General features: G+C 41.8%; 1 protein-coding gene across 1 annotated transcript; it reads right to left on the bottom strand.

Annotated features, from left to right (window-relative positions):
* Positions 1-30,687: 30,687 nt before the first annotated feature.
* LOC139229008 (mucin-3B-like) lies at positions 30,688-133,347 on the bottom strand. Its single transcript, XM_070860672.1, has 274 exons — positions 133,338-133,347; positions 133,106-133,225; positions 132,720-132,899; positions 132,438-132,599; positions 132,177-132,353; positions 131,731-131,847; positions 131,345-131,524; positions 131,064-131,225; positions 130,812-130,979; positions 130,374-130,493; positions 129,988-130,167; positions 129,706-129,867; positions 129,445-129,621; positions 128,999-129,115; positions 128,613-128,792; positions 128,332-128,493; positions 128,080-128,247; positions 127,642-127,761; positions 127,256-127,435; positions 126,974-127,135; positions 126,713-126,889; positions 126,273-126,389; positions 125,887-126,066; positions 125,606-125,767; positions 125,354-125,521; positions 124,916-125,035; positions 124,530-124,709; positions 124,249-124,410; positions 123,997-124,164; positions 123,559-123,678; positions 123,173-123,352; positions 122,891-123,052; positions 122,630-122,791; positions 122,184-122,300; positions 121,798-121,977; positions 121,517-121,678; positions 121,265-121,432; positions 120,827-120,946; positions 120,441-120,620; positions 120,159-120,320; positions 119,898-120,074; positions 119,452-119,568; positions 119,066-119,245; positions 118,785-118,946; positions 118,533-118,700; positions 118,095-118,214; positions 117,709-117,888; positions 117,427-117,588; positions 117,118-117,342; positions 116,726-116,842; positions 116,340-116,519; positions 116,059-116,220; positions 115,807-115,974; positions 115,369-115,488; positions 114,983-115,162; positions 114,701-114,862; positions 114,440-114,616; positions 113,994-114,110; positions 113,608-113,787; positions 113,327-113,488; positions 113,075-113,242; positions 112,637-112,756; positions 112,251-112,430; positions 111,969-112,130; positions 111,660-111,884; positions 111,268-111,384; positions 110,882-111,061; positions 110,601-110,762; positions 110,349-110,516; positions 109,911-110,030; positions 109,525-109,704; positions 109,243-109,404; positions 108,991-109,158; positions 108,553-108,672; positions 108,167-108,346; positions 107,885-108,046; positions 107,624-107,800; positions 107,184-107,300; positions 106,798-106,977; positions 106,517-106,678; positions 106,265-106,432; positions 105,827-105,946; positions 105,441-105,620; positions 105,159-105,320; positions 104,898-105,074; positions 104,452-104,568; positions 104,066-104,245; positions 103,785-103,946; positions 103,533-103,700; positions 103,095-103,214; positions 102,709-102,888; positions 102,427-102,588; positions 102,166-102,342; positions 101,720-101,836; positions 101,334-101,513; positions 101,053-101,214; positions 100,801-100,968; positions 100,363-100,482; positions 99,977-100,156; positions 99,694-99,855; positions 99,433-99,609; positions 98,987-99,103; positions 98,601-98,780; positions 98,320-98,481; positions 98,068-98,235; positions 97,630-97,749; positions 97,244-97,423; positions 96,961-97,122; positions 96,700-96,876; positions 96,254-96,370; positions 95,868-96,047; positions 95,587-95,748; positions 95,335-95,502; positions 94,897-95,016; positions 94,511-94,690; positions 94,229-94,390; positions 93,968-94,144; positions 93,522-93,638; positions 93,136-93,315; positions 92,855-93,016; positions 92,603-92,770; positions 92,165-92,284; positions 91,779-91,958; positions 91,497-91,658; positions 91,236-91,412; positions 90,790-90,906; positions 90,404-90,583; positions 90,123-90,284; positions 89,871-90,038; positions 89,433-89,552; positions 89,047-89,226; positions 88,764-88,925; positions 88,503-88,679; positions 88,057-88,173; positions 87,671-87,850; positions 87,390-87,551; positions 87,138-87,305; positions 86,700-86,819; positions 86,314-86,493; positions 86,032-86,193; positions 85,771-85,947; positions 85,325-85,441; positions 84,939-85,118; positions 84,658-84,819; positions 84,406-84,573; positions 83,968-84,087; positions 83,582-83,761; positions 83,299-83,460; positions 83,038-83,214; positions 82,592-82,708; positions 82,206-82,385; positions 81,925-82,086; positions 81,673-81,840; positions 81,235-81,354; positions 80,849-81,028; positions 80,567-80,728; positions 80,306-80,482; positions 79,860-79,976; positions 79,474-79,653; positions 79,193-79,354; positions 78,941-79,108; positions 78,503-78,622; positions 78,117-78,296; positions 77,834-77,995; positions 77,573-77,749; positions 77,135-77,251; positions 76,749-76,928; positions 76,468-76,629; positions 76,216-76,383; positions 75,778-75,897; positions 75,392-75,571; positions 75,109-75,270; positions 74,848-75,024; positions 74,410-74,526; positions 74,024-74,203; positions 73,743-73,904; positions 73,491-73,658; positions 73,053-73,172; positions 72,667-72,846; positions 72,384-72,545; positions 72,123-72,299; positions 71,685-71,801; positions 71,299-71,478; positions 71,018-71,179; positions 70,766-70,933; positions 70,321-70,437; positions 69,935-70,114; positions 69,654-69,815; positions 69,402-69,569; positions 68,964-69,083; positions 68,578-68,757; positions 68,296-68,457; positions 68,035-68,211; positions 67,589-67,705; positions 67,203-67,382; positions 66,922-67,083; positions 66,670-66,837; positions 66,232-66,351; positions 65,846-66,025; positions 65,564-65,725; positions 65,303-65,479; positions 64,857-64,973; positions 64,471-64,650; positions 64,190-64,351; positions 63,938-64,105; positions 63,500-63,619; positions 63,114-63,293; positions 62,832-62,993; positions 62,571-62,747; positions 62,125-62,241; positions 61,739-61,918; positions 61,458-61,619; positions 61,206-61,373; positions 60,768-60,887; positions 60,382-60,561; positions 60,100-60,261; positions 59,839-60,015; positions 59,393-59,509; positions 59,007-59,186; positions 58,726-58,887; positions 58,474-58,641; positions 58,036-58,155; positions 57,650-57,829; positions 57,368-57,529; positions 57,107-57,268; positions 56,661-56,777; positions 56,275-56,454; positions 55,994-56,155; positions 55,742-55,909; positions 55,304-55,423; positions 54,918-55,097; positions 54,636-54,797; positions 54,375-54,551; positions 53,929-54,045; positions 53,262-53,423; positions 53,010-53,177; positions 52,572-52,691; positions 52,186-52,365; positions 51,904-52,065; positions 51,644-51,820; positions 51,211-51,327; positions 50,825-51,004; positions 50,544-50,705; positions 50,292-50,459; positions 49,854-49,973; positions 49,468-49,647; positions 49,186-49,347; positions 48,925-49,101; positions 48,479-48,595; positions 48,093-48,272; positions 47,812-47,973; positions 47,560-47,727; positions 47,122-47,241; positions 46,736-46,915; positions 46,454-46,615; positions 46,193-46,369; positions 45,747-45,863; positions 45,361-45,540; positions 45,080-45,241; positions 44,828-44,995; positions 44,393-44,512; positions 44,007-44,186; positions 43,725-43,886; positions 43,465-43,641; positions 43,032-43,148; positions 42,646-42,825; positions 42,365-42,526; positions 42,103-42,279; positions 37,538-37,654; positions 37,152-37,331; positions 36,871-37,032; positions 36,610-36,786; positions 35,277-35,513; positions 30,688-30,836 (listed from the first exon to the last, which is right to left on the bottom strand). Exons 1-274 carry the CDS (start codon positions 133,345-133,347, stop codon positions 30,688-30,690), a joined length of 43,326 nt encoding a protein of 14,441 aa, XP_070716773.1.
* Positions 133,348-144,179: the final 10,832 nt, after the last annotated feature.

Raw genomic sequence — 144,179 nt, 5'->3', positions numbered from 1 at the left:
TGGTTGAGAAGGAGGCACTCGCATGTGTCTATGGGGTGAAAAAGATGCATCAGTACCTTTTTGGCAGGAGGTTCAAATTAGAAACGGACCACAAGCTGTTAACATCCCTGCTGTCAGACAGCAAGGCTGTCAATGCCAATGCGTCAGCTCGCAAACAGCGATAGGCTCTCACGCTCGCTGCGTATGACTACACCATCCGGCACCGGCCCGACACCGAAAACTGCGCTGACGCACACAGCAGTCTTCCACTGGCCACCACTGAGGGGGCAGCGGAGCAAACTGCCGAGATGGTCATGGCTGTTGATGCCATTAACAGCGCAGGCTCCCCCATCACAGCCCACCAGATCAAAATCTGGACCAACAGAGATCCCCTCCTATCCTTGATTAAGAAATGTGTCCTGACTGGGGATTGGGCGCCCGCACATGGAGCATGCCCTGAGGAGGTCAGACCGTTTCACAGACAGATGGATGAGCTCTCCATCCAAGCCGACTGCCTACTGTGGGGCAGCCGGGTAGTCATGCCTCAGAGGGGCAGGGAAGCATTCATCAGGGAACTCCATAGCGAGCACTCAGGCATCGTGCTGATGAAGGCCATTGCCCGGTCACATGTGTGGTGGCCGGGAATTGATTCAGACCTGGAACACTGTGTTCGCAGGTGCACGACGTGTGCCCAGCTAGATAATGCCCCCAGGGAGGCCCCGCTCAGCCTGTGGCCATGGCCCACCAGGCCATGGTCACGTATTCATGTAGACTACGTGGGCCCGTTCATGGGAAAAATGTTTCTCATTGTGGTTGATGCGTACTTGAAATGGATCGAGTGCATCATTTTGAATTCGTGGAGAGTCTGCGCGGGGTCTTTGCGACCCACGGCTTGCCGGACATCCTTGTTAGCGATAATGGCCCATGTTTCACAAGCTACGAATTCCGGGAGTTCATGTCATTAACCATGTCAGGACAGCACTGTTCAAGCCAGCCTCCAATGGCTGGGTGGAACGTGCGGTCCAAATCATAAAACAAGGCATGCTCCGGATTCAAGGACCCTCCCTTCAATGCCGCCTATCGCGCCTCCTGTGGCCTATTGGTCCCGACCGCATTCGCTCACAGGGGTCCCGCTCACGGAGCTACTCATGAAACGAACACTCAAAACTCGGCTGTCACTCATTCATCCAGTCCTGTCTGACATTGTTGAGGGCAAGCGCCAGTCCCAAAACAAGTACCATGACCGAAATTCAAGGGGAAGATGTATAGAAAATGATGACCCCGTATTTGTTCTCAATCACGCTTTGGGGCCCAAATGGCTTGAGGGTACTGTAATAGACAAAGAGGGGAATAGGGTCATCGTGGTTAAACTTAACAATGGGCAGATATGCCACAAGCATCTGGACCAAGTAAAAAAAAGGTTCAGCATGGACACTGAGGAACCTGAGGAAGATCATGAGATGGTATTCACACCACCGCCAGTGAACGAGCAACAAGAACATTCAGCAGCATGCACAGTCCCTGCGGCCAGCCCGGACAGGCCGGAATCACCACAGGTGACAGACACGCATACCAAGGCTCAACAACCAGAGCCTCAACTGCGGCGCTCCACGAGAGAGCGCAGACCACCCGAGAGACTTAACCTATGATCCCAATAAGATGTTGAGGGAGAGGTGATGTCATGTATGTAACCTTTATGTAACAACACTGCAATACTGTATATACATAAGAAATGCACACCTTGACCACAGGGGGTGAACTCGTGGGAAACACTCCTCACCTGGTCATCCAGGTATATAAAGGGAGGTCCCACGCAGGGTCATCACTTCTTGGTCCTGTGAATAAAGGTTCAGGTCACAGAGTGACCTTGTCCATAGAATGTGCCTCGTGTGGATTTGTGGTATTGTGTAAGGACTTTACAGTTGCGACAATACTCCCCAGAATATAACCAAAATACTGAAAGAAGCCTGGAATACTAACAAAACGGAGCACAGAGTGGAGACAGGCAACCTTGGGAGACGGAGACTGGGTGATGTGTATGAATAATTCACAGTTTGGCGGGAGGGGTACATGGCTGGTCATGATAAGTGTAAAATATCTCCGTCCGAACCAGGAACAGATGCCACACTTATAAAGGCTGCACGATACGTGTCTGAGCACATTGATAGCCCCTTCAATAATAAATTTAACAATAAATATACAGTATGACCAAAAGATAGTACCCAGGTATTGTAAGAACCCGGATCTTGCCCTGAAGATAACAAAAGCTCGTAATTGGCGAAACATACTAGACACAGTACCAGGAGGGTTAGGAACGGGACTAGGAGCATTAAACTCAATGGATATCGAGACGCTGCAGAATAAAATACAGAAAGTGGGACAATTGACTAAAGATGCCATAAGGCTGTTAGATGTGTGGCAGGAACCCTTGCAGGCCAATAGCCTGCGGGGATGGCTGTCAGACAAAATTATATGGTAGTGGGTAAACAAAACTAGCTGGGAACAGCAACAGGTATTGGCCAATTTAATACGGGAAGCCAATAAGACTCACTGCCTTATAATGGGCCTGATTACGGAAGGACAACGGGCTGAATTAGAAAGGATAGCATTTTCTGGGAATGCCCCACGATGGGCTAAACTGTTGCAGTTTGACCAACGAAATCTAACACTCAGGCCAGATATGAAGCATACGCGATGTGATGCTGAGGGTAGTTGTTGGCTAATGTTACTAACAGTCAGATATGGTGTGAGTTTGTGACCCTACCATAGCTATTTGGTAAAAACTTATGGAAGCCACGGTTTTATGGAAAATGGATAGACCCGAAGAATAAAACGCACGAAGAGATGGAGTGTGTATAGTGGCTATTCGGGCAAGTATGCCCGCTACATACACCAGTGGTGGAACCATGCAGCATGGAAGGCACAGCAGGGGCTTGTGAATGGTAGCTGCAACCCTTAAACGATACCATAATACATGAAATCGGACAAAACGACATATGTGTAACCAGTACCCATATGGTATACTTGAAAGCGGATTGATTGGAACCTCGGGTAAACGAGTGTCAGAAGGAAATATATGTCATCTTCGACGTTAAAACGACCAAATCCTATCAAATAGGACAATGGAAGAATATTGAGCAATATAGAAGCACCAGGGGACTATCAGTACTACCCCCGGTAGTGGACTTGCGAAAGTTAAGGGCCTTTTTGAAAAAACACATTCAGGTGGCCAAGTACCTGGGAGAAGAAAGGGAATGGTTACTCAGACAAAAGATCGTAATGAGTTACACAAAACAAGAACTTATCTGAGTGACGGAGGAACTAAGTGACCTCACGGTTCACCACTGGTGGGACATTTTTAAGGGCTGGTCAGCTAAGGCCTACACGGTCCTCAAATTAATGTGGCACCCGATTATGATAATAATGGTAGTGGTGGGGATATGTATTGTGATCCAACTATACCTGATGTGTGAGATCCGAGGGACATACAACCGCGTGGTTCAAGCTGAACAGCAAACAGCCTTGTTAACTATGTAACGTCGGTGTGATAGGGAGGCGAATGACTTTATAACGCGTTAGGGAAACAACTAAGATCCCTGAGCTTATGCCCAGTATGTACAAAAACAAATATAAATAGCTTACAAATAATCCCAGAAATGGTAGCATGTAAAGACTCTGTTAAAAGATGGAACTACGAGCGATCCAAAGGCGATGGATATGATCACCATTCCCGGCAGATGGCTCAGAATGTATATGTGGTCGGCGGATTATGTAGACATAATCAGGGACCAATAGGAGGGACTGAAGAGGGAAATTACAAATCTTTAAAATAGTAAAACATTGTGCAATTTTGAAACTGAGCTAATATATTCTAAAATGGAACCACAGATTGTGGGAAACATTCCACGGAAAACAAAACTTTCCAGTTCGCAGAGCAAAGACCTTGCGAAGCAAGCGAACAGACAGATAACATAGAAACTGAAGTGAATAAGAAGATATGGGTAGAATAGAATGGATGACAGTAATTGTATCCGGAATTACCATTTAAGGTATGTCAAGCCACACTGGAGAAAGCGCTGTACCAATCAATCATGTATTAATCAATCATCATGTATTAATTGTACCTTGCGTAATTACGTAATGACTTAATCTGAAATTGTATAAAGGACAATGGGCCCAAATTTCCCCAGCCGCTTAGAGCTGCGTAGTTAGCCATGGTACGCCGACTTCATGGGGGGAAAAATCGCGCCGAACACTTACCGGGATAATTTGGCCGTTCCTGGATCCCTGTGGTCCCATGGCGCTGAGAAACCTGCGGGGTGCGGAGCTTGGGCCGTGCTTGCTCAGCGCAGCCGGCAGTGGGGCGGGGCTTGGGCCCACCGTGTCCTCGTGTGCCGGCAGGGGGGACGCATGTGCAAAGTACGTTTCAGCATGCGCGCGCACTGGAGCAGGAAGCTTGGCAATCGGCCAATTAAAGGGAGAGCGTCCTCAGTGCCTCAGCAGCATTGGCCATGGACCATATATAAAGGTACGGTGTGAATAGTGATTTTTGGGTGGCTGAGGGAGTGGAAAGGAGTGTTGCATAAGTGGAAGAACGGTGAGAACTGTGATTTTTCAAGATTACCTGAGTGTAAGTCCAATAGACCAATGATGCAAGAGCGTGCAACAAGAACAAAGAATTTCCTCCATGAGAAAGTGGAGAAACTAGTCACTGTCATTGAGGACAAATGGTTGGAGCTGCATATCAGTAAGAGTGGTCCCACAAAAGTTTCACCCAAAGAAATGAGAAGTCGATGGAACCTAGTTGCAGAAGAATACTCCGCAGGGGTGAATACCGCAAGATCTGGAAGCCAGCGCAAAAAGAAATGGCAGGACGTAGGTCAAATGGTGAGTGTAAGTAATATCTTCATTTTTAAATGGAATTACAATTGTAAATGTGAGCATCTGTATATGTCCCACCCATCAGAAGCGCACCATGTGTGAAAACTTATATTTTCATCTTTGCAGAAAAAAGTGGCCCACAACAAAAGGGTAAGACTTAGAACAGGAGGAGGGCCACCAAATTTGCACCAAATATCACCCCTGGAACAGAGGGTTGCTGCCTTGCTGAGTCGCATCTGCAGAAAAAGAATCAGCTCTGCACAAGCTGGACCCACACGCGAGGGTGAGGGTGAGTCATTAAAATGCATTGGCGCCCTTCAAATCAACCCGCTGACAGGCCTGCTACACGTGAGACTACTCATGCCACTCATCCTGCCCCCTCCTGTGCTGCAAACCATTTGATTGTTCTGTAGTATTTTGAAGAAGAAGAAGACAATCCTGAAGATCCACCAGAAGATCCAGATGCGTACGCTCCAGACCAAGGCGGGTGTGGGGAGGAGGGATCCATGGAAATGTGTTCACGGGAGAATGCTGATCGTGATACGGATCAGTCCATAGTACAGGGAATCACATTGCCAGAAACCTCCATGAGCTCCGCGGCGACATTCCATGGTTTCACACCTTCCGAGGTTGCGGGTCCCAGTGGCAATGGTGAAATGCATGTTGGAACTCCCTGAGCCCCACCGTCCCAGTGGGGTGCCACTAGGCAGACCCACGGCGAGGGGATGGGGAAGCCGACCAGTTTCCCCTGAGATGCAGCCTTCATCAGATGTTAATCAGGTTATGTCATTGGGTGAGGAGACCAATGCCCTTACAAGATCACTTGTAGCGACCGTCAGTGGGGTGTGTGATGAAGTAGCGACAGTGTCGGGAGAAATATCAGCACTGAGACAGGAACTGAGGGTGGGCATTTCAGAGAGTGTGCAAATGGTGGCAAATGCCATGAGGGAGCTAGCTGCTGCAATAAGGATACAAATGTTGGATACTCAAATGCCACTCCCACTTCAATCCACGCACCAGCTACTGGGGAGACGCAAGCCGGGCCCCCAACACCCCCCCACCACCATCACCGACCCTATAAGGAAGTGCATTTTCCCCGAGATGTGAGTGAGGAATGGGTGCAGCCTTTCTTTGCTGTTGTTGTTGTTGTTGTTGAAGTGCATTGTAAAATATCCATTAAAAGACATTTTGCATTAAAACTGAATAATGTTCCATTGGGACCACACAACATTTAGGAACAACTGTAAAAAGTAAAATTCCCTCACCGCTACAGTCATGCGTGCCTGCTGCCTCTAGCCCTGGCGGGAGTGCTAGCCTCCGCGTTCTGCAGTTGGCAAGGTAGGAGTGCTCTATTTTCAGTACCTAATTTATCTTTCATTTATTTTTGATGATGTTGCGCAACTATTGCGATGAAGATGTGATGTTGTGCTGATGTTCTGAAGGTGCTTAGTGCTTTAGAATCCTCGAACTCACCTTCCCCCACCCAATCTCTGGCTACCTGCGCTAATTTCTTAAAAGTAGGTAAGATTTTTCTGTGCGTACAAAAGTGGCCACATACACTGGTATAGAATTTGTTGTGACTGCTGTACCAGAAGATGACAATGTTGACAGAGGAGATGATGAAGATGACTCAATAGCAGATAATCGCACTGTACTGGATCTACCTTTAGAAAGCAAAAAAGTGAATATTTTTCTGGCCGAGAATGTCATATTGTACACCATGTACTGCATCATTGACTTTGTCTTACTTGTTTCAGTTGTGAATAATGTCCCAGTACTGCATGTCTGTGGAGGTGATTATGTTGGTGGGGAATTTGTTGTCTCTTTTGTACCAATGGATGACACTGATGATTGTGGAGTTGTTTCTGGAGATGATGTGAATGGAGATGATGCTGATATATTAGCCGCGCCTTTTGATAATAGAGCAATATCATTTTTTGTGAACTTTTCAATCCATTTTTCTAAATTTCTTAAAGCCTTGCATTGTCAAATAGTGTTCGACAAATTGCTGCAATGGTTTCCATCCTACCTGTTTCAGTGGTAACTGATGTCAATGTCGTGCTTCCTGGTGAAGATGATTGTGTGGCTGAGCTTGGTCTTGTTGATATGGAATTTGTTGCCTGCACTGCACTGCCAGATGAAGGTGTTGCCTGTGTAGATGTTATTACTGATGATCCAGTTTTAGTTGATGTGGCTGCAATGGATGCACCTTTTGAAAGAACAAAATCATTTATGCGCATGAATTCTACAATCCATATTGTGCAAGGATGTAACAAATACAGTTTCTTGTTTCAAGACACAGAATTTCAACATGCTCTCTCACATGAAACTCCACATTGTAAAACAAAGAATGAATTCAAAGTGAGTACTGAAAACTGTTGTCCCACAAAATGTTGTACAATTCTTTTGTCTCACTTGTTTCCATTGTGGCTAATGTCACAGTAGTGCTCGGTGTGGCAGATGATTGTGTTGGTGATGAATTTGCTGTCTCTGTTGTAATGAGCACTGTCGATGTTAACTGTGGAATGGTTGCTGCAAATAAAAAAGAAGATGGTTAATGGAGCTGTCGTTGATTCTATTTTGGAAAGAACAGAATTCTACCCCTTTGCAATATTCATAGGGCAGACTGTATGATCTTGTGCTACCACTGAAAAAAGAGACTGTGGCCGAGACGTTCAGGATTACAGGACTTCAGCCCTCTCTGTGCCCAGCGCTTCCTTCAAGACGTCCAACTGCTTGGAGCATTGGATTAGGGAATTTTGCCTTCGAATCCAACATTTCACAAATTCTTAACTCAAAAACCTGACTTGTAGAGTTTCTCAAAGTGTGGTGTCATAATTTCCATCGTACCTGTTTCGGTTGTAGCAAGTGACACTGTTGTGCTTGTCGGTGAAGATGATTCTGATCGTGAAATTGGTGGTGTTGGTATAGAATTTGTTGTGACTGCTGTACCAGAAGATGACAATGTTGACACAAGAGATGATGGAGATGACTCAATAGCAGATGATCGCACTGTACTGGGTCCACCTTGAAAAAGCAAAAAAATGAAAATTTTTTTTTGCCTGAATGTCATATTGTACATCATTTATTGCATCATTGACTTTGTCTTACTTGTTTCAGTTGTGAATAATGTCCCACTACTTCTTGTCAGTGGAGGTGATTCTGTTGGTGGGGAATTTGTTGTCTCTCTTGTACCAATGGATGACACTGATGAATGTGGAGTTGTTTCTGGAGATGATGTGAATGGAGTTGATGCTGATATACTTGACGCACCTTTTGATAAAAGAGTATTATCATTCTTTGTGAACTTTTCAATCCATTTGTCTGAAATTCTTAAAGCCTTGCAGTGAGAAATAGTGTTCGACACAGTGCTGCAATGGTTTCCATCCTACCTGTTTCAGTGGCAACTGATCTCAATGTCGTGCTTCCTGGTGAAGATGATTGTGTGGCTGAGCTTGGTCTTGTTGATATGGAATTTGTTGCCTGCACTGTACTGCCAGATGAAGGTGTTGCCTGTGCAGATGTTATTACTGATGACCCAGATTTAGTTGATGTGGCTGCAATGGATGCACCTTTTGAAAGAACAGCATCATTTCAGCACATGAATTCTACAATCCATATTGTGCAAGGATGTAACAAATACAGGTTCTTGTTTCAAGACATAGAATTTCAACATGCTCTCTTACATGAAACTTCACATTGTAAAACAACCAATGAATTAAAAGAGAGCACTGCAAACTGTTCTCCCACAAAGCATTGTATAATTGATTTGTCTTACTTGTTTCCATTGTCGCTAATGTCACAGTAGTGCTCACTGTGGAAGATGATTGTGTTGGTGATGAATTTGCTCTCTCTGTTGTACTGAGCACTGTCGATGTTAACTGTGGAAAGGTTGCTGCAAATGAAAAGGAAGATGGTTAATTGAGCTGTCCTTGATTCCTTTATGGAAAGAACAGAATTCTACCCCTTTGCAATCTTTATAGGGCAGATTGTATGATCCTGTGCTACCAATGAAAATCAGTGCTTGAAGCGACCATGACCTAGACGTTCAGGATTACATGACTTCAGCCCGCTCTGTGCCCAACGATTCCTTCAAGACGTCCAACTGCTTGGAGCATGCGATTGGGGAATTTTGCCTTCGAATCCAACATTTCACAAATTCTTAACTCAAAAACCTGACTTTTGGAGTTTCTCTGAGTGTGGGGTCATAATTTCCATCGTACCTGTTTTGGTTGTAACAAGTGATACTGGCATGCTTGTCGGGGAAGATGATTCAGATGGTGAAATTGGTGGTGTTGATATCGAATTTGTTGTGGCTGCTGTACCAGAAGATGACAATGTTGACAGTGGAGATGATGGAGATGACTCAATGGCAGATGATCGCACTGTACTGGATCCACCTTCAGAAAGCAAAAAAATAAATGTGTTTCTGGGCATGAATGTCATATTGTACACCATGTATTGCATCATTGACTTTGTCTTACTTGATTTAGTTGTGAATAATGTCCCAGTACTGCTTGTCAGTGGAGGTGATTGTGTTGGTTTGGAATTTGTTGTCTCTCTTGTACCAATGGATGACACTGATGAATGTGGAGTTGTTTCTGGAGATGATGTGAATGGAGTTGATGCTGATATACTTGACGCACCTTTTGATAAAAGAGTATTATCATTCTTTGTGAACTTTTCAATCCATTTGTCTGAAATTCTTAAAGCCTTGCAGTGAGAAATAGTGTTCGACACAGTGCTGCAATGGTTTCCATCCTACCTGTTTCAGTGGCAACTGATCTCAATGTCGTGCTTCCTGGTGAAGATGATTGTGTGGCTGAGCTTGGTCTTGTTGATATGGAATTTGTTGCCTGCACTGTACTGCCAGATGAAGGTGTTGCCTGTGCAGATGTTATTACTGATGACCCAGATTTAGTTGATGTGGCTGCAATGGATGCACCTTTTGAAAGAACAGAATCATTTCAGCACATGAATTCTACAATCCATATTGTGCAAGGATGTAACAAATACAGGTTCTTGTTTCAAGACATAGAATTTCAACATGCTCTCTTACATGAAACTTCACATTGTAAAACAACCAATGAATTAAAAGAGAGCACTGCAAACTGTTCTCCCACAAAGCATTGTATAATTGATTTGTCTTACTTGTTTCCATTGTCGCTAATGTCACAGTAGTGCTCACTGTGGAAGATGATTGTGTTGGTGATGAATTTGCTCTCTCTGTTGTACTGAGCACTGTCGATGTTAACTGTGGAAAGGTTGCTGCAAATGAAAAGGAAGATGGTTAATTGAGCTGTCCTTGATTCCTTTATGGAAAGAACAGAATTCTACCCCTTTGCAATCTTTATAGGGCAGATTGTATGATCCTGTGCTACCAATGAAAATCAGTGCTTGAAGCGACCATGACCTAGACGTTCAGGATTACATGACTTCAGCCCGCTCTGTGCCCAACGATTCCTTCAAGACGTCCAACTGCTTGGAGCATGGGATTGGGGAATTTTGCCTTCGAATCCAACATTTCACAAATTCTTAACTCAAAAACCTGACTTTTGGAGTTTCTCTGAGTGTGGGGTCATAATTTCCATCGTACCTGTTTTGGTTGTAACAAGTGATACTGGCATGCTTGTCGGGGAAGATGATTCAGATGGTGAAATTGGTGGTGTTGATATCGAATTTGTTGTGGCTGCTGTACCAGAAGATGACAATGTTGACAGTGGAGATGATGGAGATGACTCAATGGCAGATGATCGCACTGTACTGGATCCACCTTCAGAAAGCAAAAAAATAAATGTGTTTCTGGGCATGAATGTCATATTGTACACCATGTATTGCATCATTGACTTTGTCTTACTTGATTTAGTTGTGAATAATGTCCCAGTACTGCTTGTCAGTGGAGGTGATTGTGTTGGTTTGGAATTTGTTGTCTCTCTTGTACCAATGGATGACACTGATGAATGTGGAGTTGTTTCTGGAGATGATGTGAATGGAGTTGATGCTGATATATTTGCTGCGCCTTTTGATAAAAGAGTAATATCATTTTTTGTGAACTTTTGAATCCACTTTTCCAAATTTGTTAAAGCCTTGCATTGACAAAAGTGTTCGACAAAGTGCTGGAATGGTTTCCATCCTACCTGTTTCAGTGGTAACTGATCTCAATGTTGTGCTTTCTGGTGAAGATGATTGTGTGGCTGAGCTTGGTCTTGTTGATATGGAATTTGTTGCCTGCACTGTGCTGCCAGATGAAGGTGTTGCCTGTGCAGATGTTATTACTGGTGATCCAGATTTAGTTGATGTGGCTGAAATGGATGCATCTTTTAAAAGAACAGAATCATTTATGCGCATGAATTCTATAATCAATATTGTGCATGGATGTAACAAATACAGGTTCTTGTTGCAAGACACAGAATTTCAACATGTTCTCTCGTATGAAACTCCACATTGTAAAACAAACAATGAATTGAAAGAGAGTACTGCAAACTGTTGTCCCACAAAATGTTGTACAATTGTTTTGTCTTACTTGTTTCCATTGTGGATGATGTCACAGTAGTGCTCACTGAGGAAGATGATTGTGTTGGTGATGACTTTGCTGTCTCTGTTGTACTGAGCACTGTAGATGTTAACTGTGGAAAGGTTGCTGCAAATGAAAAGGAAGATGGTTAATTGAGCTGTCCTTGATTTCTTCTTGGAAAGAACAGAATTCTGCCCCTTTGCAATCTTTATAGGGCAGATTGTATGATCCTGTGCTTCCAGTGAAAATCAGTACTCGAAAAGACTGTGACCTGGACGTTCAGGATTACAGGATTTCAGCCCTCTCTGTGCCCAGTGCTTCCTTCAAGACGTCTAACTGCTTGGAGCATGGAATTGGGGAATGTTGCCTTCTCATCCAAAATTTCACAAATTCTTAACTCAAAACCGTTACTTGTAGAGTTTCACAAAGTGTGGTGTCAGAATTTCCATTGTACCTGTTTCAGTTGTAGCAGGTGACACTGTCATGCTTGTCAGGGAAGCTGATTCAGATGGTGAAATTGGTGGTGTTGATGTAGAATTTGTTGTGACTGCTGTACCAGAAGATGACAATATTGACAGTGGAGATAATGAAGATGACTCAAGGGCAGATGATCACACAGAGGAAATGTATTAGCATGGATAGAGAATTAGCTGGCGAACAGAAAGCAGAGAGTCGGGATAAATGGGTCCTTTTCGGGTTGGAAATCGGTGGTTAGTGGTGTGCCACAAGGATCGGTGCTGGGACCACAACTGTTTACAATATACATAGATGACCTGGAAGCGGGGACAGAGTGTAGTGCAACAAAATTTGCAGATGACACAAAGATTAGTGGGAAAGCAAGTTGTGTGGAGGACACAGAAAGGCTGCAAAGAGATTTCGATAGGTTAAGCGAATGGGCTAAGGTTTGGCAGATGGAATACAATGTCGGAAAGTGTGAGGTCATCCACCTTGGGAAAAAAAACAGTAAAAGGAAATATTATTTGAATGGGGAGAAATTACAACATGCTGCGGTGCAGAGGGACCTGGGGGTCCTTGTGCATGAATCCTAAAAAGTTAGTTTGCAGGTGCAGCAGGTAATCAGGAAGGCGAATGGAATGTTGGCCTTCATTATGAGAGGGATGGAATACAAAAGCAGGGAGGTCCTTCTGCAACTGTATAGGGTATTGGTGAGGCCGCACCTGTAGTACAGCGTGTAGTTTGGTCACTTTACTTAAGGAAGGATATACTAGCTTTGGAGGGGTACAGAGACGATTCATGAGGCTGATTCCGGAGATGAGGGGGTTACCTTATGATGATAGATTGAGTAGACTGGGTCTTTACTCGTTGGAGTTCAGAAGGATGAGGGGGGATCTTATAGAAACATTTAAAATAATGAAAGGGATAGACAAGATAGAGGCAGAGAGGTTGTTTCAACTGGTCGGGGAGACTAGAACTAGGGGGCACAGCCTCAAAATACGGGGGAGCCAATTTAAAACCGAGTTGAGAAGGAATTTCTTCTCCCACAGGGTTGTGAATCTGTGGAATTCTCTGCCCAAGGAAGCAATTGAAGCGAGCTCATTGAATGTATTCAAGTCACAGATAGATAGATTTTTAACCAATAAGGGAATTAAGGGTTACGGGGAGCGGGTGGGTAAGTGGAGCTGAGTCAACGGCCAGATCAGCCATGATCTTGTTGAATGGCGGAGCAGGCTCGAGGGGCTAGATGGCCTACTCCTGTTCCTAATTCTCATGTTCTTATATTCTTATGTGCTGAATCCACCTTTAGAAAGCAAAAAAATTTATATTTTTCTGGCCGTGAATGTCACATTGTACACCATGTATTGCTTCATTGACTTTGTCTTACTTGTTTCAGTTGTGAATAATGTCCCAGAACTGCTTGTCAGTGGAAGTGATTGTGTTGTTGGGGAATTTGTTGTCTCTCTTGTACCAATGGATGACACTGATGATTGTGGAGTTGTTTCTGGAGATGATGTGAATGGAGTTGATGCTGATATACTTGACACACCTTTTGATAAAAGAGTAATATCATTCTTTATGAACTTTTCAATCCATTTTTCTAAATTTCTTAAAGCCTTGCATTGACAAATAGTGTTCGACAAAGTGCTGCAATGGTTTCCATCCTACCTGTTTCAGTGGTAACTGATGTCAATGTTGTGCTTCCTGGTGAAGATGATTGTGTGGCTGAGCTTGGTCTTGTTGATATGGAATTTGTTGCCTGCACTGTACTGCCAGATGAAGGTGTTGCCTGTGCAGATGTTATTACTGGTGACACAGGTTTAGTTGATGTGGCTGCAATGGATGCATAGAAACAAAGAAACATAGAAAATAGGTGCATGAGTAAGCCATACCACCCTTCGAGCCTGCACCACCATTCAATAAGATCATGGCAGATCATTCAACTCTGTACCCCTTTCCTGCTTTCTCTCCATACCCCTTGATCCCTTTAGCCATAAGGACCATATCTAACTCCCTCTTGAATATAGCCAATGAACTGGCATCAACAACTCTCTGCAGTAGAGAATTCCACAGGTTAACAACTCGCTGAGTGAAGAAGTTTCTCTTCATCTCAGTCCTAAATGGCTTACGCCATATCCTTAGACTGTGTCGCCTGGTTCTGGACTTCCCCAACATCAGGAACATTCTTCCTACATCTACTAACTTGTCCAGTCCCGTCAGAATTTTATGTATTTCTATGAAATCCCCTCTCATCCTTCTAAACGCCATTGAATACAGGCCCAGTCGATCCAGTCTATCCTCATATGTCAGTCCTGCCATCCCGGGAATCAGTCTGGTGAACCTTCGCTGCACTCTCTCAATTGCAAGAATGTTCTTCCTCAGATTAGGAGACCAAAACTGAACACAATATTCCAGGTGAGACCTCATGAAGGCCATATACAACTGCAGTAAGACCTCCCTGCTCCTATACTCAAATCCCCTAGCTATGAAGGCCAACATACCATTTCCCTTCTTCACCGCCTGCTGTACCTGCATGGCAACTTTCAATGACAGATGTACCATGACACCCAGGTCTCGTTGTACCTCCCCTTTTCCTAATCTGCCGCCATTCAGATAATATTCTGCCTTCGTGTTTTTGCCACCAAAATGGATAACCTCACATTTATCCACATTATACTGCGTCTGCCATGCATTTGCTCACTCACCAAACCTGTCCAAGTCACCCTGCAGCCTCTTAGCATCCTCCTCAAAGCTCACACCGCCACCCAGCTTCGTGTCATCTGAAAACTTGGAGATATTACACTCAATTCCTTCATCTAAATCATTGATGTATATTGTAACTAGCTGGGGTCCCAGCACTGAGCCCTGCGGCACCCCACTAGTCACTGCCTGCCATTCTGAAAAGGATCCGTTTATCCCGACTCTCTGCTTTCTGTCTGCCAACCAATTTTCTATCCACAACAGTACATTACCCCCAATACCATGTGCTTTAATTTTGCACACCAATCTCTTGTGTGGGACCTTGTCAAAAGTCATTTGAAAGTCCAAATACACCACATCCACTGGTTCTCCCTTGTCCACTCTGCTAGTTACATCCTCAAAAAATTCTGGAAGATTTGTCAAGCATGATTTCCTTTTCATAAATCCATGCTGACTTGGACTGATCCTGTCACTGCTTTCCAACTGCGCTGCTATTTAATCTTTAATAATTGATTCCAATATTTTCCCCGATACTGATGTCAGGCTAACCGGTCTATAATTAGCCGTTTTCTCTCTCCCTCCATTTTTAAAAAGTGATGTTACATTAGCTACCCTCCAGTCCATAGGAACTGATCCAGAGTCGATAGACTGTTGGAAAATGATCACCAATGCACCCACTATTTCTAGGGCCATTTCCTTAAGAACTCTGGGATACAGATTATCAGGCCCTGGATATTTATTGTCCTTCAATCTCATCAATTTCCCGAACACAATCTCCCGCCTAATAAGGATTTCCTTCAGTTCCTCCTTCTCACTAGACCCTCGGTCCCCTTGTATTTCCGGAAGGTTATTTGTGTCTTCCTTCGTGAAGACAGAACCAAAGTATTTGTTCAACTGGTCTGCCATTTCTTTGTTCCCCATTATAAATTCACCTGAATCTGACTGCAAGGACCCTACGTTTGTCTTCACTAATCTTTTTCTCTTCACATATTTATAGAAGCTTTTGCAGTTCGTTTTTATGTTCCCAGCAAGCTTTCTTTCATACTCTATTTTACCCCTCCTAATTAAATCCTTTGTCCTCCTCTGTTGAATTCTAAATTTCTCCCAGTCCTTGGGTTTGCTGCTTTTTCTGGCCAATTTATATGTCCCTTCCTTGGATTTAACACTGTCCTTAATTTCCCTTGTTAGATACGTTTGAGCCACCTTCCCCGTTTTTTTTTTACTCCGGACAGGGATGTACAATTGTTGAAGTTCATCCATGTGATCTTTAAATGTTTGCCATTGCCTATCCACCGTCAACCCTTTAAGTATCTTTCGGCAGTCTATTCTAGCCAATTCACATCTCATACCATCGAAGTTACCTTTCCTTAAGTTCAGGACCCAAGTCTCTGAAATAACTGTGTCACTCTCCATCTTAATAAAGAATTCTACCATATTATGGTCACTCTCCCCCAAGGGGCCTTGCACAACAAGATTGCTAATTAGTTCTTTCTCATTACACATCACCCAGTCTAGGATGGCCAGCCCTCTAGTTGGTTCCTCGACATATTGGTCCAGAAAACCATCCCTAATACACTCCAGGAAATCCTCCTCCACCGTATTATACCATTTTGGTTAGTCCAATCTATATGTAGATTAAAGTCGCCCATGATAATTGCTGTACCTTTATTGCATGCATTCCTAATTTCTTGTTTGAGGATGTCCCCGACCTCACTACTACTGGTTGGTGGTCTGTATACAACTCCCACTAGCTTTTTGCCTTGGGTTTCTCTGCCCTCCACTTTTACTTATCTTCTTTCTATCTTTTGCTTCTGCCCCCATTCTACTTCCCTCGGTCTCCCTTCATAGGTTCCCATCCCCCTGCCATATTAGTTTAACCCCTCCACAACAGCACTAGCAAACATTCCCCCTAGGACATTGGTTCCGGTCCTGCCCAGGTGTCGACCATCCGGTTTGTACTGGTCCCACCTCCCCCAGAACCGGTTCCAATGTCCGTCCCAGGAATTTGAATCCCTCCCTTCTCCACCACTCTTCAAGCCACGTATTCATCTTAGCTATCCTGCAATTACTACTCTCACTAGCACGTGGCACTGGTAGCAATTCTGAGATTACTACCTTTGAAAGAACAGAATCATTTATGCGCATGAATTCTACAATCCATATTGTGCAAGGATGTAACAAATACAGGTTCTTGTTGCAAGACACAGAATGTCAACTTGCTCTCTTACATGAAACTCCACATTGTAAAACAAACAATGAATTAAAAGAGAGCAATGCAAACTATTGCCCCACAAAGTATTGTATCATTGTTTTGTCTTACCAGTTGCTGTTGTGGCTAATGTCACAGTAGTGCTCGCTGTAGAAGATGATTGTATTGGTGATGAATTTGCTGTCTCTGTTGTACTGAACACTGTTGATGTTAACTGTGGAAAGGTTGCTGCAAATAAAAAGGAAGATGGTTAATGGAGCTGTCCTTGATTCCTTTTTGGAAAGAACAGAATTCTACCCCTTTGCAATCATTATAGGGCAGATTGTATGATCCTGTGTATTGTGTTCCTAACACAATGAGACTGCACACAGGGAGGTTAAAGTAACAGTGACCTCAGTCTTTATTAAGACACTCCAGAGTGAGGAACAGGCCCTAGGGGCCGGCTTATATACAGTGCTCCCAAGGGATGCTGGGATCCCTTGGGACTTCAGGGGATGCGCTCCCTGGTGGCAGAACATGGGAGTGCATGCTTTATAGATACACAACATCACTCCCGCCAAAGTCAAAGCGAAAACTATTTACAAGGTGAAGCGGTCAGGAGCCTTTCTTTACCTGGTGGACCGCCTCAGTACAAATGTCTGTTCTGGTGTGTTGGCTGTGCCCTCGCTGGGCTGGTGTGTTGTTGGCCCTGCAGGGCTGCTGGGTGAACCTGGCCTTGCTGGGCTGTTGGGAATGATGGGTTCAATTTCCTGGTCCGGGGTGGTGTCGTTGATCCTTTGGGTGTGTGTTGTGGGCTCAAAAAAGGTGGTGTCTGCTGTGGGTTGATCAGGGCAGTCTGTGAACCGCAGCCTCGTTTGGTCCAGGTGCTTTCTGCAAATTTGTCAATTGTCTAGTTTGACTACAAACACCCTACTCCCTTCTTTAGCTATCACCGTGCCCGCGATCCTCTTGGGACCATGTCCATAGTTTAGCACATAGACAGGGTCATTGAGATCAATTTCCCGTGACACAGTGGTGCGAGCATCGTTTACATTTTGTTGCTGCCGCCTACTCTCTAACTGATCATGCAGGTTGGGGTTTTGGACAGCGTTTCCAGAGCAAAGGCACCCTGTGGCATAATGTTAGAATTAAATATGTGTGTGTAAAAAGGTGGCAGGATATGTATGAAGATGGCTGCCAGTGATTCAGCAAAGCACCAAGGGATTGTAGCGAGCAGAAGGGGCCACATTCCTCGTTACTGATAATTGCTGTTTCTCACACAGAAATACACAGAAAAGATGAGCTCAGCAGCTGTCTCTAATCAACAGGCTTTCAGGCCCCAGACAAGATGTTCCGGTAGAATGATAGAACAATAGTACTCCTGTAACTGGATTAAGATAAGAAAACTACCCAAAGACAGCACCCAAGGACAGTACAATAAGGTGTGGGGGGGGGGCCTGGTCAATGTCACAAGACCATGAGTAACTCTTAGCAACACATGAGGTGATCACGCAGCCACCTAATGTTTAGAGACCAATTCTATTGTTCTAATTGAATCTATATGTAATCTATAATCAATATGATTGGATAGTGTCCGGCCGAAATGGGCTGATGTAACTGTAGTAAACTGTTGTAAAACATATAAAAATCCATGAAATCTTTTGTTCAGCGGAGAGAGGTGCCTGGATGAACAAGTGGCTTCATTTCCCCACCGGCGTAATAAACCATTTTGATGTGTGGAACCGACCCAGAGTGATGAGTGATTCTTGGAGGGAACATTCGTGCTAACAATGGCGAAGTCGGCAGGATATTGCGGAGACCGTTGGGACACCCCTGGAGAATCCCGGTGAGTCTAAGTCTGAAAAAAATATATAGCTGGGTGCTGGAGGTGAACGCACAGGTTGATCGACACGGATGGATGGTCCAGTATCTCACACACCTAGCCTGAGCCTGAATTAAGAGGACTTAGTCCCACGTGACGGCCAGGATTAAGTAGGCGCATAGAACCCCCCCTGAAGCCATAGGATTGTGAGACCGAGCGACACCTCCCGGACCCAGTAAGTGAATTGCCAGCAGATCCTGGGGGGAAGGGACCAGGTGGTGTCCACAGGCCGACGCAATATCCAACCTGTAAGAAGGGTCCCACCAACAGGCAAAACGATGGTAGGTAGTCGTTAAGGAGGCGTAGGGCACTGCGGGAATTGCTTAAACGCGTTTTAAGAATTGTATAAGTTTGTGTAATAGCAGACTTGTGACCTGACAGTAGCTAGAAACGGTCTCCTACAAGTCGCGCTGGGTAAAAAGCGGACCTATCAGAGTTAAATTCTGATTACAAGTCGCACTGGGTAAAAAGCGGACCTCTGAGAGTTAGATTCCTAACATGCTAACCATACCCAATCTGGCCAATGTAACAACAGAACCCGAGTGGGGGCCCGATGGGTCCCTTACCCGTCACCTGGCGGAGAAACAGAAAAAAATTATAAATCGAATGATTACATCAGGTTGGAAAGCCCACGACTCACCAAAAGAACAGCGAGAGTGGTGGAAACAGGAGAGGAAAGATAAAGACGAAAAAGCCTTGGTCCTGATCCTCCTGGCCCATGTAATACTGACAGGAAAAGTAAACCAATATATAAAAAATAAAAGGGAGCAGGTGAAGGTCATGTCCGGGCGGACTGTCTTGCTTACCCTAACAAAGGGCGCAGACACACCACCTAGTGAGGTGGACATTGATTGGGGACTCCCAGACGAGGGGACAGATGGGTATGATCGGGTTGAAGGAGATGCCCCGCCCCCTCCATATGCCCCGACGTACCCAGGCAAAGCAGCCCCGATAAAACTAGAATACATACCAGGGATCCCAGCCCGGCACCCTGGGCAAGGAGGACCGGGACGAGCCGCTCGACCCCCGCAAGTAAAAATGACATACATCTCCCTACCTCCCAGGGATACAATGCAGCTGCTACCCGTCCTGATACCCCGAAATAGCAATGCAGTTTTCTGGCAAAAAATTAAGGAAATGCGCATTTGCCACCAACTCCACAGTCAGAATATAGCGGGATTAGTTAGAACCAAGATGCCCGAAAACTACTGGGCACGACTACCCGCAGCTTCGAGGGACGGGGTTTGGTGTGAGGACCTGTCCACTGACTAGCAACAGCAGGAAGCGGACATAACAGCATTTAAAATAGAAGTTACAACAGCTTTAGGACAGGTCCCTGTGAATTGGAATTCGATAGTAGGAGTAACTCAAAAGGAAGGCGAAGGAGCACAGGAATATGGAACTAGGAAATTTGAAGCCTTCGTAGCACATAGTGGAGTACCAAACGTAGACAGGCAGAACCCGGCTTTCATACAGCTGTATAAAGATGGATTAAGCCCCGCACACCAAACCATACTGAAAACAGGGCTAGTGGCCTTTAATAATTATGACGATCTGGAAAACTGGGCCACTGCGGTAGATAATCAGCAGAAATCTAAAGCTGCAACCAACACTACAGAAACCTGTGCAGCAGCTGCCACAAAGACACCGGAGGTGTGTTTTAAGTCTAAAGAACCGGGACACCCGACGATCAATTATTGTACAGGGAGTCGGGGGGGAACCAAACCATTGCATATCAGAGTGAATACCGAACACTAGAAGTAGGTGGCATTATGCTACCGGTACAATTCTGGGTATGTCCAAACCTGGAGAGTACCATATTAGGAATAGATTTGTTGAATGAGTTAGGCACGATAGTAGACGCCCGAAATAAACAAGTAATTTGGATGGCGAGAAAAGGACATAGAGTCAAAATCACCGGAAAACAGGTCCCGGTGAAGAATGTAGCCACCGTGGGTAATGCGGCCTAGTTAACTAGGGATTGGACTAAAGATGGGATGTTAGGATCAATATGTCAAGCTCTGCCTGATATCTGGGCGAAAGACAAACAGGACTGCGGACTTATTAACATATTACCAGAAAAGATCATAGGGCCAACTCACCCTTCCCACAAGCAATACCCAATTAAACCTGAAGCCATACAGGCCACTGAGATAATCATAAAAGACTTGGTAGAACAAGGTATATTAAGACAAACGGTATCAGTCACGAACTCCCCAATGTGGCCGGTGAAAAAGCCCGATGATAGCTACCGATTAACCATAGACTATACTGCCCTGAATAAAGTGACCCCCAAAGAACCCCCAATCGTAGCCAGTCCGGCCACGATCTTTAACGGCCTGAGTCCGGAACACAAGGTCTTCACCGTCCTGGACATCGCTAATGGATTCTGGTCGATCCCATTGGATCCCAAGTCCCAGGAAAAGTTTGCTTTTACTTCCCAGGACAAGCAGTATACGTGGACTCGACTCCCTCAGGGGATCCACAACAGCCCAAACATTTTCCATCGAGCCATGAGTAGGGCCCTGAAAGAATGCTATCTAACACCGTACAACAACACGATCTTCCAATACGTGGACGACATTCTCATAGCCTCATCAAATAACCGAGAGCATCTGGGCGCCCTAACAACGGTATTGAGAACGTTAGGGAAGGCAGGATTTAAGGTAAATCAGAGGAAAGCACAAATTGGACAGGCTAGAGTACGATACTTGGGGCACGACATTAGTCAAGGAATCAAAACTCTTCCAACAGATTGTAAAATGGCGATTGCCGGCATGCCTCGACACACCACGGTGTGGGGCGTACGACGGGTAATGGGATTGTTCAACTCCTGTAGGAATATCATTTCCCAGTTCGCAACGATTGCAGAGCCCATTCAGCGTCTAGTCAAGGGCGGAAAACCCGGAACAGATCAAGTAGAGTGGGGAGTGGAACAGGGGAAAGCCTATGAACGGTTCAAGGCTGGGCTGTTGTCAACCCCTGCTCTAAAATTACCAGACATTTCCAAACCATTCCAGGTGTATTACAACCTGGAGGGCGGCTTTTACAGCGCAGTAGTGACCCAAGAAAATGGGGGTGCAATGAGACCTGTAGCATATTACTCCACACAGGAATCCCCGGTAGTAAAGGGGCTCCATCGATGCATAGCGGCCCTCGATTGTGCAGCCTGGGCTGTGAGAGTATGTGAGCCTGTGACAATGTCCGGACAGTTGGTTATACACACTAAGCATACTATAGTGGAATTGCTGAACATCGGAAGGTTAAAAACGGTGTCAGATGTCCGTCAGGCTACGTGGGAAGCGGTATTGATACCCAAAGATCAGTCAGTGCGAATAATAAGGGACGTAGGGTTTAACTCAGCTGAAGGAATGGTGACCGAAGATGAGCCCCACCAGTGTCAGATAGAGATAGATCAGGGAGAGGAGGGGGAAATAGCCGATGACCCCCTGACCAACCCCGACCTGACCCTTTACATTGACGGATCCCACCGGTACATCCACGGACAGTTTCGGACTGGATGGCCGTGGTGGACCAAGACGGAACCACACTCCTGTGAGGAGGTTTGGAAGGGACAGTATCGGTTCAGGTAGCTGAACTGGTGGCGCTAACAGAAGCCTTGAAACTAGCAGAGGGGAAGCGAGTGAATATCTTTACGGATAGTAGATATGCGTTTGGGGTGGTTCATGACTATATGACAGCCTGGAATAGACGGGGATATATAACATCGGGAGGGGGACATATTAAACACGAGAATGTAGTCCGAGAACTAGTTAAAGCCATCAAGTATCCTCCCGCAGCGGCCATAATAAAAATTAAGGCGCATTCAGAAGATCGAAAACAAAGAGCAACGGGGAAACATGTTAGCAGACCAAGCAGCCCGAAGCGTTGCGGAAGAGGCTGAGCCTCAGACTATCCCAGTAGCCGCGATAGGGCCGGAGGAATTAAATATTCAGAAGATACAGGAGGAAAGTAGCCCGGAAGGACAGTCCGAGTGGGGACAAAAGGGGGCGGTAAAAGGGGGAGACGGTGTATGGCGAAAGGGAAGACAGGTAGTGGCCCCATCATCTATCCAGGCCGAACTACTCAAATTACATCATGAACCGGACCATGCCGGGAGGGATGGGACATTAAGTCGATTAATAAAGGACTGGTAGTGGGCGGGAATAGGACGAGATGTAGCGAAACATTGCCAGCGATGCCTGATATGCACGCAGCATAACCCTGGAAAACCTATAAAGGTTAAGTTGGGACATCAGCTACGCCCTAAAGGACTGTGGGAAAATGTACAGATCGATTTCACTGGACCGTTGCCCAACAGTAGGGGAAAGAAATATTGTTTTGGTGATTATCGATCAGGTCACCAGATGGGTGGAGGCATTCCCCACTCGGGATTGTGGGGCCACCACCATGGCCCGTATTCTCGCCTTCAACAATCCCACGCTGGGGAGTAACTCTTCAAATTGATTCCGACCAAGGCACGCATTTCACAGGACAGGTCATGAAGAGGGCATGCGGATTATTAGGGATTCGGCAATGGTTCCATATTCCCTATCACCTCCAAATTTCGGGAATGGTGGAACGCATGAATCGTACTCTTAAGACGGCAATTGTGAAGACAATAGCTGAGACAGGAAAGGGATGGGTGGACGTTCTACCCTGTATGTTAATGAGGCTTAGAGCCACCCCAAATCGAATGACGGGTCTGACCCATTTTGAGCTAATGACCGGTAGAGCCATGAAACTCCCTGAGAATGTAATAGTGGGAGGGGAAGATATGGGGCCCTAGCGAAATCGCATTAAACAATATGTTAAACAATTAGATTCACAGTTAAAAGAATTGCAACAGGAGGTGAGGGACCAGCAGACCATATGAGACCTAGAGAATCAAGACCAGGGCATGACCGAACCTCATCTGCCACAAGTAGGAGATAAAGTCCTGGTACAAGTCACCCCTGAACGCACGGGATTTGCCCCAAGGTGGATAGGACCTCATGACATAATCTTAACTAGTGACACTTGTGCTTGTATTGATATGAAAGGGAAGGGCCGGTGGAAGCACTGGTCCCAGTTGAAGAGATATAACTAAACCCATGTCGAACCCCGAAATAGTACCCCTCAGGGAGACCGCCTGGTATGCTGCTAAATACCAGGAGTGGCAAAACACATTAAAGGATGGAATGTTTGCAGGCATAATGGTGGCCTTAATATTGGTAGGAGTATAGATGGTATTTAGATGGGTTACCGAGCAAGCCCGAGCTCGACCTGCATTAGTCCAGGACCGACGACCATACAGACAAGGACAGGTAGCGATAGAGATGGTACGGCTATAGAAAATATGGATAACCTAATCTTCACCTTTAATCTTACAGAACAACTTCGGCGCGAGCAAATCAGTACCTAACACCCGGTGACGACCAGGCAATCTGTTTAAAGCTTTCAGATAAACCACCCACCGAGATGGAATCACAGTGGCCACTTCTGCTCTGCAGCGTCATACTAGGGATCTCAATACTCATACAAGCATCAGATAACTCGGATGGATTGCGAGAGATGCAACAAACGCAGGAAAGACACTCTTACCCGAACTATGGGATCTTTTTTAATTTAACTGACGGGATATGCACCCCAGCAGCCAAAGACTGGAGCAAGGACAGAACTTATTTTAATGCATGGCTGCAGGTACACTCGAGCAAGGATACAGTATACGTACACTGCTCCACTGATACGAGGTGTGATATAGACACAGAGCACAAGCACACACAGCTCCTAACATGGAGGCAGCTCTCTTGGAAGACTCCGTAAACTGCCTGGTTCTGTTTAATGATAAACTATGCACTTGCAGTACACAATACGTCCACATCCACAAACATTACAAGCTTACAGACATTACACTTCTCCCTCCTTAATGAAGAAGTTATTTTCACAAACATCATACATAACTTTCATGTTTCTACATAACACAGGATATAAACTTATTTTTTTTCTATATTTACAAATTTAACTTTACTACTTGTTTTCTGTTTCGAAGAGGATACCTTCGTTCTCGAACAGAACCTTCCAAACATGGTGTCGAATCTAAACTCATTCGAGGCTCATCCTGAGGAATGTTTTCCTCCACGGAATTTCCTTGATTTTCATTTGAACTCACTCTAACTTCAGGCTCTTTGTTTTCTTGACTCGGACTCAGACTTTCATTCTTATTCTCTCCTGGATTTGTGTCCAGTACATTGGATTTAGGATTTGCTACTGGTGTATCAAAACTATCTGATGAGTCAGAAATAATTGAATCATTCCCACCTTCAACTCCTTCCATGTCTCTAGGTAAAATATGATCAATATGAACAAACCTAACCTGTCCATTATCAAACATCTTTACCAAATATGTGCGAGGACCACGTATCTTCACCAATCTTCCTGGTAACCACTTTAACCATTTATGGTGATGGTTCTTCACTCTCATCTTCAGGTTTAATTTTAGACTTCTCTCTTTTACTCTACCTTTATCATGATTCTCTTTCTGTCTTAATTGTGTCTCTTCTACGGACTGTGCCAAATTTGGCTTTAACAACGAGAATCTGGATCGTGGCTGTCGTTTGAGAAACAACTCTGCTGGTGTTCTACCAGTAGTTGTATGAGGAGTATTTCGATATGTAATCAAAAAATTTGCCAATTTGTGATCCAATGACAACTGTCGTTTCCTTGGTTTAGGATCTAACATTTGTTTTATGAGGGCACGTTTTATAATTTGTACAGCACGCTCTGCTGCACCATTCGAAGCAGGATGGTATGGTGGAACCTTGGTATGTTTCACACTATTTTTGCTCGTGAATTGTGCAAATTCTTCTGAACGAAATTGTGGTCCATTATACAAAACAATTTCTTCAGGGAGGCCAAATGAAGAAAATAATTTTCTCAAGATGACCAATGTTTTACTTGCTGTTATTTTTCACATTGGAAACATCTCAACCCACTTCGAATGGCTATCAATCACAATGAACAATTGTTGTCCTTCTAACTCATCAAAATCAATATGTAGCCTTTGCCACACCCTTGGAGGCCATTTCCATGGCTGTAATGATACTGGTGGTGGTTGCTTGCTTACCGATTGACATGCCGTACACTGCCTCACGATGTACTCTATATCTTTATCAAGACCTGGCCACCATAAATAACTGCATGCAAAACTCTTGGTCAAGCACATTCCCAGGTGCTGGTCATGGAGGTCTCCTAATAATTTGGACCTGAATTTATTTGGTATAACCACTCTTGCACCCCACATGATACAATCTTTATCTACTGATAATTCATTCCTATGAATGAAGAATGGATGTGTATCTTTGTCTGTTACCTGGTTTGGCCATCCATTTGCAATATACTCATACACCTTTGACATCACTGGGTCACGTTTGGTTGCTCTACCAATCTCTTCAACTGTGACTGGCAGTTCATCAATGTATGAAAAATAAAACACTTCTTCCCTATCGGGTGTAACTTGTGATGGGGAAGGCAATCTAGACATTGCATCAGCATTACTGTGATCAGCTGATCGTCTGTGTTCAATATCATATGTATATGCTGACTAAATCAAAGCCCATCTCTGCATTCGGGCTGCAGCTAAGGTTGGAACTGGGGACTTTGGATGGAGGATTGCTGTTAGGTGCTTATGGTCCGTAACGATGGTAAACTTATGACCATACAAGTATTTGTGAAACTTCTTGACCCCAAAAATTAATGCCAAAGCTTCCCTTTCAATTTGCGCATAATTACTCTCACTGGCACTGAAAGTGCATGAAGCAAAAGCAATTGGTCTCTCCTCCCCATTACTTAATACATGAGAGATTACTGCCCCAACTCCATATGGAGAGGCATCACATGCTAGCTTAATCTCCTTGGATATGTCAAAGTAAACTAACATGGTGCTCTCTATCAATTTGCTTTTACACTCCTTGAATGCTGTATCGCATTCTTTTGACCACTTCCAATTGGCCTGTTTTTTCAAAAGTTCATTCAGTGGATGTAATACTGTAGCCAAATTTGGTCGGAACTTCCCATAATAGTTCAAAAGACCCAAGAATGAACAAAGTTCAGTGACATTCCTGGGAGTGGGTGCATTTCTAATTGCATCCAATTTTTTCCATGGTTGGATATAAACCATCTTTGTCTACTCTGTACCCTAAGTACTCCACTGAGTTTTTAAATAACTCACACTTATGAGCAGACACTCGTACTCTGTGCTTCTCTCGCCATTTGAGGACTTAATTCAAAATGTTATTATGAATTTGCCTATTTGGTGCTGAAATTAGTATGTCATCCAAATAACATACTACCCCTTCAATACCTTGCAAAATCTGGTTCATCACCCCTTGGAATATGGCGGGGGCGGAAGACTATTAAATTGATATAGGCCTAGATGAGTATTTATAGTCAAACATGACTTGGACTCCTCATCTAGTTCAAGCTGTAAGTAGGCATTCGTAAGATCCAGTTTTGAGATGATCTGACCACCTGTCAGTGTTGTGAACAAATCTTCTATATTCGGCAATGTACTGGAGACATTACCCTCTAGAACCTGCTTTACGGTTACTTTATAATCACCACACAATCTTACCTTACCATCGGACTTAGGTACAACAACAATGGGTGTAGCCCAATTACATCAATCTATCTTACAAATAATGTTCTCAGTCTCTAGTCTTTTGAGTTCTTGCTCAACTTTCTCCTTGAGTGCATATGGTATGGCATTGTAGTAAACCGATTGAGCGTCCTTCTGTACCCTGACACTCGCCTTGAAGCCTTGGATCGGACTGCCCGTTTCGCAGAACACCTTCGGATACTGCTTGATAACCTCATCCGTGGATGAAAATCTCACTTCCACACAGAAAATCTTACTCCAATCGAGCTTCAGTGAGCTCAACCAATTTCTTCCTAGTAAGGCAGACTTGTCTCCTTTCACTATTATTAGAGGCAAGTTCTGAAATTGATCTTTATATTTCACCGGTACGGTGATATGACCTACTACAGGAATTTTCTCTCCCGAGTAGCCTCGCAGCTCTATCTTGGATTTCTCTAGTTGAAAATCACGCAATTTGTCACGATATAGTGACTCCGGTACTACATTCACGGATGCAGCCGTGTCAATTTCCATTGGTATCTTGAATCCCGCAACATCTATGTGGATTTTGATGCTTCCCGAATCGCTGTCCGTTAACCTCGTGCTCCTGATGACGTGTAACTCTAACATCTCCTCGTCCTGTTGTTGTTCTTCCATGCGATGTAGCTATTTAGTCTCTTGGGATTTCTACTCATAGCTTTGAACGCTGGACTCATAGCTTTAAAAGCTGATTTACCCTTCAGTCAGCATGTCTTCTCCAGATGCCCAGTCTTTCTGCAGAAGAAACACTCTGCCTTCACGTATGGACAACTTTGAGCAATGTGTTGTCCCAGGCACCTATCGCATGACTTCGACGCTCTGGTAGAATTTCCAGTTTCTGAGACTTTCGGCCATGCCCGTCTTTTACTTTGAACCTGCAGGTGATTTACCTCGGTTGACTGACAACCGTAATCATTATTTAATTCTTGGGAATATTGTTCGGCCATGCCCATCGACCTCGCTGTCTGACAAGCAATCTCAAAAGTCAAGTCATCCGTCGTCAATAACTTCCTTCTGATTGCATCATTTTTAACCCTACAAACAAAACGATCCTGTAATGCTCGGTTTTGAAAGTTTGCAAAATTACAATGCATCAAAAGCTTTTTTAATGCTGTGATGTAATCACCGATACTTTCATCTGCCTTTTCATTCCAAATCCGAAACGATAGCTTTCAGCAATTTCTAACCATTTGGGGTTATAGTGCTGCTCCAGCTTCATTAAAATCTCTTTAAACATTGTGTCCTTTGGCTCGTCAGGCACAAGCAGATTTACAAGGGTTTCGTACAATGCCGGACCTGCCTCCGATAAGAAGATCGCTCTCTTATGTTCCAACACAGCCTGGTTCTGGACTGCATTGTCTGGAACTTCGATTATGTTATTTGCAGTGAAATACATTTCTAGCCGATCCACATATGCTTTAAAACGTTCCTGGTCATGTCTATATTCACCCAAATGTCCCAATAAACCCGTCATTTTAACCTCTAGCTGTTCACACCGTGTGCTGTATTTTACCTTGGATTTTTGTAGCTTTTTTTCGAAGACAGAAACTTCCAAAGTCTTTCTGTCGGCTGGATGAATCCTTCAGCAACAAAAATTAAGCTTTAAATCATCCGAAAAGTCCCATCTCAGTCGCCAACTGTGATATCTTCACAGAGCACAAGCACACACAGCTACTAACATGGAGGCAGCTTTCTCGGAAGTCTCCGGAAACTGCCTCATTCTGTTTAATGATTAACTATGCACTTGCAGTACACAATACGTCCACATCCACAGTGTGGAGCTACAAACATTACAAGCTTACAGATATTACACTAGGGTCAACTGTATCAGAAGAGAGGAGGCCCGGGGACCTGATAAGCGCATTTTCGGGATAATTTGCACACCCCCTGTTATGCCCCGGCGGGCACGTACAGAAAGGGGGTGGGGATATGTGGGTACTATGAGGAGGAAGGAGCAGCCGCTGTATCTTTGTACAAATGCTTTTCACCACCTCCAACATAGCGCCCCACAGCGACCTCCACCTCGCCCGAACTCTTACTGAAGTTGCATATTCAGTCATGAACTCATTGAATGGCGGTGCAGGCTCGAAGGGCCGAATGGCCTACTCCTGCACCTATTTTCTATGTTTCTATGTTACAATGCCCTTCAACCACAATGGGACCGCAGAACGGGATTGTATTGCTTAACGAAGGTGAACTATTATTTGATGATGTTAAGCATGAAATTGTGCCGGTTCTGATCAATATTTCAGGCATACAAATGCCAGAATATTGTACCGAACAGGCAAGGAAGATGTATAGTGTATTAAGTAAGGTTGTAGTACAGCAGGCTGCCGATGCCATGGGCACCAGTAGGTTCCGAGGACAAGAGCAGGTGCACAGGGATAAGAGAGGAATAGTGAATGATGCTTCTCCCGGTTTTAATACCGGGACCTCCATAGTAAACTCACTGGATATACAAGGGCTGAATGAAAAGGTGGAACAACTTAAAGGGGTAATGAGGGAACTACTAGAGCGGGCAGAGCAGAATCAGAAAGACCAAGCCGACCTAGGAAGGGAAGGTATGGAGATACAGTTAGATGGAATTTCAATAATCGAGACACATGCCAAAACAATGAATCGTCTAATTGACAGAGAAAAGGAAGATGCCGGAAAGCTCCGACAAGGGCAACTCTGTCACGCTTATGGTTTGTAAATGGTGGGACAGATACGACACAACCTAGATCAGATCCAAAGTGGGGAGGTACCAGACTGGATAGACAGCTCACATCTGGCTCAGCTAGCCAAGCTGAAGGGGACACTGGATAACTGCACTCTGAAGGGACTAACCAGAGTATACCCAGCGATCCCAAACTGTCAGATGGGCACAACTGCGGGAGTGGGGATTGTCTTGATGATCCCTATAGTCACACGAGACTCAGGACCATTTCCCTTTTATCAACTAGAGGATATCGGGGTCGTACACGACAATGCCTCCCTCCGTTATTACTTAACTGCAGACTCCGCTATCTGTAGAGATAACACGTCATATGGCGTCTCCCTGACAGGGTGCAAACAGAGGGGTGAGATTACGGTGTGCCCCCATCCGGTGGGACAGGGAGAATTAGATGAGTGTGGTTTTAATCGAACCGATGGATGCTTTCTGGAAATAGTACCTGTCCCTACACATTTTGCCCAGGCCGGGTACGGAGGCAAAGGGAGATACTGTGTTTCCACCATGGAACGCTCATATCAGTATAACGGCTTGCAATGCCAGATCTCGCAACCAAACTTCTGCTTTATACCCCTATGACCTGTTACTATCGGGCTAGCCCGCATTACCCAAGTTAGACGGCGAGATCATTAACACTACTGACCAGCTCCATGATCACCTGCAGGACTATGACGAGCCAGAGCAGGCCCCTATCCCTCATTTAGCGGAAGTAGTAAGGGAGCTAAGACTCAGAGTCGGCCAGTCTATCAAACTCTACCACCAACTGTGGACAAAGATTGAGATACTGGAGAAAGACACCGACACAGAGCTGCAGGATGAGAGTTAGTGGAGGAGGGTTTGGAACTGGGGGATGAATGTCAACATCCACCCCTGGATTCGAATTATATCACATATACTGGTCAGAATACAGCTAGTCCTAGCGTTAGCATGGGGTGTCAAGGCTTGCCGGTCCTGCAGACATTATGCACAACAACGAAGGATTAGCACCAAAGCTCAGATAAGCAAGGAAGTCTATGTGGCAGGCGAAAGAGACGATTCGAACTGTATCAATTTGATCTAAACAACTGGGACTCCTGAAATCGCATGACTGGCCAGCACATTGAAGCAGAGAGTACCAGGTGACACAAAAACATAAATGATATAAGATAAATTAGTGTTGGTTTCAGGAGGCTAGGACTAGCCCCTTTACCGAAAGGGGGGATTGTTGGAGAGCGTTTCCAGAGCAAAGGCACCTGTGGCATAATGTTAGAATTAAATATGCATGTGTAAAATGGTGGCAGGATATGTATGAAGATGGCTGCCAGTGATGCAGCAAAGCACCAAGGGAGTGTAGCAAACAGAAGGGGCCACATTCCTCGTTACTGATAATTGCTGTTTCTTACACAGGAATACACAGAAAAGACGAGCTCAGCAGCTATCTCTATTCAACAGGCTTCCAGGCCCCAGACAAGATGTCCCGGTAGAATGATAGAACAATAGTACTCCTGTAACAGGATTAAGATAAGGAAACTACCCAAGGACAGTACTATAAGGTAGCGGGGGTCCTGGATAATGTCACAAGACCATGAGTAACTCTGAGCAACACATGAGGTGATTACGCAGCCACCTAATGTTTAGAGACCAATTCTATTGGTCTAATTGAATCTATATGTAATCTATAATCAATATGATTGGATAGTGTCCAGCCGAAATGGGCTGATGTAACTGTAGTAAACTGTTGTAAGACATATAAAAATCCATGAAATCCTTTGTTCAGCGGAGAGAGGTGCCTGGATGAACTAGTGGCTTCATCTCCCCACCGGAGTAATAAACCGTTTTGATGTATGGAACCGACCCAGAGTGACGAGTGATTCTTGGAGGGAACATTCGCATTAACATCGGGTGAACCAGCGAGAGTCTGGTTTTAAGTATCCTTTTCATGAGTAGCTCAGCCGGGGGCACCCCTGTGAGCGAGTGGGGTCTCGTGCAGTAGCTGAGCAGTACTCTGGACAGGCGGGTTTGGAGTAAGCCTTCTGTGACTCGTTTAAGGCTCTGTTTGATTGTTTGTATTGCCCGCTCTGCCTGCTCATTGGAGGCTGGTTTAAACGGGGCCGAGTTGACATGTTTGATCCCATTGCGGGTCATGAATTCTTTAAATTCGACAATGGTGAAACATGGCCCATTGTCACTGGCCAGTATGTCAGGCAGGCCATGGGTGGCAAACATGGCCCTCGGGCTTTCAATGGTGGTGGTGGCAGTGCTTCCCGACATTATTTCACATTCAATCCATTTTGAAAAAGCATCCACCACCAGGAACATTTTACCGAGAAACGGGCCCACATAGTCGACATGGATCCTCGACCATGGTCTGGAGGGCCAGGACCACAAACTTAGTGGTGCCTCTCTGGGCGCGTTGCTCAACTGAGTACACACGCGGCATTGCCGTACACAGGACTCTAAGTCAGAGTCGATACCGGGCCACCACATGTGGGATCTGGCAATCGCTTTCATCATTATTATACCCGGGTGTGTGCTGTGGATGATATGTCCTTACAGAATAAATGTTCAAGAGGCCCATACTTGAGAGAAGGTCACTCTGTGACCAATAACCTTTATTAACCAGCACTGAAGTGATGAAGGTGGGTGGAGCTTCCCCTTTTATACCTGAAAGTCCAGGTTAGGAGTGGCTCCCACAAGTTCACCACCTAGTGGTCAGTGTTCTCACGGTGTACAACTTAGGTCAGTTTATACATGGGTTACAATGACAGTCGAATACATGACATCACCTCCCCCCCAAAGTCTTATTGGGATCACAGGTTAAGTCTCTCTGGTGGTTTACGATCCCTTGTACAGCGCCTGAGTTGGGGCTCCAGTTGTTGGGCGCTGGCCTGAGTGTCTGCTGTTTGCGGTGTTTCAGGCCTGTACGGACTGCCCATAGTGACTGGGCTCTCCTCCACTTGGTACCAGTGTTCGGTCACCCTGTGGTGGAGTGAACTCTACATCATGTTCTTCCTCTGCTTCTTCGATGGGGTTGCTGAACCTCCTTTTTGTTTGAACCATGTGTTTGTGGCAGATTTGTCCATTGGTAAGTTTAACTATCAGAATCCTATTCCCCTCTTTGCCAATCACAGTGCCTGTGAGCCATTTGGGCCCTGCAGCGTAGTTGAGGACAAAGACAGGGTCATTGACATCAATACATCGCGCCCTCACAGTCCCATCATGGTAGTCACATTGGGACTGGCGCCTGCTCTCAACTGCGGGTCTCTATTTGTCCAGACTTTGATCTGCTTAAACAGCCATGACCATCTCAGCACCATGCTCTGTTGCCCCATCAGTGGAGGCTAGTGGGAGCCTGCTGAGTGCATCGGCGCAGTTTTCAGTGCTCGGCCTGTGCCAAATTGTATAGTCATAGGCGGCTAACGTGAGTGCCCACCTCTCTATGTGGGCCGATGCATTTGCATTTATGGCCTTGTTGTCGGCCAAAAGGGACGTTAGGGGTTTGTGATCTGTCTCCAGCTCAAATTTCCTGCCAAACAGGTACTGGTGCATTTTTTTTACAGCATATACAGATGCAAGCGCTTCCTTTTCTACCATCCCGTAGCCCCGTTCTGCCTGGGACAGACTTCTGGAGACATAAGCTACCAGCTGTAACTGACCCTTGGCATTAACATGCTGCAACACACACCCGACCCCATAGGACGACGCGTCGCACGTTAAAACAAGTTTCTTACATGGGTCATATAGCGTTAACAGATTGTTGGAACATAACAAATTGCAAGCTCTATTGAAAGCCCTTTCCTGGCTGTCCCCCCAGACCCATTCGCGACCTTTGTGTAGGAGCACATGTAGCGGCTCTAACAGCGTGCTCAATTTGGGAAGAAAGTTACCAAAATAGTTCAGGAGCCCCAGGAACGAACGCAGCTCCGTCGTGTTATGGGGTCTGGGTGCTCTCTGGATCGCTTCTGTTTTGGACGCAGTAGGTCTGATCCCGTCTGCTGCTACCCTCATCCCCAGGAATTCTACCTCTGGAGCTAGGAAGATGCACTTCGCCTTTTTCAGTCGCAGACCTACCCGGTCCAGTCAGCGTAGCACCTCCTCCAGGTTGCGGAGGTGTTCTTCAGTATCACAACCCGTGATGATGTCGTATTGAAAAACCACTGTCCTTGGAATCGACTTGAGGAGGTTTTCCATATTGCGTTGAAAGATCGCGGCAGCCGAGCAAATCCCAAACGGACATCTGTTCTACTCAAACAACCCCTTGTGTGTCATGATGATGGTCAGCTTCTTCAACTCACTCACCAGCTCCTGGGTCATGTAAGCTGAGGTTAGGTCCAATTTTGAAAAAAGTTTGCCACCGGATAGCGTCGCGAAGAGGTCCTCCGCTCTCAGTAGCGGGTATTGGTCTTGGAGTGACACCCGAGTGATGCTGGCCTTGTAATCGTCACATATCCTGACCGACCCATCCGCCTTGAGCACCGGCACAATCGGGCTCGCCCAGTCACTGAATTCGACTGGCGAGATGATGCCTTCCCTCAGCAGGCGGTCCAATTCGCCTTCTATCTTTACCCGCATCACGTACGGCACCGCTCTGGCCTTGTGGAGTACTGGCCTGGCGTCCGGGTTTATGTGAATCATTACCTTGGTCCCCATGAAAGTGCCAATGCCGGACTGAAATAGTGAGTCAAATTTGTCCAGGATCTGTGAGCATGATACTCGCTCCACAGAAGAAATTGCCTTGACATCGCCCCATTTCCAGTTCATGACAGCAAGCCAACTCCTCCCCAGTAGTGCGGGACCGTCCCCCGGAACAACCCAGAGTGGCAACCTGTTCTCCGAATCTTTGTGGGTGACGACTACCGTGGCGCTGCCTAGCACCGGAATGATCTCCTTTGTATATGTCCGTAGCTGTGCGTCAATCGGCAATAATTTTGGCGCTTGGCCTTGGACGCCCACAACTTGTCGAACTGTTTGATACTCATCAGGGACTGGCTGGCCCCTGTGTCTAGCTCCATTGATACTGGGATGCCATTGAGGAGCACTTTCATCATTATCGGTGACGTCCTGGTGTATGAACTGAATACGTGCTCCACATGAACTCGCTAAACTTCAGCTTCCAGCGATTTCCCCCAGTGTCCATTTGGCCCCGTAAGGCTTACATCGCCCCATCCTCCTCGTCCATCAACCTGGCTGCAGGCTTCCTGCACATACGAACCAAGTGACTGCTGATGTTGCAATTTCTGCAGGTGTATTGCTGATACCTGCAAGCTCTGGCTGTGTGTTTGCCTCCACACCTCCAACATGAGCCGTTGTTGGAAACAAAAGGCCCATTACCAGTCGATCGTCTCTGACTGTCTGTGTAACTGTTTTGAAGCACACCAGTAACAAGTGTTGATGGCCCCATTACTGGCCGCATTGTCCCTTGCGATGGCGTGAATCGCCGTTCAGCTGGCCATTGTCTCTGTTGAATTCCCCCTTTGGATTTGACTACATGCTTGGGCATGTCCGATTGCCACTGTTTGCCTGGGGAATTGTGTGCCATGTTAACAATGTTGACTCCCTGTCCATTTGCTGCATTTAAACCCAAAATTTTGTCAAACATCATCCTGGTCTCCTCCTCCCCTGAGATAAATGTCTGGGCCATCAAAGGCGCTATTTCCAGGGTCAAGTCTTTGGTCTCAATCAGTTTCCTGAAAACCCCAGCATGCCCGATGCCCTCAATAAAAAAGTCTCGCAGCATCTCCGCTCTGCATGCATCTGGGAACTTACAAAGGCTCGCCAGTCACCGGAGGTCTGCCACGAAGTCTGCAACACTTTGCCCTTCTCGCCGCCGATGCGAATAAAACCGGTGTCTCGCCATGTGCATGCTGCTCGCTGGTTTAAAGTGTTCCTCGATCAACTTATTGAGCTCTTCAAAAGCCTTGTCTGCCGGCTTCTCTGGCACTAGAAGGTCCTTCGTAAGGGAGAGCGTCCTGGATCCAAAAACAGTCAGGAGATGAGACCTGCGTTTGTCGGCCGAATCCTGTCCCAACCATTCCTTAGTGACGAAACTTTGCTGTCGTCTCTCAATAAAATCATCCCAATCATCACCAACACAGTACCTCTCATCTGTGCTGCTAGTGGCCATGCTCGAGTGGTTTAAATCCCAGTTTCTCGTCGCCAATGATATGTCCTTACTATACAGTACAAATGCACACGAGGCCCATGCTTGAGAGAAGGTCATTCTGTGACCAGCACCTTTTAATCCAGCACTGAAGTGATGAAGGTGGGTGGAGCTTCCCCTTTTATACCTGAAAGACCACGTTAGGAGTGTCTCCCACAAGTTCACCACCTCGTGGTCAATGTTCTCACAGTGTACAACTGGTAAGTTGATACATGGGTTACAATGACAGTTAAATACATGACATACCACTTTGCAATATTCATAGGGCAGATTGTGTAATCCTGTGCTTCCATTGAAAATCAGTACTTGAAGAGAACGTGGCCCAGACGTTCAGGATTACATGACTTCAGTCCTCTCTGGGCCCAGTGATTCCTTCAAGAAGTCTAACTGCTTGGATTATGAGATTGGGGAATTTTGCCTTCTAATCCAACATTTCACAACTTTTAACTCAAAAACTTTACTTGTAGAGTTTCACAAAGTGCGGTGATATAATTTCCATCGTACCTGTTTCGGTTGTAGCAAGTGACACTGTCGTGCTTGTCGGGGAAGATGATTCTGATGGTGAAATTGGTGGTGTTGATATAAAATGTGTTGTGACTGCTGTACCAGAAGATGACAATGTTGCCAGTGGAGATGACGGAGACGACTCAATAGCAGATGAGCGCACTGTACTGGATCCACCTTCAGAAAGCAAAAAAATAAATGTTTTTCTGGCCGTGAATGTCATATTGTACACCATGTATTGCATCATTGATTTTGTCTTACTTGATTCAATTGTGAATAATGTCCCAGTATTGCTTGTCAGTGGAGGTGATTCTGTAGGTGGGGAATTTGTTGTCTCTCTTGCAACATTGGATGACACTAATGATTGTGGAGTTGTTTCTGGAGATGATGTGAATGGAGTTGATGCTGATATACTTGACGCACCTTTTGATAAAAGAGTAACATCATTTTTTGTGAACTTTTCAATCCACTTTTCCAAATTTGTTAAAGCCTTGCATTGACAAATAGTGTTCGACACAGTGTTGCAATGGTTTCCATCCTACCTGTTTCAGTAGCAACTGATGTCTGTGCTGTGCTTCCTGGTGAAGATGATTGTGTGGCTGAGCTTGGTCTTGTTGATATGGAATTTGTTGCCTGCACTGTACTGCCAGATGAAGGTGTTGCCTGTGCAGATGTTATTACTGATGAACCAGGTTTAGTTGATGTGGTTGCAATGGATGCACCTTTTGAAAGAACCGAATCATTTAAGCACATGAATTCTACAATCCATATTGTGCAAGGATGTTACAAATACAGGTTCTTGTTTCAAGACACAGAATTTCAACATGCTCTCTTACATGAAACTCCACATTGTAAAACAAGCAATGAATTAAAAGAGAGCACTGCAAACTGTTGTCCCACAAAGTATTGTATAATTGTTTTGTCTTACTTGTTTCCATTGTGGATGATGTCACAGTAGTGCTCACTGAGGAAGATGATTGTGTTGGTGATGACTTTGCTGTCTCTGTTGTACTGAGCACTGTAGATGTTAACTGTGGAAATGTTCCTGCAAATGAAAAGGAAGATGGTTAATTGAGCTTCCTTGATTCCTTTTTGGAAAGAAAATAATTTTACCCCTTTGCAATCTTTATAGTGTAGATTGTATGTGTCATGTATTCAACCAGCATTATAACCCATCTATAATCTGACCTAAGTTGTACACTGTGAGAACAATGACCACAAGTTGGGAGACACTCCTAACCTGGACCTTCAGGTATTCAAGGGGAAGCTCCACCCACCTTCATCACTTGAGTGCTAAGGAATAAAGGACAGGTCACAGACTGAACTTCTCTCAAACATGGGCCTCGTGTGAATTTATACTGTATAGTAAGGACGTATCAATGGTGACGAGAAACTGGGATTTAAACCACGTGAGCATGGCCACTAGCAGAACAGACGGGAGGTACTGTGTTAAGGAATGGTTGGGACAGAGATTCAACATTGTTAAAGCAGCACACAGTTCTCCAGGCAGACAAGGGCAGTCGGACATGCCCCGACATGTAGTCGAAGCCAGAGGGGGAGTTCGACAGAGACAATGGCAAGTTGAACGGCGATTCACGCCATTGCAAGGGATAATGCGGCTAGTAATGGAGCCATCAACACCTGTTAATGGCGCACTCAAGGACAGTCACAGGGGCAGTCAGGGACGATCGACTGGCAAGAGATCTTTTGTTTCCAACAGCAGCTCATGTTGGAGGCGTGGAGGCACACACTCAGCCGGAGTTTGCAGAGATGAGCAAAATACCTGCAGAAATTGCAGAAATGAACACTGGGGGAAATCGCTGGAAGCTGAAGTTCAGCGAGTTCATGTGGAGCACGTATACAGTTCATACACCAGGACACCACCGATAATGATGAAAGTACTCCTCAATGGCATCCCAGTATCAATGGAGCTAGACACGGGGGCCAGCCAGTCCCTGATGAGTATCAAACAGTTTGAAAAGTTGTGGGTGTCCAAGGCCAGGAGACCAAAATTATCGCCGATTGACGCACAGCTACGGACTTACACAAAGCAGATCATTCCGGTGCGAGGCAGCGCCACTGTAGTCATGACCCACAAAGATTCGGAGAACAAGTTGCCACTCTGGATTGTCTCAGGGGACGGTCCCGCACTACTGGAGAGGAGTTGGCTTGCTGTCATGATCTGGAAATGGGGCGATGTCAAGGCAATTTCCTCTGTGGAGCGAGTATCATGCTCACAGATCCTGGACAAATTTGGCTCATTATTTCAACCCGGCATCGGCACTTTCATGGGGGCCAAGGTAGTGATTCACATAAACCCGGACGCCAGACCAGTACACCACAAGGTCAGAGCAGTGCTGTACGTGATGTGGGAAAAGATAGAAGTCGAATTGGACCGCCTGCTGAGGGAAGGCATCATCTCGCCAGTCGAATTCTGGGCGAGCCCGATTGTGCCGGTGCTCAAGGCGGATGGGTCGGTCAGGATATGTGGTGATTACAAGGCCACCATCAATCGGGTGTCACTCCAAGACCAGTACCCGCTACTGAGAGCGAAGGACCTCTTTGCGACGCTCTCCGGTGGCAAACTTTTTTCAAAATTGGACCTGACCTCAGCTTACATGACCCAGGAGCTGGCGAGTGAGTCGAAGAAGCTGACCACCATCACAACACTCAAGGGGTTGTGTGAGGACAACAGATGTCCGTTCGGGATTCGCTCGGCCGCCGCGATCTTCCCACGAAATATGGAAAGGCTCCTCAAGTTGATTCCAGGGACGGTGGTTTTCCAGGACGAAATCCTCATTACAGGTTACGATACTGAAGAACACCTCCACAACCTGGAGGAGGTGCTACGCAGACTGGACCGGGTAGGGCTGCGACTGAAAAAGACGAAGTTTGTCTTCCTAGCTCCAGGGGTAGAATTCCTGGGGATGAGGGTAGCAGCAGACGGGATCAGCCCTACTGCATCCAAGACGGAAGTGATCCAGAGAGTACCCAGACCCCGTAACATGAAGGAGCTGCGTTCGTTTCTGGTGCTCCTGAACTATTTTGGGAACTTTCTTCCCAAATTGAGCACGCTGCTAGAGCCGCTACACGTGCTCCTTCGCAAAGGTCGCGAATGGGTCTGGGGGGACAGCCAGGAAAGGGTTTTTAATAGAGCACGCAATTTGTTATGTTCCAACACTCTGTTAACACTATACGACCCATGTAAGAAACTTGTGTTAACGTGCGATGCGTCGTCCTATGGTGTCGGGTGTGTGTTGCAGCATGTCAATGTCAAGGGTCAGTTACAGCCGGTAGCTTATGCCTCCAGGAATCTGTCCCAGGCAGAAAGGGGTTACGGGATGATAGAAGAGGAAGCGCTCGTATGTGTATATGCAGTAAAGAAAATGCACCAGTACCTGTTTGGCAGGAAATTTGAGCTGGAGACAGATCACAAACCCCAAACGTCCCTTTTGGCCGACAACAAGGCCATAAATGCAAATGCATCGGCCCGCATACAGAGGTGGGCACTCACGTTAGCCGCCTATGACTATACAATTCGGCACAGACCGGGCACTGAAAACTGCGCCGAAGCACTCAGCAGGCTCCCACTAGCCACGACTGAGGAGGCTACCGAGCATACTGCTGAGATGGTCATGGCTGTTGAAGCTTTCGGAAGCAAAGGCTCACCCGTGACAGCCCATCAGATTAAAGTCTGGACAAATAGAGACCTGCTATTGTCTCTAGTCAAGAAATGTGTCCTGAATGGGGACAGGGCAGCCACGTACAGGGCATGCCCTGAGGAATTTAAACCATTTCACAGGTGCAGGGATGAACTCTCAATTCAGGCCGATTGCCTACTGTGGGGGAACCGCGTAATCATGTCCCAGATGGGCAGAGAGGTGTTCATCAGAGAACTCCACAATGAGCACCCGGGCATTGTCATGATGAAAGCAATTGTCAGGTCACACGTTTGGTGGCCAGGCATAGACGCAGATCTGGAACTTTGTGTTCGCAGGTGCAACACGTGTGCCCAGCTGGGCAATGCGCCCAGGGAAGCCCCCCTTAGCCCCTGGCCATGGCCCACCAAGCCTTGGTCACGCATCCATGTGGACTACGCAGGTCCTTTCATGGGAAAAATGTTTTTGGTTGTCGTAGACGCCTACTCCAAATGGATCGAGTGTGACATTTTAAATTCAAGCACATCCTCCGCCACGGTAGAAAGTCCACGGGCAATGTTCGCCGCCCATGGTCTACCGGATGTCTTGGTCAGCGACAATGGCCCGTGCTTCACAAGCACTGAATTCCAGGACTTCATGGCAGGCAATGGAATTAACCATGTCAGAACGGCACCATTCAAGCCAGCCTCAAACGGCCAGGCAGAACGAGCAGTGCAGATAATCAAACAGGGAATGCTCAGAATCCAAGGGGGTTCACTTCAAAGGCGCTTATCACGCCTCCTGTTGGCCTATAGATCCCGACCACACTCGCTCACAGGGGTTCCATCCGCAGAGCTGCTTACGAAAAGGACGCTCAAAACCCGGCTGTCCCTTATACGCCCCACCATAAAAGAAATTGTCGAGAGCAGGTGCCAGCCACAATACGACGACCGTGACAGGAATGCGAGGGCGCGATGTATTGATGTAAATGATCCTGTTTTTGTCCTCAACTATGCTGCAGGGCCCAAATGGCTCGCAGGCACTATGATTGCCAAAGAGGGAAATAGGATTCTGGTAGTTAAACTTATCAATGGTCAAATCTGCCGCAAACACGTGGATCAAACAAAAAGGAGGTTCAGCAACCCCATAGAAGAAGCAGAGGAAGAACACGATGTCAAGTTTACTCCTCCACAGGTGACCGAACACCGGAACCAAGTGGAGGAGAGCCCAATCACTGTGGGCAGTCTGGATAGACCTGAGGCACCGCAAACAGCAGACACTCAGGCCAGCGCCCAACAACCGGAGCCCCAACTCAGGCGCTCTACAAGAGAGCGTAAACCACCACAGAGACTCAACCTCTGATCCCAATAAGACATTGGGGGAGAGGTGATGTCATGTATTCAACCAGCATTGTAACCCATGTATAAGCTGACCTAAATTGTACACTGTGAGAACAATGACCACTAGGTGGGAGACACTCCTAATCTGGAACTTGAGGTATAAAAGGGGAAGCTCCACCCACTTCATCACTTGAGTGCAAAGGAATGAAGGACAGGTCACAGACTGACCTTCTCTCAAGCATGGGCCTCGTGTGCATTTATACTGTATAGCAAGGATATATCAGTATGATCTTGTGCTACCAGTGAAAATCAGTGCTTGAAAAGAATGTGGCGCAGACGTTCTGGATTACAGGACTTCAGCCCGCTCTGTGCCCAATGATTCCTTCAAGACGTCTAACTGCTTGGAGCATGGGAATGGGGAATTTTGCCTTCTAATCCAACATTTCATAAATTCTTAACTCAAAAACTTTACTTGTCGAGTTTCACAAAGTGCGGTGACATAAGTTCCATCGTACCTGTTTCAGTTGTAGCAAGTGACACTGTTGTGCTTGTCGGGGAAGATGATTCTGATGGTGAAATTGGTGGTGTTGGTATAGAATTTGTTGTGACTGCTGTACCAGAAGATGACAATGTTGACAGTGGAGATGGCGGAGATGACTCAAAGGCAGATGATCGCACTGTACATGGTCCACCTTTTGAAAGCAAAAAAAATGAAGAATTTTTTTTGCCTGAATGTCATATTGGACATCATCTATTGCATCATTGGCTTTGTCTTACTTGTTTCAGTTGTGAATAATGTCCCAGTACTTCTTGTCAGTTGAGTTGATTGTGTTGGTGGGGAATTTGTTGTCTCTCTTGCACCGATGGATGACACTGATGATTGTGGAGTTGTTTCTGGAGATGATGTGATTGAAGTTGATGCAGATATACTTGACACACCTTTTGATAAAAGGGTATTATCAGTCTTTGTGAACTTATCAATCCATTTGTCAGAAATTCTTAAAGCCTTGCAGTGATAAATAGTGTTCGACACAGTGCTGCAATGGTTTCCATCCTACCTGTTTCAGTGGCAACTGATGTCAATGTTGTGCTTCCTGTTGAAGATGATTGTGTGGCTGAGCTTGGTCTTGTTGATATGGAATTTGTTGCCTGCAATGTACTGCCAGATGAAGGTGTTGACTGTGCAGATGTTATTACTGATGACCCAGATTTAGTTGATGTGGCTGCAGTGGATGCACCTTTTGAAAGAACAGAATCATTTAAGCACATGAATTCTACAATCCATATTGTGCAAGCATCTAACAAATACAGGTTCTTGTTGCAAGGCACAGAATTTCAACATGCTCTCTGACGTGAAACTCCACATTGTAAAACAAAGGATGAATTCAAAGAGAGTACTGCAAACCGTTGTACCAAAAAATGTTGTACAATTCTTTTGTCTTACTTGTTTCCATTGTGGCTAATGTCACAGTAGTGCTCACTGAGGAAGATGATTGTGTTGGTGATGACTTTGCTGTCTCTGTTGTACTGAGCACTGTCGATGTTAACTGTGGAAAGGTTGCTGCAAATAAAAAAGAAGATGGTTAATTGAGCTTCCTTGATTCCATTTTGGAAAGAACAGAATGCTACCCCTTTGCAATATTCACAGGGCAGATTGTGTGATCTTGTGCTACCACTGAAAAAAGAGACTGTGCCCAGACATTCTGGATTACAGGACTTCAGCCCTCTCTGTGCCCAGCGCTTCCTTCAAGACGTCCAACTGCTTGGAGCATGGGATTGGGGAATGTTGCCTTCGAATCCAACATTTCACAAATTCTTAACGAATAAACCTTACTTGTAGAGTTTCACAAAGTGCGGTGACATAAGTTCCATTTTACCTGTTTCAGTTATAGCAAGTGACACCGTTGTGCTTGTCGGGGAAAATGATTCTGATGGTGAAATTGGTGGTGTTGATATAGAATGTGTTGTGGCTGCTGTACCAGAAGATGACAATGTTGATAGTGGAGATGATGGAGATGACTCAATAGCAGATGATCGCATTGTACTGGATCCACCTTCAGAAAGCAAAAAAAAAATGTTTTTCTGGCCGTGAATGTCATATTGTGCACCATGTATTGCATCATTGACTTTATCTTACTTGATTCAGTTGTGAATAATGTCCCAGTATTGCTTGTCAGTGGAGGTGATTGTGTTGTTGGCAAATTTGTTGTCTCTCTTGTACCAATGGATGACACTGATGAATGTGGAGTTGTTTCTGGAGATGATGTGAATGGAGTTGATGCTGATATACTTGTCGCACCTTTTGATAAAAGAGTAATATCATTCTTTGTGAACTTTACTTTTCCACTTTTCGAAATTTGTTAAAGCCTTGCATTGACAAATAGTGTTCGACAAAGTGCTGCAATGGTTTCCATCCTACCTGTTTCACTGGTAACTGATGTCAATGTCGTGCTTCGTGGTGAAGATGATTGTGTGGCTGAGCTTGGTCTTGTTGATATGGAATTTGTTGCCTGCACTGTACTGCCAGATGAAGGTGTTGACTGTGCAGATGTTATTACTGATGAACCAGGTTTAGTTGATGTGGCTACAATGGATGCACCTTTTGAAAGAACAAAATCATTTAAGCACATGAATTCTGCAATCCATACTGTGCAAGGATGTAACAAATACAGTTTCTTGATTCAAGACACAGAATTTCAACATGCTCTCTTACATGAAACTCCACATTGTAAAACGAACAATAAATTAAAAGAGAGTACTGCAAACTGTTGTCCCACAAAATGTTGTACAATTGTTTTGTCTTACTTGTTTCCATTGTGGCTAATGTCGCAGTAGTGCTCACTGTGGAAGATGATTGAGTTGGTGATGAATTTACTGTCTCTTTTTTCAATGATAGCACTGTAGATGTTGACTGTGGAAAGGTTGCTGCAAATAAAAAAGATGGTTATTGGAGCTCTCGTGGATTCCATTTTGGAAAGAACAGAATTCTACCCCTATGCAATATTCATAGGGCAGATTGTGTGATTTTGTGCTATCACTGAAAAAGGAGACTGTGGCCTAGATGTTCTGGATTACAGGACTTCAGCCCTCTCTGTGCCCTGCGCTTCCGTCAAGACGTCTAACTGCTTGGAGCATGGGATTGGGGAATGTTGCCTTCGAATCCAACATTTCACAAATTCTTAACTCAAAAACCTTACTTGTAAAGTTTCACAAAGTGCGGTGACATAAGTTCCATCGTACCTGTTTCAGTTGTAGCAAGTGACACTGTCGTGCTTGTTGGGGAAGATGATTCTGATGGTGAAATTGGTGGTGTTGGTATAGAATTTGTTGTGACTGCTGTACCAGAAGATGACAATGTTGACAGTAGAGATGACTCAAAGGCAGATGATCGCACTGTACTGGGTTCACCTTTAGAAAGCAAAAAAATGAATAATCTTTTTTGCCTGAATGTCATATTGTACATCATCTATTGCATCATTGACTTTGTCTTACTTATTTCAGTTGTGAATAATGTCCCAGTACTTCTCGTCAGTTGAGTTGATTGTGTTGGTGGGGAATTTGTTGTCTCTCTTGTACCAATGGATGACACTGATGAATGTGGAGTTGTTTCAGGAGATGATGTGAATGGAGTTGATGCTGATATACTTGACGCACCTTGTGATAAAAGAGTATTATCAGTCTTTGTGAACTTTTCAATCCATTTGTCAGAAATTCTTAAAGTCTTGCAGTGACAAATAGTGTTCGACAAAGTGCTGCAGTGGTTTCCATCCTACCTGTTTCAGTGATAACTGATGTCAGTGTTGTACTTCCTGGTGAAGATGATTGTGTGGCTGAGCTTGGTCTTGTTGATATGGAATTTGTTGCCTGCACTGTAGTGGCAGATGAATGTTTTGCCTGTGCAGATGTTATTACTGATGACCCAGGTTTAGTTGAAGTGTCTGCAGTGGATGCACCTTTTCAAAGAACAGAATCATTTCAGCACATGAATTCTACAATCCATATTGTGCAAGGATGTAACAAATACAGGTTCTTGTTTCAAGATACAGAATTTCAACTTGCTCTCTTACATGAAACTCCACATCGTAAAACAAACAACGAATTAAAAGAGAGCACTGCAAATTGTTGTCCCACAAAGTATTGTATAATTGATTTGTCTTACTTGTTTCCATTGTGGATGATGTCACAGTAGTGCTCACTGAGGAAGATGATTGTGTTGGTGATGATTTTGCTGTCTCTGTTGTACTGAGCACTGTAGATGTTAACTGTGGAAAGGTTGCTGCAAATGAAAAGGAAGATGGTTAATTGAGCTTCCTTGATTCCATTTTGGAAAGAACAGAATTCTACCCCTTTGCAATCTTTATAGGGCAGATTGTATGATCCTGTGCTACCACTTGAAAATCAGTGCTTGAAGAGACCGTGAACTAGACCTTCAGGGTTACATGACTTCAGCCCACTCTGTGCCCAACGATTCCTTCAAGACGTCTAACTGCTTGGAGCATGGGATTGGGGAATTTTGCCTTCTAAACCAACATTTCACAAATTCTTAATGAAAAAAACCTGACTTGTAAAGTTTCACAAAGTGTGGGGTCATAATTTCCATCGTACCTGTTTCGGTTGTAACAGGTGACACGAACGTGCTTGTCAGGGAATATGATTCAGATGGTGAAATTGGTGGTGTTGATATAGAATTTGTTGTGACTGCTGTACCAGAAGATGACAATGTTGATAGTGGAGATGATGGAGATGACTCAATAGCAGATGATCGCACTGTACTGGATCCACCTTCAGAAAGCAAAAAAATAAATCTTTTTCTGGCCGTGAATGTCATATTGTACACCATGTATTGCATCATTGACTTTGTCTTACTTGATTCAGTTGTGAATAATGTCCCAGTATTGCTTGTCAGTGGAAGTGATTGTGTTGTTGGGGAATTTGTTGTCTCTCTTGTACCAATGGATGACACTGATGAATGTGGAGTTGTTTCTGGAGATGATGTGAATGGAGTTGATGCTGATATACTTGTCGCACCTTTTGATAAAAGAGTAATATCATTCTTTGTGAACTTTACTTTTCCACTTTTCGAAATTTGTTAAAGCCTTGCATTGACAAATAGTGTTCGACAAAGTGCTGCAATGGTTTCCATCCTACCTGTTTCACTGGTAACTGATGTCAATGTCGTGCTTCGTGGTGAAGATGATTGTGTGGCTGAGCTTGGTCTTGTTGATATGGAATTTGTTGCCTGCACTGTACTGCTAGATGAAGGTGTTGACTGTGCAGATATTATTACTGATGAACCAGGTTTAGTTGATGTGGCTGCAATGGATGCCCCTTTTGAAAGAACAAAATCATTTAAGCACATGAATTCTGCAATCCATACTGTGCAAGGATGTAACAAATACAGTTTCTTGATTCAAGACACAGAATTTCAACATGCTCTCTTACATGAAACTCCACATTGTAAAACAAACAATAAATTAAAAGAGAGTACTGCAAACTGTTGTCCCACAAAATGTTGTACAATTGTTTTGTCTTACTTGTTTCCATTGTGGCTAATGTCGCAGTAGTGCTCACTGTGGAAAATGATTGAGTTGGTGATGAATTTACTGTCTCTTTTTTCAATGATAGCACTGTAGATGTTGACTGTGGAAAGGTTGCTGCAAATAAAAAAGAAGATGGTTAATGGAGCTCTCGTGGATTCCATTTTGGAAAGAACAAAATTCTACCCCTATGCAATATTCATAGGGCAGATTGTGTGATTTTGTGCTATCACTGAAAAAAGAGACTGTGGCCTAGATGTTCTGGATTACAGGACTTCAGCCCTCTCTGTGCCCTGCGCTTCCGTCAAGACATCTAACTGATTGGAGCATGGGATTGGGGAATGTTGCCTTCGAATCCAACATTTCACAAATTCTTAACTCAAAAACCTTACGTGTAAAGTTTCACAAAGTGCGGTGACATAAGTTCCATCGTACCTGTTTCAGTTGTAGCAAGTGACACTGTCGTGCTTGTCGGGGAAGATGATTCTGATGGTGAAATTGGTGGTGTTGGTATAGAATTTGTTGTGACTGCTGTACCAGAAGATGACAATGTTGACAGTAGAGATGACTCAAAGGCAGATGATCGCACTGTACTGGGTTCACCTTTAGAAAGCAAAAAAATGAATAATTTTTTTTGCCTGAATGTCATATTGTACATCATCTATTGCATCATTGACTTTGTCTTACTTGTTTCAGTTGTGAATAATGTCCCAGTACTTCTCGTCAGTTGAGTTGATTGTGTTGGTGGGAAATTTGTTGTCTCTCTTGTACCAATGGATGACACTGATGAATGTGGAGTTGTTTCAGGAGATGATGTGAATGGAGTTGATGCTGATATACTTGACGCACCTTGTGATAAAAGAGTATTATCAGTCTTTGTGAACTTTTCAATCCATTTGTCAGAAATTCTTAAAGTCTTGCAGTGACAAATAGTGTTCGACAAAGTGCTGCAGTGGTTTCCATCCTACCTGTTTCAGTGATAACTGATGTCAGTGTTGTACTTCCTGGTGAAGATGATTGTGTGGCTGAGCTTGGTCTTGTTGATATGGAATTTGTTGCCTGCACTGTAGTGGCAGATGAATGTTTTGCCTGTGCAGATGTTATTACTGATGACCCAGGTTTAGTTGAAGTGTCTGCAGTGGATGCACCTTTTCAAAGAACAGAATCATTTCAGCACATGAATTCTACAATCCATATTGTGCAAGGATGTAACAAATACAGGTTCTTGTTTCAAGACACAGAATTTCAACTTGCTCTCTTACATGAAACTCCACATCGTAAAACAAACAACGAATTAAAAGAGAGCACTGCAAATTGTTGTCCCACAAAGTATTGTATAATTGATTTGTCTTACTTGTTTCCATTGTGGATGATGTCACAGTAGTGCTCACTGAGGAAGATGATTGTGTTGGTGATGATTTTGCTGTCTCTGTTGTACTGAGCACTGTAGATGTTAACTGTGGAAAGGTTGCTGCAAATGAAAAGGAAGATGGTTAATTGAGCTTCCTTGATTCCATTTTGGAAAGAACAGAATTCTACCCCTTTGCAATCTTTATAGGGCAGATTGTATGATCCTGTGCTACCACTTGAAAATCAGTGCTTGAAGAGACCGTGACCTAGACCTTCAGGGTTACATGACTTCAGCCCACTCTGTGCCCAACGATTCCTTCAAGACGTCTAACTGCTTGGAGCATGGGATTGGGGAATTTTGCCTTCTAAACCAACATTTCACAAATTCTTAATGAAAAAAACCTGACTTGTAAAGTTTCACAAAGTGTGGGGTCATAATTTCCATCGTACCTGTTTCGGTTGTAACAGGTGACACGAACGTGCTTGTCAGGGAATATGATTCAGATGGTGAAATTGGTGGTGTTGATATAGAATTTGTTGTGACTGCTGTACCAGAAGATGACAATGTTGATAGTGGAGATGATGGAGATGACTCAATAGCAGATGATCGCACTGTACTGGATCCACCTTCAGAAAGCAAAAAAATAAATCTTTTTCTGGCCGTGAATGTCATATTGTACACCATGTATTGCATCATTGACTTTGCCTTACTTGATTCAGTTGTGAATAATGTCCCAGTATTGCTTGTCAGTGGAAGTGATTGTGTTGTTGGGGAATTTGTTGTCTCTCTTGTACCAATGGATGACACTGATGAATGTGGAGTTGTTTCTGGAGATGATGTGAATGGAGTTGATGCTGATATACTTGTCGCACCTTTTGATAAAAGAGTAATATCATTCTTTGTGAACTTTACTTTTCCACTTTTCGAAATTTGTTAAAGCCTTGCATTGACAAATAGTGTTCGACAAAGTGCTGCAATGGTTTCCATCCTACCTGTTTCACTGGTAACTGATGTCAATGTCGTGCTTCGTGGTGAAGATGATTGTGTGGCTGAGCTTGGTCTTGTTGATATGGAATTTGTTGCCTGCACTGTACTGCCAGATGAAGGTGTTGACTGTGCAGATATTATTACTGATGAACCAGGTTTAGTTGATGTGGCTGCAATGGATGCCCCTTTTGAAAGAACAAAATCATTTAAGCACATGAATTCTGCAATCCATACTGTGCAAGGATGTAACAAATACAGTTTCTTGATTCAAGACACAGAATTTCAACATGCTCTCTTACATGAAACTCCACATTGTAAAACAAACAATAAATTAAAAGAGAGTACTGCAAACTGTTGTCCCACAAAATGTTGTACAATTGTTTTGTCTTACTTGTTTCCATTGTGGCTAATGTCGCAGTAGTGCTCACTGTGGAAGATGATTGAGTTGGTGATGAATTTACTGTCTCTTTTTTCAATGATAGCACTGTAGATGTTGACTGTGGAAAGGTTGCTGCAAATAAAAAAGAAGATGGTTAATGGAGCTCTCGTGGATTCCATTTTGGAAAGAACAGAATTCTACCCCTATGCAATATTCATAGGGCAGATTGTGTGATTTTGTGCTATCACTGAAAAAAGAGACTGTGGCCTAGATGTTCTGGATTACAGGACTTCAGCCCTCTCTGTGCCCAGCGCTTCCGTCAAGACGTCTAACTGCTTGGAGCATGGGATTGGGGAATGTTGCCTTCGAATCCAACATTTCACAAATTCTTAACTCAAAAACCTTACTTGTAAAGTTTCACAAAGTGCGGTGACATAAGTTCCATCGTACCTGTTTCAGTTGTAGCAAGTGACGCTGTCGTGCTTGTCGGGGAAGATGATTCTGATGGTGAAATTGGTGGTGTTGGTATAGAATTTGTTGTGACTGCTGTACCAGAAGATGACAATGTTGACAGTAGAGATGACTCAAAGGCAGATGATCGCACTGTACTGGGTTCACCTTTAGAAAGCAAAAAAATGAATAATTTTTTTTGCCTGAATGTCATATTGGACATCATCTATTGCATCATTGACTTTGTCTTACTTGTTTCAGTTGTGAATAATGTCCCAGTACTTCTCGTCAGTTGAGTTGATTGTGTTGGTGGGGAATTTGTTGTCTCTCTTGCACCGATGGATGACACTAATGATTGTGGAGTTGTTTCTGGAGATGATGTGATTGAAGTTGATGCAGATATACTTGACACACCTTTTGATAAAAGAGTATTATCAGTCTTTGTGAACTTATCAATCCATTTGTCAGAAATTCTTAAAGCCTTGCAGTGATAAATAGTGTTCGACACAGTGCTGCAATGGTTTCCATCCTACCTGTTTCAGTGGCAACTGATGTCAATGTTGTGCTTCCTGTTGAAGATGATTGTGTGGCTGAGCTTGGTCTTGTTGATATGGAATTTGTTGCCTGCAATGTACTGCCAGATGAAGGTGTTGACTGTGCAGATGTTATTACTGATGACCCAGATTTAGTTGATGTGGCTGCAGTGGATGCACCTTTTGAAAGAACAGAATCATTTAAGCACATGAATTCTACAATCCATATTGTGCAAGCATCTAACAAATACAGGTTCTTGTTGCAAGGCACAGAATTTCAACATGCTCTCTGACGTGAAACTCCACATTGTAAAACAAAGGATGAATTCAAAGAGAGTACTGCAAACCGTTGTACCAAAAAATGTTGTACAATTCTTTTGTCTTACTTGTTTCCATTGTGGCTAATGTCACAGTAGTGCTCACTGAGGAAGATGATTGTGTTGGTGATGACTTTGCTGTCTCTGTTGTACTGAGCACTGTCGATGTTAACTGTGGAAAGGTTGCTGCAAATAAAAAAGAAGATGGTTAATTGAGCTTCCTTGATTCCATTTTGGAAAGAACAGAATGCTACCCCTTTGCAATATTCATAGGGCAGATTGTGTGATCTTGTGCTACCACTGAAAAAAGAGACTGTGCCCAGACATTCTGGATTACAGGACTTCAGCCCTCTCTGTGCCCAGCGCTTCCTTCAAGACGTCCAACTGCTTGGAGCATGGGATTGGGGAATGTTGCCTTCGAATCCAACATTTCACAAATTCTTAACGAAAAAACCTTACTTGTACAGTTTCACAAAGTGCGGTGACATAAGTTCCATTTTACCTGTTTCAGTTATAGCAAGTGACACCGTTGTGCTTGTCGGGGAAAATGATTCTGATGGTGAAATTGGTGGTGTTGATATAGAATGTGTTGTGGCTGCTGTACCAGAAGATGACAATGTTGATAGTGGAGATGATGGAGATGACTCAATAGCAGATGATCGCATTGTACTGGATCCACCTTCAGAAAGCAAAAAAAAAATGTTTTTCTGGCCGTGAATGTCATATTGTGCACCATGTATTGCATCATTGACTTTATCTTACTTGATTCAGTTGTGAATAATGTCCCAGTATTGCTTGTCAGTGGAGGTGATTGTGTTGTTGGCAAATTTGTTGTCTCTCTTGTACCAATGGATGACACTGATGAATGTGGAGTTGTTTCTGGAGATGATGTGAATGGAGTTGATGCTAATATACTTGTCGCACCTTTTGATAAAACAGTAATATCATTCTTTGTGAACTTTACTTTTCCACTTTTCGAAATTTGTTAAAGCCTTGCATTGACAAATAGTGTTCGACAAAGTGCTGCAATGGTTTCCATCCTACCTGTTTCACTGGTAACTGATGTCAATGTCGTGCTTCGTGGTGAAGATGATTGTGTGGCTGAGCTTGGTCTTGTTGATATGGAATTTGTTGCCTGCACTGTACTGCCAGATGAAGGTGTTGACTGTGCAGATGTTATTACTGATGAACCAGGTTTAGTTGATGTGGCTACAATGGATGCACCTTTTGAAAGAACAAAATCATTTAAGCACATGAATTCTGCAATCCATACTGTGCAAGGATGTAACAAATACAGTTTCTTGATTCAAGACACAGAATTTCAACATGCTCTCTTACATGAAACTCCACATTGTAAAACGAACAATAAATTAAAAGAGAGTACTGCAAACTGTTGTCCCACAAAATGTTGTACAATTGTTTTGTCTTACTTGTTTCCATTGTGGCTAATGTCGCAGTAGTGCTCACTGTGGAAGATGATTGAGTTGGTGATGAATTTACTGTCTCTTTTTTCAATGATAGCACTGTAGATGTTGACTGTGGAAAGGTTGCTGCAAATAAAAAAGAAGATGGTTAATGGAGCTCTCGTGGATTCCATTTTGGAAAGAACAAAATTCTACCCCTATGCAATATTCATAGGGCAGATTGTGTGATTTTGTGCTATCACTGAAAAAAGAGACTGTGGCCTAGATGTTCTGGATTACAGGACTTCAGCCCTCTCTGTGCCCTGCGCTTCCGTCAAGACGTCTAACTGCTTGGAGCATGGGATTGGGGAATGTTGCCTTCGAATCCAACATTTCACAAATTCTTAACTCAAAAACCTTACTTGTAAAGTTTCACAAAGTGCGGTGACATAAGTTCCATCGTACCTGTTTCAGTTGTAGCAAGTGACACTGTCGTGCTTGTTGGGGAAGATGATTCTGATGGTGAAATTGGTGGTGTTGGTATAGAATTTGTTGTGACTGCTGTACCAGAAGATGACAATGTTGACAGTAGAGATGACTCAAAGGCAGATGATCGCACTGTACTGGGTTCACCTTTAGAAAGCAAAAAAATGAATAATCTTTTTTGCCTGAATGTCATATTGTACATCATCTATTGCATCATTGACTTTGTCTTACTTGTTTCAGTTGTGAATAATGTCCCAGTACTTCTCGTCAGTTGAGTTGATTGTGTTGGTGGGGAATTTGTTGTCTCTCTTGTACCAATGGATGACACTGATGAATGTGGAGTTGTTTCAGGAGATGATGTGAATGGAGTTGATGCTGATATACTTGACGCACCTTGTGATAAAAGAGTATTATCAGTCTTTGTGAACTTTTCAATCCATTTGTCAGAAATTCTTAAAGTCTTGCAGTGACAAATAGTGTTCGACAAAGTGCTGCAGTGGTTTCCATCCTACCTGTTTCAGTGATAACTGATGTCAGTGTTGTACTTCCTGGTGAAGATGATTGTGTGGCTGAGCTTGGTCTTGTTGATATGGAATTTGTTGCCTGCACTGTAGTGTCAGATGAATGTTTTGCCTGTGCAGATGTTATTACTGATGACCCAGGTTTAGTTGAAGTGTCTGCAGTGGATGCACCTTTTCAAAGAACAGAATCATTTCAGCACATGAATTCTACAATCCATATTGTGCAAGGATGTAACAAATACAGGTTCTTGTTTCAAGACACAGAATTTCAACTTGCTCTCTTACATGAAACTCCACATCGTAAAACAAACAACGAATTAAAAGAGAGCACTGCAAATTGTTGTCCCACAAAGTATTGTATAATTGATTTGTCTTACTTGTTTCCATTGTGGATGATGTCACAGTAGTGCTCACTGAGGAAGATGATTGTGTTGGTGATGATTTTGCTGTCTCTGTTGTACTGAGCACTGTAGATGTTAACTGTGGAAAGGTTGCTGCAAATGAAAAGGAAGATGGTTAATTGAGCTTCCTTGATTCCATTTTGGAAAGAACAGAATTCTACCCCTTTGCAATCTTTATAGGGCAGATTGTATGATCCTGTGCTACCACTTGAAAATCAGTGCTTGAAGAGACCGTGACCTAGACCTTCAGGGTTACATGACTTCAGCCCACTCTGTGCCCAACGATTCCTTCAAGACGTCTAACTGCTTGGAGCATGGGATTGGGGAATTTTGCCTTCTAAACCAACATTTCACAAATTCTTAATGAAAAAAACCTGACTTGTAAAGTTTCACAAAGTGTGGGGTCATAATTTCCATCGTACCTGTTTCGGTTGTAACAGGTGACACGAACGTGCTTGTCAGGGAATATGATTCAGATGGTGAAATTGGTGGTGTTGATATAGAATTTGTTGTGACTGCTGTACCAGAAGATGACAATGTTGATAGTGGAGATGATGGAGATGACTCAATAGCAGATGATCGCACTGTACTGGATCCACCTTCAGAAAGCAAAAAAATAAATCTTTTTCTGGCCGTGAATGTCATATTGTACACCATGTATTGCATCATTGACTTTGCCTTACTTGATTCAGTTGTGAATAATGTCCCAGTATTGCTTGTCAGTGGAAGTGATTGTGTTGTTGGGGAATTTGTTGTCTCTCTTGTACCAATGGATGACACTGATGAATGTGGAGTTGTTTCTGGAGATGATGTGAATGGAGTTGATGCTGATATACTTGTCGCACCTTTTGATAAAAGAGTAATATCATTCTTTGTGAACTTTACTTTTCCACTTTTCGAAATTTGTTAAAGCCTTGCATTGACAAATAGTGTTCGACAAAGTGCTGCAATGGTTTCCATCCTACCTGTTTCACTGGTAACTGATGTCAATGTCGTGCTTCGTGGTGAAGATGATTGTGTGGCTGAGCCTGGTCTTGTTGATATGGAATTTGTTGCCTGCACTGTACTGCCAGATGAAGGTGTTGACTGTGCAGATATTATTACTGATGAACCAGGTTTAGTTGATGTGGCTGCAATGGATGCCCCTTTTGAAAGAACAAAATCATTTAAGCACATGAATTCTGCAATCCATACTGTGCAAGGATGTAACAAATACAGTTTCTTGATTCAAGACACAGAATTTCAACATGCTCTCTTACATGAAACTCCACATTGTAAAACAAACAGTAAATTAAAAGAGAGTACTGCAAACTGTTGTCCCACAAAATGTTGTACAATTGTTTTGTCTTACTTGTTTCCATTGTGGCTAATGTCGCAGTAGTGCTCACTGTGGAAGATGATTGAGTTGGTGATGAATTTACTGTCTCTTTTTTCAATGATAGCACTGTAGATGTTGACTGTGGAAAGGTTGCTGCAAATAAAAAAGAAGATGGTTAATGGAGCTCTCGTGGATTCCATTTTGGAAAGAACAGAATTCTACCCCTATGCAATATTCATAGGGCAGATTGTGTGATTTTGTGCTATCACTGAAAAAAGAGACTGTGGCCTAGATGTTCTGGATTACAGGACTTCAGCCCTCTCTGTGCCCTGCGCTTCCGTCAAGACGTCTAACTGCTTGGAGCATGGGATTGGGGAATGTTGCCTTCGAATCCAACATTTCACAAATTCTTAACTCAAAAACCTTACTTGTAAAGTTTCACAAAGTGCGGTGACATAAGTTCCATCGTACCTGTTTCAGTTGTAGCAAGTGACGCTGTCGTGCTTGTCGGGGAAGATGATTCTGATGGTGAAATTGGTGGTGTTGGTATAGAATTTGTTGTGACTGCTGTACCAGAAGATGACAATGTTGACAGTAGAGATGACTCAAAGGCAGATGATCGCACTGTACTGGGTTCACCTTTAGAAAGCAAAAAAATGAATAATTTTTTTTGCCTGAATGTCATATTGGACATCATCTATTGCATCATTGACTTTGTCTTACTTGTTTCAGTTGTGAATAATGTCCCAGTACTTCTCGTCAGTTGAGTTGATTGTGTTGGTGGGGAATTTGTTGTCTCTCTTGTACCAATGGATGACACTGATGAATGTGGAGTTGTTTCAGGAGATGATGTGAATGGAGTTGATGCTGATATACTTGACGCACCTTGTGATAAAAGAGTATTATCAGTCTTTGTGAACTTTTCAATCCATTTGTCAGAAATTCTTAAAGTCTTGCAGTGACAAATAGTGTTCGACAAAGTGCTGCAGTGGTTTCCATCCTACCTGTTTCAGTGATAACTGATGTCAGTGTTGTACTTCCTGGTGAAGATGATTGTGTGGCTGAGCTTGGTCTTGTTGATATGGAATTTGTTGCCTGCACTGTAGTGGCAGATGAATGTTTTGCCTGTGCAGATGTTATTACTGATGACCCAGGTTTAGTTGAAGTGTCTGCAGTGGATGCACCTTTTCAAAGAACAGAATCATTTCAGCACATGAATTCTACAATCCATATTGTGCAAGGATGTAACAAATACAGGTTCTTGTTTCAAGACACAGAATTTCAACTTGCTCTCTTACATGAAACTCCATATCGTAAAACAAACTACGAATTAAAAGAGAGCACTGCAAATTGTTGTCCCACAAAGTATTGTATAATTGATTTGTCTTACTTGTTTCCATTGTGGATGATGTCACAGTAGTGCTCACTGAGGAAGATGATTGTGTTGGTGATGATTTTGCTGTCTCTGTTGTACTGAGCACTGTAGATGTTAACTGTGGAAAGGTTGCTGCAAATGAAAAGGAAGATGGTTAATTGAGCTTCCTTGATTCCATTTTGGAAAGAACAGAATTCTACCCCTTTGCAATCTTTATAGGGCAGATTGTATGATCCTGTGCTACCACTTGAAAATCAGTGCTTGAAGAGACCGTGAACTAGACCTTCAGGGTTACATGACTTCAGCCCACTCTGTGCCCAACGATTCCTTCAAGACGTCTAACTGCTTGGAGCATGGGATTGGGGAATTTTGCCTTCTAAATCAACATTTCACAAATTCTTAATGAAAAAAACCTGACTTGTAAAGTTTCACAAAGTGTGGGGTCATAATTTCCATCGTACCTGTTTCGGTTGTAACAGGTGACACGAACGTGCTTGTCAGGGAATATGATTCAGATGGTGAAATTGGTGGTGTTGATATAGAATTTGTTGTGACTGCTGTACCAGAAGATGACAATGTTGATAGTGGAGATGATGGAGATGACTCAATAGCAGATGATCGCACTGTACTGGATCCACCTTCAGAAAGCAAAAAAATAAATATTTTTCTGGCCGTGAATGTCATATTGTACACCATGTATTGCATCATTGACTTTGTCTTACTTGATTCAGTTGTGAATAATGTCCCAGTATTGCTTGTCAGTGGAAGTGATTGTGTTGTTGGGGAATTTGTTGTCTCTCTTGTACCAATGGATGACACTGATGAATGTGGAGTTGTTTCTGGAGATGATGTGAATGGAGTTGATGCTGATATACTTGTCGCACCTTTTGATAAAAGAGTAATATCATTCTTTGTGAACTTTACTTTTCCACTTTTCGAAATTTGTTAAAGCCTTGCATTGACAAATAGTGTTCGACAAAGTGCTGCAATGGTTTCCATCCTACCTGTTTCACTGGTAACTGATGTCAATGTCGTGCTTCGTGGTGAAGATGATTGTGTGGCTGAGCTTGGTCTTGTTGATATGGAATTTGTTGCCTGCACTGTACTGCCAGATGAAGGTGTTGACTGTGCAGATATTATTACTGATGAACCAGGTTTAGTTGATGTGGCTGCAATGGATGCCCCTTTTGAAAGAACAAAATCATTTAAGCACATGAATTCTGCAATCCATACTGTGCAAGGATGTAACAAATACAGTTTCTTGATTCAAGACACAGAATTTCAACATGCTCTCTTACATGAAACTCCACATTGTAAAACAAACAGTAAATTAAAAGAGAGTACTGCAAACTGTTGTCCCACAAAATGTTGTACAATTGTTTTGTCTTACTTGTTTCCATTGTGGCTAATGTCGCAGTAGTGCTCACTGTGGAAGATGATTGAGTTGGTGATGAATTTACTGTCTCTTTTTTCAATGATAGCACTGTAGATGTTGACTGTGGAAAGGTTGCTGCAAATAAAAAAGAAGATGGTTAATGGAGCTCTCGTGGATTCCATTTTGGAAAGAACAGAATTCTACCCCTATGCAATATTCATAGGGCAGATTGTGTGATTTTGTGCTATCACTGAAAAAAGAGACTGTGGCCTAGATGTTCTGGATTACAGGACTTCAGCCCTCTCTGTGCCCTGCGCTTCCGTCAAGACGTCTAACTGCTTGGAGCATGGGATTGGGGAATGTTGCCTTCGAATCCAACATTTCACAAATTCTTAACTCAAAAACCTTACTTGTAAAGTTTCACAAAGTGCGGTGACATAAGTTCCATCGTACCTGTTTCAGTTGTAGCAAGTGACACTGTCGTGCTTGTTGGGGAAGATGATTCTGATGGTGAAATTGGTGGTGTTGGTATAGAATTTGTTGTGACTGCTGTACCAGAAGATGACAATGTTGACAGTAGAGATGACTCAAAGGCAGATGATCGCACTGTACTGGGTTCACCTTTAGAAAGCAAAAAAATGAATAATCTTTTTTGCCTGAATGTCATATTGTACATCATCTATTGCATCATTGACTTTGTCTTACTTGTTTCAGTTGTGAATAATGTCCCAGTACTTCTCGTCAGTTGAGTTGATTGTGTTGGTGGGGAATTTGTTGTCTCTCTTGTACCAATGGATGACACTGATGAATGTGGAGTTGTTTCAGGAGATGATGTGAATGGAGTTGATGCTGATATACTTGACGCACCTTGTGATAAAAGAGTATTATCAGTCTTTGTGAACTTTTCAATCCATTTGTCAGAAATTCTTAAAGTCTTGCAGTGACAAATAGTGTTCGACAAAGTGCTGCAGTGGTTTCCATCCTACCTGTTTCAGTGATAACTGATGTCAGTGTTGTACTTCCTGGTGAAGATGATTGTGTGGCTGAGCTTGGTCTTGTTGATATGGAATTTGTTGCCTGCACTGTAGTGGCAGATGAATGTTTTGCCTGTGCAGATGTTATTACTGATGACCCAGGTTTAGTTGAAGTGTCTGCAGTGGATGCACCTTTTCAAAGAACAGAATCATTTCAGCACATGAATTCTACAATCCATATTGTGCAAGGATGTAACAAATACAGGTTCTTGTTTCAAGACACAGAATTTCAACTTGCTCTCTTACATGAAACTCCACATCGTAAAACAAACAACGAATTAAAAGAGAGCACTGCAAATTGTTGTCCCACAAAGTATTGTATAATTGATTTGTCTTACTTGTTTCCATTGTGGATGATGTCACAGTTGTGCTCACTGAGGAAGATGATTGTGTTGGTGATGATTTTGCTGTCTCTGTTGTACTGAGCACTGTAGATGTTAACTGTGGAAAGGTTGCTGCAAATGAAAAGGAAGATGGTTAATTGAGCTTCCTTGATTCCATTTTGGAAAGAACAGAATTCTACCCCTTTGCAATCTTTATAGGGCAGATTGTATGATCATGTGCTACCACTTGAAAATCAGTGCTTGAAGAGACCGTGACCTAGACCTTCAGGGTTACATGACTTCAGCCCACTCTGTGCCCAACGATTCCTTCAAGACGTCTAACTGCTTGGAGCATGGGATTGGGGAATTTTGCCTTCTAAACCAACATTTCACAAATTGTTAATGAAAAAAACCTGACTTGTAAAATTTCACAAAGTGTGGGGTCATAATTTCCATCGTACCTGTTTCGGTTGTAACAGGTGACACGAACGTGCTTGTCAGGGAATATGATTCAGATGGTGAAATTGGTGGTGTTGATATAGAATTTGTTGTGACTGCTGTACCAGAAGATGACAATGTTGATAGTGGAGATGATGGAGATGACTCAATAGCAGATGATCGCACTGTACTGGATCCACCTTCAGAAAGCAAAAAAATAAATCTTTTTCTGGCCGTGAATGTCATATTGTACACCATGTATTGCATCATTGACTTTGTCTTACTTGATTCAGTTGTGAATAATGTCCCAGTATTGCTTGTCAGTGGAAGTGATTGTGTTGTTGGGGAATTTGTTGTCTCTCTTGTACCAATGGATGACACTGATGAATGTGGAGTTGTTTCTGGAGATGATGTGAATGGAGTTGATGCTGATATACTTGTCACACCTTTTGATAAAAGAGTAATATCATTCTTTGTGAACTTTACTTTTCCACTTTTCGAAATTTGTTAAAGCCTTGCATTGACAAATAGTGTTCGACAAAGTGCTGCAATGGTTTCCATCCTACCTGTTTCACTGGTAACTGATGTCAATGTCGTGCTTCGTGGTGAAGATGATTGTGTGGCTGAGCTTGGTCTTGTTGATATGGAATTTGTTGCCTGCACTGTACTGCCAGATGAAGGTGTTGACTGTGCAGATGTTATTGCTGATGAACCAGGTTTAGTTGATGTGGCTGCAATGGATGCCCCTTTTGAAAGAACAAAATCATTTAAGCACATGAATTCTGCAATCCATACTGTGCAAGGATGTAACAAATACAGTTTCTTGATTCAAGACACAGAATTTCAACATGCTCTCTTACATGAAACTCCACATTGTAAAACAAACAATAAATTAAAAGAGAGTACTGCAAACTGTTGTCCCACAAAATGTTGTACAATTGTTTTGTCTTACTTGTTTCCATTGTGGCTAATGTCGCAGTAGTGCTCACTGTGGAAGATGATTGAGTTGGTGATGAATTTACTGTCTCTTTTTTCAATGATAGCACTGTAGATGTTGACTGTGGAAAGGTTGCTGCAAATAAAAAAGAAGATGGTTAATGGAGCTCTCGTGGATTCCATTTTGGAAAGAACAAAATTCTACCCCTATGCAATATTCATAGGGCAGATTGTGTGATTTTGTGCTATCACTGAAAAAAGAGACTGTGGCCTAGATGTTCTGGATTACAGGACTTCAGCCCTCTCTGTGCCCTGCGCTTCCGTCAAGACATCTAACTGCTTGGAGCATGGGATTGGGGAATGTTGCCTTCGAATCCAACATTTCACAAATTCTTAACTCAAAAACCTTACTTGTAAAGTTTCACAAAGTGCGGTGACATAAGTTCCATCGTACCTGTTTCAGTTGTAGCAAGTGACACTGTCGTGCTTGTCGGGGAAGATGATTCTGATGGTGAAATTGGTGGTGTTGGTATAGAATTTGTTGTGACTGCTGTACCAGAAGATGACAATGTTGACAGTAGAGATGACTCAAAGGCAGATGATCGCACTGTACTGGGTTCACCTTTAGAAAGCAAAAAAATGAATAATTTTTTTTGCCTGAATGTCATATTGTACATCATCTATTGCATCATTGACTTTGTCTTACTTGTTTCAGTTGTGAATAATGTCCCAGTACTTCTCGTCAGTTGAGTTGATTGTGTTGGTGGGAAATTTGTTGTCTCTCTTGTACCAATGGATGACACTGATGAATGTGGAGTTGTTTCAGGAGATGATGTGAATGGAGTTGATGCTGATATACTTGACGCACCTTGTGATAAAAGAGTATTATCAGTCTTTGTGAACTTTTCAATCCATTTGTCAGAAATTCTTAAAGTCTTGCAGTGACAAATAGTGTTCGACAAAGTGCTGCAGTGGTTTCCATCCTACCTGTTTCAGTGATAACTGATGTCAGTGTTGTACTTCCTGGTGAAGATGATTGTGTGGCTGAGCTTGGTCTTGTTGATATGGAATTTGTTGCCTGCACTGTAGTGGCAGATGAATGTTTTGCCTGTGCAGATGTTATTACTGATGACCCAGGTTTAGTTGAAGTGTCTGCAGTGGATGCACCTTTTCAAAGAACAGAATCATTTCAGCACATGAATTCTACAATCCATATTGTGCAAGGATGTAACAAATACAGGTTCTTGTTTCAAGACACAGAATTTCAACTTGCTCTCTTACATGAAACTCCATATCGTAAAACAAACAACGAATTAAAAGAGAGCACTGCAAATTGTTGTCCCACAAAGTATTGTATAATTGATTTGTCTTACTTGTTTCCATTGTGGATGATGTCACAGTAGTGCTCACTGAGGAAGATGATTGTGTTGGTGATGATTTTGCTGTCTCTGTTGTACTGAGCACTGTAGATGTTAACTGTGGAAAGGTTGCTGCAAATGAAAAGGAAGATGGTTAATTGAGCTTCCTTGATTCCATTTTGGAAAGAACAGAATTCTACCCCTTTGCAATCTTTATAGGGCAGATTGTATGATCCTGTGCTACCACTTGAAAATCAGTGCTTGAAGAGACCGTGAACTAGACCTTCAGGGTTACATGACTTCAGCCCACTCTGTGCCCAACGATTCCTTCAAGACGTCTAACTGCTTGGAGCATGGGATTGGGGAATTTTGCCTTCTAAACCAACATTTCACAAATTCTTAATGAAAAAAACCTGACTTGTAAAGTTTCACAAAGTGTGGGGTCATAATTTCCATCGTACCTGTTTCGGTTGTAACAGGTGACACGAACGTGCTTGTCAGGGAATATGATTCAGATGGTGAAATTGGTGGTGTTGATATAGAATTTGTTGTGACTGCTGTACCAGAAGATGACAATGTTGATAGTGGAGATGATGGAGATGACTCAATAGCAGATGATCGCACTGTACTGGATCCACCTTCAGAAAGCAAAAAAATAAATCTTTTTCTGGCCGTGAATGTCATATTGTACACCATGTATTGCATCATTGACTTTGTCTTACTTGATTCAGTTGTGAATAATGTCCCAGTATTGCTTGTCAGTGGAAGTGATTGTGTTGTTGGGGAATTTGTTGTCTCTCTTGTACCAATGGATGACACTGATGAATGTGGAGTTGTTTCTGGAGATGATGTGAATGGAGTTGATGCTGATATACTTGTCGCACCTTTTGATAAAAGAGTAATATCATTCTTTGTGAACTTTACTTTTCCACTTTTCGAAATTTGTTAAAGCCTTGCATTGACAAATAGTGTTCGACAAAGTGCTGCAATGGTTTCCATCCTACCTGTTTCACTGGTAACTGATGTCAATGTCGTGCTTCGTGGTGAAGATGATTGTGTGGCTGAGCTTGGTCTTGTTGATATGGAATTTGTTGCCTGCACTGTACTGCCAGATGAAGGTGTTGACTGTGCAGATATTATTACTGATGAACCAGGTTTAGTTGATGTGGCTGCAATGGATGCCCCTTTTGAAAGAACAAAATCATTTAAGCACATGAATTCTGCAATCCATACTGTGCAAGGATGTAACAAATACAGTTTCTTGATTCAAGACACAGAATTTCAACATGCTCTCTTACATGAAACTCCACATTGTAAAACAAACAATAAATTAAAAGAGAGTACTGCAAACTGTTGTCCCACAAAATGTTGTACAATTGTTTTGTCTTACTTGTTTCCATTGTGGCTAATGTCGCAGTAGTGCTCACTGTGGAAGATGATTGAGTTGGTGATGAATTTACTGTCTCTTTTTTCAATGATAGCACTGTAGATGTTGACTGTGGAAAGGTTGCTGCAAATAAAAAAGAAGATGGTTAATGGAGCTCTCGTGGATTCCATTTTGGAAAGAACAGAATTCTACCCCTATGCAATATTCATAGGGCAGATTGTGTGATTTTGTGCTATCACTGAAAAAAGAGACTGTGGCCTAGATGTTCTGGATTACAGGACTTCAGCCCTCTCTGTGCCCTGCGCTTCCGTCAAGACGTCTAACTGCTTGGAGCATGGGATTGGGGAATGTTGCCTTCGAATCCAACATTTCACAAATTCTTAACTCAAAAACCTTACTTGTAAAGTTTCACAAAGTGCGGTGACATAAGTTCCATCGTACCTGTTTCAGTTGTAGCAAGTGACGCTGTCGTGCTTGTCGGGGAAGATGATTCTGATGGTGAAATTGGTGGTGTTGGTATAGAATTTGTTGTGACTGCTGTACCAGAAGATGACAATGTTGACAGTAGAGATGACTCAAAGGCAGATGATCGCACTGTACTGGGTTCACCTTTAGAAAGCAAAAAAATGAATAATTTTTTTTGCCTGAATGTCATATTGGACATCATCTATTGCATCATTGACTTTGTCTTACTTGTTTCAGTTGTGAATAATGTCCCAGTACTTCTCGTCAGTTGAGTTGATTGTGTTGGTGGGGAATTTGTTGTCTCTCTTGTACCAATGGATGACACTGATGAATGTGGAGTTGTTTCAGGAGATGATGTGAATGGAGTTGATGCTGATATACTTGACGCACCTTGTGATAAAAGAGTATTATCAGTCTTTGTGAACTTATCAATCCATTTGTCAGAAATTCTTAAAGTCTTGCAGTGACAAATAGTGTTCGACAAAGTGCTGCAGTGGTTTCCATCCTACCTGTTTCAGTGATAACTGATGTCAGTGTTGTACTTCCTGGTGAAGATGATTGTGTGGCTGAGCTTGGTCTTGTTGATATGGAATTTGTTGCCTGCACTGTAGTGGCAGATGAATGTTTTGCCTGTGCAGATGTTATTACTGATGACCCAGGTTTAGTTGAAGTGTCTGCAGTGGATGCACCTTTTCAAAGAACAGAATCATTTCAGCACATGAATTCTACAATCCATATTGTGCAAGGATGTAACAAATACAGGTTCTTGTTTCAAGACACAGAATTTCAACTTGCTCTCTTACATGAAACTCCACATCGTAAAACAAACAACGAATTAAAAGAGAGCACTGCAAATTGTTGTCCCACAAAGTATTGTATAATTGATTTGTCTTACTTGTTTCCATTGTGGATGATGTCACAGTAGTGCTCACTGAGGAAGATGATTGTGTTGGTGATGATTTTGCTGTCTCTGTTGTACTGAGCACTGTAGATGTTAACTGTGGAAAGGTTGCTGCAAATGAAAAGGAAGATGGTTAATTGAGCTTCCTTGATTCCATTTTGGAAAGAACAGAATTCTACCCCTTTGCAATCTTTATAGGGCAGATTGTATGATCCTGTGCTACCACTTGAAAATCAGTGCTTGAAGAGACCGTGACCTAGACCTTCAGGGTTACATGACTTCAGCCCACTCTGTGCCCAACGATTCCTTCAAGACGTCTAACTGCTTGGAGCATGGGATTGGGGAATTTTGCCTTCTAAACCAACATTTCTCAAATTCTTAATGAAAAAAACCTGACTTGTAAAGTTTCACAAAGTGTGGGGTCATAATTTCCATCGTACCTGTTTCGGTTGTAACAGGTGACACGAACGTGCTTGTCAGGGAATATGATTCAGATGGTGAAATTGGTGGTGTTGATATAGAATTTGTTGTGACTGCTGTACCAGAAGATGACAATGTTGATAGTGGAGATGATGGAGATGACTCAATAGCAGATGATCGCACTGTACTGGATCCACCTTCAGAAAGCAAAAAAATAAATCTTTTTCTGGCCGTGAATGTCATATTGTACACCATGTATTGCATCATTGACTTTGTCTTACTTGATTCAGTTGTGAATAATGTCCCAGTATTGCTTGTCAGTGGAAGTGATTGTGTTGTTGGGGAATTTGTTGTCTCTCTTGTACCAATGGATGACACTGATGAATGTGGAGTTGTTTCTGGAGATGATGTGAATGGAGTTGATGCTGATATACTTGTTGCACCTTTTGATAAAAGAGTAATATCATTCTTTGTGAACTTTACTTTTCCACTTTTCGAAATTTGTTAAAGCCTTGCATTGACAAATAGTGTTCGACAAAGTGCTGCAATGGTTTCCATCCTACCTGTTTCACTGGTAACTGATGTCAATGTCGTGCTTCGTGGTGAAGATGATTGTGTGGCTGAGCTTGGTCTTGTTGATATGGAATTTGTTGCCTGCACTGTACTGCCAGATGAAGGTGTTGACTGTGCAGATGTTATTACTGATGAACCAGGTTTAGTTGATGTGGCTGCAATGGATGCCCCTTTTGAAAGAACAAAATCATTTAAGCACATGAATTCTGCAATCCATACTGTGCAAGGATGTAACAAATACAGTTTCTTGATTCAAGACACAGAATTTCAACATGCTCTCTTACATGAAACTCCACATTGTAAAACAAACAGTAAATTAAAAGAGAGTACTGCAAACTGTTGTCCCACAAAATGTTGTACAATTGTTTTGTCTTACTTGTTTCCATTGTGGCTAATGTCGCAGTAGTGCTCACTGTGGAAGATGATTGAGTTGGTGATGAATTTACTGTCTCTTTTTTCAATGATAGCACTGTAGATGTTGACTGTGGAAAGGTTGCTGCAAATAAAAAAGAAGATGGTTAATGGAGCTCTCGTGGATTCCATTTTGGAAAGAACAGAATTCTACCCCTATGCAATATTCATAGGGCAGATTGTGTGATTTTGTGCTATCACTGAAAAAAGAGACTGTGGCCTAGATGTTCTGGATTACAGGACTTCAGCCCTCTCTGTGCCCTGCGCTTCCGTCAAGACGTCTAACTGCTTGGAGCATGGGATTGGGGAATGTTGCCTTCGAATCCAACATTTCACAAATTCTTAACTCAAAAACCTTACTTGTAAAGTTTCACAAAGTGCGGTGACATAAGTTCCATCGTACCTGTTTCAGTTGTAGCAAGTGACACTGTCGTGCTTGTCGGGGAAGATGATTCTGATGGTGAAATTGGTGGTGTTGGTATAGAATTTGTTGTGACTGCTGTACCAGAAGATGACAATGTTGACAGTAGAGATGACTCAAAGGCAGATGATCGCACTGTACTGGGTTCACCTTTAGAAAGCAAAAAAATGAATAATTTTTTTTGCCTGAATGTCATATTGTACATCATCTATTGCATCATTGACTTTGTCTTACTTGTTTCAGTTGTGAATAATGTCCCAGTACTTCTCGTCAGTTGAGTTGATTGTGTTGGTGGGAAATTTGTTGTCTCTCTTGTACCAATGGATGACACTGATGAATGTGGAGTTGTTTCAGGAGATGATGTGAATGGAGTTGATGCTGATATACTTGACGCACCTTGTGATAAAAGAGTATTATCAGTCTTTGTGAACTTTTCAATCCATTTGTCAGAAATTCTTAAAGTCTTGCAGTGACAAATAGTGTTCGACAAAGTGCTGCAGTGGTTTCCATCCTACCTGTTTCAGTGATAACTGATGTCAGTGTTGTACTTCCTGGTGAAGATGATTGTGTGGCTGAGCTTGGTCTTGTTGATATGGAATTTGTTGCCTGCACTGTAGTGGCAGATGAATGTTTTGCCTGTGCAGATGTTATTACTGATGACCCAGGTTTAGTTGAAGTGTCTGCAGTGGATGCACCTTTTCAAAGAACAGAATCATTTCAGCACATGAATTCTACAATCCATATTGTGCAAGGATGTAACAAATACAGGTTCTTGTTTCAAGACACAGAATTTCAACTTGCTCTCTTACATGAAACTCCACATCGTAAAACAAACAACGAATTAAAAGAGAGCACTGCAAATTGTTGTCCCACAAAGTATTGTATAATTGATTTGTCTTACTTGTTTCCATTGTGGATGATGTCACAGTAGTGCTCACTGAGGAAGATGATTGTGTTGGTGATGATTTTGCTGTCTCTGTTGTACTGAGCACTGTAGATGTTAACTGTGGAAAGGTTGCTGCAAATGAAAAGGAAGATGGTTAATTGAGCTTCCTTGATTCCATTTTGGAAAGAACAGAATTCTACCCCTTTGCAATCTTTATAGGGCAGATTGTATGATCATGTGCTACCACTTGAAAATCAGTGCTTGAAGAGACCGTGACCTAGACCTTCAGGGTTACATGACTTCAGCCCACTCTGTGCCCAACGATTCCTTCAAGACGTCTAACTGCTTGGAGCATGGGATTGGGGAATTTTGCCTTCTAAACCAACATTTCTTAAATTCTTAATGAAAAAAACCTGACTTGTAAAGTTTCACAAAGTGTGGGGTCATAATTTCCATCGTACCTGTTTCGGTTGTAACAGGTGACACGAACGTGCTTGTCAGGGAATATGATTCAGATGGTGAAATTGGTGGTGTTGATATAGAATTTGTTGTGACTGCTGTACCAGAAGATGACAATGTTGATAGTGGAGATGATGGAGATGACTCAATAGCAGATGATCGCACTGTACTGGATCCACCTTCAGAAAGCAAAAAAATAAATCTTTTTCTGGCCGTGAATGTCATATTGTACACCATGTATTGCATCATTGACTTTGTCTTACTTGATTCAGTTGTGAATAATGTCCCAGTATTGCTTGTCAGTGGAAGTGATTGTGTTGTTGGGGAATTTGTTGTCTCTCTTGTACCAATGGATGACACTGATGAATGTGAAGTTGTTTCTGGAGATGATGTGAATGGAGTTGATGCTGATATACTTGTCGCACCTTTTGATAAAAGAGTAATATCATTCTTTGTGAACTTTACTTTTCCACTTTTCGAAATTTGTTAAAGCCTTGCATTGACAAATAGTGTTCGACAAAGTGCTGCAATGGTTTCCATCCTACCTGTTTCACTGGTAACTGATGTCAATGTCGTGCTTCGTGGTGAAGATGATTGTGTGGCTGAGCTTGGTCTTGTTGATATGGAATTTGTTGCCTGCACTGTACTGCCAGATGAAGGTGTTGACTGTGCAGATGTTATTACTGATGAACCAGGTTTAGTTGATGTGGCTGCAATGGATGCCCCTTTTGAAAGAACAAAGTCATTTAAGCACATGAATTCTGCAATCCATACTGTGCAAGGATGTAACAAATACAGTTTCTTGATTCAAGACACAGAATTTCAACATGCTCTCTTACATGAAACTCCACAATTTGAAACAAACAATAAATTAAAAGAGAGTACTGCAAACTGTTGTCCCACAAAATGTTGTACAATTGTTTTGTCTTACTTGTTTCCATTGTGGCTAATGTCGCAGTAGTGCTCACTGTGGAAGATGATTGAGTTGGTGATGAATTTACTGTCTCTTTTTTCAATGATAGCACTGTGGATGTTGACTGTGGAAAGGTTGCTGCAAATAAAAAAGAAGATGGTTAATGGAGCTCTCGTGGATTCCATTTTGGAAAGAACAGAATTCTACCCCTATGCAATATTCATAGGGCAGATTGTGTGATTTTGTGCTATCACTGAAAAAAGAGACTGTGGCCTAGATGTTCTGGATTACAGGACTTCAGCCCTCTCTGTGCCCTGCGCTTCCGTCAAGACGTCTAACTGCTTGGAGCATGGGATTGGGGAATGTTGCCTTCGAATCCAACATTTCACAAATTCTTAACTCAAAAACCTTACTTGTAAAGTTTCACAAAGTGCGGTGACATAAGTTCCATCGTACCTGTTTCAGTTGTAGCAAGTGACACTGTCGTGCTTGTCGGGGAAGATGATTCTGATGGTGAAATTGGTGGTGTTGGTATAGAATTTGTTGTGACTGCTGTACCAGAAGATGACAATGTTGACAGTAGAGATGACTCAAAGGCAGATGATCGCACTGTACTGGGTTCACCTTTAGAAAGCAAAAAAATGAATAATTTTTTTTGCCTGAATGTCATATTGGACATCATCTATTGCATCATTGACTTTGTCTTACTTGTTTCAGTTGTGAATAATGTCCCAGTACTTCTCGTCAGTTGAGTTGATTGTGTTGGTGGGGAATTTGTTGTCTCTCTTGTACCAATGGATGACACTGATGAATGTGGAGTTGTTTCAGGAGATGATGTGAATGGAGTTGATGCTGATATACTTGACGCACCTTGTGATAAAAGAGTATTATCAGTCTTTGTGAACTTTTCAATCCATTTGTCAGAAATTCTTAAAGTCTTGCAGTGACAAATAGTGTTCGACAAAGTGCTGCAGTGGTTTCCATCCTACCTGTTTCAGTGATAACTGATGTCAGTGTTGTACTTCCTGGTGAAGATGATTGTGTGGCTGAGCTTGGTCTTGTTGATATGGAATTTGTTGCCTGCACTGTAGTGGCAGATGAATGTTTTGCCTGTGCAGATGTTATTACTGATGACCCAGGTTTAGTTGAAGTGTCTGCAGTGGATGCACCTTTTCAAAGAACAGAATCATTTCAGCACATGAATTCTACAATCCATATTGTGCAAGGATGTAACAAATACAGGTTCTTTTTTCAAGACACAGAATTTCAACTTGCTCTCTTACATGAAACTCCACATCGTAAAACAAACAACGAATTAAAAGAGAGCACTGCAAATTGTTGTCCCACAAAGTATTGTATAATTGATTTGTCTTACTTGTTTCCATTGTGGATGATGTCACAGTAGTGCTCACTGAGGAAGATGATTGTGTTGGTGATGATTTTGCTGTCTCTGTTGTACTGAGCACTGTAGATGTTAACTGTGGAAAGGTTGCTGCAAATGAAAAGGAAGATGGTTAATTGAGCTTCCTTGATTCCATTTTGGAAAGAACAGAATTCTACCCCTTTGCAATCTTTATAGGGCAGATTGTACGATCCTGTGCTACCACTTGAAAATCAGTGCTTGAAGAGACCGTGACCTAGACCTTCAGGGTTACATGACTTCAGCCCACTCTGTGCCCAACGATTCCTTCAAGACGTCTAACTGCTTGGAGCATGGGATTGGGGAATGTTGCCTTCGAATCCAACATTTCACAAATTCTTAACTCAAAAACCTTACTTGTAAAGTTTCACAAAGTGCGGTGACATAAGTTCCATCGTACCTGTTTCAGTTGTAGCAAGTGACACTGTCGTGCTTGTCGGGGAAGATGATTCTGATGGTGAAATTGGTGGTGTTGGTATAGAATTTGTTGTGACTGCTGTACCAGAAGATGACAATGTTGACAGTAGAGATGACTCAAAGGCAGATGATCGCACTGTACTGGGTTCACCTTTAGAAAGCAAAAAAATGAATAATTTTTTTTGCCTGAATGTCATATTGGACATCATCTATTGCATCATTGACTTTGTCTTACTTGTTTCAGTTGTGAATAATGTCCCAGTACTTCTCGTCAGTTGAGTTGATTGTGTTGGTGGGGAATTTGTTGTCTCTCTTGTACCAATGGATGACACTGATGAATGTGGAGTTGTTTCAGGAGATGATGTGAATGGAGTTGATGCTGATATACTTGACGCACCTTGTGATAAAAGAGTATTATCAGTCTTTGTGAACTTTTCAATCCATTTGTCAGAAATTCTTAAAGTCTTGCAGTGACAAATAGTGTTCGACAAAGTGCTGCAGTGGTTTCCATCCTACCTGTTTCAGTGATAACTGATGTCAGTGTTGTACTTCCTGGTGAAGATGATTGTGTGGCTGAGCTTGGTCTTGTTGATATGGAATTTGTTGCCTGCACTGTAGTGGCAGATGAATGTTTTGCCTGTGCAGATGTTATTACTGATGACCCAGGTTTAGTTGAAGTGTCTGCAGTGGATGCACCTTTTCAAAGAACAGAATCATTTCAGCACATGAATTCTACAATCCATATTGTGCAAGGATGTAACAAATACAGGTTCTTTTTTCAAGACACAGAATTTCAACTTGCTCTCTTACATGAAACTCCACATCGTAAAACAAACAACGAATTAAAAGAGAGCACTGCAAATTGTTGTCCCACAAAGTATTGTATAATTGATTTGTCTTACTTGTTTCCATTGTGGATGATGTCACAGTAGTGCTCACTGAGGAAGATGATTGTGTTGGTGATGATTTTGCTGTCTCTGTTGTACTGAGCACTGTAGATGTTAACTGTGGAAAGGTTGCTGCAAATGAAAAGGAAGATGGTTAATTGAGCTTCCTTGATTCCATTTTGGAAAGAACAGAATTCTACCCCTTTGCAATCTTTATAGGGCAGATTGTACGATCCTGTGCTACCACTTGAAAATCAGTGCTTGAAGAGACCGTGACCTAGACCTTCAGGGTTACATGACTTCAGCCCACTCTGTGCCCAACGATTCCTTCAAGACGTCTAACTGCTTGGAGCATGGGATTGGGGAATTTTGCCTTCTAAACCAACATTTCACAATGAAAAAAACCTGACTTGTAAAGTTTCACAAAGTGTGGGGTCATAATTTCCATCGTACCTGTTTCGGTTGTAACAGGTGACACGAACGTGCTTGTCAGGGAATATGATTCAGATGGTGAAATTGGTGGTGTTGATATAGAATTTGTTGTGACTGCTGTACCAGAAGATGACAATGTTGATAGTGGAGATGATGGAGATGACTCAATAGCAGATGATCGCACTGTACTGGATCCACCTTCAGAAAGCAAAAAAATAAATCTTTTTCTGGCCGTGAATGTCATATTGTACACCATGTATTGCATCATTGACTTTGTCTTACTTGATTCAGTTGTGAATAATGTCCCAGTATTGCTTGTCAGTGGAAGTGATTGTGTTGTTGGGGAATTTGTTGTCTCTCTTGTACCAATGGATGACACTGATGAATGTGGAGTTGTTTCTGGAGATGATGTGAATGGAGTTGATGCTGATATACTTGTCGCACCTTTTGATAAAAAGAGTAATATCATTCTTTGTGAACTTTTCTTTTCCACTTTTCGAAATTTGTTAAAGCCTTGCATTGACAAATAGTGTTCGACAAAGTGCTGCAATGGTTTCCATCCTACCTGTTTCACTGGTAACTGATGTCAATGTCGTGCTTCGTGGTGAAGATGATTGTGTGGCTGAGCTTGGTCTTGTTGATATGGAATTTGTTGCCTGCACTGTACTGCCAGATGAAGGTGTTGACTGTGCAGATATTATTACTGATGAACCAGGTTTAGTTGATGTGGCTGCAATGGATGCCCCTTTTGAAAGAACAAAATCATTTAAGCACATGAATTCTGCAATCCATACTGTGCAAGGATGTAACAAATACAGTTTCTTGATTCAAGACACAGAATTTCAACATGCTCTCTTACATGAAACTCCACATTGTAAAACAAACAATAAATTAAAAGAGAGTACTGCAAACTGTTGTCCCACAAAATGTTGTACAATTGTTTTGTCTTACTTGTTTTTATTGTGGCTAATGTCGCAGTAGTGCTCACTGTGGAAGATGATTGAGTTGGTGATGAATTTACTGTCTCTTTTGTCAATGATAGCACTGTAGATGTTGACTGTGGAAAGGTTGCTGCAAATAAAAAAGAAGATGGTTAATGGAGCTCTCGTGGATTCCATTTTGGAAAGAACAGAATTCTACCCCTATGCAATATTCATAGGGCAGATTGTGTGATTTTGTGCTATCACTGAAAAAAGAGACTGTGGCCTAGATGTTCTGGATTACAGGACTTCAGCCCTCTCTGTGCCCTGCGCTTCCGTCAAGACGTCTAACTGCTTGGAGCATGGGATTGGGGAATGTTGCCTTCGAATCCAACATTTCACAAATTCTTAACTCAAAAACCTTACTTGTAAAGTTTCATAAAGTGCGGTGACATAAGTTCCATCGTACCTGTTTCAGTTGTAGCAAGTGACACTGTCGTGCTTGTCGGGGAAGATGATTCTGATGGTGAAATTGGTGGTGTTGGTATAGAATTTGTTGTGACTGCTGTACCAGAAGATGACAATGTTGACAGTAGAGATGACTCAAAGGCAGATGATCGCACTGTACTGGGTTCACCTTTAGAAAGCAAAAAAATGAATAATTTTTTTTGCCTGAATGTCATATTGTACATCATCTATTGCATCATTGACTTTGTCTTACTTGTTTCAGTTGTGAATAATGTCCCAGTACTTCTCGTCAGTTGAGTTGATTGTGTTGGTGGGGAATTTGTTGTCTCTCTTGTACCAATGGATGACACTGATGAATGTGGAGTTGTTTCAGGAGATGATGTGAATGGAGTTGATGCTGATATACTTGACGCACCTTGTGATAAAAGAGTATTATCAGTCTTTGTGAACTTTTCAATCCATTTGTCAGAAATTCTTAAAGTCTTGCAGTGACAAATAGTGTTCGACAAAGTGCTGCAGTGGTTTCCATCCTACCTGTTTCAGTGATAACTGATGTCAGTGTTGTACTTCCTGGTGAAGATGATTGTGTGGCTGAGCTTGGTCTTGTTGATATGGAATTTGTTGCCTGCACTGTAGTGGCAGATGAATGTTTTGCCTGTGCAGATGTTATTACTGATGACCCAGGTTTAGTTGAAGTGTCTGCAGTGGATGCACCTTTTCAAAGAACAGAATCATTTCAGCACATGAATTCTACAATCCATATTGTGCAAGGATGTAACAAATACAGGTTCTTTTTTCAAGACACAGAATTTCAACTTGCTCTCTTACATGAAACTCCACATCGTAAAACAAACAACGAATTAAAAGAGAGCACTGCAAATTGTTGTCCCACAAAGTATTGTATAATTGATTTGTCTTACTTGTTTCCATTGTGGATGATGTCACAGTAGTGCTCACTGAGGAAGATGATTGTGTTGGTGATGATTTTGCTGTCTCTGTTGTACTGAGCACTGTAGATGTTAACTGTGGAAAGGTTGCTGCAAATGAAAAGGAAGATGGTTAATTGAGCTTCCTTGATTCCATTTTGGAAAGAACAGAATTCTACCCCTTTGCAATCTTTATAGGGCAGATTGTACGATCCTGTGCTACCACTTGAAAATCAGTGCTTGAAGAGACCGTGACCTAGACCTTCAGGGTTACATGACTTCAGCCCACTCTGTGCCCAACGATTCCTTCAAGACGTCTAACTGCTTGGAGCATGGGATTGGGGAATTTTGCCTTCTAAACCAACATTTCACAATGAAAAAAACCTGACTTGTAAAGTTTCACAAAGTGTGGGGTCATAATTTCCATCGTACCTGTTTCGGTTGTAACAGGTGACACGAACGTGCTTGTCAGGGAATATGATTCAGATGGTGAAATTGGTGGTGTTGATATAGAATTTGTTGTGACTGCTGTACCAGAAGATGACAATGTTGATAGTGGAGATGATGGAGATGACTCAATAGCAGATGATCGCACTGTACTGGATCCACCTTCAGAAAGCAAAAAAATAAATCTTTTTCTGGCCGTGAATGTCATATTGTACACCATGTATTGCATCATTGACTTTGTCTTACTTGATTCAGTTGTGAATAATGTCCCAGTATTGCTTGTCAGTGGAAGTGATTGTGTTGTTGGGGAATTTGTTGTCTCTCTTGTACCAATGGATGACACTGATGAATGTGGAGTTGTTTCTGGAGATGATGTGAATGGAGTTGATGCTGATATACTTGTCGCACCTTTTGATAAAAAGAGTAATATCATTCTTTGTGAACTTTTCTTTTCCACTTTTCGAAATTTGTTAAAGCCTTGCATTGACAAATAGTGTTCGACAAAGTGCTGCAATGGTTTCCATCCTACCTGTTTCACTGGTAACTGATGTCAATGTCGTGCTTCGTGGTGAAGATGATTGTGTGGCTGAGCTTGGTCTTGTTGATATGGAATTTGTTGCCTGCACTGTACTGCCAGATGAAGGTGTTGACTGTGCAGATATTATTACTGATGAACCAGGTTTAGTTGATGTGGCTGCAATGGATGCCCCTTTTGAAAGAACAAAATCATTTAAGCACATGAATTCTGCAATCCATACTGTGCAAGGATGTAACAAATACAGTTTCTTGATTCAAGACACAGAATTTCAACATGCTCTCTTACATGAAACTCCACATTGTAAAACAAACAATAAATTAAAAGAGAGTACTGCAAACTGTTGTCCCACAAAATGTTGTACAATTGTTTTGTCTTACTTGTTTTTATTGTGGCTAATGTCGCAGTAGTGCTCACTGTGGAAGATGATTGAGTTGGTGATGAATTTACTGTCTCTTTTGTCAATGATAGCACTGTAGATGTTGACTGTGGAAAGGTTGCTGCAAATAAAAAAGAAGATGGTTAATGGAGCTCTCGTGGATTCCATTTTGGAAAGAACAGAATTCTACCCCTATGCAATATTCATAGGGCAGATTGTGTGATTTTGTGCTATCACTGAAAAAAGAGACTGTGGCCTAGATGTTCTGGATTACAGGACTTCAGCCCTCTCTGTGCCCTGCGCTTCCGTCAAGACGTCTAACTGCTTGGAGCATGGGATTGGGGAATGTTGCCTTCGAATCCAACATTTCACAAATTCTTAACTCAAAAACCTTACTTGTAAAGTTTCATAAAGTGCGGTGACATAAGTTCCATCGTACCTGTTTCAGTTGTAGCAAGTGACACTGTCGTGCTTGTCGGGGAAGATGATTCTGATGGTGAAATTGGTGGTGTTGGTATAGAATTTGTTGTGACTGCTGTACCAGAAGATGACAATGTTGACAGTAGAGATGACTCAAAGGCAGATGATCGCACTGTACTGGGTTCACCTTTAGAAAGCAAAAAAATGAATATTTTTTTTTGCCTGAATGTCATATTGTACATCATCTATTGCATCATTGACTTTGTCTTACTTGTTTCAGTTGTGAATAATGTCCCAGTACTTCTCGTCAGTTGAGTTGATTGTGTTGGTGGGGAATTTGTTGTCTCTCTTGTACCAATGGATGACACTGATGAATGTGGAGTTGTTTCAGGAGATGATGTGAATGGAGTTGATGCTGATATACTTGACGCACCTTGTGATAAAAGAGTATTATCAGTCTTTGTGAACTTTTCAATCCATTTGTCAGAAATTCTTAAAGTCTTGCAGTGACAAATAGTGTTCGACAAAGTGCTGCAGTGGTTTCCATCCTACCTGTTTCAGTGATAACTGATGTCAGTGTTGTACTTCCTGGTGAAGATGATTGTGTGGCTGAGCTTGGTCTTGTTGATATGGAATTTGTTGCCTGCACTGTAGTGGCAGATGAATGTTTTGCCTGTGCAGATGTTATTACTGATGACCCAGGTTTAGTTGAAGTGTCTGCAGTGGATGCACCTTTTCAAAGAACAGAATCATTTCAGCACATGAATTCTACAATCCATATTGTGCAAGGATGTAACAAATACAGGTTCTTGTTTCAAGACACAGAATTTCAACTTGCTCTCTTACATGAAACTCCACATCGTAAAACAAACAACGAATTAAAAGAGAGCACTGCAAATTGTTGTCCCACAAAGTATTGTATAATTGATTTGTCTTACTTGTTTCCATTGTGGATGATGTCACAGTAGTGCTCACTGAGGAAGATGATTGTGTTGGTGATGACTTTGCTGTCTCTGTTGTACTGAGCACTGTAGATGTTAACTGTGGAAAGGTTGCTGCAAATGAAAAGGAAGATGGTTAATTGAGCTTCCTTGATTCCATTTTGGAAAGAACAGAATTCTACCCCTTTGCAATCTTTATAGGGCAGATTGTATGATCCTGTGCTACCACTTGAAAATCAGTGCTTGAAGAGACCGTGACCTAGACCTTCAGGGTTACATGACTTCAGCCCACTCTGTGCCCAACGATTCCTTCAAGACGTCTAACTGCTTGGAGCATGGGATTGGGGAATTTTGCCTTCTAAACCAACATTTCACAATGAAAAAAACCTGACTTGTAAAGTTTCACAAAGTGTGGGGTCATAATTTCCATCGTACCTGTTTCGGTTGTAACAGGTGACACGAACGTGCTTGTCAGGGAATATGATTCAGATGGTGAAATTGGTGGTGTTGATATAGAATTTGTTGTGACTGCTGTACCAGAAGATGACAATGTTGATAGTGGAGATGATGGAGATGACTCAATAGCAGATGATCGCACTGTACTGGATCCACCTTCAGAAAGCAAAAAAATAAATCTTTTTCTGGCCGTGAATGTCATATTGTACACCATGTATTGCATCATTGACTTTGTCTTACTTGATTCAGTTGTGAATAATGTCCCAGTATTGCTTGTCAGTGGAAGTGATTGTGTTGTTGGGGAATTTGTTGTCTCTCTTGTACCAATGGATGACACTGATGAATGTGGAGTTGTTTCTGGAGATGATGTGAATGGAGTTGATGCTGATATACTTGTCGCACCTTTTGATAAAAAGAGTAATATCATTCTTTGTGAACTTTTCTTTTCCACTTTTCGAAATTTGTTAAAGCCTTGCATTGACAAATAGTGTTCGACAAAGTGCTGCAATGGTTTCCATCCTACCTGTTTCACTGGTAACTGATGTCAATGTCGTGCTTCGTGGTGAAGATGATTGTGTGGCTGAGCTTGGTCTTGTTGATATGGAATTTGTTGCCTGCACTGTACTGCCAGATGAAGGTGTTGACTGTGCAGATATTATTACTGATGAACCAGGTTTAGTTGATGTGGCTGCAATGGATGCCCCTTTTGAAAGAACAAAATCATTTAAGCACATGAATTCTGCAATCCATACTGTGCAAGGATGTAACAAATACAGTTTCTTGATTCAAGACACAGAATTTCAACATGCTCTCTTACATGAAACTCCACATTGTAAAACAAACAATAAATTAAAAGAGAGTACTGCAAACTGTTGTCCCACAAAATGTTGTACAATTGTTTTGTCTTACTTGTTTTTATTGTGGCTAATGTCGCAGTAGTGCTCACTGTGGAAGATGATTGAGTTGGTGATGAATTTACTGTCTCTTTTGTCAATGATAGCACTGTAGATGTTGACTGTGGAAAGGTTGCTGCAAATAAAAAAGAAGATGGTTAATGGAGCTCTCGTGGATTCCATTTTGGAAAGAACAGAATTCTACCCCTATGCAATATTCATAGGGCAGATTGTGTGATTTTGTGCTATCACTGAAAAAAGAGACTGTGGCCTAGATGTTCTGGATTACAGGACTTCAGCCCTCTCTGTGCCCTGCGCTTCCGTCAAGACGTCTAACTGCTTGGAGCATGGGATTGGGGAATGTTGCCTTCGAATCCAACATTTCACAAATTCTTAACTCAAAAACCTTACTTGTAAAGTTTCATAAAGTGCGGTGACATAAGTTCCATCGTACCTGTTTCAGTTGTAGCAAGTGACACTGTCGTGCTTGTCGGGGAAGATGATTCTGATGGTGAAATTGGTGGTGTTGGTATAGAATTTGTTGTGACTGCTGTACCAGAAGATGACAATGTTGACAGTAGAGATGACTCAAAGGCAGATGATCGCACTGTACTGGGTTCACCTTTAGAAAGCAAAAAAATGAATAATTTTTTTTGCCTGAATGTCATATTGTACATCATCTATTGCATCATTGACTTTGTCTTACTTGTTTCAGTTGTGAATAATGTCCCAGTACTTCTCGTCAGTTGAGTTGATTGTGTTGGTGGGGAATTTGTTGTCTCTCTTGTACCAATGGATGACACTGATGAATGTGGAGTTGTTTCAGGAGATGATGTGAATGGAGTTGATGCTGATATACTTGACGCACCTTGTGATAAAAGAGTATTATCAGTCTTTGTGAACTTTTCAATCCATTTGTCAGAAATTCTTAAAGTCTTGCAGTGACAAATAGTGTTCGACAAAGTGCTGCAGTGGTTTCCATCCTACCTGTTTCAGTGATAACTGATGTCAGTGTTGTACTTCCTGGTGAAGATGATTGTGTGGCTGAGCTTGGTCTTGTTGATATGGAATTTGTTGCCTGCACTGTAGTGGCAGATGAATGTTTTGCCTGTGCAGATGTTATTACTGATGACCCAGGTTTAGTTGAAGTGTCTGCAGTGGATGCACCTTTTCAAAGAACAGAATCATTTCAGCACATGAATTCTACAATCCATATTGTGCAAGGATGTAACAAATACAGGTTCTTGTTTCAAGACACAGAATTTCAACTTGCTCTCTTACATGAAACTCCACATCGTAAAACAAAAAACGAATTAAAAGAGAGCACTGCAAATTGTTGTCCCACAAAGTATTGTATAATTGATTTGTCTTACTTGTTTCCATTGTGGATGATGTCACAGTAGTGCTCACTGAGGAAGATGATTGTGTTGGTGATGACTTTGCTGTCTCTGTTGTACTGAGCACTGTAGATGTTAACTGTGGAAAGGTTGCTGCAAATGAAAAGGAAGATGGTTAATTGAGCTTCCTTGATTCCATTTTGGAAAGAACAGAATTCTACCCCTTTGCAATCTTTATAGGGCAGATTGTATGATCCTGTGCTACCACTTGAAAATCAGTGCTTGAAGAGACCGTGACCTAGACCTTCAGGGTTACATGACTTCAGCCCACTCTGTGCCCAACGATTCCTTCAAGACGTCTAACGGCTTGGAGCATGGGATTGGGGAATTTTGCCTTCTAAACCAACATTTCACAAATTTTTAATGAAAAAAACCTGACTTGTAAAGTTTCACAAAGTGTGGGGTCATAATTTCCATCGTACCTGTTTCGGTTGTAACAGGTGACACGAACGTGCTTGTCAGGGAATATGATTCAGATGGTGAAATTGGTGGTGTTGATATAGAATTTGTTGTGACTGCTGTACCAGAAGATGACAATGTTGATAGTGGAGATGATGGAGATGACTCAATAGCAGATGATCGCACTGTACTGGATCCACCTTCAGAAAGCAAAAAAATAAATCTTTTTCTGGCCGTGAATGTCATATTGTACACCATGTATTGCATCATTGACTTTGTCTTACTTGATTCAGTTGTGAATAATGTCCCAGTATTGCTTGTCAGTGGAAGTGATTGTGTTGTTGGGGAATTTGTTGTCTCTCTTGTACCAATGGATGACACTGATGAATGTGGAGTTGTTTCTGGAGATGATGTGAATGGAGTTGATGCTGATATACTTGTCGCACCTTTTGATAAAAGAGTAATATCATTCTTTGTGAACTTTACTTTTCCACTTTTCGAAATTTGTTAAAGCCTTGCATTGACAAATAGTGTTCGACAAAGTGCTGCAATGGTTTCCATCCTACCTGTTTCACTGGTAACTGATGTCAATGTCGTGCTTCGTGGTGAAGATGATTGTGTGGCTGAGCTTGGTCTTGTTGATATGGAATTTGTTGCCTGCACTGTACTGCCAGATGAAGGTGTTGACTGTGCAGATGTTATTACTGATGAACCAGGTTTAGTTGATGTGGCTGCAATGGATGCCCCTTTTGAAAGAACAAAATCATTTAAGCACATGAATTCTGCAATCCATACTGTGCAAGGATGTAACAAATACAGTTTCTTGATTCAAGACACAGAATTTCAACATGCTCTCTTACATGAAACTCCACATTGTAAAACAAACAATAAATTAAAAGAGAGTACTGCAAACTGTTGTCCCACAAAATGTTGTACAATTGTTTTGTCTTACTTGTTTCCATTGTGGCTAATGTCGCAGTAGTGCTCACTGTGGAAGATGATTGAGTTGGTGATGAATTTACTGTCTCTTTTTTCAATGATAGCACTGTAGATGTTGACTGTGGAAAGGTTGCTGCAAATAAAAAAGAAGATGGTTAATGGAGCTCTCGTGGATTCCATTTTGGAAAGAACAGAATTCTACCCCTATGCAATATTCATAGGGCAGATTGTGTGATTTTGTGCTATCACTGAAAAAAGAGACTGTGGCCTAGATGTTCTGGATTACAGGACTTCAGCCCTCTCTGTGCCCTGCGCTTCCGTCAAGACGTCTAACTGCTTGGAGCATGGGATTGGGGAATGTTGCCTTCGAATCCAACATTTCACAAATTCTTAACTCAAAAACCTTACTTGTAAAGTTTCATAAAGTGCGGTGACATAAGTTCCATCGTACCTGTTTCAGTTGTAGCAAGTGACACTGTCGTGCTTGTCGGGGAAGATGATTCTGATGGTGAAATTGGTGGTGTTGGTATAGAATTTGTTGTGACTGCTGTACTAGAAGATGACAATGTTGACAGTAGAGATGACTCAAAGGCAGATGATCGCACTGTACTGGGTTCACCTTTAGAAAGCAAAAAAATGAATAATTTTTTTTGCCTGAATGTCATATTGTACATCATCTATTGCATCATTGACTTTGTCTTACTTGTTTCAGTTGTGAATAATGTCCCAGTACTTCTCGTCAGTTGAGTTGATTGTGTTGGTGGGGAATTTGTTGTCTCTCTTGTACCAATGGATGACACTGATGAATGTGGAGTTGTTTCAGGAGATGATGTGAATGGAGTTGATGCTGATATACTTGACGCACCTTGTGATAAAAGAGTATTATCAGTCTTTGTGAACTTTTCAATCCATTTGTCAGAAATTCTTAAAGTCTTGCAGTGACAAATAGTGTTCGACAAAGTGCTGCAGTGGTTTCCATCCTACCTGTTTCAGTGATAACTGATGTCAGTGTTGTACTTCCTGGTGAAGATGATTGTGTGGCTGAGCTTGGTCTTGTTGATATGGAATTTGTTGCCTGCACTGTAGTGGCAGATGAATGTTTTGCCTGTGCAGATGTTATTACTGATGACCCAGGTTTAGTTGAAGTGTCTGCAGTGGATGCACCTTTTCAAAGAACAGAATCATTTCAGCACATGAATTCTACAATCCATATTGTGCAAGGATGTAACAAATACAGGTTCTTTTTTCAAGACACAGAATTTCAACTTGCTCTCTTACATGAAACTCCACATCGTAAAACAAACAACGAATTAAAAGAGAGCACTGCAAATTGTTGTCCCACAAAGTATTGTATAATTGATTTGTCTTACTTGTTTCCATTGTGGATGATGTCACAGTAGTGCTCACTAAGGAAGATGATTGTGTTGGTGATGATTTTGCTGTCTCTGTTGTACTGAGCACTGTAGATGTTAACTGTGGAAAGGTTGCTGCAAATGAAAAGGTAGATGGTTAATTGAGCTTCCTTGATTCCATTTTGGAAAGAACAGAATTCTACCCCTTTGCAATCTTTATAGGGCAGATTGTACGATCCTGTGCTACCACTTGAAAATCAGTGCTTGAAGAGACCGTGACCTAGACCTTCAGGGTTACATGACTTCAGCCCACTCTGTGCCCAACGATTCCTTCAAGACGTCTAACTGCTTGGAGCATGGGATTGGGGAATTTTGCCTTCTAAACCAACATTTCACAAATTCTTAATGAAAAAAACCTGACTTGTAAAGTTTCACAAAGTGTGGGGTCATAATTTCCATCGTACCTGTTTCGGTTGTAACAGGTGACACGAACGTGCTTGTCAGGGAATATGATTCAGATGGTGAAATTGGTGGTGTTGATATAGAATTTGTTGTGACTGCTGTACCAGAAGATGACAATGTTGATAGTGGAGATGATGGAGATGACTCAATAGCAGATGATCGCACTGTACTGGATCCACCTTCAGAAAGCAAAAAAATAAATCTTTTTCTGGCCGTGAATGTCATATTGTACACCATGTATTGCATCATTGACTTTGTCTTACTTGATTCAGTTGTGAATAATGTCCCAGTATTGCTTGTCAGTGGAAGTGATTGTGTTGTTGGGGAATTTGTTGTCTCTCTTGTACCAATGGATGACACTGATGAATGTGGAGTTGTTTCTGGAGATGATGTGAATGGAGTTGATGCTGATATACTTGTCGCACCTTTTGATAAAAAGAGTAATATCATTCTTTGTGAACTTTACTTTTCCACTTTTCGAAATTTGTTAAAGCCTTGCATTGACAAATAGTGTTCGACAAAATGCTGCAATGGTTTCCATCCTACCTGTATCACTGGTAACTGATGTCAATGTCGTGCTTCGTGGTGAAGATGATTGTGTGGCTGAGCTTGGTCTTGTTGATATGGAATTTGTTGCCTGCACTGTACTGCCAGATGAAGGTGTTGACTGTGCAGATATTATTACTGATGAACCAGGTTTAGTTGATGTGGCTGCAATGGATGCCCCTTTTGAAAGAACAAAATCATTTAAGCACATGAATTCTGCAATCCATACTGTGCAAGGATGTAACAAATACAGTTTCTTGATTCAAGACACAGAATTTCAACATGCTCTCTTACATGAAACTCCACATTGTAAAACAAACAATAAATTAAAAGAGAGTACTGCAAACTGTTGTCCCACAAAATGTTGTACAATTGTTTTGTCTTACTTGTTTTCATTGTGGCTAATGTCGCAGTAGTGCTCACTGTGGAAGATGATTGAGTTGGTGATGAATTTACTGTCTCTTTTTTCAATGATAGCACTGTAGATGTTGACTGTGGAAAGGTTGCTGCAAATAAAAAAGAAGATGGTTAATGGAGCTCTCGTGGATTCCATTTTGGAAAGAACAGAATTCTACCCCTATGCAATATTCATAGGGCAGATTGTGTGATTTTGTGCTATCACTGAAAAAAGAGACTGTGGCCTAGATGTTCTGGATTACAGGACTTCAGCCCTCTCTGTGCCCTGCGCTTCCGTCAAGACGTCTAACTGCTTGGAGCATGGGATTGGGGAATGTTGCCTTCGAATCCAACATTTCACAAATTCTTAACTCAAAAACCTTACTTGTAAAGTTTCACAAAGTGCGGTGACATAAGTTCCATCGTACCTGTTTCAGTTGTAGCAAGTGACACTGTCGTGCTTGTTGGGGAAGATGATTCTGATGGTGAAATTGGTGGTGTTGGTATAGAATTTGTTGTGACTGCTGTACCAGAAGATGACAATGTTGACAGTAGAGATGACTCAAAGGCAGATGATCGCACTGTACTGGGTTCACCTTTAGAAAGCAAAAAAATGAATAATTTTTTTTGCCTGAATGTCATATTGGACATCATCTATTGCATCATTGACTTTGTCTTACTTGTTTCAGTTGTGAATAATGTCCCAGTACTTCTCGTCAGTTGAGTTGATTGTGTTGGTGGGGAATTTGTTGTCTCTCTTGTACCAATGGATGACACTGATGAATGTGGAGTTGTTTCAGGAGATGATGTGAATGGAGTTGATGCTGATATACTTGACGCACCTTGTGATAAAAGAGTATTATCAGTCTTTGTGAACTTTTCAATCCATTTGTCAGAAATTCTTAAAGTCTTGCAGTGACAAATAGTGTTCGACAAAGTGCTGCAGTGGTTTCCATCCTACCTGTTTCAGTGATAACTGATGTCAGTGTTGTACTTCCTGGTGAAGATGATTGTGTGGCTGAGCTTGGTCTTGTTGATATGGAATTTGTTGCCTGCACTGTAGTGGCAGATGAATGTTTTGCCTGTGCAGATGTTATTACTGATGACCCAGGTTTAGTTGAAGTGTCTGCAGTGGATGCACCTTTTCAAAGAACAGAATCATTTCAGCACATGAATTCTACAATCCATATTGTGCAAGGATGTAACAAATACAGGTTCTTTTTTCAAGACACAGAATTTCAACTTGCTCTCTTACATGAAACTCCACATCGTAAAACAAACAACGAATTAAAAGAGAGCACTGCAAATTGTTGTCCCACAAAGTATTGTATAATTGATTTGTCTTACTTGTTTCCATTGTGGATGATGTCACAGCAGTGCTCACTAAGGAAGATGATTGTGTTGGTGATGATTTTGCTGTCTCTGTTGTACTGAGCACTGTAGATGTTAACTGTGGAAAGGTTGCTGCAAATGAAAAGGTAGATGGTTAATTGAGCTTCCTTGATTCCATTTTGGAAAGAACAGAATTCTACCCCTTTGCAATCTTTATAGGGCAGATTGTATGATCCTGTGCTACCACTTGAAAATCAGTGCTTGAAGAGACCGTGACCTAGACCTTCAGGGTTACATGACTTCAGCCCACTCTGTGCCCAACGATTCCTTCAAGACGTCTAACTGCTTGGAGCATGGGATTGGGGAATTTTGCCTTCTAAACCAACATTTCACAAATTCTTAATGAAAAAAACCTTACTTGTAAAGTTTCACAAAGTGTGGGGTCATAATTTCCATCGTACCTGTTTCGGTTGTAACAGGTGACACGAACGTGCTTGTCAGGGAATATGATTCAGATGGTGAAATTGGTGGTGTTGATATAGAATTTGTTGTGACTGCTGTACCAGAAGATGACAATGTTGATAGTGGAGATGATGGAGATGACTCAATAGCAGATGATCGCACTGTACTGGATCCACCTTCAGAAAGCAAAAAAATAAATCTTTTTCTGGCCGTGAATGTCATATTGTACACCATGTATTGCATCATTGACTTTGTCTTACTTGATTCAGTTGTGAATAATGTCCCAGTATTGCTTGTCAGTGGAAGTGATTGTGTTGTTGGGGAATTTGTTGTCTCTCTTGTACCAATGGATGACACTGATGAATGTGGAGTTGTTTCTGGAGATGATGTGAATGGAGTTGATGCTGATATACTTGTCGCACCTTTTGATAAAAGAGTAATATCATTCTTTGTGAACTTTACTTTTCCACTTTTCGAAATTTGTTAAAGCCTTGCATTGACAAATAGTGTTCGACAAAGTGCTGCAATGGTTTCCATCCTACCTGTTTCACTGGTAACTGATGTCAATGTCGTGCTTCGTGGTGAAGATGATTGTGTGGCTGAGCTTGGTCTTGTTGATATGAAATTTGTTGCCTGCACTGTACTGCCAGATGAAGGTGTTGACTGTGCAGATGTTATTACTGATGAACCAGGTTTAGTTGATGTGGCTGCAATGGATGCCCCTTTTGAAAGAACAAAATTATTTAAGCACATGAATTCTGCAATCCATACTGTGCAAGGATGTAACAAATACAGTTTCTTGATTCAAGACACAGAATTTCAACATGCTCTCTTACATGAAACTCCACATTGTAAAACAAACAATAAATTAAAAGAGAGTACTGCAAACTGTTGTCCCACAAAATGTTGTACAATTGTTTTGTCTTACTTGTTTCCATTGTGGCTAATGTCGCAGTAGTGCTCACTGTGGAAGATGATTGAGTTGGTGATGAATTTACTGTCTCTTTTTTCAATGATAGCACTGTAGATGTTGACTGTGGAAAGGTTGCTGCAAATAAAAAAGAAGATGGTTAATGGAGCTCTCGTGGATTCCATTTTGGAAAGAACAGAATTCTACCCCTATGCAATATTCATAGGGCAGATTGTGTGATTTTGTGCTATCACTGAAAAAAGAGACTGTGGCCTAGATGTTCTGGATTACAGGACTTCAGCCCTCTCTGTGCCCTGCGCTTCCGTCAAGACGTCTAACTGCTTGGAGCATGGGATTGGGGAATGTTGCCTTCGAATCCAACATTTCACAAATTCTTAACTCAAAAACCTTACTTGTAAAGTTTCATAAAGTGCGGTGACATAAGTTCCATCGTACCTGTTTCAGTTGTAGCAAGTGACACTGTCGTGCTTGTCGGGGAAGATGATTCTGATGGTGAAATTGGTGGTGTTGGTATAGAATTTGTTGTGACTGCTGTACCAGAAGATGACAATGTTGACAGTAGAGATGACTCAAAGGCAGATGATCGCACTGTACTGGGTTCACCTTTAGAAAGCAAAAAAATGAATAATTTTTTTTGCCTGAATGTCATATTGTACATCATCTATTGCATCATTGACTTTGTCTTACTTGTTTCAGTTGTGAATAATGTCCCAGTACTTCTCGTCAGTTGAGTTGATTGTGTTGGTGGGAAATTTGTTGTCTCTCTTGTACCAATGGATGACACTGATGAATGTGGAGTTGTTTCAGGAGATGATGTGAATGGAGTTGATGCTGATATACTTGACGCACCTTGTGATAAAAGAGTATTATCAGTCTTTGTGAACTTTTCAATCCATTTGTCAGAAATTCTTAAAGTCTTGCAGTGACAAATAGTGTTCGACAAAGTGCTGCAGTGGTTTCCATCCTACCTGTTTCAGTGATAACTGATGTCAGTGTTGTACTTCCTGGTGAAGATGATTGTGTGGCTGAGCTTGGTCTTGTTGATATGGAATTTGTTGCCTGCACTGTAGTGGCAGATGAATGTTTTGCCTGTGCAGATGTTATTACTGATGACCCAGGTTTAGTTGAAGTGTCTGCAGTGGATGCACCTTTTCAAAGAACAGAATCATTTCAGCACATGAATTCTACAATCCATATTGTGCAAGGATGTAACAAATACAGGTTCTTTTTTCAAGACACAGAATTTCAACTTGCTCTCTTACATGAAACTCCACATCGTAAAACAAACAACGAATTAAAAGAGAGCACTGCAAATTGTTGTCCCACAAAGTATTGTATAATTGATTTGTCTTACTTGTTTCCATTGTGGATGATGTCACAGTAGTGCTCACTGAGGAAGATGATTGTGTTGGTGATGATTTTGCTGTCTCTGTTGTACTGAGCACTGTAGATGTTAACTGTGGAAAGGTTGCTGCAAATGAAAAGGAAGATGGTTAATTGAGCTTCCTTGATTCCATTTTGGAAAGAACAGAATTCTACCCCTTTGCAATCTTTATAGGGCAGATTGTACGATCCTGTGCTACCACTTGAAAATCAGTGCTTGAAGAGACCGTGACCTAGACCTTCAGGGTTACATGACTTCAGCCCACTCTGTGCCCAACGATTCCTTCAAGACGTCTAACTGCTTGGAGCATGGGATTGGGGAATTTTGCCTTCTAAACCAACATTTCACAAATTCTTAATGAAAAAAACCTGACTTGTAAAGTTTCACAAAGTGTGGGGTCATAATTTCCATCGTACCTGTTTCGGTTGTAACAGGTGACACGAACGTGCTTGTCAGGGAATATGATTCAGATGGTGAAATTGGTGGTGTTGATATAGAATTTGTTGTGACTGCTGTACCAGAAGATGACAATGTTGATAGTGGAGATGATGGAGATGACTCAATAGCAGATGATCGCACTGTACTGGATCCACCTTCAGAAAGCAAAAAAATAAATCTTTTTCTGGCCGTGAATGTCATATTGTACACCATGTATTGCATCATTGACTTTGTCTTACTTGATTCAGTTGTGAATAATGTCCCAGTATTGCTTGTCAGTGGAAGTGATTGTGTTGTTGGGGAATTTGTTGTCTCTCTTGTACCAATGGATGACACTGATGAATGTGGAGTTGTTTCTGGAGATGATGTGAATGGAGTTGATGCTGATATACTTGTCGCACCTTTTGATAAAAAGAGTAATATCATTCTTTGTGAACTTTTCTTTTCCACTTTTCGAAATTTGTTAAAGCCTTGCATTGACAAATAGTGTTCGACAAAGTGCTGCAATGGTTTCCATCCTACCTGTATCACTGGTAACTGATGTCAATGTCGTGCTTCGTGGTGAAGATGATTGTGTGGCTGAGCTTGGTCTTGTTGATATGGAATTTGTTGCCTGCACTGTACTGCCAGATGAAGGTGTTGACTGTGCAGATGTTATTACTGATGAACCAGGTTTAGTTGATGTGGCTGCAATGGATGCCCCTTTTGAAAGAACAAAATCATTTAAGCACATGAATTCTGCAATCCATACTGTGCAAGGATGTAACAAATACAGTTTCTTGATTCAAGACACAGAATTTCAACATGCTCTCTTACATGAAACTCCACATTGTAAAACAAACAATAAATTAAAAGAGAGTACTGCAAACTGTTGTCCCACAAAATGTTGTACAATTGTTTTGTCTTACTTGTTTCCATTGTGGCTAATGTCGCAGTAGTGCTCACTGTGGAAGATGATTGAGTTGGTGATGAATTTACTGTCTCTTTTTTCAATGATAGCACTGTAGATGTTGACTGTGGAAAGGTTGCTGCAAATAAAAAAGAAGATGGTTAATGGAGCTCTCGTGGATTCCATTTTGGAAAGAACAGAATTCTACCCCTATGCAATATTCATAGGGCAGATTGTGTGATTTTGTGCTATCACTGAAAAAAGAGACTGTGGCCTAGATGTTCTGGATTACAGGACTTCAGCCCTCTCTGTGCCCTGCGCTTCCGTCAAGACGTCTAACTGCTTGGAGCATGGGATTGGGGAATGTTGCCTTCGAATCCAACATTTCACAAATTCTTAACTCAAAAACCTTACTTGTAAAGTTTCACAAAGTGCGGTGACATAAGTTCCATCGTACCTGTTTCAGTTGTAGCAAGTGACACTGTCGTGCTTGTCGGGGAAGATGATTTTGATGGTGAAATTGGTGGTGTTGGTATAGAATTTGTTGTGACTGCTGTACCAGAAGATGACAATGTTGACAGTAGAGATGACTCAAAGGCAGATGATCGCACTGTACTGGGTTCACCTTTAGAAAGCAAAAAAATGAATAATTTTTTTTGCCTGAATGTCATATTGGACATCATCTATTGCATCATTGACTTTGTCTTACTTGTTTCAGTTGTGAATAATGTCCCAGTACTTCTCGTCAGTTGAGTTGATTGTGTTGGTGGGAAATTTGTTGTCTCTCTTGTACCAATGGATGACACTGATGAATGTGGAGTTGTTTCAGGAGATGATGTGAATGGAGTTGATGCTGATATACTTGACGCACCTTGTGATAAAAGAGTATTATCAGTCTTTGTGAACTTTTCAATCCATTTGTCAGAAATTCTTAAAGTCTTGCAGTGACAAATAGTGTTCGACAAAGTGCTGCAGTGGTTTCCATCCTACCTGTTTCAGTGATAACTGATGTCAGTGTTGTACTTCCTGGTGAAGATGATTGTGTGGCTGAGCTTGGTCTTGTTGATATGGAATTTGTTGCCTGCACTGTAGTGGCAGATGAATGTTTTGCCTGTGCAGATGTTATTACTGATGACCCAGGTTTAGTTGAAGTGTCTGCAGTGGATGCACCTTTTCAAAGAACAGAATCATTTCAGCACATGAATTCTACAATCCATATTGTGCAAGGATGTAACAAATACAGGTTCTTGTTTCAAGACACAGAATTTCAACTTGCTCTCTTACATGAAACTCCACATCGTAAAACAAACAACGAATTAAAAGAGAGCACTGCAAATTGTTGTCCCACAAAGTATTGTATAATTGATTTGTCTTACTTGTTTCCATTGTGGATGATGTCACAGTAGTGCTCACTGAGGAAGATGATTGTGTTGGTGATGATTTTGCTGTCTCTGTTGTACTGAGCACTGTAGATGTTAACTGTGGAAAGGTTGCTGCAAATGAAAAGGTAGATGGTTAATTGAGCTTCCTTGATTCCATTTTGGAAAGAACAGAATTCTACCCCTTTGCAATCTTTATAGGGCAGATTGTATGATCCTGTGCTACCACTTGAAAATCAGTGCTTGAAGAGACCGTGACCTAGACCTTCAGGGTTACATGACTTCAGCCCACTCTGTGCCCAACGATTCCTTCAAGACGTCTAACTGCTTGGAGCATGGGATTGGGGAATTTTGCCTTCTAAACCAACATTTCACAAATTCTTAATGAAAAAAACCTGACTTGTAAAGTTTCACAAAGTGTGGGGTCATAATTTCCATCGTACCTGTTTCGGTTGTAACAGGTGACACGAACGTGCTTGTCAGGGAATATGATTCAGATGGTGAAATTGGTGGTGTTGATATAGAATTTGTTGTGACTGCTGTACCAGAAGATGACAATGTTGATAGTGGAGATGATGGAGATGACTCAATAGCAGATGATCGCACTGTACTGGATCCACCTTCAGAAAGCAAAAAAATAAATCCTTTTCTGGCCGTGAATGTCATATTGTACACCATGTATTGCATCATTGACTTTGTCTTACTTGATTCAGTTGTGAATAATGTCCCAGTATTGCTTGTCAGTGGAAGTGATTGTGTTGTTGGGGAATTTGTTGTCTCTCTTGTACCAATGGATGACACTGATGAATGTGGAGTTGTTTCTGGAGATGATGTGAATGGAGTTGATGCTGATATACTTGTCGCACCTTTTGATAAAAGAGTAATATCATTCTTTGTGAACTTTACTTTTCCACTTTTCGAAATTTGTTAAAGCCTTGCATTGACAAGTAGTGTTCGACAAAGTGCTGCAATGGTTTCCATCCTACCTGTTTCACTGGTAACTGATGTCAATGTCGTGCTTCGTGGTGAAGATGATTGTGTGGCTGAGCTTGGTCTTGTTGATATGGAATTTGTTGCCTGCACTGTACTGCCAGATGAAGGTGTTGACTGTGCAGATGTTATTGCTGATGAACCAGGTTTAGTTGATGTGGCTGCAATGGATGCCCCTTTTGAAAGAACAAAATCATTTAAGCACATGAATTCTGCAATCCATACTGTGCAAGGATGTAACAAATACAGTTTCTTGATTCAAGACACAGAATTTCAACATGCTCTCTTACATGAAACTCCACATTGTAAAACAAACAATAAATTAAAAGAGAGTACTGCAAACTGTTGTCCCACAAAATGTTGTACAATTGTTTTGTCTTACTTGTTTCCATTGTGGCTAATGTCGCAGTAGTGCTCACTGTGGAAGATGATTGAGTTGGTGATGAATTTACTGTCTCTTTTTTCAATGATAGCACTGTAGATGTTGACTGTGGAAAGGTTGCTGCAAATAAAAAAGAAGATGGTTAATGGAGCTCTCGTGGATTCCATTTTGGAAAGAACAGAATTCTACCCCTATGCAATATTCATAGGGCAGATTGTGTGATTTTGTGCTATCACTGAAAAAAGAGACTGTGGCCTAGATGTTCTGGATTACAGGACTTCAGCCCTCTCTGTGCCCTGCGCTTCCGTCAAGACGTCTAACTGCTTGGAGCATGGGATTGGGGAATGTTGCCTTCGAATCCAACATTTCACAAATTCTTAACTCAAAAACCTTACTTGTAAAGTTTCATAAAGTGCGGTGACATAAGTTCCATCGTACCTGTTTCAGTTGTAGCAAGTGACACTGTCGTGCTTGTCGGGGAAGATGATTCTGATGGTGAAATTGGTGGTGTTGGTATAGAATTTGTTGTGACTGCTGTACCAGAAGATGACAATGTTGACAGTAGAGATGACTCAAAGGCAGATGATCGCACTGTACTGGGTTCACCTTTAGAAAGCAAAAAAATGAATAATTTTTTTTGCCTGAATGTCATATTGTACATCATCTATTGCATCATTGACTTTGTCTTACTTGTTTCAGTTGTGAATAATGTCCCAGTACTTCTCGTCAGTTGAGTTGATTGTGTTGGTGGGGAATTTGTTGTCTCTCTTGTACCAATGGATGACACTGATGAATGTGGAGTTGTTTCAGGAGATGATGTGAATGGAGTTGATGCTGATATACTTGACGCACCTTGTGATAAAAGAGTATTATCAGTCTTTGTGAACTTTTCAATCCATTTGTCAGAAATTCTTAAAGTCTTGCAGTGACAAATAGTGTTCGACAAAGTGCTGCAGTGGTTTCCATCCTACCTGTTTCAGTGATAACTGATGTCAGTGTTGTACTTCCTGGTGAAGATGATTGTGTGGCTGAGCTTGGTCTTGTGGATATGGAATTTGTTGCCTGCACTGTAGTGGCAGATGAATGTTTTGCCTGTGCAGATGTTATTACTGATGACCCAGGTTTAGTTGAAGTGTCTGCAGTGGATGCACCTTTTCAAAGAACAGAATCATTTCAGCACATGAATTCTACAATCCATATTGTGCAAGGATGTAACAAATACAGGTTCTTGTTTCAAGACACAGAATTTCAACTTGCTCTCTTACATGAAACTCCACATCGTAAAACAAACAACGAATTAAAAGAGAGCACTGCAAATTGTTGTCCCACAAAGTATTGTATAATTGATTTGTCTTACTTGTTTCCATTGTGGATGATGTCACAGTAGTGCTCACTGAGGAAGATGATTGTGTTGGTGATGATTTTGCTGTCTCTGTTGTACTGAGCACTGTAGATGTTAACTGTGGAAAGGTTGCTGCAAATGAAAAGGAAGATGGTTAATTGAGCTTCCTTGATTCCATTTTGGAAAGAACAGAATTCTACCCCTTTGCAATCTTTATAGGGCAGATTGTATGATCCTGTGCTACCACTTGAAAATCAGTGCTTGAAGAGACCGTGACCTAGACCTTCAGGGTTACATGACTTCAGCCCACTCTGTGCCCAACGATTCCTTCAAGACGTCTAACTGCTTGGAGCATGGGATTGGGGAATTTTGCCTTCTAAACCAACATTTCACAAATTCTTAATGAAAAAAACCTGACTTGTAAAGTTTCACAAAGTGTGGGGTCATAATTTCCATCGTACCTGTTTCGGTTGTAACAGGTGACACGAACGTGCTTGTCAGGGAATATGATTCAGATGGTGAAATTGGTGGTGTTGATATAGAATTTGTTGTGACTGCTGTACCAGAAGATGACAATGTTGATAGTGGAGATGATGGAGATGACTCAATAGCAGATGATCGCACTGTACTGGATCCACCTTCAGAAAGCAAAAAAATAAATCTTTTTCTGGCCGTGAATGTCATATTGTACACCATGTATTGCATCATTGACTTTGTCTTACTTGATTCAGTTGTGAATAATGTCCCAGTATTGCTTGTCAGTGGAAGTGATTGTGTTGTTGGGGAATTTGTTGTCTCTCTTGTACCAATGGATGACACTGATGAATGTGGAGTTGTTTCTGGAGATGATGTGAATGGAGTTGATGCTGATATACTTGTCGCACCTTTTGATAAAAGAGTAATATCATTCTTTGTGAACTTTACTTTTCCACTTTTCGAAATTTGTTAAAGCCTTGCATTGACAAATAGTGTTCGACAAAGTGCTGCAATGGTTTCCATCCTACCTGTTTCACTGGTAACTGATGTCAATGTCGTGCTTCGTGGTGAAGATGATTGTGTGGCTGAGCTTGGTCTTGTTGATATGGAATTTGTTGCCTGCACTGTACTGCCAGATGAAGGTGTTGACTGTGCAGATGTTATTACTGATGAACCAGGTTTAGTTGATGTGGCTGCAATGGATGCCCCTTTTGAAAGAACAAAATCATTTAAGCACATGAATTCTGCAATCCATACTGTGCAAGGATGTAACAAATACAGTTTCTTGATTCAAGACACAGAATTTCAACATGCTCTCTTACATGAAACTCCACATTGTAAAACAAACAATAAATTAAAAGAGAGTACTGCAAACTGTTGTCCCACAAAATGTTGTACAATTGTTTTGTCTTACTTGTTTCCATTGTGGCTAATGTCGCAGTAGTGCTCACTGTGGAAGATGATTGAGTTGGTGATGAATTTACTGTCTCTTTTTTCAATGATAGCACTGTAGATGTTGACTGTGGAAAGGTTGCTGCAAATAAAAAAGAAGATGGTTAATGGAGCTCTCGTGGATTCCATTTTGGAAAGAACAGAATTCTACCCCTATGCAATATTCATAGGGCAGATTGTGTGATTTTGTGCTATCACTGAAAAAAGAGACTGTGGCCTAGATGTTCTGGATTACAGGACTTCAGCCCTCTCTGTGCCCTGCGCTTCCGTCAAGACGTCTAACTGCTTGGAGCATGGGATTGGGGAATGTTGCCTTCGAATCCAACATTTCACAAATTCTTAACTCAAAAACCTTACTTGTAAAGTTTCACAAAGTGCGGTGACATAAGTTCCATCGTACCTGTTTCAGTTGTAGCAAGTGACACTGTCGTGTTTGTCGGGGAAGATGATTCTGATGGTGAAATTGGTGGTGTTGGTATAGAATTTGTTGTGACTGCTGTACCAGAAGATGACAATGTTGACAGTAGAGATGACTCAAAGGCAGATGATCGCACTGTACTGGGTTCACCTTTAGAAAGCAAAAAAATGAATAATTTTTTTTGCCTGAATGTCATATTGGACATCATCTATTGCATCATTGACTTTGTCTTACTTGTTTCAGTTGTGAATAATGTCCCAGTACTTCTCGTCAGTTGAGTTGATTGTGTTGGTGGGGAATTTGTTGTCTCTCTTGTACCAATGGATGACACTGATGAATGTGGAGTTGTTTCAGGAGATGATGTGAATGGAGTTGATGCTGATATACTTGACGCACCTTGTGATAAAAGAGTATTATCAGTCTTTGTGAACTTTTCAATCCATTTGTCAGAAATTCTTAAAGTCTTGCAGTGACAAATAGTGTTCGACAAAGTGCTGCAGTGGTTTCCATCCTACCTGTTTCAGTGATAACTGATGTCAGTGTTGTACTTCCTGGTGAAGATGATTGTGTGGCTGAGCTTGGTCTTGTTGATATGGAATTTGTTGCCTGCACTGTAGTGGCAGATGAATGTTTTGCCTGTGCAGATGTTATTACTGATGACCCAGGTTTAGTTGAAGTGTCTGCAGTGGATGCACCTTTTCAAAGAACAGAATCATTTCAGCACATGAATTCTACAATCCATATTGTGCAAGGATGTAACAAATACAGGTTCTTTTTTCAAGACACAGAATTTCAACTTGCTCTCTTACATGAAACTCCACATCGTAAAACAAACAACGAATTAAAAGAGAGCACTGCAAATTGTTGTCCCACAAAGTATTGTATAATTGATTTGTCTTACTTGTTTCCATTGTGGATGATGTCACAGTAGTGCTCACTAAGGAAGATGATTGTGTTGGTGATGATTTTGCTGTCTCTGTTGTACTGAGCACTGTAGATGTTAACTGTGGAAAGGTTGCTGCAAATGAAAAGGTAGATGGTTAATTGAGCTTCCTTGATTCCATTTTGGAAAGAACAGAATTCTACCCCTTTGCAATCTTTATAGGGCAGATTGTATGATCCTGTGCTACCACTTGAAAATCAGTGCTTGAAGAGACCGTGACCTAGACCTTCAGGGTTACATGACTTCAGCCCACTCTGTGCCCAACGATTCCTTCAAGATGTCTAACTGCTTGGAGCATGGGATTGGGGAATTTTGCCTTCTAAACCAACATTTCACAAATTCTTAATGAAAAAAACCTGACTTGTAAAGTTTCACAAAGTGTGGGGTCATAATTTCCATCGTACCTGTTTCGGTTGTAACAGGTGACACGAACGTGCTTGTCAGGGAATATGATTCAGATGGTGAAATTGGTGGTGTTGATATAGAATTTGTTGTGACTGCTGTACCAGAAGATGACAATGTTGATAGTGGAGATGATGGAGATGACTCAATAGCAGATGATCGCACTGTACTGGATCCACCTTCAGAAAGCAAAAAAATAAATCTTTTTCTGGCCGTGAATGTCATATTGTACACCATGTATTGCATCATTGACTTTGTCTTACTTGATTCAGTTGTGAATAATGTCCCAGTATTGCTTGTCAGTGGAAGTGATTGTGTTGTTGGGGAATTTGTTGTCTCTCTTGTACCAATGGATGACACTGATGAATGTGGAGTTGTTTCTGGAGATGATGTGAATGGAGTTGATGCTGATATACTTGTCGCACCTTTTGATAAAAAGAGTAATATCATTCTTTGTGAACTTTACTTTTCCACTTTTCGAAATTTGTTAAAGCCTTGCATTGACAAATAGTGTTCGACAAAATGCTGCAATGGTTTCCATCCTACCTGTATCACTGGTAACTGATGTCAATGTCGTGCTTCGTGGTGAAGATGATTGTGTGGCTGAGCTTGGTCTTGTTGATATGGAATTTGTTGCCTGCACTGTACTGCCAGATGAAGGTGTTGACTGTGCAGATGTTATTACTGATGAACCAGGTTTAGTTGATGTGGCTGCAATGGATGCCCCTTTTGAAAGAACAAAATCATTTAAGCACATGAATTCTGCAATCCATACTGTGCAAGGATGTAACAAATACAGTTTCTTGATTCAAGACACAGAATTTCAACATGCTCTCTTACATGAAACTCCACATTGTAAAACAAACAATAAATTAAAAGAGAGTACTGCAAACTGTTGTCCCACAAAATGTTGTACAATTGTTTTGTCTTACTTGTTTCCATTGTGGCTAATGTCGCAGTAGTGCTCACTGTGGAAGATGATTGAGTTGGTGATGAATTTACTGTCTCTTTTTTCAATGATAGCACTGTAGATGTTGACTGTGGAAAGGTTGCTGCAAATAAAAAAGAAGATGGTTAATGGAGCTCTCGTGGATTCCATTTTGGAAAGAACAGAATTCTACCCCTATGCAATATTCATAGGGCAGATTGTGTGATTTTGTGCTATCACTGAAAAAAGAGACTGTGGCCTAGATGTTCTGGATTACAGGACTTCAGCCCTCTCTGTGCCCTGCGCTTCCGTCAAGACGTCTAACTGCTTGGAGCATGGGATTGGGGAATGTTGCCTTCGAATCCAACATTTCACAAATTCTTAACTCAAAAACCTTACTTGTAAAGTTTCACAAAGTGCGGTGACATAAGTTCCATCGTACCTGTTTCAGTTGTAGCAAGTGACACTGTCGTGCTTGTCGGGGAAGATGATTCTGATGGTGAAATTGGTGGTGTTGGTATAGAATTTGTTGTGACTGCTGTACCAGAAGATGACAATGTTGACAGTAGAGATGACTCAAAGGCAGATGATCGCACTGTACTGGGTTCACCTTTAGAAAGCAAAAAAATGAATAATTTTTTTTGCCTGAATGTCATATTGTACATCATCTATTGCATCATTGACTTTGTCTTACTTGTTTCAGTTGTGAATAATGTCCCAGTACTTCTCGTCAGTTGAGTTGATTGTGTTGGTGGGGAATTTGTTGTCTCTCTTGTACCAATGGATGACACTGATGAATGTGGAGTTGTTTCAGGAGATGATGTGAATGGAGTTGATGCTGATATACTTGACGCACCTTGTGATAAAAGAGTATTATCAGTCTTTGTGAACTTTTCAATCCATTTGTCAGAAATTCTTAAAGTCTTGCAGTGACAAATAGTGTTCGACAAAGTGCTGCAGTGGTTTCCATCCTACCTGTTTCAGTGATAACTGATGTCAGTGTTGTACTTCCTGGTGAAGATGATTGTGTGGCTGAGCTTGGTCTTGTTGATATGGAATTTGTTGCCTGCACTGTAGTGGCAGATGAATGTTTTGCCTGTGCAGATGTTATTACTGATGACCCAGGTTTAGTTGAAGTGTCTGCAGTGGATGCACCTTTTCAAAGAACAGAATCATTTCAGCACATGAATTCTACAATCCATATTGTGCAAGGATGTAACAAATACAGGTTCTTTTTTCAAGACACAGAATTTCAACTTGCTCTCTTACATGAAACTCCACATCGTAAAACAAACAACGAATTAAAAGAGAGCACTGCAAATTGTTGTCCCACAAAGTATTGTATAATTGATTTGTCTTACTTGTTTCCATTGTGGATGATGTCACAGTAGTGCTCACTGAGGAAGATGATTGTGTTGGTGATGATTTTGCTGTCTCTGTTGTACTGAGCACTGTAGATGTTAACTGTGGAAAGGTTGCTGCAAATGAAAAGGAAGATGGTTAATTGAGCTTCCTTGATTCCATTTTGGAAAGAACAGAATTCTACCCCTTTGCAATCTTTATAGGGCAGATTGTACGATCCTGTGCTACCACTTGAAAATCAGTGCTTGAAGAGACCGTGACCTAGACCTTCAGGGTTACATGACTTCAGCCCACTCTGTGCCCAACGATTCCTTCAAGACGTCTAACTGCTTGGAGCATGGGATTGGGGAATTTTGCCTTCTAAACCAACATTTCACAAATTCTTAATGAAAAAAACCTGACTTGTAAAGTTTCACAAAGTGTGGGGTCATAATTTCCATCGTACCTGTTTCGGTTGTAACAGGTGACACGAACGTGCTTGTCAGGGAATATGATTCAGATGGTGAAATTGGTGGTGTTGATATAGAATTTGTTGTGACTGCTGTACCAGAAGATGACAATGTTGATAGTGGAGATGATGGAGATGACTCAATAGCAGATGATCGCACTGTACTGGATCCACCTTCAGAAAGCAAAAAAATAAATCTTTTTCTGGCCGTGAATGTCATATTGTACACCATGTATTGCATCATTGACTTTGTCTTACTTGATTCAGTTGTGAATAATGTCCCAGTATTGCTTGTCAGTGGAAGTGATTGTGTTGTTGGGGAATTTGTTGTCTCTCTTGTACCAATGGATGACACTGATGAATGTGGAGTTGTTTCTGGAGATGATGTGAATGGAGTTGATGCTGATATACTTGTCGCACCTTTTGATAAAAAGAGTAATATCATTCTTTGTGAACTTTTCTTTTCCACTTTTCGAAATTTGTTAAAGCCTTGCATTGACAAATAGTGTTCGACAAAGTGCTGCAATGGTTTCCATCCTACCTGTATCACTGGTAACTGATGTCAATGTCGTGCTTCGTGGTGAAGATGATTGTGTGGCTGAGCTTGGTCTTGTTGATATGGAATTTGTTGCCTGCACTGTACTGCCAGATGAAGGTGTTGACTGTGCAGATGTTATTACTGATGAACCAGGTTTAGTTGATGTGGCTGCAATGGATGCCCCTTTTGAAAGAACAAAATCATTTAAGCACATGAATTCTGCAATCCATACTGTGCAAGGATGTAACAAATACAGTTTCTTGATTCAAGACACAGAATTTCAACATGCTCTCTTACATGAAACTCCACATTGTAAAACAAACAATAAATTAAAAGAGAGTACTGCAAACTGTTGTCCCACAAAATGTTGTACAATTGTTTTGTCTTACTTGTTTCCATTGTGGCTAATGTCGCAGTAGTGCTCACTGTGGAAGATGATTGAGTTGGTGATGAATTTACTGTCTCTTTTTTCAATGATAGCACTGTAGATGTTGACTGTGGAAAGGTTGCTGCAAATAAAAAAGAAGATGGTTAATGGAGCTCTCGTGGATTCCATTTTGGAAAGAACAGAATTCTACCCCTATGCAATATTCATAGGGCAGATTGTGTGATTTTGTGCTATCACTGAAAAAAGAGACTGTGGCCTAGATGTTCTGGATTACAGGACTTCAGCCCTCTCTGTGCCCTGCGCTTCCGTCAAGACGTCTAACTGCTTGGAGCATGGGATTGGGGAATGTTGCCTTCGAATCCAACATTTCACAAATTCTTAACTCAAAAACCTTACTTGTAAAGTTTCACAAAGTGCGGTGACATAAGTTCCATCGTACCTGTTTCAGTTGTAGCAAGTGACACTGTCGTGCTTGTCGGGGAAGATGATTTTGATGGTGAAATTGGTGGTATTGGTATAGAATTTGTTGTGACTGCTGTACCAGAAGATGACAATGTTGACAGTAGAGATGACTCAAAGGCAGATGATCGCACTGTACTGGGTTCACCTTTAGAAAGCAAAAAAATGAATAATTTTTTTTGCCTGAATGTCATATTGGACATCATCTATTGCATCATTGACTTTGTCTTACTTGTTTCAGTTGTGAATAATGTCCCAGTACTTCTCGTCAGTTGAGTTGATTGTGTTGGTGGGAAATTTGTTGTCTCTCTTGTACCAATGGATGACACTGATGAATGTGGAGTTGTTTCAGGAGATGATGTGAATGGAGTTGATGCTGATATACTTGACGCACCTTGTGATAAAAGAGTATTATCAGTCTTTGTGAACTTTTCAATCCATTTGTCAGAAATTCTTAAAGTCTTGCAGTGACAAATAGTGTTCGACAAAGTGCTGCAGTGGTTTCCATCCTACCTGTTTCAGTGATAACTGATGTCAGTGTTGTACTTCCTGGTGAAGATGATTGTGTGGCTGAGCTTGGTCTTGTTGATATGGAATTTGTTGCCTGCACTGTAGTGGCAGATGAATGTTTTGCCTGTGCAGATGTTATTACTGATGACCCAGGTTTAGTTGAAGTGTCTGCAGTGGATGCACCTTTTCAAAGAACAGAATCATTTCAGCACATGAATTCTACAATCCATATTGTGCAAGGATGTAACAAATACAGGTTCTTGTTTCAAGACACAGAATTTCAACTTGCTCTCTTACATGAAACTCCACATCGTAAAACAAACAACGAATTAAAAGAGAGCACTGCAAATTGTTGTCCCACAAAGTATTGTATAATTGATTTGTCTTACTTGTTTCCATTGTGGATGATGTCACAGTAGTGCTCACTGAGGAAGATGATTGTGTTGGTGATGATTTTGCTGTCTCTGTTGTACTGAGCACTGTAGATGTTAACTGTGGAAAGGTTGCTGCAAATGAAAAGGAAGATGGTTAATTGAGCTTCCTTGATTCCATTTTGGAAAGAACAGAATTCTACCCCTTTGCAATCTTTATAGGGCAGATTGTATGATCCTGTGCTACCACTTGAAAATCAGTGCTTGAAGAGACCGTGACCTAGACCTTCAGGGTTACATGACTTCAGCCCACTCTGTGCCCAACGATTCCTTCAAGACGTCTAACTGCTTGGAGCATGGGATTGGGGAATTTTGCCTTCTAAACCAACATTTCACAAATTCTTAATGAAAAAAACCTGACTTGTAAAGTTTCACAAAGTGTGGGGTCATAATTTCCATCGTACCTGTTTCGGTTGTAACAGGTGACACGAACGTGCTTGTCAGGGAATATGATTCAGATGGTGAAATTGGTGGTGTTGATATAGAATTTGTTGTGACTGCTGTACCAGAAGATGACAATGTTGATAGTGGAGATGATGGAGATGACTCAATAGCAGATGATCGCACTGTACTGGATCCACCTTCAGAAAGCAAAAAAATAAATCCTTTTCTGGCCGTGAATGTCATATTGTACACCATGTATTGCATCATTGACTTTGTCTTACTTGATTCAGTTGTGAATAATGTCCCAGTCTTGCTTGTCAGTGGAAGTGATTGTGTTGTTGGGGAATTTGTTGTCTCTCTTGTACCAATGGATGACACTGATGAATGTGGAGTTGTTTCTGGAGATGATGTGAATGGAGTTGATGCTGATATACTTGTCGCACCTTTTGATAAAAGAGTAATATCATTCTTTGTGAACTTTACTTTTCCACTTTTCGAAATTTGTTAAAGCCTTGCATTGACAAGTAGTGTTCGACAAAGTGCTGCAATGGTTTCCATCCTACCTGTTTCACTGGTAACTGATGTCAATGTCGTGCTTCGTGGTGAAGATGATTGTGTGGCTGAGCTTGGTCTTGTTGATATGGAATTTGTTGCCTGCACTGTACTGCCAAATGAAGGTGTTGACTGTGCAGATGTTATTGCTGATGAACCAGGTTTAGTTGATGTGGCTGCAATGGATGCCCCTTTTGAAAGAACAAAATCATTTAAGCACATGAATTCTGCAATCCATACTGTGCAAGGATGTAACAAATACAGTTTCTTGATTCAAGACACAGAATTTCAACATGCTCTCTTACATGAAACTCCACATTGTAAAACAAACAATAAATTAAAAGAGAGTACTGCAAACTGTTGTCCCACAAAATGTTGTACAATTGTTTTGTCTTACTTGTTTCCATTGTGGCTAATGTCGCAGTAGTGCTCACTGTGGAAGATGATTGAGTTGGTGATGAATTTACTGTCTCTTTTTTCAATGATAGCACTGTAGATGTTGACTGTGGAAAGGTTGCTGCAAATAAAAAAGAAGATGGTTAATGGAGCTCTCGTGGATTCCATTTTGGAAAGAACAGAATTCTACCCCTATGCAATATTCATAGGGCAGATTGTGTGATTTTGTGCTATCACTGAAAAAAGAGACTGTGGCCTAGATGTTCTGGATTACAGGACTTCAGCCCTCTCTGTGCCCTGCGCTTCCGTCAAGACGTCTAACTGCTTGGAGCATGGGATTGGGGAATGTTGCCTTCGAATCCAACATTTCACAAATTCTTAACTCAAAAACCTTACTTGTAAAGTTTCATAAAGTGCGGTGACATAAGTTCCATCGTACCTGTTTCAGTTGTAGCAAGTGACACTGTCGTGCTTGTCGGGGAAGATGATTCTGATGGTGAAATTGGTGGTGTTGGTATAGAATTTGTTGTGACTGCTGTACCAGAAGATGACAATGTTGACAGTAGAGATGACTCAAAGGCAGATGATCGCACTGTACTGGGTTCACCTTTAGAAAGCAAAAAAATGAATAATTTTTTTTGCCTGAATGTCATATTGTACATCATCTATTGCATCATTGACTTTGTCTTACTTGTTTCAGTTGTGAATAATGTCCCAGTACTTCTCGTCAGTTGAGTTGATTGTGTTGGTGGGGAATTTGTTGTCTCTCTTGTACCAATGGATGACACTGATGAATGTGGAGTTGTTTCAGGAGATGATGTGAATGGAGTTGATGCTGATATACTTGACGCACCTTGTGATAAAAGAGTATTATCAGTCTTTGTGAACTTTTCAATCCATTTGTCAGAAATTCTTAAAGTCTTGCAGTGACAAATAGTGTTCGACAAAGTGCTGCAGTGGTTTCCATCCTACCTGTTTCAGTGATAACTGATGTCAGTGTTGTACTTCCTGGTGAAGATGATTGTGTGGCTGAGCTTGGTCTTGTGGATATGGAATTTGTTGCCTGCACTGTAGTGGCAGATGAATGTTTTGCCTGTGCAGATGTTATTACTGATGACCCAGGTTTAGTTGAAGTGTCTGCAGTGGATGCACCTTTTCAAAGAACAGAATCATTTCAGCACATGAATTCTACAATCCATATTGTGCAAGGATGTAACAAATACAGGTTCTTGTTTCAAGACACAGAATTTCAACTTGCTCTCTTACATGAAACTCCACATCGTAAAACAAACAACGAATTAAAAGAGAGCACTGCAAATTGTTGTCCCACAAAGTATTGTATAATTGATTTGTCTTACTTGTTTCCATTGTGGATGATGTCACAGTAGTGCTCACTGAGGAAGATGATTGTGTTGGTGATGATTTTGCTGTCTCTGTTGTACTGAGCACTGTAGATGTTAACTGTGGAAAGGTTGCTGCAAATGAAAAGGAAGATGGTTAATTGAGCTTCCTTGATTCCATTTTGGAAAGAACAGAATTCTACCCCTTTGCAATCTTTATAGGGCAGATTGTATGATCCTGTGCTACCACTTGAAAATCAGTGCTTGAAGAGACCGTGACCTAGACCTTCAGGGTTACATGACTTCAGCCCACTCTGTGCCCAACGATTCCTTCAAGACGTCTAACTGCTTGGAGCATGGGATTGGGGAATTTTGCCTTCTAAACCAACATTTCACAAATTCTTAATGAAAAAAACCTGACTTGTAAAGTTTCACAAAGTGTGGGGTCATAATTTCCATCGTACCTGTTTCGGTTGTAACAGGTGACACGAACGTGCTTGTCAGGGAATATGATTCAGATGGTGAAATTGGTGGTGTTGATATAGAATTTGTTGTGACTGCTGTACCAGAAGATGACAATGTTGATAGTGGAGATGATGGAGATGACTCAATAGCAGATGATCGCACTGTACTGGATCCACCTTCAGAAAGCAAAAAAATAAATCTTTTTCTGGCCGTGAATGTCATATTGTACACCATGTATTGCATCATTGACTTTGTCTTACTTGATTCAGTTGTGAATAATGTCCCAGTATTGCTTGTCAGTGGAAGTGATTGTGTTGTTGGGGAATTTGTTGTCTCTCTTGTACCAATGGATGACACTGATGAATGTGGAGTTGTTTCTGGAGATGATGTGAATGGAGTTGATGCTGATATACTTGTCGCACCTTTTGATAAAAGAGTAATATCATTCTTTGTGAACTTTACTTTTCCACTTTTCGAAATTTGTTAAAGCCTTGCATTGACAAATAGTGTTCAACAAAGTGCTGCAATGGTTTCCATCCTACCTGTTTCACTGGTAACTGATGTCAATGTCGTGCTTCGTGGTGAAGATGATTGTGTGGCTGAGCTTGGTCTTGTTGATATGGAATTTGTTGCCTGCACTGTACTGCCAGATGAAGGTGTTGACTGTGCAGATGTTATTACTGATGAACCAGGTTTAGTTGATGTGGCTGCAATGGATGCCCCTTTTGAAAGAACAAAATCATTTAAGCACATGAATTCTGCAATCCATACTGTGCAAGGATGTAACAAATACAGTTTCTTGATTCAAGACACAGAATTTCAACATGCTCTCTTACATGAAACTCCACATTGTAAAACAAACAATAAATTAAAAGAGAGTACTGCAAACTGTTGTCCCACAAAATGTTGTACAATTGTTTTGTCTTACTTGTTTCCATTGTGGCTAATGTCGCAGTAGTGCTCACTGTGGAAGATGATTGAGTTGGTGATGAATTTACTGTCTCTTTTTTCAATGATAGCACTGTAGATGTTGACTGTGGAAAGGTTGCTGCAAATAAAAAAGAAGATGGTTAATGGAGCTCTCGTGGATTCCATTTTGGAAAGAACAGAATTCTACCCCTATGCAATATTCATAGGGCAGATTGTGTGATTTTGTGCTATCACTGAAAAAAGAGACTGTGGCCTAGATGTTCTGGATTACAGGACTTCAGCCCTCTCTGTGCCCTGCGCTTCCGTCAAGACGTCTAACTGCTTGGAGCATGGGATTGGGGAATGTTGCCTTCGAATCCAACATTTCACAAATTCTTAACTCAAAAACCTTACTTGTAAAGTTTCACAAAGTGCGGTGACATAAGTTCCATCGTACCTGTTTCAGTTGTAGCAAGTGACACTGTCGTGCTTGTCGGGGAAGATGATTCTGATGGTGAAATTGGTGGTATTGGTATAGAATTTGTTGTGACTGCTGTACCAGAAGATGACAATGTTGACAGTAGAGATGACTCAAAGGCAGATGATCGCACTGTACTGGGTTCACCTTTAGAAAGCAAAAAAATGAATAATTTTTTTTGCCTGAATGTCATATTGGACATCATCTATTGCATCATTGACTTTGTCTTACTTGTTTCAGTTGTGAATAATGTCCCAGTACTTCTCGTCAGTTGAGTTGATTGTGTTGGTGGGGAATTTGTTGTCTCTCTTGTACCAATGGATGACACTGATGAATGTGGAGTTGTTTCAGGAGATGATGTGAATGGAGTTGATGCTGATATACTTGACGCACCTTGTGATAAAAGAGTATTGTCAGTCTTTGTGAACTTTTCAATCCATTTGTCAGAAATTCTTAAAGTCTTGCAGTGACAAATAGTGTTCGACAAAGTGCTGCAGTGGTTTCCATCCTACCTGTTTCAGTGATAACTGATGTCAGTGTTGTACTTCCTGGTGAAGATGATTGTGTGGCTGAGCTTGGTCTTGTTGATATGGAATTTGTTGCCTGCACTGTAGTGGCAGATGAATGTTTTGCCTGTGCAGATGTTATTACTGATGACCCAGGTTTAGTTGAAGTGTCTGCAGTGGATGCACCTTTTCAAAGAACAGAATCATTTCAGCACATGAATTCTACAATCCATATTGTGCAAGGATGTAACAAATACAGGTTCTTGTTTCAAGACACAGAATTTCAACTTGCTCTCTTACATGAAACTCCACATCGTAAAACAAACAACGAATTAAAAGAGAGCACTGCAAATTGTTGTCCCACAAAGTATTGTATAATTGATTTGTCTTACTTGTTTCCATTGTGGATGATGTCACAGTAGTGCTCACTGAGGAAGATGATTGTGTTGGTGATGACTTTGCTGTCTCTGTTGTACTGAGCACTGTAGATGTTAACTGTGGAAAGGTTGCTGCAAATGAAAAGGAAGATGGTTAATTGAGCTTCCTTGATTCCATTTTGGAAAGAACAGAATTCTTTGCAATCTTTATAGGGCAGATTGTATGATCCTGTGCTACCACATGAAAATCAGTGCTTGAAGAGACCGTGACCTAGACCTTCAGGGTTACATGACTTCAGCCCGCTCTGTGCCCAACGATTCCTTCAAGACGTCTAACTGCTTGGAGCATGGGATTGGGGAATTTTGCCTTCTAAACCAACATTTCACAAATTCTTAACGAAAAAAACCTGACTTGTAAAGTTTCACAAAGTGTGGGGTCATAATTTTCATCGTACCTGTTTCGGTTGTTACAAGTGACACTAACGTGCTTGTCAGGGAATATGATTCAGATGGTGAAATTGGTGATGTTGATATAGAATTTGTTGTGACTGCTGTACCAGAAGATGACAATGTTGATAGTGGAGATGATGGAGATGACTCAATAGCAGATGATCGCACTGTACTGGATCCACCTTCAGAAAGCAAAAAAATGAATCTTTTTCTGGCCGTGAATGTCATATTGTACACCATGTATTGCATCATTGACTTTGTCTTACTTGATTCAGTTGTGAATAATGTCCCAGTATTGCTTGTCAGTGGAGGTGATTGTGTTGTTGGGGAATTTGTTGTCTCTCTTGTACCAATGGATGACACTGATGAATGTGGAGTTGTTTCTGGAGATGATGTGAATGGAGTTGATGCTGATATACTTGTCGCACCTTTTGATAAAAGAGTAATATCATTCTTTGTGAACTTTACTTTTCCACTTTTCGAAATTTGTTAAAGCCTTGCATTGACAAATAGTGTTCGACAAAGTGCTGCAATGGTTTCCATCCTACCTGTTTCACTGGTAACTGATGTCAATGTCGTGCTTCGTGGTGAAGATGATTGTGTGGCTGAGCTTGGTCTTGTTGATATGGAATTTGTTGCCTGCACTGTACTGCCAGATGAAGGTGTTGACTGTGCAGATGTTATTACTGATGAACCAGGTTTAGTTGATGTGGCTGCAATGGATGCCCCTTTTGAAAGAACAAAATCATTTAAGCACATGAATTCTACAATCCATACTGTGCAAGGATGTAACAAATACAGTTTCTTGATTCAAGACACAGAATTTCAACATGCTCTCTTACATGAAACTCCACATTGTAAAACAAACAATAAATTAAAAGAGAGTACTGCAAACTGTTGTCCCACAAAATGTTGTACAATTGTTTTGTCTTACTTGTTTCCATTGTGGCTAATGTCGCAGTAGTGCTCGCTGTGGAAGATGATTGAGTTGGTAATGAATTTACTGTCTCTTTTTTCAATGATAGCACTGTAGATGTTGACTGTGGAAAGGTTGCTGCAAATAAAAAAGAAGATGGTTAATGGAGCTCTCGTGGATTCCATTTTGGAAAGAACAGAATTCTACCCCTATGCAATATTCATAGGGCAGATTGTGTGATTTTGTGCTATCACTGAAAAAAGAGACTGTGGCCTAGATGTTCTGGATTACAGGACTTCAGCCCTCTCTGTGCCCTGCGCTTCCGTCAAGACGTCTAACTGCTTGGAGCATGGGATTGGGAAATATTGCCTTCGAATCCAACATTTCACAAATTCTTAACTCAAAAACCTTACTTGTAAAGTTTCACAAAGTGCAGTGAGATAAGTTCCATCGTACCTGTTTCAGTTGTAGCAAGTGACACTGTCGTGCTTGTCGGGGAAGATGATTCTGATGGTGAAATTGATGGTGTTGGTATAGAATTTGTTGTGACTGCTGTACCAGAAGATGACAATGTTGACAGTAGAGATGACTCAAAGGCAGATGATCGCACTGTACTGGGTTCACCTTTAGAAAGCAAAAAAATGAATAATTTTTTTTGCCTGAATGTCATATTGTACATCATCTATTGCATCATTGACTTTGTCTTACTTGTTTCAGTTGTGAATAATGTCCCAGTATTGCTTGTCAGTGGAGGTGATTGTGTTGTTGGGGAATTTGTTGTCTCTCTTGTACCAATGGATGACACTGATGAATGTGGAGTTGTTTCTGGAGATGATGTGAATGGAGTTGATGCTGATATACTTGTCGCACCTTTTGATAAAAGAGTAATATCATTCTTTGTGAACTTTACTTTTGCACTTTTCGAAATTTGTTAAAGCCTTGCATTGACAAATAGTGTTCGACAAAGTGCTGCAATGGTTTCCATCCTACCTGTTTCACTGGTAACTGATGTCAATGTCGTGCTTCGTGGTGAAGATGATTGTGTGGCTGAGCTTGGTCTTGTTGATATGGAATTTGTTGCCTGCACTGTACTGCCAGATGAAGGTGTTGACTGTGCAGATGTTATTACTGATGAACCAGGTTTAGTTGATGTGGCTGCAATGGATGCACCTTTTGAAAGAACAAAATCATTTAAGCACATGAATTCTACAATCCATACTGTGCAAGGATGTAACAAATACAGTTTCTTGATTCAAGACACAGAATTTCAACATGCTCTCTTACATGAAACTCCACAATTTGAAACAAACAATAAATTAAAATAGAGTACTGCAAACTGTTGTCCCACAAAATGTTGTACAATTGTTTTGTCTTACTTGTTTCCATTGTGGCTAATGTCGCAGTAGTGCTCACTGTGGAAGATGATTGAGTTGGTGATGAATTTACTGTCTCTTTTTTCAATGATAGCACTGTAGATGTTGACTGTGGAAAGGTTGCTGCAAATAAAAAAGAAGATGGTTAATGGAGCTCTCGTGGATTCCATTTTGGAAAGAACAGAATTCTACCCCTATGCAATATTCATAGGGCAGATTGTGTGATTTTGTGCTATCACTGAAAAAAGAGACTGTGGCCTAGATGTTCTGGATTACAGGACTTCAGCCCTCTCTGTGCCCTGCGCTTCCGTCAAGATGTCTAACTGCTTGGAGCATGGGATTGGGGAATGTTGCCTTCGAATCCAACATTTCACAAATTCTTAACTCAAAAACCTTACTTGTAAAGTTTCACAAAGTGCGGTGACATAAGTTCCATCGTACCTGTTTCAGTTGTAGCAAGTGACACTGTCGTGCTTGTCGGGGAAGATGATTCTGATGGTGAAATTGGTGGTGTTGGTATAGAATTTGTTGTGACTGCTGTACCAGAAGATGACAATGTTGACAGTAGAGATGACTCAAAGGCAGATGATCGCACTGTACTGGGTTCACCTTTAGAAAGCAAAAAAATGAATAATTTTTTTTGCCTGAATGTCATATTGTACATCATCTATTGCATCATTGACTTTGTCTTACTTGTTTCAGTTGTGATTAATGTCCCAATACTTCTCGTCAGTTGAGTTGATTGTGTTGGTGGGGAATTTGTTGTCTCTCTTGTACCAATGGATGACACTGATGAATGTGGAGTTGTTTCTGGAGATGATGTGAATGGAGTTGATGCTGATATACTTGACGCACCTTGTGATAAAAGAATATTATCAGTCTTTGTGAACTTTTCAATCCATTTGTCAGAAATTCTTAAAGTCTTGCAGTGACAAATAGTGTTCGACAAAGTGCTGCAGTGGTTTCCATCCTACCTGTTTCAGTGATAACTGATGTCAGTGTTGTACTTCCTGGTGAAGATGATTGTGTGGCTGAGCTTGGTCTTGTTGATATGGAATTTGTTGCCTGCACTGTAGTGGCAGATGAATGTTTTGCCTGTGCAGATGTTATTACTGATGACCCAGGTTTAGTTGAAGTGTCTGCAGTGGATGCACCTTTTCAAAGAACAGAATCATTTCAGCACATGAATTCTACAATCCATATTGTGCAAGGATGTAACAAATACAGGTTCTTGTTTCAAGACACAGAATTTCAACTTGCTCTCTTACATGAAACTCCACATCGTAAAACAAACAACGAATTAAAAGAGAGCACTGCAAATTGTTGTCCCACAAAGTATTGTATAATTGATTTGTCTTACTTGTTTCCATTGTGGATGATGTCACAGTAGTGCTCACTGAGGAAGATGATTGTGTTGGTGATGATTTTGCTGTCTCTGTTGTACTGAGCACTGTAGATGTTAACTGTGGAAAGGTTGCTGCAAATGAAAAGGAAGATGGTTAATTGAGCTTCCTTGATTCCATTTTGGAAAGAACAGAATTCTTTGCAATCTTTATAGGGCAGATTGTATGATCCTGTGCTACCACTTGAAAATCAGTGCTTGAAGAGACCGTGACCTAGACCTTCAGGGTTACATGACTTCAGCCCGCTCTGTGCCCAACGATTCCTTCAAGACGTCTAACTGCTTGGAGCATGGGATTGGGGAATTTTGCCTTCTAAACCAACATTTCACAAATTCTTAACGAAAAAAACCTGACTTGTAAAGTTTCACAAAGTGTGGGGTCATAATTTTCATCGTATCTGTTTCGGTTGTAACAAGTGACACGAACGTGCTTGTCAGGGAATATGATTCAGATGGTGAAATTGGTGGTGTTGATATAGAATTTGTTGTGACTGCTGTACCAGAAGATGACAATGTTGATAGTGGAGATGATGGAGATGACTCAATAGCAGATGATCGCACTGTACTGGATCCACCTTCAGAAAGCAAAAAAATAAATCTTTTTCTGGCCGTGAATGTCATATTGTACACCATGTATTGCATCATTGACTTTGTCTTACTTGATTCAGTTGTGAATAATGTCCCAGTATTGCTTGTCAGTGGAGGTGATTGTGTTGTTGGGGAATTTGTTGTCTCTCTTGTACCAATGGATGACACTGATGAATGTGGAGTTGTTTCTGGAGATGATGTGAATGGAGTTGATGCTGATATACTTGTCGCACCTTTTGATAAAAGATTAATATCATTCTTTGTGAACTTTTCTTTTCCACTTTTCGAAATTTGTTAAAGCCTTGCATTGACAAATAGTGTTCGACAAAGTGCTGCAATGGTTTCCATCCTACCTGTTTCACTGGTAACTGATGTCAATGTCGTGCTTCGTGGTGAAGATGATTGTGTGGCTGAGCTTGGTCTTGTTGATATGGAATTTGTTGCCTGCACTGTACTGCCAGATGAAGGTGTTGACTGTGCAGATGTTATTACTGATGAACCAGGTTTAGTTGATGTGGCTGCAATGGATGCACCTTTTGAAAGAACAAAATCATTTAAGCACATGAATTCTACAATCCATACTGTGCAAGGATGTAACAAATACAGTTTCTTGATTCAAGACACAGAATTTCAACATGCTCTCTTACATGAAACTCCACATTGTAAAACAAACAATAAATTAAAAGAGAGTACTGCAAACTGTTGTCCCACAAAATGTTGTACAATTGTTTTGTCTTACTTGTTTCCATTGTGGCTAATGTCGCAGTAGTGCTCACTGTGGAAGATGATTGAGTTGGTGATGAATTTACTGTCTCTTTTTTCAATGATAGCACTGTAGATGTTGACTGTGGAAAGGTTGCTGCAAATAAAAAAGAAGATGGTTAATGGAGCTCTCGTGGATTCCATTTTGGAAAGAACAGAATTCTACCCCTATGCAATATTCATAGGGCAGATTGTGTGATTTTGTGCTATCACTGAAAAAAGAGACTGTGGCCTAGATGTTCTGGATTACAGGACTTCAGCCCTCTCTGTGCCCTGCGCTTCCGTCAAGACGTCTAACTGCTTGGAGCATGGGATTGGGGAATGTTGCCTTCGAATCCAACATTTCACAAATTCTTAACTCAAAAACCTTACTTGTAAAGTTTCATAAAGTGCGGTGACATAAGTTCCATCGTACCTGTTTCAGTTGTAGCAAGTGACACTGTCGTGCTTGTCGGGGAAGATGATTCTGATGGTGAAATTGGTGGTGTTGGTATAGAATTTGTTGTGACTGCTGTACCAGAAGATGACAATGTTGACAGTAGAGATGACTCAAAGGCAGATGATCGCACTGTACTGGGTTCACCTTTAGAAAGCAAAAAAATGAATAATTTTTTTTGCCTGAATGTCATATTGTACATCATCTATTGCATCATTGACTTTGTCTTACTTGTTTCAGTTGTGAATAATGTCCCAGTACTTCTCGTCAGTTGAGTTGATTGTGTTGGTGGGGAATTTGTTGTCTCTCTTGTACCAATGGATGACACTGATGAATGTGGAGTTGTTTCAGGAGGTGATGTGAATGGAGTTGATGCTGATATACTTGACGCACCTTGTGATAAAAGAGTATTATCAGTCTTTGTGAACTTTTCAATCCATTTGTCAGAAATTCTTAAAGTCTTGCAGTGACAAATAGTGTTCGACAAAGTGCTGCAGTGGTTTCCATCCTACCTGTTTCAGTGATAACTGATGTCAGTGTTGTACTTCCTGGTGAAGATGATTGTGTGGCTGAGCTTGGTCTTGTTGATATGGAATTTGTTGCCTGCACTGTAGTGGCAGATGAATGTTTTGCCTGTGCAGATGTTATTACTGATGACCCAGGTTTAGTTGAAGTGTCTGCAGTGGATGCACCTTTTCAAAGAACAGAATCATTTCAGCACATGAATTCTACAATCCATATTGTGCAAGGATGTAACAAATACAGGTTCTTGTTTCAAGACACAGAATTTCAACTTGCTCTCTTACATGAAACTCCACATCGTAAAATAAACAACGAATTAAAAGAGAGCACTGCAAATTATTGTCCCACAAAGTATTGTATAATTGATTTGTCTTACTTGTTTCCATTGTGGATGATGTCACAGTTGTGCTCACTGAGGAAGATGATTGTGTTGGTGATGACTTTGCTGTCTCTGTTGTACTGAGCACTGTAGATGTTAACTGTGGAAAGGTTGCTGCAAATGAAAAGGAAGATGGTTAATTGAGCTTCCTTGATTCCATTTTGGAAAGAACAGAATTCTAACCCTTTGCAATCTTTATAGGGCAGATTGTATGATCCTGTGCTACCACTTGAAAATCAGTGCTTGAAGAGACCGTGACCTAGACCTTCAGGGTTACATGACTTCAGCCCGCTCTGTGCCCAACGATTCCTTCAAGACGTCTAACTGCTTGGAGCATGGGATTGGGGAATTTTGCCTTCTAAACCAACATTTCACAAATTCTTAACGAAAAAAACCTGACTTGTAAAGTTTCACAAAGTGTGGGGTCATAATTTCCATCGTACCTGTTTCGGTTGTAACAGGTGACACGAACGTGCTTGTCAGGGAATATAATTCAGATGGTGAAATTGGTGGTGTTGATATAGAATTTGTTGTGACTGCTGTACCAGAAGATGACAATGTTGATAGTGGAGATGATGGAGATGACTCAATAGCAGATGATCGCACTGTACTGGATCCACCTTCAGAAAGCAAAACAATAAATCTTTTTCTGGCCGTGAATGTCATATTGTACACCATGTATTGCATCATTGACTTTGTCTTACTTGATTCAGTTGTGAATAATGTCCCAGTATTGCTTGTCAGTGGAGATGATTGTGTTGTTGGGGAATTTGTTGTCTCTCTTGTACCAATGGATGACACTGATGAATGTGGAGCTGTTTCTGGAGATGATGTGAATGGAGTTGATGCTGATATACTTGTTGCACCTTTTGATAAAAGAGTAATATCATTCTTTGTGAACTTTACTTTTCCACTTTTCGAAATTTGTTAAAGCCTTGCATTGACAAATAGTGTTCGACAAAGTGCTGCAATGGTTTCCATCCTACCTGTTTCACTGGTAACTGATGTCAATGTCGTGCTTCGTGGTGAAGATGATTGTGTGGCTGAGCTTGGTCTTGTTGATATGGAATTTGTTGCCTGCACTGTACTGCCAGATGAAGGTGTTGACTGTGCAGATGTTATTACTGATGAACCAGGTTTAGTTGATGTGGCTGCAATGGATGCACCTTTTGAAAGAACAAAATCATTTAAGCACATGAATTCTACAATCCATACTGTGCAAGGATGTAACAAATACAGTTTCTTGATTCAAGACACAGAATTTCAACATGCTCTCTTACATGAAACTCCACAATTTGAAACAAACAATAAATTAAAAGAGAGTACTGCAAACTGTTGTCCCACAAAATGTTGTACAATTGTTTTGTCTTACTTGTTTCCATTGTGGCTAATGTCGCAGTAGTGCTCACTGTGGAAGATGATTGAGTTGGTGATGAATTTACTGTCTCTTTTTTCAATGATAGCACTGTAGATGTTGACTGTGGAAAGGTTGCTGCAAATAAAAAAGAAGATGGTTAATGGAGCTCTCGTGGATTCCATTTTGGAAAGAACAGAATTCTACCCCTATGCAATATTCATAGGGCAGATTGTGTGATTTTGTGCTATCACTGAAAAAAGAGACTGTGGCCTAGATGTTCTGGATTACAGGACTTCAGCCCTCTCTGTGCCCTGCGCTTCCGTCAAGACGTCTAACTGCTTGGAGCATGGGATTGGGGAATGTTGCCTTCGAATCCAACATTTCACAAATTCTTAACTCAAAAACCTTACTTGTAAAGTTTCACAAAGTGCGGTGACATAAGTTCCATCGTACCTGTTTCAGTTGTAGCAAGTGACACTGTCGTGCTTGTCGGGGAAGATGATTCTGATGGTGAAATTGGTGGTGTTGGTATAGAATTTGTTGTGACTGCTGTACCAGAAGATGACAATGTTGACAGTAGAGATGACTCAAAGGCAGATGATCGCACTGTACTGGGTTCACCTTTAGAAAGCAAAAAAATGAATAATTTTTTTTGCCTGAATGTCATATTGTACATCATCTATTGCATCATTGACTTTGTCTTACTTGTTTCAGTTGTGAATAATGTCCCAATACTTCTCGTCAGTTGAGTTGATTGTGTTGGTGGGGAATTTGTTGTCTCTCTTGTACCAATGGATGACACTGATGAATGTGGAGTTGTTTCTGGAGATGATGTGAATGGAGTTGATGCTGATATACTTGACGCACCTTGTGATAAAAGAATATTATCAGTCTTTGTGAACTTTTCAATCCATTTGTTAGAAATTCTTAAAGTCTTGCAGTGACAAATAGTGTTCGACAAAGTGCTGCAGTGGTTTCCATCCTACCTGTTTCAGTGATAACTGATGTCAGTGTTGTACTTCCTGGTGAAGATGATTGTGTGGCTGAGCTTGGTCTTGTTGATATGGAATTTGTTGCCTGCACTGTAGTGGCAGATGAATGTTTTGCCTGTGCAGATGTTATTACTGATGACCCAGGTTTAGTTGAAGTGTCTGCAGTGGATGCACCTTTTCAAAGAACAGAATCATTTCAGCACATGAATTCTACAATCCATATTGTGCAAGGATGTAACAAATACAGGTTCTTGTTTCAAGACACAGAATTTCAACTTGCTCTCTTACATGAAACTCCACATCGTAAAACAAACAACGAATTAAAAGAGAGCACTGCAAATTGTTGTCCCACAAAGTATTGTATAATTGATTTGTCTTACTTGTTTCCATTGTGGATGATGTCACAGTAGTGCTCACTGAGGAAGATGATTGTGTTGGTGATGATTTTGCTGTCTCTGTTGTACTGAGCACTGTAGATGTTAACTGTGGAAAGGTTGCTGCAAATGAAAAGGAAGATGGTTAATTGAGCTTCCTTGATTCCATTTTGGAAAGAACAGAATTCTTTGCAATCTTTATAGGGCAGATTGTATGATCCTGTGCTACCACTTGAAAATCAGTGCTTGAAGAGACCGTGACCTAGACCTTCAGGGTTACATGACTTCAGCCCGCTCTGTGCCCAACGATTCCTTCAAGACGTCTAACTGCTTGGAGCATGGGATTGGGGAATTTTGCCTTCTAAACCAACATTTCACAAATTCTTAACGAAAAAAACCTGACTTGTAAAGTTTCACAAAGTGTGGGGTCATAATTTTCATCGTATCTGTTTCGGTTGTAACAAGTGACACGAACGTGCTTGTCAGGGAATATGATTCAGATGGTGAAATTGGTGGTGTTGATATAGAATTTGTTGTGACTGCTGTACCAGAAGATGACAATGTTGATAGTGGAGATGATGGAGATGACTCAATAGCAGATGATCGCACTGTACTGGATCCACCTTCAGAAAGCAAAAAAATAAATCTTTTTCTGGCCGTGAATGTCATATTGTACACCATGTATTGCATCATTGACTTTGTCTTACTTGATTCAGTTGTGAATAATGTCCCAGTATTGCTTGTCAGTGGAGGTGATTGTGTTGTTGGGGAATTTGTTGTCTCTCTTGTACCAATGGATGACACTGATGAATGTGGAGTTGTTTCTGGAGATGATGTGAATGGAGTTGATGCTGATATACTTGTCGCACCTTTTGATAAAAGATTAATATCATTCTTTGTGAACTTTTCTTTTCCACTTTTCGAAATTTGTTAAAGCCTTGCATTGACAAATAGTGTTCGACAAAGTGCTGCAATGGTTTCCATCCTACCTGTTTCACTGGTAACTGATGTCAATGTCGTGCTTCGTGGTGAAGATGATTGTGTGGCTGAGCTTGGTCTTGTTGATATGGAATTTGTTGCCTGCACTGTACTGCCAGATGAAGGTGTTGACTGTGCAGATGTTATTACTGATGAACCAGGTTTAGTTGATGTGGCTGCAATGGATGCCCCTTTTGAAAGAACAAAATCATTTAAGCACATGAATTCTGCAATCCATACTGTGCAAGGATGTAACAAATACAGTTTCTTGATTCAAGACACAGAATTTCAACATGCTCTCTTACATGAAACTCCACATTGTAAAACAAACAGTAAATTAAAAGAGAGTACTGCAAACTGTTGTCCCACAAAATGTTGTACAATTGTTTTGTCTTACTTGTTTCCATTGTGGCTAATGTCGCAGTAGTGCTCGCTGTGGAAGATGATTGAGTTGGTGATGAATTTACTGTCTCTTTTTTCAATGATAGCACTGTAGATGTTGACTGTGGAAAGGTTGCTGCAAATAAAAAAGAAGATGGTTAATGGAGCTCTCGTGGATTCCATTTTGGAAAGAACAGAATTCTACCCCTATGCAATATTCATAGGGCAGATTGTGTGATTTTGTGCTATCACTGAAAAAAGAGACTGTGGCCTAGATGTTCTGGATTACAGGACTTCAGCCCTCTCTGTGCCCTGCGCTTCCGTCAAGACGTCTAACTGCTTGGAGCATGGGATTGGGGAATGTTGCCTTCGAATCCAACATTTCACAAATTCTTAACTCAAAAACCTTACTTGTAAAGTTTCACAAAGTGCGGTGACATAAGTTCCATCGTACCTGTTTCAGTTGTAGCAAGTGACACTGTCGTGCTTGTCGGGGAAGATGATTCTGATGGTGAAATTGGTGGTGTTGGTATAGAATTTGTTGTGACTGCTGTACCAGAAGATGACAATGTTGACAGTAGAGATGACTCAAAGGCAGATGATCGCACTGTACTGGGTTCACCTTTCGAAAGCAAAAAAATGAATAATTTTTTTTGCCTGAATGTCATATTGTACATCATCTATTGCATCATTGACTTTGTCTTACTTGTTTCAGTTGTGAATAATGTCCCAGTACTTCTCGTCAGTTGAGTTGATTGTGTTGGTGGGGAATTTGTTGTCTCCCTTGTACCAATGGATGACACTGATGAATGTGGAGTTGTTTCAGGAGGTGATGTGAATGGAGTTGATGCTGATATACTTGACACACCTTGTGATAAAAGAGTATTATCAGTCTTTGTGAACTTTTCAATCCATTTGTCAGAAATTCTTAAAGTCTTGCAGTGACAAATAGTGTTCGACAAAGTGCTGCAGTGGTTTCCATCCTACCTGTTTCAGTGATAACTGATGTCAGTGTTGTACTTCCTGGTGAAGATGATTGTGTGGCTGAGCTTGGTCTTGTTGATATGGAATTTGTTGCCTGCACTGTAGTGGCAGATGAATGTTTTGCCTGTGCAGATGTTATTACTGATGACCCAGGTTTAGTTGAAGTGTCTGCAGTGGATGCACCTTTTCAAAGAACAGAATCATTTCAGCACATGAATTCTACAATCCATATTGTGCAAGGATGTAACAAATACAGGTTCTTGTTTCAAGACACAGAATTTCAACTTGCTCTCTTACATGAAACTCCACATCGTAAAACAAACAACGAATTAAAAGAGAGCACTGCAAATTATTGTCCCACAAAGTATTGTATAATTGATTTGTCTTACTTGTTTCCATTGTGGATGATGTCACAGTTGTGCTCACTGAGGAAGATGATTGTGTTGGTGATGACTTTGCTGTCTCTGTTGTACTGAGCACTGTAGATGTTAACTGTGGAAAGGTTGCTGCAAATGAAAAGGAAGATGGTTAATTGAGCTTCCTTGATTCCATTTTGGAAAGAACAGAATTCTAACCCTTTGCAATCTTTATAGGGCAGATTGTATGATCCTGTGCTACCACTTGAAAATCAGTGCTTGAAGAGACCGTGACCTAGACCTTCAGGGTTACATGACTTCAGCCCGCTCTGTGCCCAACGATTCCTTCAAGACGTCTAACTGCTTGGAGCATGGGATTGGGGAATTTTGCCTTCTAAACCAACATTTCACAAATTCTTAACGAAAAAAACCTTACTTGTAAAGTTTCACAAAGTGTGGGGTCATAATTTCCATCGTACCTGTTTCGGTTGTAACAGGTGACACGAACGTGCTTGTCAGGGAATATAATTCAGATGGTGAAATTGGTGGTGTTGATATAGAATTTGTTGTGACTGCTGTACCAGAAGATGACAATGTTGATAGTGGAGATGATGGAGATGACTCAATAGCAGATGATCGCACTGTACTGGATCCACCTTCAGAAAGCAAAAAAATAAATCTTTTTCTGGCCGTGAATGTCATATTGTACACCATGTATTGCATCATTGACTTTGTCTTACTTGATTCAGTTGTGAATAATGTCCCAGTATTGCTTGTCAGTGGAGGTGATTGTGTTGTTGGGGAATTTGTTGTCTCTCTTGTACCAATGGATGACACTGATGAATGTGGAGTTGTTTCTGGAGATGATGTGAATGGAGTTGATGCTGATATACTTGTTGCACCTTTTGATAAAAGAGTAATATCATTCTTTGTGAACTTTACTTTTCCACTTTTCGAAATTTGTTAAAGCCTTGCATTGACAAATAGTGTTCGACAAAGTGCTGCAATGGTTTCCATCCTACCTGTTTCAGTGGTAACTGATGTCAATGTCGTGCTTCGTGGTGAAGATGATTGTGTGGCTGAGCTTGGTCTTGTTGATATGGAATTTGTTGCCTGCACTGTACTGCCAGATGAAGGTGTTGACTGTGCAGATGTTATTACTGATGAACCAGGTTTAGTTGATGTGGCTGCAATGGATGCACCTTTTGAAAGAACAAAATCATTTAAGCACATGAATTCTACAATCCATATTGTGCAAGGATGTAACAAATACAGTTTCTTGATTCAAGACACAGAATTTCAACATGCTCTCTTACATGAAACTCCACATTGTGAAACAAACAATAAATTAAAAGAGAGTACTGCAAACTGTTGTCCCACAAAATGTTGTACAATTGTTTTGTCTTACTTGTTTCCATTGTGGCTAATGTCGCAGTAGTGCTCGCTGTGGAAGATGATTGAGTTGGTGATGAATTTACTGTCTCTTTTTTCAATGATAGCACTGTAGATGTTGACTGTGGAAAGGTTGCTGCAAATAAAAAAGAAGATGGTTAATGGAGCTCTCGTGGATTCCATTTTGGAAAGAACAGAATTCTACCCCTATGCAATATTCATAGGGCAGATTGTGTGATTTTGTGCTATCACTGAAAAAAGAGACTGTGGCCTAGATGTTCTGGATTACAGGACTTCAGCCCTCTCTGTGCCCTGCGCTTCCGTCAAGACGTCTAACTGCTTGGAGCATGGGATTGGGGAATGTTGCCTTCGAATCCAACATTTCACAAATTCTTAACTCAAAAACCTTACTTGTAAAGTTTCACAAAGTACGGTGACATAAGTTCCATCGTACCTGTTTCAGTTGTAGCAAGTGACACTGTCGTGCTTGTCGGGGATGATGATTCTGATGGTGAAATTGGTGGTGTTGGTATAGAATTTGTTGTGACTCCTGTACCAGAAGATGACAATGTTGACAGTAGAGATGACTCAAAGGCAGATGATCGCACTGTACTGGGTTCACCTTTAGAAAGCAAAAAAATGAATAATTTTTTTTGCCTGAATGTCATATTATACATCATCTATTGCATCATTGATTTTGTCTTACTTGTTTCAGTTGTGAATAATGTCCCAGTACTTCTTGTCAGTTGAGTTGATTGTGTTGGTGGGGAATTTGTTGTCTCTCTTGTACCAATGGATGACACTGATGAATGTGGAGTTGTTTCTGGAGATGATGTGAATGGAGTTGATGCTGATATACTTGACGCACCTTGTGATAAAAGAGTATTATCAGTCTTTGTGAACTTTTCAATCCATTTGTTAGAAATTCTTAAAGTCTTGCAGTGACAAATAGTGTTCGACAAAGTGCTGCAGTGGTTTCCATCCTACCTGTTTCAGTGATAACTGATGTCAGTGTTGTACTTCCTGGTGAAGATGATTGTGTGGCTGAGCTTGGTCTTGTTGATATGGAATTTGTTGCCTGCACTGTAGTGGCAGATGAATGTTTTGCCTGTGCAGATGTTATTACTGATGACCCAGGTTTAGTTGAAGTGTCTGCAGTGGATGCACCTTTTCAAAGAACAGAATCATTTCAGCACATGAATTCTACAATCCATATTGTGCAAGGATGTAACAAATACAGGTTCTTGTTTCAAGACACAGAATTTCAACTTGCTCTCTTTCATGAACCTCCACATCGTAAAACAAACAACGAATTAAAAGAGAGCACTGCAAATTGTTGTCCCACAAAGTATTGTATAATTGATTTGTCTTACTTGCTTCCATTGTGGATGATGTCACAGTAGTGCTCACTGAGGAAGATGATTGTATTGGTGATGACTTTGCTGTCTCTGTTGTACTGAGCACTGTAGATGTTAACTGTGGAAAGGTTGCTGCAAATGAAAAGGAAGATGGTTAATTGAGCTTCCTTGATTCCATTTTGGAAAGAACAGAATTCTACCCCTTTGCAATCTTTATAGGGCAGATTGTATGATCCTGTGCTACCACTTGAAAATCAGTGCTTGAAGAGACCGTGACCTAGACCTTCAGGGTTACATGACTTCAGCCCGCTCTGTGCCCAACGATTCCTTCAAGACGTCTAACTGCTTGGAGCATGGGATTGGGGAATTTTGCCTTCTAAACCAACATTTCACAAATTCTTAACGAAAAAAACCTGACTTGTAAAGTTTCACAAAGTGTGGGGTCATAATTTTCATCGTACCTGTTTCGGTTGTAACAAGTGACACTAACGTGCTTGTCAGGGAATATGATTCAGATGGTGAAATTGGTGGTGTTGATATAGAATTTGTTGTGACTGCTGTACCAGAAGATGACAATGTTGATAGTGGAGATGATGGAGATGACTCAATAGCAGATGATCGCACTGTACTGGATCCACCTTCAGAAAGCAAAAAAATAAATATTTTTCTGGCCGTGAATGTCATATTGTACACCATGTATTGCATCATTGACTTTGTCTTACTTGATTCAGTTGTGAATAATGTCCCAGTATTGCTTGTCAGTGGAGGTGATTGTGTTGTTGGGGAATTTGTTGTCTCTCTTGTACCAATGGATGACACTGATGAATGTGGAGTTGTTTCTGGAGATGATGTGAATGGAGTTGATGCTGATATACTTGTCGCACCTTTTGATAAAAGAGTAATATCATTCTTTGTGAACTTTTCTTTTCCACTTTTCGAAATTTGTTAAAGCCTTGCATTGACAAATAGTGTTCGACAAAGTGCTGCAATGGTTTCCATCCTACCTGTTTCACTGGTAACTGATGTCAATGTCGTGCTTCGTGTTGAAGATGATTGTGTGGCTGAGCTTGGTCTTGTTGATATGGAATTTGTTGTCTGCACTGTACTGCCAGATGAAGGTGTTGACTGTGCAGATGTTATTACTGATGAACCAGGTTTAGTTGATGTGGCTGCAATGGATGCACCTTTTGAAAGAACAAAATCATTTAAGCACATGAATTCTACAATCCATACTGTGCAAGGATGTAACAAATACAGTTTCGTGATTCAAGACACTGAATTTCATACTGCTCTCTTACATGAAACTCCACATTGTGAAACAAACAATAAATTAAAAGAGAGTACTGCAAACTGTTGTCCCACAAAATGTTGTACAATTGTTTTGTCTTACTTGTTTCCATTGTGGCTAATGTCGCAGTAGTGCTCACTGTGGAAGATGATTGAGTTGGTGATGAATTTACTGTCACTTTTTTCAATGATAGCACTGTAGATGTTGACTGTGGAAAGGTTGCTGCAAATAAAAAAGAAGATGGTTAATGGAGCTCTCGTGGATTCCATTTTGGAAAGAACAGAATTCTACCCCTATGCAATATTCATAGGGCAGATTGTGTGATTTTGTGCTATCACTGAAAAAAGAGACTGTGGCCTAGATGTTCTGGATTACAGGACTTCAGCCCTCTCTGTGCCCTGCGCTTCCGTCAAGACGTCTAACTGCTTGGAGCATGGGATTGGGGAATGTTGCTTTCGAATCCAACATTTCACAAATTCTTAACTCAAAAACCTTACTTGTAAAGTTTCACAAAGTGCGGTGACATAAGTTCCATCGTACCTGTTTCAGTTGTAGCAAGTGACACTGTCGTGCTTGTCGGGGAAGTTGATTCTGATGGTGAAATTGGTGGTGTTGGTATAGAATTTGTTGTGACTGCTGTACCAGAAGATGACAATGTTGACAGTAGAGATGATTCAAAGGCAGATGATCGCACTGTACTGGGTTCACCTTTCGAAAGCAAAAAAATGAATAATTTTTTTTGCCTGAATGTCATATTGTACATCATCTATTGCATCATTGACTTTGTCTTACTTGTTTCAGTTGTGAATAATGTCCCAGTATTTCTTGTCAGTAGAGTTGATTGTGTTGGTGGGGAATTTGTTGTCTCTCTTGTACCAATGGATGACACTGATGAATGTGGAGTTGTTTCTGGAGATGATGTGAATGGAGTTGATGCTGATATACTTGACGCACCTTGTGATAAAAGAGTATTATCAGTCTTTGTGAACTTTTCAATCCATTTGTTAGAAATTCTTAAAGTCTTGCAGTGACAAATAGTGTTCGACAAAGTGCTGCAGTGGTTTCCATCCTACCTGTTTCAGTGATAACTGATGTCAGTGTTGTACTTCCTGGTGAAGATGATTGTGTGGCTGAGCTTGGTCTTGTTGATATGGAATTTGTTGCCTGCACTGTAGTGGCAGATGAATGTTTTGCCTGTGCAGATGTTATTACTGATGACCCAGGTTTAGTTGAAGTGTCTGCAGTGGATGCACCTTTTCAAAGAACAGAATCATTTCAGCACATGAATTCTACAATCCATATTGTGCAAGGATGTAACAAATACAGGTTCTTGTTTCAAGACACAGAATTTCAACATGCTCTCTTACATGAAACTCCACATTGTAAAACAAACAATAAATTAAAAGAGAGTACTGCAAACTGTTGTCCCACAAAATGTTGTGCAATTGTTTTGTCTTACTTGTTTCCATTGTGGCTAATGTCGCAGTAGTGCTCGCTGTGGAAGATGATTGAGTTGGTGATGAATTTACTGTCTCTTTTTTCAATGATAGCACTGTAGATGTTGACTGTGGAAAGGTTGCTGCAAATAAAAAAGAAGATGGTTAATGGAGCTCTCGTGGATTCCATTTTGGAAAGAACAGAATTCTACCCCTATGCAATATTCATAGGGCAGATTGTGTGATTTTGTGCTATCACTGAAAAAAGAGACTGTGGCCTAGATGTTCTGGATTACAGGACTTCAGCCCTCTCTGTGCCCTGCGCTTCCGTCAAGACGTCTAACTGCTTGGAGCATGGGATTGGGGAATGTTGCCTTCGAATCCAACATTTCACAAATTCTTAACTCAAAAACCTTACTTGTAAAGTTTCACAAAGTACGGTGACATAAGTTCCATCGTACCTGTTTCAGTTGTAGCAAGTGACACTGTCGTGCTTGTCGGGGAAGATGATTCTGATGGTGAAATTGGTGGTGTTGGTATAGAATTTGTTGTGACTGCTGTACCAGAAGATGACAATGTTGACAGTAGAGATGACTCAAAGGCAGATGATCGCACTGTACTGGGTTCACCTTTCGAAAGCAAAAAAATGAATAATTTTTTTTGCCTGAATGTCATATTGTACATCATCTATTGCATCATTGACTTTGTCTTACTTGTTTCAGTTGTGAATAATGTCCCAGTACTTCTTGTCAGTTGAGTTGATTGTGTTGGTGGGGAATTTGTTGTCTCTCTTGTACCAATGGATGACACTGATGAATGTGGAGTTGTTTCTGGAGATGATGTGAATGGAGTTGATGCTGATATACTTGATGCACCTTGTGATAAAAGAGTATTATCAGTCTTTGTGAACTTTTCAATCCATTTGTCAGAAATTCTTAAAGTCTTGCAGTGACAAATAGTGTTCGACAAAGTGCTGCAGTGGTTTCCATCCTACCTGTTTCAGTGATAACTGATGTCAGTGTTGTACTTCCTGGTGAAGATGATTGTGTGGCTGAGCTTGGTCTTGTTGATATGGAATTTGTTGCCTGCACTGTAGTGGCAGATGAATGTTTTGCCTGTGCAGATGTTATTACTGATGACCCAGGTTTAGTTGAAGTGTCTGCAGTGGATGCACCTTTTCAAAGAACAAAATCATTTCAGCACATGAATTCTACAATCCATATTGTGCAAGGATGTAACAAATACAGGTTCTTGTTTCAAGACACAGAATTTCAACTTGCTCTCTTACATGAAACTCCACATCGTAAAACAAACAACGAATTAAAAGAGAGCACTGCAAATTGTTGTCCCACAAAGTATTGTATAATTGATTTGTCTTACTTGTTTCCATTGTGGATGATGTCACAGTAGTGCTCACTGAGGAAGATGATTGTGTTGGTGATGACTTTGCTGTCTCTGTTGTACTGAGCACTGTAGATGTTAACTGTGGAAAGGTTGCTGCAAATGAAAAGGAAGATGGTTAATTGAGCTTCCTTGATTCCATTTTGGAAAGAACAGAATTCTTTGCAATCTTTATAGGGCAGATTGTATGATCCTGTGCTACCACTTGAAAATCAGTGCTTGAAGAGACCGTGACCTAGACCTTCAGGGTTACATGACTTCAGCCCGCTCTGTGCCCAACGATTCCTTCAAGACGTCTAACTGCTTGGAGCATGGGATTGGGGAATTTTGCCTTCTAAACCAACATTTCACAAATTCTTAATGAAAAAAACCTGACTTGTAAAGTTTCACAAAGTGTGGGGTCATAATTTCCATCGTACCTGTTTCGCTTGTAACAGGTGACACGAACGTGCTTGTCAGGGAATATGATTCAGATGGTGAAATTGGTGGTGTTGATATAGAATTTGTTGTGACTGCTGTACCAGAAGATGACAATGTTGATAGTGGAGATGATGGAGATGACTCAATAGCAGATGATCGCACTGTACTGGATCCACCTTCAGAAAGCAAAAAAATAAATCTTTTTCTGGCCGTGAATGTCATATTGTACACCATGTATTGCATCATTGACTTTGTCTTACTTGATTCAGTTGTGAATAATGTCCCAGTATTGCTTGTCAGTGGAGGTGATTGTGTTGTTGGGGAATTTGTTGTCTCTCTTGTACCAATGGATGACACTGATGAATGTGGAGTTGTTTCTGGAGATGATGTGAATGGAGTTGATGCTGATATACTTGTCGCACCTTTTGATAAAAGAGTAATATCATTCTTTGTGAACTTTTCTTTTCCACTTTTCGAAATTTGTTAAAGCCTTGCATTGACAAATAGTGTTCGACAAAGTGCTGCAATGGTTTCCATCCTACCTGTTTCACTGGTAACTGATGTCAATGTCGTGCTTCGTGGTGAAGATGATTGTGTGGCTGAGCTTGGTCTTGTTGATATGGAATTTGTTGTCTGCACTGTACTGCCAGATGAAGGTGTTGACTGTGCAGATGTTATTACTGATGAATCAGGTTTAGTTGATGTGGCTGCAATGGATGCACCTTTTGAAAGAACAAAATCATTTAAGCACATGAGTTCTACAATCCATACTGTGCAAGGATGTAACAAATACAGTTTCTTGATTCAAGACACAGAATTTCAACATGCTCTCTTACATGAAACTCCACATTGTAAAACAAACAATAAATTAAAAGAGAGTACTGCAAACTGTTGTCCCACAAAATGTTGTACAATTGTTTTGTCTTACTTGTTTCCATTGTGGCTAATGTCGCAGTAGTGCTCGCTGTGGAAGATGATTGAGTTGGTGATGAATTTACTGTCTCTTTTTTCAATGATAGCACTGTAGATGTTGACTGTGGAAAGGTTGCTGCAAATAAAAAAGAAGATGGTTAATGAAGCTCTCGTGGATTCCATTTTGGAAAGAACAGAATTCTACCCCTATGCAATATTCATAGGGCAGATTGTGTGATTTTGTGCTATCACTGAAAAAAGAGACTGTGGCCTAGATGTTCTGGATTACAGGACTTCAGCCCTCTCTGTGCCCTGCGCTTCCGTCAAGACGTCTAACTGCTTGGAGCATGGGATTGGGGAATGTTGCCTTCGAATCCAACATTTCACAAATTCTTAACTCAAAAACCTTACTTGTAAAGTTTCACAAAGTACGGTGACATAAGTTCCATCGTACCTGTTTCAGTTGTAGCAAGTGACACTGTCGTGCTTGTCGGGGAAGATGATTCTGATGGTGAAATTGGTGGTGTTGGTATAGAATTTGTTGTGACTGCTGTACCAGAAGATGACAATGTTGACAGTAGAGATGACTCAAAGGCAGATGATCGCACTGTACTGGGTTCACCTTTAGAAAGCAAAAAAATGAATAATTTTTTTTGCCTGAATGTCATATTGTGCATCATCTATTGCATCATTGACTTTGTCTTACTTGTTTCAGTTGTGAATAATGTCCCAGTACTTCTTGTCAGTTGAGTTGATTGTGTTGGTGGGGAATTTGTTGTCTCTCTTGTACCAATGGATGACACTGATGAATGTGGAGTTGTTTCTGGAGATGATGTGAATGGAGTTGATGCTGATATACTTGATGCACCTTGTGATAAAAGAGTATTATCAGTCTTTGTGAACTTTTCAATCCATTTGTTAGAAATTCTTAAAGTCTTGCAGTGACAAATAGTGTTCGACAAAGTGCTGCAGTGGTTTCCATCCTACCTGTTTCAGTGATAACTGATGTCAGTGTTGTACTTCCTGGTGAAGATGATTGTGTGGCTGAGCTTGGTCTTGTTGATATGGAAATTGTTGCCTGCACTGTAGTGGCAGATGAATGTTTTGCCTGTGCAGATGTTATTACTGATGACCCAGGTTTAGTTGAAGTGTCTGCAGTGGATGCACCTTTTCAAAGAACAGAATCATTTCAGCACATGAATTCTACAATCCATATTGTGCAAGGATGTAACAAATACAGGTTCTTGTTTCAAGACACAGAATTTCAACTTGCTCTCTTACATGAAACTCCACATCGTAAAACAAACAGCGAATTAAAAGAGAGCACTGCAAATTGTTGTCCCACAAAGTATTGTATATTTGATTTGTCTTACTTGTTTCCATTGTGGATGATGTCACAGTAGTGCTCACTGAGGAAGATGATTGTGTTGGTGATGACTTTGCTGTCTCTGTTGTACTGAGCACTGTAGATGTTAACTGTGGAAAGGTTGCTGCAAATGAAAAGGAAGATGGTTAATTGAGCTTCCTCGATTCCATTTTGGAAAGAACAGAATTCTACCCCTTTGCAATCTTTATAGGGCAGATTGTATGATCCTGTGCTACCACTTGAAAATCAGTGCTTGAAGAGACCGTGACCTAGACCTTCAGGGTTACATGACTTCAGCCCACTCTGTGCCCAACGATTCCTTCAAGACGTCTAACTGCTTGGAGCATGGGATTGGGGAATTTTGCCTTCTAAACCAACATTTCACAAATTCTTAATGAAAAAAACCTGACTTGTAAAGTTTCACAAAGTGTGGGGTCATAATTTTCATCGTACCTGTTTCGGTTGCAACAAGTGACACTAACGTGCTTGTCAGGGAATATAATTCAGATGGTGAAATTGGTGGTGTTGATATAGAATTTGTTGTGACTGCTGTACCAGAAGATGACAATGTTGATAGTGGAGATGATGGAGATGACTCAATAGCAGATGATCGCACTGTACTGGATCCACCTTCAGAAAGCAAAAAAATAAATCTTTTTCTGGCCGTGAATGTCATATTGTACACCATGTATTGCATCATTGACTTTGTCTTACTTGATTCAGTTGTGAATAATGTCCCAGTATTGCTTGTCAGTGGAGGTGATTGTGTTGTTGGGGAATTTGTTGTCTCTCTTGTACCAATGGATGACACTGATGAATGTGGAGTTGTTTCTGGAGATGATGTGAATGGAGTTGATGCTGATATACTTGTCGCACCTTTTGATAAAAGAGTAATATCATTCTTTGTGAACTTTACTTTTCCACTTTTCGAAATTTGTTAAAGCCTTGCATTGACAAATAGTGTTCGACAAAGTGCTGCAATGGTTTCCATCCTACCTGTTTCACTGGTAACTGATGTCAATGTCGTGCTTCGTGGTGAAGATGATTGTGTGGCTGAGCTTGGTCTTGTTGATATGGAATTTGTTGTCTGCACTGTACTGCCAGATGAAGGTGTTGACTGTGCAGATGTTATTACTGATGAACCAGGTTTAGTTGATGTGGCTGCAATGGATGCACCTTTTGAAAGAACAAAATCATTTAAGCACATGAATTCTACAATCCATACTGTGCAAGGATGTAACAAATACAGTTTCTTGATTCAAGACACAGAATTTCAACATGCTCTCTTACATGAAACTCCACATTGTAAAACAAACAATAAATTAAAAGAGAGTACTGCAAACTGTTGTCCCACAAAATGTTGTACAATTGTTTTGTCTTACTTGTTTCCATTGTGGCTAATGTCGCAGTAGTGCTCACTGTGGAAGATGATTGAGTTGGTGATGAATTTACTGTCTCTTTTTTCAATGATAGCACTGTAGATGTTGACTGTGGAAAGGTTGCTGCAAAGAAAAAAGAAGATGGTTAATGGAGCTCTCGTGGATTCCATTTTGGAAAGAACAGAATTCTACCCCTATGCAATATTCATAGGGCAGATTGTGTGATTTTGTGCTATCACTGAAAAAAGAGACTGTGGCCTAGATGTTCTGGATTACAGGACTTCAGCCCTCTCTGTGCCCTGTGTTTCCGTCAAGACGTCTAACTGCTTGCAGCATGGGATTGGGGAATGTTGCTTTCGAATCCAACATTTCACAAATTCTTAACTCAAAAACCTTACTTGTAAAGTTTCACAAAGTGCGGTGACATAAGTTCCATCGTACCTGTTTCAGTTGTAGCAAGTGACACTCTCGTGCTTGTCGGGGAAGATGATTCTGATGGTGAAATTGGTGGTGTTGGTATAGAATTTGTTGTGACTGCTGTACCAGAAGATGACAATGTTGACTGTAGAGATGACTCAAAGGCAGATGATCGCACTGTACTGGGTTCACCTTTAGAAAGCAAAAAAATGAATAATTGTTTTTGCCTGAATGTCATATTGTACATCATCTATTGCATCATTGACTTTGTCTTACTTGTTTCAGTTGTGAATAATGTCCCAGTACTTCTTGTCAGTTGAGTTGATTGTGTTGGTGGGGAATTTGTTGTCTCTCTTGTACCAATGGATGACACTGATGAATGTGGAGTTGTTTCTGGAGATGATGTGAATGGAGTTGATGCTGATATACTTGACGCACCTTGTGATAAAAGAGTATTATCAGTCTTTGTGAACTTTTCAATCCATTTGTTAGAAATTCTTAAAGTCTTGCAGTGACAAATAGTGTTCGACAAAGTGCTGCAGTGGTTTCCATCCTACCTGTTTCAGTGATAACTGATGTCAGTGTTGTACTTCCTGGTGAAGATGATTGTGTGGCTGAGCTTGGTCTTGTTGATATGGAATTTGTTGCCTGCACTGTAGTGGCAGATGAATGTTTTGCCTGTGCAGATGTTATTACTGATGACCCAGGTTTAGTTGAAGTGTCTGCAGTGGATGCACCTTTTCAAAGAACAGAATCATTTCAGCACATGAATTCTACAATCCATATTGTGCAAGGATGTAACAAATACAGGTTCTTGTTTCAAGACACAGAATTTCAACTTGCTCTCTTACATGAAACTCCACATCGTAAAACAAACAACAAATTAAAAGAGAGCACTGCAAATTGTTGTCCCACAAAGTATTTTATAATTGATTTGTCTTACTTGTTTCCATTGTGGATGATGTCACAGTTGTGCTAACTGAGGAAGATGATTGTGTTGGTAATGACTTTGCTGTCTCTGTTGTACTGAGCACTGTAGATGTTAACTGTGGAAAGGTTGCTGCAAATGAAAAGGTAGATGGTTAATTGAGCTTCCTTGATTCCATTTTGGAAAGAACAGAATTCTACCCCTTTGCAATCTTTATAGGGCAGATTGTATGATCCTGTGCTACCACTTGAAAATCAGTGCTTGAAGAGACCGTGACCTAGACCTTCAGGGTTACATGACTTCAGCCCGCTCTGTGCCCAACGATTCCTTCAAGACGTCTAACTGCTTGGAGCATGGGATTGGGGAATTTTGCCTTCTAAACCAACATTTCACAAATTCTTAATGAAAAAAACCTGACTTGTAAAGTTTCACAAAGTGTGGGGTCATAATTTCCATCGTACCTGTTTCGGTTGTAACAGGTGACACGAACGTGCTTGTCAGGGAATATGATTCAGATGGTGAAATTGGTGGTGTTGATATAGAATTTGTTGTGACTGCTGTACCAGAAGATGACAATGTTGATAGTGGAGATGATGGAGATGACTCAATAGCAGATGATCGCACTGTACTGGATCCACCTTCAGATAGCAAAAAAATAAATCTTTTTCTGGCCGTGAATGTCATATTGTACACCATGTATTGCATCATTGACTTTGTCTTACTTGATTCAGTTGTGAATAATGTCCCAGTATTGCTTGTCAGTGGAAGTGATTGTGTTGTTGGGGAATTTGTTGTCTCTCTTGTACCAATGGATGACACTGATGAATGTGGAGTTGTTTCTGGAGATGATGTGAATGGAGTTGATGCTGATATACTTGTCGCACCTTTTGATAAAAGAGTAATATCATTCTTTGTGAACTTTACTTTTCCACTTTTCAAAATTTGTTAAAGCCTTGCATTGACAAATAGTGTTCGACAAAGTGCTGCAATGGTTTCCATCCTACCTGTTTCACTGGTAACTGATGTCAATGTCGTGCTTCGTGGTGAAGATGATTGTGTGGCTGAGCTTGGTCTTGTTGATATGGAATTTGTTGCCTGCACTGTACTGCCAGATGAAGGTGTTGACTGTGCAGATGTTATTACTGATGAACCAGGTTTAGTTGATGTGGCTGCAATGGATGCCCCTTTTGAAAGAACAAAATTATTTAAGCACATGAATTCTGCAATCCATACTGTGCAAGGATGTAACAAATACAGTTTCTTGATTCAAGACACAGAATTTCAACATGCTCTCTTACATGAAACTCCACATTGTTAAACAAACAATAAATTAAAAGAGAGTACTGCAAACTGTTGTCCCACAAAATGTTGTACAATTGTTTTGTCTTACTTGTTTCCATTGTGGCTAATGTCGCAGTAGTGCTCAATGTGGAAGATGATTGAGTTGGTGATGAATTTACTGTCTCTTTTTTCAATGATAGCACTGTAGATGTTGACTGTGGAAAGGTTGCTGCAAATAAAAAAGAAGATGGTTAATGGAGCTCTCGTGGATTCCACATTGTAAAACAGAGAGCACTGCAAACTGTTGTCCCACAATGTGTTGTATAATTGATTTGTCTTACTTGTTTCCATTGTGGCTAATGTCACAGTAGTGCTCACTATGGAAGATGATTGTGTTGGTGATGAATTTGCTGTCTCTGTTGTACTGAGCACTGTCGATGTTAACTGTAGAAAGTTTGCTGCAAGTGAAAAGGAATATGGTTAATTGAGCTGTCCTTGATTCATTTTTGGAAAGAACAGAATTCTACGCCATTGCAATCTTTTTCGGGCAGATTGTAGGTTCCTGTGCTCCCAGCGAAAGTGTGTGCTGGACGAGACCGTAGCCTCGACGATCAGGATTTCAGGACAGCACCCTCTCTGTGCACAATGCTGTCTTCACGACATCTAACTGCTTGGAGCATGAGATTGGGAATTTTGCCTTCTAAGCTAACATTTCACAAATTCTTCATTCAGTAACCGTACTTGCAGTATTTCACTAACTGGTGTCGTAAATTCCATTGTACCTGTTTCAGTTGTAGCAAGTGTCGCAAACGTGCTTATCGGGGAAGATGATTCTGATCCTGAAATTGATGGTGTTGTTGCAAAATTTGTTGTGTCTACTGTAGCAGAAGATGACCATGTTGACAGTGGAGATGATGGTGATGACTCAGTGGCAGATGATTGCAGTGCACTGGATCCCCCTTTCAAATTCAACACAAAATTATTTTACTGACCGTGAATTTCAGATTGTACACCATGTATTGCAAAATTGACTTTGTCTTACTTGTTTCAGTTGTGAATATTGTCCCAGTACTGCTTGTCAGTGGAGGTGACTGTGTTGATGAGGAATTTGTTGTCTCTCTTGTACCGACGGATGACACTGATGAATGTGGAGTTGTTTCTGGAGATGATGTGGATGTTGTTGATGCTGATATACTTGACGCACCTTTTGAAAAAACAGTAATATCTATGTTTGTGAAATTTTCAATCCACTTTTCTGAATTTCTTAAAGCCTTGCAGTGACAACTAATGTTCAACAAAGTGCTGCAACGGTTTCCATCCTACCTGTTTCAGTTGCAACTGATGTCAATGTTGTGCTTCCTGGTGAAGATGATTGTGTGGCTGAGCTTGGTCTTGTTGATATGGAATTTGTTGCCTGCACTATAGTGGCAGATGAAGGCGTTGCCTGTGCAGATGTTATTGCTGATGATCCAGATTTAGTTGATGTGGCTGCAATAGATGCACCTTTTGATATAATAGATTCATTTATGCGAATGAATTCTGCAATGGACGTAACAAATACAGTTTCTTGTTGCAAGACACAGAATTTCAACGTGCTCGCTTACATGAAACTCCACATTGTAAAACAACAAATGAATTAAAAGAGAGCACTGAAGCTGTTGTCCCACAAAGTATTGTAGAATTGTTTTGTCTTACTTGTTTCCATTGTGGCTAATGACACGGTCGTGCTCGCTGTGGAAGATGATTTTTTTGGTAATGAATTTGCTGTTTCTGTTTTACTGAGCACTATAGATGTTAACTGTGGAAAGTTTACTGTAAATGAAAAGGAATATGGTTAATGGAGTTGTTTTTGATTCCTTTTTGGAATGAACAGAATTCTACACCTTTGCAGTCTTTTTCGGGCAGGTTGTAGGATCCTGTGCTCCCAAAGAAACTGTGTGCTGGAAGAGACCGTGGCCTAGATTACAGGACTGCAGCCCTCTCTGTGCACAACGCTGTCTTCAGGACATCTAACTGCTTGTAACATGAGATGGGGAATTTTGCCTTCTAATCCAACATTTCACAAATTCTTAACTCAATAACCTTGCTTGCAGTACTTCACAAATACATCATACCTGTTTCAGTTGTAGCAAGTGTCACTATCGTGCTTGTCCAGGAAGATGATTCTGTTCGTGAGATTGGTGGTGTTGATATAGAATTTGTTGTGTCTATGGTAGCAGAAGATGACAATGTTGACAGTGGAGATGACGGAGATGACTCAATGGCAGATGATCGCACTGTACTGGATCCACCTTTCGAAATCAAAACAAAATTATTTTTCTGGCCATAAATTTCATGTTGCACACTGTTATGTATTTACCCCTTTGTAACCTGCATCACACCTGACCACCAGAGAGCCCACCTGTTGGAGTCCTGAGGAATCGCAGCATCCCTTGGGAGCACAGTACATAAGCAGGCCACCCACGAGGTACCTGCACTCTGGAATCTTAATAAAGGAGCTAAGGTCACACTTGCTCATTGCACACAGTACTCAGTCTCACCATTTATTATGAGTGTAACAATTGGCGATGAGGTAATGAACAACCGCACGAAAATGCAAAGAACAGTCGGCATCCTGGAGAAGTTCTCAGAAGGGGACAATTGGGAGACCTTCATGGAGAGACTCGACCAATACTTTGTGGCCAATGAGCTCGAAGGGGATGAGAACGCCACCAAACAAAGTGCGATCCTCCTAACTGTCTGTGGGGTAACAACCTATGGCCTCATGAAGAATCTCCTGGCCCCGGCAAAGCCAACAGAGAAATCCTATGAAGAATTGTGTACACTGGTCCGGGAGCACCTAAATCCTAAGGAAAGCGTTTTGATGATGAGATATCGGTTCTACACTCAGCGTCAACGTTCGGAGGGCCAGGAAGTGGCGAGCTGTGTCGCTGAACTAAGGCGCCTTGCAGGTCATTGTGAGTTTGAGGGATTCCTAGAACAAATGCTCAGAGACTTTTTTGTAGTGGGCATGGACATGAGCTAATCCTTCACATACTGTTGACTGTAGAAACTCCGAATCTGAGTAAAGCCATAACGATAGCCCAGGCATTTTTGTCCACCAGCAGCGACACTAAGCAGATTTCACAGAACAAAGAGGTTTCGGCCTGTACTGTGCATAAAGTAATGCCGGTTTTGAGCAGAAATGTACATGGCAGAAAGTACACGCCGGCTGCTGTGGCCCGACTTCAAGTGTCCCAGAGTCCGCCATCATCTGGTAATGCCTGTTGGCACTGCGGAGGTGATCATTGGCCCCATCAATGCCGCTTTAAGCACTATGCGTGCAATGGTTGCAGATGAATGGGACACCTCCAACGAATGTGCACCTTTATTGCATGCACCACTAATTTCCTGTTTGATGCCCTCCCCAGGATCACTACTACTGTTTGGAGGTCTGTACACAACTCCCACTAACGTTTTTTGCCCTTTGGTGTTCTGCAGCTCTACCCATATAGATTCCACATCGTCCAAGCTAATGACCTTCCTAACGATTGCATTAATCTCCTCTTTAACCAGCAATGCTACCCCACCTCCTTTTTCTTTTATTCTATCCTTCCTGAATGTTGAATACCCATGGATGTTGAGTTCCCAGCCCTGATCATCCTGGAGCCACGTCTCCGTAATCCCAATCACATCATATCCGTTAACATCTATTTGCACAGTTAATTCATCCACCTTATTACGGATACTCCTTGCATTAAGACACAAAGCCTTCAGGCTTGTTTTTTTAACACCCTTTGTCCTTTTAGAATTATGATGTAGTGTGGCCCTTTTTGTTTCTTGTCTTTGTTTACTCGGCCTTCCATTATTGCTTTTTACCTTTCTACCATCTGTTTCTGACTCCATATTACTTCGCCCTATCTCGCTGCATAGGTTCCCATCCCCCTGCCATATTAGTTTAAACACTCCCGAACTGCATTAGCAAATGTTACCCCTAGGACATCAGTTCCAGTCCTGCCCAAGTGCAGACCGTCCCTTTTGTACAGGTCCCACTTCCCCCAGAACTGGTTCCAATGTCCCAGGAATTTGAATCCCTCCCTCTTGCACCACTGCTCAAGCAACGTATTTATTCTAACTATCCTGCTCCCTCTACTCTGATTGCACGTGGCATTGGTAGCAATCCAGAGATTACTACCTTTGAGGTCCTACTTTTTAATTTAACTCCTAGCTCCCTAAATTCAGCTTGTAGGACCTCTTCCCGCTTCTTACCTATATCGTTGGTACCTACATGTACCACGATAACTGGCTGTTCACCCTCCCTCTCCAGAATGCTCTGCAGCCGCTCCGAGACATCCCTGACCCTTGCACCCGGGAGGCAACATACCATCCTGGAGTCTTGGTTGCGGCCGCAGAAACTCCTATCTATTCCCCTTACAATAGAGTTCCCTATCACTATCGCTCTCCCACTCTTTTTCCCACCCTTCTGTGAAGCAGAGCCAGCCACGGTGCCATGAACTTGGCTGCTGCTGCCCTCCCCTGATGAGTCATCCTCCTCAACAGTACCCAAAGCGGTGTATCTGTTTTGCCGGGGGATAATCGCAGGGGACCCCTGCACTATCTTCCTTGCACTGCTCTTCCTGCTGGTCTTCCATTCCCTAGCTGGCTGTGGACCCTTCACCTGCGGTAAGACCAACTCGCTACACGTGCTGCTCACGTCATTCTCAGCATCGTGGATGCTCCAGAGTAATTCCACCCTCAGCTCCAACTCCGCAACACGGATGCATTGACAGTCATTTTCCAACATTCCATAGACTCTGAATCAGTTCCTATCGAGTGGAGGGTAGCCAAGGTAACCTCACTTTTTAAAAAAGAAGGGAGAGAGAAAACAGGGAATTATAGATTGGTCAGCCTGACATCAGTAGTGGGTAAAATGATGGAATCAATTATTAAGGATGTCATAGCAGCGCATTTGGAAAGAGGTGACATGATTGGTCCAAGTCAGCATGGATTTGTGAAAGGGAAATCATGCTTGACAAATCTTCTGGAATATTTTGAGGATGTTTCCAGTAGAGTGGACAAGGGAGAACCAGTTGATGTGGTATATTTGGACTTTCAGAAAGCTTTCGACAAGGTCCCACACAAGAGATTAATGTGCAAAGTTAAAGCACATGGGATTGGGTTTAGTGTGCTGACATGGATTGAGAACTGGTTGGCAGACAGGAAGCAAAGAGTACCAGTAAATGGGTACTTTTCAGAATGGCAGGCAGTGACTAGTGGGGTACCGCAAGGTTCTGTGCTGGGGCCCCAGCTGTTTACATTGTACATTAATGATTTGGACAAGGGGATTAAATGTAGTATCAACAAATTTGCAGATGACACTAAGTTGGGTGGCAGTGTGAGCTGCGAGGAGGTTGCTATGAGGCTGCAGAGTGACTTGGATAGGTTAGGTGAGTGGGCAAATGCATGGCAGATGAAGTTTAATGTGGATAAATGTGAGGTTATCCACTTTGGTGGTAAAAACAGAGAGACAGACTATTATCTGAATGGTGACAGATTAGGAAAAGGGGAGGTGCAATGAGACCTGGGTGTCATGGTACATCAGTCATTGAAGGTTGGCATGTAGGTACAGCATGCGGTGAAGAAATCATGGCATGTTGGCCTTCATAGCGAGGGGATTTGAGTACAGGGGCAGGGAGGTGTTGCTACAGTTGTACAGGGCCTTGGTGAGGCCACACCTGGAGTATTGTGTACAGTTTTGGTCTCCTAACTTGAGGAAGGATATTCTTGCTATTGAGGGAGTGCAGCGAAGGTTCACCAGACTGATTCCCGGGATGGCGGGACTGACATATCAAGAAAGACTGGATTAACTGGGCTTGTATTCACTGGAGTTCAGAAGAATGAGAGGGGATCTCATAGAAACATTTAAAATTCTGACGGGTTTAGACAGGTTAGATGCAGGAAGAATGTTCCCAATTTTGGGGAAGTCCAGAACATGGGGTCACAGTCTAAGTATAAGGGGTGAGCCATTTAGGACCGAGATGAGGAGAAACTTCTTCACCCAGAGAGTGGTGAACCTGTGGAATTCTCTACCACAGAAAGTTGTTGAGGCCAATTCACTAAATATATTCAAAATGGAGTTAGATGTAGTCCTTACTACTAGGGGGATCAAGGGGTATGGCGGGAAAGCAGGAATGGGGTACTGAGGTTGCATGTTCAGCCATGAACTCATTGAATGGCGGTGCAGCTCGAAGGGCCGAATGGTCTACTCCTGCACCTATTTTCTATGTTTCTATGAGCTACAAACCCTGCAAACCCTGCAAACTACCACGTTGCAGAGGACGATCGATCCACAGTGGATCAGACTGAATTGGAAACTCATACTGAGGAGGCAGAAGTGAATGGAGTACACACGTTCATGACGAAATGCCCACCAATAATGTTGAAAGTTGAACTGAACGGCATTCCAGTATCTATGGAGCTGGACACGGGGGCAAGTCAGTCCATAATGAGTAAAAAGGTCTTCGACAGGCTGTGGGGAAAGAAGGCACACAGGCCCAAGCTCAGCCCCATTCACACAAAACTAAGGACTTACACCAAGGAACTAATCCCTGTAATTGGCAGCACTGAAGTCAAAGTCTCCTATGATGGAGCAGTACAAGAACTCCCACTATGGATTATGCCAGAGGATGGCCCCACGTTGTTTGGTAGAAGCTGCCTGGAGAAAATCCGCTAGAACTGGGATGACATCCGAGCACTTTCGTCCGTCAACGACACCTCATGTACCCAGGTTCTACGCAAGTTCCCATCGTTATTTGAGCCAGGCATTGGAAGCTTCTCAGGGGCGAAAGTGCAGATTCATTTGGTTCCCGGTTTGCGACCCATCCATCACAAGGCTCGGGCGGTACCGTACATGATGCGTGGAAAAGTGGAAATCAAGCTGGAGAGGCTGCAATGTGAAGGCATCATCGGCTGGTGGAATTCAACGACTGGGCCAGTCCGATTGTCCGAGTACATAAGGATGACGGTACGGTTAGAATTTGCGGTGAGTATAAAGTAACGATTAACCGTTTTTCGCTGCAAGACCAGTACCCGCTACCCAAGAAAGACGACCTATTTGCGACCCTGGCTGGAGGGAAGAAGTTCATCAAGCTGGACCTGACCTCGGCCTACATGACGCAGGAGCTGGAGGAGTCTTCGAAAGGCCTCACCTTTCAACATGCACAAAGATCTGTTTATCTACAACCGGTGCCCGTTCGGGATTCGGTCGGCTGCAGCGATCTTCCAGCAGAACATGGAGAGCCTGCTAAAGTCGGTTCCTTGCACAGTGGTCTTCTAGAATGACATATTGATACAGGTGGAGACACCATGGAGCACTTGAAGAATCTGGAAGAGGTTCTTAGTTGGTTGGATCGCGTGGGGCTCAGGTTGAAACGCTCGAAGTGTGTTTTCCTGGCACAGGACGTCGAATTCTTCGGAAGGGGAATTGCAGCAGACGGCATCAGATCCACCGACAACAAGACGGAGGCCATCAATAACGTGCCACGACCACAGAACGTGACGGAGCTGCGGAAATTCCTGGGTCTCCTTCACTATTTCGGAAATTTCCTACCTGGGTTAAACACCCTGCTAGAACCCCTACATGCGCTACTGCGCAAGGGAAATGATTGGGTATGGGGGAATTCAAAAGTGGCTGCCTTTAAGAAAGCCAGAAATTGATTGTGTTCTAACAAACCGTTTGTTCTGTATAACCCATGTAAACGATTAGTGTTAGCTTGCGCTGCGTGGTCATACGGGGTCAGGTGTGTGTTACAACAGGCTAATGAATCAGGATTTTGCAACCGGTTGCGTATGCATCCAGGAGTTGGTCCAAAGTCAAAAGGGCCTACAGCATGGTTGAAAAAGAGGCTCTGGCATGCGTTTACGAGGTAAAAAAAAATGCACCAGTTATTTGGCCACAGGTTCGAGCTTGAAACTGACCACAAGCCGCTCATATCGCTATTCTCGGAGAGCAAAGGGATTAATACCAATGCCAGTGCTCGCATCCAAAGGTGGGTGCTCACGCTGTCAGCATACAACTATGTAATCCGCCACAGACCAGGCACAGAGAACTGCGCAGATGCTCTCAGTCGGCTACCATTGCCCACCACTGGGGTGGAAATGCCACAGCCAGCGGACTTGCTCATGGTCATGGAGACATTGAGAACGAGAAGACCCCCGTTACATCCCGCCAGATCAGGACCTGGACCAGCCAGGGTCCTTTACTGTCCTTGGTAAAAAACTGTGTCCTCCATGGGAGCTGGTCCAGTCTCTCAGCGGAGATGCAGGTAGCGATTAAACCATTCCACAGACGCAAAGACGAGTTGTCCCTGCGGGCGGACTGTCTTTTGTGGGGCAATCGCGTGGTCTTGCCCAAGAAAGGCAGAGACACATTTATTTGCAAACTGCACAACACCCACCCAGGCATCGTAATGATGAAAGCCATAGCCAGCTCTCACATATGGTGGCCTGGCATCGACTCAGATTTCGAGTCATGCGTGCGCCAGTACAACACTTGCTCTCAGTTGAGCAATGCACCCAGAGAGGCATCGCTAAGTTTGTAGTCATGGCCATCCAAACCATGGTCGAGGATCCATGTAGACTATGCAGGCCCATTCCTAGGCAAGGTGTTTTTGGTTGTCGTGGACGCTTACTCAAAATGGATTGAATGTGCAATAATGTCTGTAAGCACATCCACGGCCACCATTGAAAGCCTACGAGCCATGTTTGCCATGCACGGCTTGCCTGATATCCTAGTCAACGACAATGGGCCGGGCTTCACCAGTGCTGAATTCAAGGAATACATGACCCGCAACAGGATCGGACATGTCACATCTGCCCCGTTCAAGCCCGCATCCAACGGCCAGGCGGAATGGGCAGTTCAGACCATCAAGCAAAGCTTGAAACATGTGTCGGAAGGTTCCCTGAAGACCCAGTTGTCCCGAGTGCTGCTCAGCTACCGCACCAGACCCCACTCACTCACCGGGATTTCCCTAGCTGAGCTGCTCATGAAAAGGGTGCTAAAAACAAGGCTCTCTCTTGTCCATCCTGATCTCCATGATCACGTGGAGGGCAAACGGCATCAACAAAGTGTGTACCATGACCGCGCAAATTTGTCATGCGATATTGAGATCAATGATCCTGTGTTTGTGCTCAATTATGGACATGGTCCCAAATGGCTCACTGACACGGCCACAGCCAAAGAGGGGAGTAGGGTGTTTCAGATCAAACTGACCAATGGACAAACGCACAGAAAACACTTGGACCAAATCAAATTGCGGTTCACCAACAGCTACGAACAACCTGAAGAGGACACCACCAACTTTGACCTTCCAACACACACACAAGTGGCAACTGACATCATAGTTGACCACGAAACCGAACTCGTCATCCCCAGCAGCCCAGCAAGACCGGCTGCCCAACAGCCCAGTGAAGAACGGACCAACCCACCCACACCAGCATTTGTACCGAGACGATCGACAAGGGAGCGCAAAGCCCCAGATTGTCTCACCTTGTAAATAAGTGTACTGTTGACATCATGGGGGAGTGACATTATGTATTTAACCCCTTGTAACCTGCATCACACCTGACCACCAGAGGGCCCACCTGTTGGTGTTCCAAGGGATCCCAGCATCCCTTGGGAGCACAGTATATAAGCAGGCCACACATGAGGTACTGCACTCTGGAACCTGAATAAAGGAGCGAAGGACACACTTGCTCATTGCACACAGTACTCAGTCTCACCATTTATTATGCGTGTAACATACACCATGTATTGCATGATTTACTTTGTCTTACTTGTTTCAGTTGTGAATATTGTCCCAGTACTGCTTGTCAGTGGAGGTGATTGTGTTGGTGGGGAATTTGTTGTCTCTCTTGTACCGACGGATGACACTAATGAATGTGGAGTTGTTTCTGGAGATGATGTGAATGGAGTTGATGCTGATATATTTGCTGCACCTTTTGAAAAAGCAGTAATGTCTATGTTTCTGAACTTTCGAATACATTTTCCTGAATTTCTAAAAGCTTTGCAGTGACTAATAGTGTTCAACAAAGTGCCGCAATGGTTTCCATCCTACCTGTTTCAGTGGTAACTGATGTCAACGTCGTGCTTCCTGGTGAAGATGATTGTGTGGCTGAGCTTGGTCTTGTTGATATGGAATTTGTTGCCTGCACTGTACTGCCAGATGAAGGTGTTGCCTGTGCAGATGTTATTACTGGTGACGCAGGTTTAGTTGATGTGACTGCAATGGATGCACCTTTTGAAAGAACAGAATCATTTATGCGCATGAATTCTACAATCCATATTGTGCAAGGATGTAACAAATACAGGTTCTTGTTGCAAGGCACAGAATTTAACTTGCCCTCTTACATGAAACTACATATTATAAAACACACAATTAATTAAAAGAGAACACTGCACACTGCTGTCCCACAAAGTGTTGTATAATTATTTTGTCTTACTTGTTTCCCTTGTGGTTATTGTCACAGTAGTGCTCACTGTGGAAGATGATTGTGTTGGTGATGAATTTGCTGTCTCTGTTGTACTGAGCACTGTAGATGTTAACTGTGGAAAGGTTGCTGCAAATGAAAAGGAAGATTGTGAATGGAGCTGTCCTTGATTTCTTTTTTGAAGCAACAGAATTCTACCCCTTTGCAATCTTTATAGGGCAGATTGTAGGATCCTGTGCTACCAGTGAAAATCAGTGCTTGAAGAGACTGTGGCCGAGACATTTAGGATTACAGGACAGCAGTGCTCACTGTGCTCGGTGCTGCCTTCAAGATCTCTAACTGCTTGGAGCATGGGATTGGGGAATCTTGCCTTCTAATCTAACATTTCACAAATTCTTAACTGAAAAACCTTATTTGCAGTGTTTCACAAACTGTGGTGTCATAATTTCCATCATACATGTTTCAGTTGTAGCAAGTGTTACTGTTATGCATGTCGGGCAAGGTGATTCTAATTGTGAATTTGGTGGTGTTGATATAGAATTTGTTGTGACTGCTGTACCAGAAGATGACAATGTTAACAGTGCAGACGGTGGCGCTGACTCAATTGCAGGTGATGGCACTGTACCTGATCCACCTTTAGAAGGCAAAAAAAAAATATTTTTCTGGCCTTGATGTCCATATTGCACAACAAGCATGGCATAAATGACTTTTCCTTA

The sequence above is a fragment of the Pristiophorus japonicus genome, chromosome 18 (assembly GCF_044704955.1).
Source record: "Pristiophorus japonicus isolate sPriJap1 chromosome 18, sPriJap1.hap1, whole genome shotgun sequence".
NCBI classification, from domain to species: Eukaryota; Metazoa; Chordata; class Chondrichthyes; family Pristiophoridae; genus Pristiophorus; species Pristiophorus japonicus.
This window is presented reverse-complemented; position numbering and strand designations above follow the sequence as displayed.

Bases quoted from the DNA above. Each gene is read 5' to 3' on its own strand.
- LOC139229008 (XM_070860672.1), bottom strand. The intron at 127,436-127,641 runs GTAAGACAAAAC...TTCTTTCAAAAG, and splicing joins ATTAGCCACAATGGAAACAA to GTGCATCCATTGCAGCCACA. The intron at 122,301-122,629 runs GTACGATGAAAA...TTTCATTTGCAG, and splicing joins ACTTGTTACAACCGAAACAG to CAACCTTTCCACAGTTAACA.